Source organism: Prenolepis imparis, unplaced genomic scaffold, assembly GCF_030444845.1.
Source record: "Prenolepis imparis isolate NDT839.2.m4 unplaced genomic scaffold, iyPreImpa1.0 SCAF_9, whole genome shotgun sequence".
NCBI classification, from domain to species: Eukaryota; Metazoa; Arthropoda; class Insecta; order Hymenoptera; family Formicidae; genus Prenolepis; species Prenolepis imparis.
The window spans coordinates 15,970,431-16,081,458 of NW_028141167.1; the positions used below are offsets into that span (position 1 = coordinate 15,970,431).

Consider the following 111,028-nt stretch of genomic DNA (forward strand, 5'->3'; position numbering starts at 1 on the left):
AGACATCGGACTCATATGGCGAGAGATTGATACGGCGTTCGAGAGCCGCATCTTGACTGGTGCGGTGATAAACAGCAACCACATCGAACCTCGTCAATTTCTAGAGGATGCCAAAGACATTGTGATCGAACACGTGCAAAAAGTGTTGCAAAAACACACTAGTGTAAAAGTGAACACTATATTTAATGGTGAGTTTGTGTCAGGCGATAAGCGCGCTAATAAAAGTGTCAACACTAAAAACTTTGAAATCTTTCGCACCTCCGATTTACATGATTGGTACAAACGCCGCGTTATCGAGCCCACACTAGCATCGCTAGAAGAATTTCAAGAACGTGATAGTGGTTGGGCATTATCGCGAATAAACAATTTAACTGTAAATATAAACAAGTATAATCCAATGCGTGCGGGATGTCACATTAAATTACCGCGAGAAATAATGATGAAGAGAGCAGTGATTAACGTGAAATCAAAAGACACTGCATGTTTTGCGTGTGCGGTGGTCGCAGCTCTATTTCCCGCAGAAAGAAATGTGGAACGGGAATCTTCATATCCACATTATACGACAGTACTCAATCTCCAAGACATTGAGTTTCCAGTGACTGTGAATCAAATCAAAAAGTTTGAACTATCAAACAACATTTCGATAAATGTGTACAGCATTGAAGAAAAGAACATTGTCTCGATACGTCTCAGTGAGCAGAAGAAAGACAGACACGTCAACTTGCTGTACGTGGAAGACAGCAACAACATTGGACATTTCGCATGGATCAAGAATCTCTCCCGGCTCGTGAGCTCACAACTGAGCAAAGACAAATGTAGAAAATATATCTGCGATCGGTATGTATATTTATTGCAAATTATATATTAAATAATCATAAAATAATTATAAAGTGTTTATAATTGCTATTATCAATTACAGATGCTTGCATTATTTCGGGTCTGAAGACAAACGGCAATCACATATGGTAGACTGCGGAGAGATGAATGACTGCGCTATCCGATTACCGAGCGATAAGGACAAGTGGCTCGCGTTCAACAACTTTAATCGCAAAGAGCGACTTCCTTTTGTCGTATACGCAGACCTCGAATGTGTGCTGACAAAGACGAATAAGAAGGAAGAAGAAAAGAATTTATACCAACATCACCAAGTATTTAGTATAGCATATTATGTACATTGCTCATATGACGATTCGTTATCCGAGTATTATTCTCGCCGTAGTGTAGATTGCATTTCGTGGTTTTCCGAACAACTTAAAAATTTAGCGATACGCGTAAAGAATATTTTTCCAACTAACGTCCCCATGGTAAATTTAACATCTGACGAGTGGGAAAAATTTCATAGCGCGACGTATTGTCATATATGCGAAAAACCGTTTGCAGAAGATGATACACGCGTACGCGATCATTGCCATCTGACCGGGCGGTACAGAGGTCCAGCACACTCAAATTGCAACTTAAATTATAAAAACTCTTTTTGTATTCCAATAGTATTTCATAATTTATCCGGTTACGACTCACATTTCATAATTAAGGAAATAGCTACAGCGTTCGAAGGGGGAATCGAATTACTTCCAATAACTAAAGAAAAATATATATCATTTACAAAAAATGTTCAAATTGCAGAAGACAAATCCAGAAATATTAAATTACGTTTTATCGATTCATATAAATTTCTCAATACTAGTCTCGACAAATTGACATCATTTCTAAGTAAAGATAAACTCAAAAATTTAAAATCAAAATTTCAAAATTTATCCACCGAAAATTTCAATTTATTAACACGGAAAGGTGTCTTTCCATACGAATACATCAACTGTTTTGAAAGGTTGCATGATACGTGTCTACCACCGCGTGAATCATTCTACAGTTCCTTGACCGGTGACACAGTATCCGAGAACGATTACGCGCACGCCGAAACCGTATGGGAGCGGTTCTCCATTCGAACGCTGGGCGATTATAGCGATCTGTATTTAAAAACTGACGTCTTGTTATTAGCCGACATTTTTGAAAATTTCCGGAATAAATGTATCGAGAGTTATGGGCTCGACCCCGCGTATTACTATACTCTCCCCGGGTATACGTGGGATGCCATGTTAAAACATACAAATATTACGTTCGAATTGCTTACCGATATCGACATGGTTATGTTTATAGAACGGGGTATACGCGGCGGTCTAAGTCAATGTTCAAACAGATATGCACACGCTAATAACAAGTACATGTAGTCCTACGATTCATCGAAACCATCTTCGTATCTAATGTATTTCGATGTAAATAATTTGTATGGATGGGCAATGTGTCAACCGTTGCCATATGCAGATTTTCGATGGGTCGATGACATGTCTAGTTTCAATTTATCATCTATCGCGCTCGATTCGCCTACAGGCTACATCCTTGAAGTAGATTTAGAATATCCACAATGTCTTCACAATGCGCACACTGATCTACCGTTTTGCCCGACACGCGACAAGCCATCAGGCAAGCGGGAAGATAAGCTGCTCGCGACATTATATGATAAAAAGCGTTACGTGATACACTACCGCAACCTGCAGCAATGTATGCGTCACGGTCTTCAAGTTACAAAAATACATCGCATATTACAATTCGCACAATCTCCATGGCTTCGAAATTATATCGAACTTAATACACAATTTAGAATGCAAGCAAAAAATGATTTCGAAAAAAATTTATACAAATTGATGAATAATGCAGTATTCGGCAAAACGATGGAAAATGTGCGTAATCGTGTTGATGTAAAACTCATCACACAATGGGAAGGGAGATACGGTGCAGAGGCAATGATTGCGAAACCAAATTTTCACAGCAGAAGCATCTTTTCGGAAAATTTAATTGCCATAGAATTACGTAAACTCGAAGTAAAATTTTATAAACCAATCTATGTCGGTATGTGCATACTCGACATTTCGAAGACATGTTTATACGAATTTCATCATGAATACATGTCACCACTGTATCGAAATAAATGTCGGGTAATGTACACCGACACAGACAGCCTAATATACCACATCGAATGCGAAGACGTATATGAGAATATAAAGCGCGACGTAAGCAAATTTGATACGAGCGATTACACTGCGGACAATGCGTACGGTATACCGCTTGTGAATAAAAAGGTGCCAGCTCTAATGAAAGATGAAAATAACGGTACGATAATGACTGAATTTGTAGGACTTAGAGCAAAAATGTATGCATTACGAGTGGATGGTAAGAAAGATATCAAAAAAGTAAAAGGTGTCAAGAGTAACGTTGTCGCGAGAACGATAACGTTTGATGATTACACGCGGTGTTTGAATGAAGAGATTGAAATGACACGTAGTCAGTCATGTATAAGATCGAAATTGCATGAAGTATACACCATTCGCGAGACGAAAATTGCTCTAAGTCCTCACGATGACAAGCGGTATATCATACCTGAAACCACTGATACATTACCATGGGGACATTATAAAATACATTTGTAAATAATATTTGTTGTAAAAACTGTATATTATATGTATATTATATGTATATATGTATTTATTTATAAAATTATTAGATAAATATATTGTAAAATAAACAGTGTACAGATATTTTAAATAAATGTTTATAATACATTATTTTATGTATCCATGAGTTGTGTTAATTGGTGGTCGAATCATCACAATGAATCACCACACCCTTTCATTGAATAAATTTTTATTGAATAAATTTTTATTATTGAAATAATTTTATTTTATTTATTTATTTATGTACAGGTAAACGGGAGATATCCCTTTAAAAACAAATTAAAATAAAATAAGTTGAGAACATAGAAAGTGTACAAAGTTATCGCTATATGATTACGCACGAATGACAACATTAAGAGCCTATCGCAATAAAACTAAAACACAGGAAGGAAATAACAAGTCTATCGTAGACTGGGATAACGTTCGTCTGAAGGTGCAGAGTGATGATTGAAAGAAATCCACACGATCAGAGAACTCATTCGCCAGCATGCAGATACGATTCAGGGGCTTGTATCTTCCATAAGAGGTACGGTGAGACTCAACATTAAATATGACGCCCTTCCTGAGAGGCCTAGCCGGAGCACGCAGCCCCACATACTCTAGGAGCTCCGAACATGTAATACTCCCATTAATCAATTTGAAAAAAACAGTAGATCTAGGAAAGTGCGTCTATTTGCTAAAGTAATTAGCCGCAAGTTATTCAGCATATCATCATAAGAGTGATCGAAAAAGCGCATTGGATTATCCGTTATGAAGCTCACTCTACGCAAAAAGCGGTGTTGGATTCCCTCAATCTGAATATCATATTTGGCATAAAACGGAGCCCAGACAATGGAGACGTACTCCAAATGAGGCCGTACTAGCGCACAGTATAACAATCTTAAGGTGTGCACATTATTAAAATATTTGCCAGTCCGCAAGACAAAACCCAGTTTTCTATACGCGCAGCTCGTGATACTCATTATATGCTTCTCAAACGATAGATCAGGGCAAAAGATGACCCCAAGATCGCGTACAGAATCTACCTCAGAGAGACGCACCCCGTTTATCGAGTACTCATGCATGCAAACGCTTCTCCTCCGACTAAAACGGATTACATGACATTTCGCTATATTAAACTGTAGTTTATTAACATTACACCAATGCTCGAGCCGAAACAGATCAAGCTGCAACAGATCCGCGTCCTCAAGGTTACTCGCCGAAAAACTTTTAAATCGTCCGCATAAAGTAGAAATTTACAGTGATTAAAGACCTTGTTAATGTCATTAATAAATAGATTGAAAAGAAGCGGGCCCAGGTGAGAACCCTGGGGCACGCCAGACGATGCTTTAAAAATTCTAGATTGGCAATTATTGATCTTTACAATCTGTGACCTGTCTGTTACATAACTTGATACCCATTTCAGCAAAGTACCATCAATACCAAAGGCCCGCAACTTAGTGAGTAGCAAGGAATGGTCAACGCTATCAAAAGCCTTTCTAAAGTCCGTATAAACTGCATCGACCTGGGAGCCATCCTCCACCACTGAATTAATAAAATTCTGATAAAGTAGCAGATTAGTCACGACGGAACGACCGGCAATAAAGCCATGCTGCTCTTCAATCAAAACATGCTTAAATAATGATGCAAGTTTATTCGCTATTATATTTTCGAATAATTTAGGCATGAGGCATTGCTTACTTATTGGTCTATAATTAGAGACCAAAGTTTTATCACCGTCCTTAAATATTGGCGTAACGGTGGATAGCTTCCAGGATTCCGGGAAGATGCCACTCACTAAAGACTTATTGAAGATAATCCAAAGTACTCTAGATAGTATAAAATTGGTTGCTTTAAGAAAGAGCGGAGGAATGCCGTCATAGCCAGAGTTGGATGCCAAATTCGTGGCATTTATGCAATTAAATATATCCCCGATGGAGATATCTATATTCAATAGGCTCAGATCATGCTCACACACATCAACATCGCTGCCACCATGCACATCCGAACCGGAGTAAACAGATTCGAAATAGTCCGCGAAACAATTTGCTATGGCTGGTCCATCATAGACAGACGAGCCATTGTGATAAATTGACATTGGAAGTTTATTAGAAGTATGGATTTTGTGAAGCTCCAAAAAACATTTACATTACTCGAGATAGCCTCCTCCGTACGATGCACATAGCTCCGCAGACACGCCGATGAAAGGGATTTACATCGAGCCCTCAGACCCGAAAATTCCATATAATCCGAAAAGCAATTAGTTCTCTTAAATCGGATGTGAGCACCCTTTTTGGCCTTGATGAGAGTTTTCAGTTCATTTGAGAACCATGTAGAATGCTGTGATTTGCGGGTCATATATGTAGGAACAAAATTAGAGATGACATAATCAAGATGCCCATACAAAAAATCCACAGCTTCATTTACATCCAGAAATTTTAGTTCTTCATCCCAGGAGATACTGCCCAAGTAATCATTAATAGCATCATAGTTCGCACGTTTAAAGTTCCACCTATGTTCAATGTGAAATGACAGCGATGTTTTCAGTGGCAAAGTCAACAAGATGGCCGGATGATAACGATCGCACGCACATAAATAATCAACGGCTAGTTCCACTGAAGCGCTATGCAGTGTAGAAAACACTAGATCTAAGGTATTCCGATTCGCATTAATGATCCTATTGTGCTGGTAAAAATTAAATTCATTGAAGAAGTGTGAGATAATGTTAGCATGCGGTAGCATATTACAGTGACGATCTGATTCATAGTGCAAGTAATTGTTATTATTATGCCACTGAATATGCGGAAGATTATAATCGCCCGCAATAAGAAAATTAGCATTAGGTGACGCGACTAACACTTCTTCAACAGAGAGGCAGTGAGCCTCGTATAGAGACGGCTCCGATAAAGGAGCATGTAGACAGCGCCAACAATAAGTTGTACATGATCAAGGCGAATGTCAACAAACAGCTGTTCGACGCGTGACTCTGAGATATTTATTATAGCACAACAAAATATAGAATTTCTCACAGCAATCAACACACCTCCTCCGCGCGAATAAACACTATTAGCAATATTTCTATCATTGCGAAACACGGTGAAATCATCAAGGCCCAGCTCCAAGCTCGATATACCCCCATGCAGCCACGTCTCAACCAAGACTATTATATCGTAGTCAACAGATACGGACGCTACAGCACACCGCAGATCACAAAGCTTCGTTCTCAAACCGCGAACATTTTGATAATAAATAAGGGGAGAGCGAGTTAGTTTTTTGAGCTTGACTTTACATCGACGATTTTCGGCACACCGTTTATAAAACGAATTGTTTTATTTGTTTCTCCTTCGTCCTTCAGGCGCCCCAGAGCGGCCCGCAGGTCCTTAAGATATTGTCTTTGCTTCATTGTTTGATCCTGAGAGATGTTGACAGGACCAGAGTATCGCGATTTATTCCTCAGGATTTCCAGCACCTCCCGTTTTGTGGAAAAAGAGACACGCACCGGTCTAGAATGACCTCGCTTCGCCTTTCCCAGTCTCTCCATACGCATTGCGGAATTCACGCCAGGCTGGATGATATCCCTCACCAGATCATCATCTCCACAGCCATTGTTATCGGACTCCTCCAGATTGAAAAATATCAAATTAGTCGATCTTCTCTCTCTATCTTCCATTTCCTCGATAACATCCGTCTCAACTGAGCGCAAGGGGTCCAATGGTTGAATTACTGTCGACCGACCCTCAAGTAAGTCCACTCTATTCGATATGCTCTGAATTTCATTTCTGACCTTGTCCATATCAGCCTGGTGCATCTCCACGATCTCTCTCCGGAAAGTGAGAAACTCTTCATGTATTACCTTCCTGATATCCTCTAGAAGCCGCGGACTCGCATTCAAACTTTGAGGCGAACTTCCGGAAGGGCAACTCAAGAACTGACCATTCAAGAAGGGATGACCGCTACGTGTGAGACGACCCGGATGCGATGCTATATTGCATCTACCACAAGTTACAGGCTTTGCCACGGCTACACCGCATCCTTTGCATATCTTTTTTCCATCCATTTCGTTAGAAACACAACTAGAGAAAACTCAGCAACAGCGAAATAGGCGGTATACGGATTTAACGAAAACAGGCCGCCGAAACAAAACACGACCGTCCTCAACCAATGTATACTGTATACTGAAATAATATTCTCTTTGTTCTCTCATTTTCCTCACACACATACAAGTATTATATGTCCGCACGTGCTCGTATTAATTTCAGTATGCGACAGCTTTCTTATATTATAATTTTAAATTTAGTCGATCGAGGTACGAACGTGGTTCGAAAGTGGTTCGAAGGTGGTTGATCGAGGTACAAACGTGGTTCGAAGGTGGTTCGAAGGTGGTTGATCGAGGTACAAACGTGGTTCGAAAGTAGTTCGAAGGTGGTTGAACGAGGTACGAACGTGGTTCTAAAGTGGTTGTGGTTGATCGAACCTCGATCAACCACAACCACTTTCGAACCACGTTCGTACCTCGATCAACCACCTTCGAACTACTTTCGAACCACGTTTGTACCTCGATCAACCACCTTCGAACCACGTTTGTACCTCGATCAACCACCTTCGAACCACGTTCGTACCTCGATCAACCGCCTTCGAACCACTTTCGAACCACGTTCGTACCTCGATCAACCACCTTCGAACCACTTTCGAACCACGTTCGTACCTCGATCAACCACCTTCGAACCACTTTCGAACCACGTTCGTACCTCGATCAACCACCTTCGAACCACGTTTGTACCTCGATCAACCACCTTCGAACCACGTTCGTACCTCGATCAACCGCCTTCGAACCACCCTTCGAACCACGTTCGTACCTCCGATCAACCACCTTCGAACCACCTTCGAACCACGTTCGTACCTCGATCAACACCACCTTCGAACCAACCTTTCGAACCACGTTCGTACCTCGATCAACCACCTTCGAACCACTTTCGAACCACGTTCGTACCTCGATCAACCACCTTCGAACCACTTTCGAACCACGTTTGTACCTCGATCAACCACCTTTCGAACCACTTTCGAACCACGTTTCAGTACCTCCTCTGCGTTGATACCACTGCTAAAGCTGTCGCATACTGAAATTAATACGAGCACGTGCGGACATATAATACTTGTATGTGTGTGAGGAAAATGAGAGAACAAAGAGAATATTATTTCAATAATAAAAATTTATTCAATAAAAATTTATTCAATGAAAGGGTGTGGTGATTCATTGTGATGATTCGACCACCAATTAACACAACTCATGGATACATAAAATAATGTATTATAAACATTTATTTAAAATATCTGTACACTGTTTATTTTACAATATATTTATCTAATAATTTTATAAATAAATACATATATACATATAATATACATATAATATACAGTTTTTACAACAAATATTATTTACAAATGTATTTTATAATGTCCCCATGGTAATGTATCAGTGGTTTCAGGTATGATATACCGCTTGTCATCGTGAGGACTTAGAGCAATTTTCGTCTCGCGAATGGTGTATACTTCATGCAATTTCGATCTTATACATGACTGACTACGTGTCATTTCAATCTCTTCATTCAAACACCGCGTGTAATCATCAAACGTTATCGTTCTCGCGACAACGTTACTCTTGACACCTTTTACTTTTTTGATATCTTTCTTACCATCCACTCGTAATGCATACATTTTTGCTCTAAGTCCTACAAATTCAGTCATTATCGTACCGTTATTTTCATCTTTCATTAGAGCTGGCACCTTTTTATTCACAAGCGGTATACCGTACGCATTGTCCGCAGTGTAATCGCTCGTATCAAATTTGCTTACGTCGCGCTTTATATTCTCATATACGTCTTCGCATTCGATGTGGTATATTAGGCTGTCTGTGTCGGTGTACATTACCCGACATTTATTTCGATACAGTGGTGACATGTATTCATGATGAAATTCGTATAAACATGTCTTCGAAATGTCGAGTATGCACATACCGACATAGATTGGTTTATAAAATTTTACTTCGAGTTTACGTAATTCTATGGCAATTAAATTTTCCGAAAAGATGCTTCTGCTGTGAAAATTTGGTTTCGCAATCATTGCCTCTGCACCGTATCTCCCTTCCCATTGTGTGATGAGTTTTACATCAACACGATTACGCACATTTTCCATCGTTTTGCCGAATACTGCATTATTCATCAATTTGTATAAATTTTTTTCGAAATCATTTTTTGCTTGCATTCTAAATTGTGTATTAAGTTCGATATAATTTCGAAGCCATGGAGATTGTGCGAATTGTAATATGCGATGTATTTTTGTAACTTGAAGACCGTGACGCATACATTGCTGCAGGTTGCGGTAGTGTATCACGTAACGCTTTTTATCATATAATGTCGCGAGCAGCTTATCTTCCCGCTTGCCTGATGGCTTGTCGCGTGTCGGGCAAAACGGTAGATCAGTGTGCGCATTGTGAAGACATTGTGGATATTCTAAATCTACTTCAAGGATGTAGCCTGTAGGCGAATCGAGCGCGATAGATGATAAATTGAAACTAGACATGTCATCGACCCATCGAAAATCTGCATATGGCAACGGTTGACACATTGCCCATCCATACAAATTATTTACATCGAAATACATTAGATACGAAGATGGTTTCGATGAATCGTAGGACTACATGTACTTGTTATTAGCGTGTGCATATCTGTTTGAACATTGACTTAGACCGCCGCGTATACCCCGTTCTATAAACATAACCATGTCGATATCGGTAAGCAATTCGAACGTAATATTTGTATGTTTTAACATGGCATCCCACGTATACCCGGGGAGAGTATAGTAATACGCGGGGTCGAGCCCATAACTCTCGATACATTTATTCCGGAAATTTTCAAAAATGTCGGCTAATAACAAGACGTCAGTTTTTAAATACAGATCGCTATAATCGCCCAGCGTTCGAATGGAGAACCGCTCCCATACGGTTTCGGCGTGCGCGTAATCGTTCTCGGATACTGTGTCACCGGTCAAGGAACTGTAGAATGATTCACGCGGTGGTAGACACGTATCATGCAACCTTTCAAAACAGTTGATGTATTCGTATGGAAAGACACCTTTCCGTGTTAATAAATTGAAATTTTCGGTGGATAAATTTTGAAATTTTGATTTTAAATTTTTGAGTTTATCTTTACTTAGAAATGATGTCAATTTGTCGAGACTAGTATTGAGAAATTTATATGAATCGATAAAACGTAATTTAATATTTCTGGATTTGTCTTCTGCAATTTGAACATTTTTTGTAAATGATATATATTTTTCTTTAGTTATTGGAAGTAATTCGATTCCCCCTTCGAACGCTGTAGCTATTTCCTTAATTATGAAATGTGAGTCGTAACCGGATAAATTATGAAATACTATTGGAATACAAAAAGAGTTTTTATAATTTAAGTTGCAATTTGAGTGTGCTGGACCTCTGTACCGCCCGGTCAGATGGCAATGATCGCGTACGCGTGTATCATCTTCTGCAAACGGTTTTTCGCATATATGACAATACGTCGCGCTATGAAATTTTTCCCACTCGTCAGATGTTAAATTTACCATGGGGACGTTAGTTGGAAAAATATTCTTTACGCGTATCGCTAAATTTTTAAGTTGTTCGGAAAACCACGAAATGCAATCTACACTACGGCGAGAATAATACTCGGATAACGAATCGTCATATGAGCAATGTACATAATATGCTATACTAAATACTTGGTGATGTTGGTATAAATTCTTTTCTTCTTCCTTCTTATTCGTCTTTGTCAGCACACATTCGAGGTCTGCGTATACGACAAAAGGAAGTCGCTCTTTGCGATTAAAGTTGTTGAACGCGAGCCACTTGTCCTTATCGCTCGGTAATCGGATAGCGCAGTCATTCATCTCTCCGCAGTCTACCATATGTGATTGCCGTTTGTCTTCAGACCCGAAATAATGCAAGCATCTGTAATTGATAATAGCAATTATAAACACTTTATAATTATTTTATGATTATTTAATATATAATTTGCAATAAATATACATACCGATCGCAGATATATTTTCTACATTTGTCTTTGCTCAGTTGTGAGCTCACGAGCCGGGAGAGATTCTTGATCCATGCGAAATGTCCAATGTTGTTGCTGTCTTCCACGTACAGCAAGTTGACGTGTCTGTCTTTCTTCTGCTCACTGAGACGTATCGAGACAATGTTCTTTTCTTCAATGCTGTACACATTTATCGAAATGTTGTTTGATAGTTCAAACTTTTTGATTTGATTCACAGTCACTGGAAACTCAATGTCTTGGAGATTGAGTACTGTCGTATAATGTGGATATGAAGATTCCCGTTCCACATTTCTTTCTGCGGGAAATAGAGCTGCGACCACCGCACACGCAAAACATGCAGTGTCTTTTGATTTCACGTTAATCACTGCTCTCTTCATCATTATTTCTCGCGGTAATTTAATGTGACATCCCGCACGCATTGGATTATACTTGTTTATATTTACAGTTAAATTGTTTATTCGCGATAATGCCCAACCACTATCACGTTCTTGAAATTCTTCTAGCGATGCTAGTGTGGGCTCGATAACGCGGCGTTTGTACCAATCATGTAAATCGGAGGTGCGAAAGATTTCAAAGTTTTTAGTGTTGACACTTTTATTAGCGCGCTTATCGCCTGACACAAACTCACCATTAAATATAGTGTTCACTTTTACACTAGTGTGTTTTTGCAACACTTTTTGCACGTGTTCGATCACAATGTCTTTGGCATCCTCTAGAAATTGACGAGGTTCGATGTGGTTGCTGTTTATCACCGCACCAGTCAAGATGCGGCTCTCGAACGCCGTATCAATCTCTCGCCATATGAGTCCGATGTCTCGCGAACTGCTTCCGGCACCTGCTTGTACAAAACGTCTGCGTACCGAATTCTTCAACCCTTCGAGACGTGCGATTTGGGAGACAAGCGATTGTCGAACTCCGATCGGTAATCGTGGACGTTTTATTCGACTTTGTTCTTCCAGCGCTTCGATGTATTCGTCACATTGCTGCTCCCACACAATGTATTCCTCCACCGAATTCACCCTTGCTGATTGCTCCATCAAACTTGCTTCCAATTGTGCCATTTTTGAGATGCTCTTGCTGAACCTCTGACAATGATACTAACATAGTATGTCTCTTTACCATCCTTTTTATTTAATCGTAGAGATCATTGGCACTCGAGTATGTTGCACTTTGTGATTTTGTTACGTACGAATGATGTATCGACCTTGAAATTGATACATTTTTTGCACATTTCGCGAGATTCATCTCAAGATGAGAGCGGCCGTACATTGGCGCTCGAAAATTTTAATTATGTTGCATTTTCTTGTGATTTTGTTACATACGTTTTGAACACCTGGGGATGATATCATAGCAGCCGTACATTGGCGCTTGAAATTGATACATTTTTGTACATTTCGCGAGATTCATCTCAAGATGAGAGCTGCCGTACATTGGCGCTCGAAAATTTTAATTATGTTGCATTTTCTCGTGATTTTGTTACGTACGTTTTGAACACCTGGGGATGATATCATAGCAGCCGTACATTGACGCTTGAAATTTTGAATATGTTGCATTATTTTACATTTAATATTTCATTGAGGATGATGTCATAGCAGTCGTACATTGACGCTTGAAATTTTGGATATGTTGCATTATTTTACATTTAATATTTCATTGAGGATGATGTCATAGCAGCCGTGCATCGGCGCTTGAAATTTTGAATATGTTGCATTATTTTACATTTAATATTTCATTGAGGATGATGTCATAGCAGTCGTACATTGACGCTTGAAATTTTGAATATGTTGCATTATTTTACATTTAATATTTCATTGAGGATGATGTCATAGCAGTCGTACATTGACGCTTGAAATTTTGGATATGTTGCATTATTTTACATTTAATATTTCATTGAGGATGATGTCATAGCAGCCGTGCATCGGCGCTTTGATGATTGGTTAAAAATAATTTTGTGTCAGCAATAATCCCCACCCCATTGCTTTGTATCAATAAAAACTTGTAATAATGATTTAGTATTGTATCAATCACTTATGTGAAAGGTTCTTTTAAAAATGTACTCCGCCAGCATGAATTATTACGTTCCAATACAAGAAATGTCTAAGAATACAAGTGACAAGTAAGTTTCGATTCTTTTTTTGTCAAAATAAAGATTTTTAAATAATGATTTTTAAATAATTTTTGAAATATTGTTCTAATTATTTTTATAGCATTCAGCGTGCGACTCGTATACTTGGGCGAAGATATGCTCTAACCGCAACATCCTATAAATATTTGGAAATAGGAATCAGCGTTGGAGCTGTATCATATGTGGAAAGCTCTTGGTGATAATCGAGGCAACCACATAATATTGCCTATTGAAACATGGATATCACTAATGCGGAAACGTGCGGACATTGAACGATTTTTACAATCATCTCAAACTCCATTACGGATTCGAGATCTAACAATAGAAATTGTTAAATATCGGATTCAAAAATTGTAAAATTAACATTATCCAATAATTTTTTATATATGAAGTCATCGACTCTATTACATTTATTTGAGTTTGAAAAATGTATAGATCATGTGTATTTCTGGCTATGTGAAAATACTCATCTTGTGAATGAAAAATTTAAACAATTTGCAACTATTTTACAACGCAATAATATTACTAATGTATGTGATGCTGTAAAAGTGATACGCGAAAGTGATGCGTACGATAGTGAATCACTCATAGATTGTGAAATATTAACATGTGTTGTAAATGATATTCTTCACGATGTTTGTAACAAATAAAATATTTTTTATTGTTAATCTATGTTTAATTATTTCTTTCCCAATAAGATATAGCTAACAAAACTATTTCTTCGTTCTCTGGAGATTTAAAAAGTGATGAGCTAGCTGAGACATGATACTCCAGTTAGAACAAGAGAGATGTAGAATTAAAATCAAGAGGGGAGCAACATTATAATATGTGTCCCATCATAAAGTTTCTGATAGTCTTGAATGTAAAATGGGTAGAGAAGTTGTGATGGATAGAGAAGATGTAGTGGATGATGATGATGTGGTGAATGATGATTAGATGATAGTGATTGATGATATATCAGACGTTGATGATATATCAGACGTTGAAATGGAGCGTGAAAAGGTATTAAGATATAAAGTTGAGCCAGTAACTTCGGTAGTGAAGTTGTTAAAAAATCGTGAAATTGGTCAACGAAGTCCTAATGCAAAATCGTTGCATCAGTTTTTACGAGATCATGAAAAGGAAACATTGAATGCCTGTTCTTGCAAGCATGCGTGTTTTATGACATATCCCCTATATTGTCCTCCAAAAAAGCGCAAGCTTCATCATGGCATTTTTTGGAAGATGTTCCATTGGGTGAACTAATATTTACGCGTCCAATAAATCTGACGTCAAAAGGCTGAGATTATCATGTAAGTTATAAATTAAATTAAATATAAATTAAATTAAATATAAATCAAATTATCTATTAATTATAAATTCTTAATAACATTTTCTGTTATGCAGGAGTCCCCTCCCAGCAGTCGCCGCCGCTTCTCGCAGCATCTCGCATTCGGCCGCCCAACCATTATCCAGCCACTTAAAGTTCATATTTTATATTTTATATTTTATATACTTTTATTTTTGATTATATATTTTATATTACATTTTATTTTATATTATATATTTTAAATTTTTTAAATTTACACACACACACAAACATTTTGTAAAATACACACATACACACACAGTTATAAATAAAAATTATTTTAAATATTAAAAATATATTTTATTTTAGAATAGGTCCTCTCTCCTTTCCTCCTATTAAAATCTTATTAATTAAAATTACTATAAATATTATTAAAAAAGTCTCTCTCGCGTCCGCCTCTCGCGCTCTCCTTCGCTGCATCAGCTCTCGCGCTCTCCATCGCCGCATCATCTCGCAACATCTCTCTCTCGCTCTTGCATATACGCCTCGCTTGCGTCATCTCTCTCGCGTGCGCCTCGCGCTCTCCTTCGCTGCATCAGCTCTCGCGCTCTCCTTCGCGTCATCTCGCTACCTCTCGTCATCTCGCGCTATCTCTCTCGCTCTTGCATATACGCCTCGCTGCAACACCTCGCGCTCTCCATCGCCGCATCATCTCGCTACAGCTATCTCTCTTTCGCGAACGTCTCTCTCGCGACATCTCTCTCTCACGTTCGCCTCGCGCTCTCCTTCGCGTTCCTCTCTCCCCGCGGACCCCTTACCCAAAAAGTTTCATGCGGTCTTTCGCGGATTCCCCTCCCCCCGCAGACCCCTCACCTACAAAGCTTCATGCGGTCTTTCGCGGACGCCTCCCCCTCCCCGCGGACCCCTCGCGGACCTGTCACCTAATTCGCGGACGCTTCCCCCTCCCGCGGACCCCTCGCGGACCAGGCACCAAAATCGCGGACGCTTCCCCCTCCCCGCGGACCCCTCGTGGACCCTAACCTCGCGGACGCCTCCCCCTCCCCGCGTGACGTCATTCCCCCTCCCCGCGTGACGTCATTCTCCCGCGCCATGGGTACCCCTCGCCCCTCACCCCCCTCATTGCCCCTGAGTTAGAACCCGCCTAGTATATCTACTCTAGTAGCGTCAAAAACCGAAGAAGAGCATGAAGTGCACTTACAAAAACTATTTCAACGATTAAGCGAATACGGGCTGATAATAAATCCGGCAAAATGTGTCTTCGGGAAACCGCAGGTTAGGTTTTTAGGATACCTGGTAACGACAGAAGGGACGAAACCTCTACCAAAAAAAGTCCAAGCTATTCAAAACTTCCCAAAACCAACAACGGTGAAACAGATGCGCCAGTTCTTGGGGGTGCTAAATTTCTATAGCAGATTCATCGCCGGAGCAGCAGAAAACCAGGCCAAACTGAATGATACTCTTGCAGGACCAAAAACGAGAGAGAAGGTATCAATCAACTGGACAACGGAGTTGGACAAAGCCTTCATAAAGGCCAAAAATAGCCTTTCAAGAGCCGCGCTATTGGCTCACCCCGACCCACTAGGGGAGCTCGCCGTTACAACAGACGCCTCTGATACCGCAATAGGAGCGGTAGTACAGCAGAAGAGTGGAAAAGACTGGCAGCCGCTGGCTTTCATGAGCGAGAAGCTGAGTCCCACACAAAGAAAATACAGTCCTTATGACAGGGAACTCCTAGCTATATACACGATAGTCAATTATTACAGGCACCTGCTGGAAGGCCGGAAGTTTACGATATACACCGACCACAAACCCTTGGTATACGCCCTCAGACAAGATCCACTCCGCAGTTCCCCTCGCCAAACACGACATCTAGAGTTAATCGGGCAGTTCACTACAGATATCCAGCACATATCCGGAAAGGACAACGTAGTGGCAGATACCCTATCAAGAGTGAAGAGCATACAGGGAGCAGTGGATTTCAAAGAGCTGGCAAAATCCCAAAAGGAAGACGAGGAGCTGCAGCAACTACGGCAATCCGACTCGTCATTAAAATTGGAGGAAGTACCAATACCTGGTACAAACGTAACATTGTATTGCGATACGGAAGCTCCAATCCCACAACCATTCGTGACAAAACCATATCGCAAGACAATCTCCCAGTCTTTGCATGGTTTATCACACCCAAGAATTAAGGCTACAGTCAAGTTGATCACAAAAAGATACGTGTGGCCCGGAATACAAAAGGATTGTCGACAATGGGCACAGACTTGCATACAGTGCCAGCAAGCAAAGATAACAAGACACAACAAAACGCCAACAGGGGTATTCCAGACACCTACACACAGATTCGAGCATATACATATCGACATTGTGAGGCCTTTACCAAGCTCAAAAGGTAACAAATATTGCCTAACGATGATAGATCGCTTCACAAGATGACCGGAAACAATCCCATTACCGGACATAACAGCAGACACAGTAGCAACTAACATCTTTGCCACTTGAATAGCAAGATTTGGAGTTCCAGCACGCATCACCACGGATCAAGACCGGCAGTTTGAAGCCGATCTATTCAAACACAACTGACCGGATCAAAACATTTAAGAACAACAGCATACCATCCAGCAGCGAATGACATGGTGGAACGATTCCACAGGCAACTGAAAACTGCCATTAAATGCTACCAAATCGAAAACTGGGTAGAGATCCTACCAGTAGTGCTGATGGGGATCAGGTTAGCCTGGAAAGAGGACCTACAAGCAACCGCGGCGGAACTAGTATACGGCGAACCGATTAAGCTGCCCGAGCAATTCTTACAACAAGAAAACCCGGAACAAATAGAAAATCGAGGGGACATGCTGGAGGAGTTAAGAAAAAACCTACAAAGCCTGAAACCGCAAATTAAAAAGCATCGGCAAACAGCAACCTTCGTCTTCCAAAATATAAAGACTGCATCTCATGTCTTTCTAAGAAAGGAGTTAAAGGGTGGAGCCTTACAACTACCATATGAAAGACCGTACAAAGTAGTAAAAAAAGAGGAAAAAGTAATTACGATACTAAGAAACGGCAAGGAGATCAAAGTATCAATGGACAGGATCAAGCCAGCATACATACTTAATGAAGGTAACGCCTCCATGGAACCAACAAAGGCCAAACAACTAGAAAGGCAAATCATTCCGGCACCCACAGAAATAAAAACAAGAAGCGGAAGAACATCGCATAGAACAATACGTTTTCAACCGACATAAATACTGCGAAGAGGGTGATGTGGCGGCAAAAATGCGCCACTTTATGTCTTTCCCGCGAACACACAACTCGCGGCGCAATATGCCCGGGAGCGCGCCGCTCGGACGCACAGTAACGGGCGCCGCCGCCAGGCGGCGCAGCGCGGAAGTGAAACCAGTAAGCGAGATCCTCCTACGCGGGTATATAAGGAGACCCCCTGCGGTGAGTCGGAATCTTTTTCTCTCGTTCATGGCGCCAGTCGCTAGGGACCAGAAGAAAACTTTTGAAGGGACTCTTCTCCCACATACGCCCTCGCAGAGGCGTAAAGAAGAGGACGCCACTATTCGGCGGAAGACACGCCCCATACCGCTGTATAAATTGGCGAAGCGGAGGCGACGGAGTAGCAGCAGTGATGCCAATTTCAGGGCGCGCAACGAAGAGTGGGGGGTGCAGCGTACGTGTGAGCCGCTGCGCTAAAACGCCATAAAACACCCCCACTCTACCCCCACTCCTACGATTTGGCGTGTTGCGCGACCTGAAATTGGCAACTCTGAGCAGCAGTTCGACTCGGAGTTCTGACGCGAACACCTCGGGTCCTTCTAAGGATTCCTACAATTCCTATAATTCTCGGGCTCGCGGTAAACCGCTGAAGCGATTTTCTGGCGTCAGTCCGCCGGAACAAATCACGTGTCAACTCCCTGGCGTCAATACGCCGGAGCAGACCTTTGATCTAATCCCTGGCGTAAATCCGCTAGAGCAGCCAGTTAAACGACTTTCCAGCAGCTATACGCCCAAATACTGGGATACCTCACGAGACCCACGAAAAAAAGGACTCTCGCAGCCCCTTGGAACCAGGAATAAACCTAACCAGGTCTCCGACGACGACCTATACCTCGAGACGCAGGCTAGTCCACTGAACAAACTCCTTGGAGTCAATCCGCAACATTCGGGACCGGATACTCCCCCGCGGATAATTCCTTGGAGAGTACCTCCGCATATCGCTCCGCTGAAAAGATCTCCGGTCAAGACGTACCGAGACGTGGCCACACAGACTAAGAGGAAGGGTGGCCGACGAAAGAAACCTAAATGTTGCTACAATAATAATTATTTATGTAATAAGGAAAACTTAAAGAACTAAATAAATGTCGAAAAGAAATCTCAGAAAAGGAAGTCAACATAAACACGTATAGATTATTTATAGACTCTTGTGCCAATCCACATCCTAAGCGCTCGTCACCTAGATTAAGTCTATAATAGAGTAAGACTCTACAAATTGGTGTCCCCGACGTGATAAAGGGAGACGAGCGTATAGCACGATTGGCAGTCAAGGCGCCCTCCTTTTGGCCGGAAGAGCCAGAACTTTCGCTCAATTAGAGGGCCAATACACCCTTGGGGGTATAACTCAAGATGCCACGAAGTACTGTTACGTACTCGCACACATAGAAACGCGATATGCCCGAGAAATGGATATCGTTATACAACCTCCGGCCGCAGGAAAATACGAAGCAGTCAAGAATTCAACGGTTAACTGCTACACAAGAGCAACGAACTCGTCAGCTTTTAGAGCATTAAGAATTGGGAGACCGCAAGCTCTCCCAATTCTTGAGCCATCTGCGGACCCTAGCTGACGCCAACATCCCTGAGCAATTATTAAGGACCCTATGGATGAGTAGATTACCTACACAGGTACAAGTCATCCTAGCAACTGAAGACAGATTAGAAGACGTGGCGGAGCAAGCAGATCGGATTATCGAGGTGACCAGCAGGACCACGGTCGCAGCCGCTACCTCTACTCCAACGAACACTTCACTAGAAGAACAAATAAACTCATTAGCGCAACAGGTGGAAAAGTTAACGGCACAGGCCGCGCGCAGTCGTGTACGAAACCAGTCCAGAAACCGTACAGCGAGAGAACGGTCAAAAAGCCGAACAAATAAACGAGTAATCGCGGATAGCAGTCTATGTTTCTACCATCAACGCTTTGGAGAAAAGGCAAGAAAGTGCCAGTAGCCATGCAGCCATAAGAAGGAAAACGAGAAGAGCGGTCACTGATGGCGGCCAGCAACCCAGACCCAACCCTTCGCCGCCTAATCACAACAGACAGGAAGACCAAAGTGTCATACCTAATAGACACCGGATCTGACCATTCTGTGTGGATAAACATATATCCACACAGAATGGTCAGAGGCCCACTACGTCCTAACACACACCAATTATACGCTGCAAACGGCACAATCATCCGCACCTATGGACAGATAACGTTGGAACCAGACTTCGGATTAAGAAGGCAGTTCCTATGGCGGTTCGTAATAGCCGACGTAGCACAACCAATTATCGGAGCAGACTTCCTGTCCTACTTTCACCTACCAGATTTGCGAAAAGGACGGTTAGTCGACGGGGAGACAGGACTATCTACACAAAAATACCTAAGCACGACAGAAGTAGGAGGAATCAAAGCAGTAACGGGGAGCACCAACTATCACAGTATTTTAACCACCTTCCCCAGTATCCTCAAGTCAACCAGAATTAGAAAGGAGAACCCCACAACACAGTCCATCATATCCAAACCACATCGGGACCACCAGAAGGATGCCGACCACGCCGATTGGCGTTCCAAATTAGAAATTTAAAACTGAGATACATATATGCATATCTTTATACGTACTTGTATTAGTTTCACTAAATATCGGTATATATGTATGTGTGTGTATATATATACAGGGTGTCCCATTTTAATCTATCACCCCTCGTAACTTTGCAGGAAAAGATCGTAGAGAAAAATGTTTCATACAAAAGTTTTTTGACTTCGAGGGGGACATAAGATGATGTCATTGGTTTGACCTTGAATAGTCATTTGAAAGTCACGTGAAAATCATCGATGTTTTTTTAAATGGAACCCCCTATTTTTTATTGTATATTCTTGTAATCCTTGTCGAGACGTTTTCAAAACACTACCTATGTGGGTCTTTTGTGCAAGCCGTTCCCAAGATACGAAGCTTCAAAGTTGACATATTATCGGCATTCGCATTATACGATGTACACCGCGGGGAGGTTGTTCAGTCGAATTTGTGCGCGGTTTACGCATGGCCGTACTTAGGGCCACAGCGCCCTTATCGATAATTCGCGATAATCGTTTTCGGCGTTAGTTACGCCGTGTTCTTGGTGGCTTCGCCGGTCCTTGGGCCTCGTACTATCCGGCGAGCTGGCGGGGATCAATTTTCAGCCCCGCTGATTTGCAGCTCGACAAGATCCGCCCTCGTTGATCCGGGGGGGACTTCCTCGCCCTTTCGCGGTACTTCCTCGCCCGGTTTCGAGGATCGGCGCGCTCCGCGCTGTAACGGCCGTGCCCTTAAGTCAGCCGCATGCCAATTTTGGTAAATACGGCTGCTTCCGACCGTTTTTGTGTCCCTCTAAGGCTGTCGTTATTTCTCGTCCTCGACAACGGTATAAAAAAAATATAAACATAAACGCGAGTTAATAAATATAATTTCGATATCGCAAGACGTCTCTCCGGGGAAAATCGGTGGCTCTCGTTCTCTCTCTCTCTCTCTCTCTCTCTCTCTCTCTCTCTCTCTCTCTCTCTCTCTCTCTCTCTCTCTCTCTCCTCTCTCTCTCTCCTCTCTCTCTCTCTCTCTCTCTCTCTCTCTCTCTCTCTCTCTCTCTCTCTCTCTCTCTCTCTCTCTCTCTCTCTCTCTCTCTCTCTCTCTCTCCTCTCTCTCTCTCTCTCTCTCTCTCTCTCTCTCTCTCTCTCTCTCTCTCTCTCTCTCTCTCTCTCTCTCTCTCTCTCTCTCTCTCTCTCTCTCTCTCTCTCTCTCTCTCTCTCTCTCTCTCTCTCTCTCTCTCTCTCTCTCTCTCTCTCTCTCTCTCTCTCTCTCTCTCTCTCTCTCTCTCTCTCTCTCTCTCGCGCGCGCGCGGCGCGGCCGCTCGGCCCTTGCCCCGCGATTTCGGCTGGAGGGACGCGCGTCGTGACGGCAACGTCACAATATATATATATATATAAGTATATATTTACTACGTAAAACTGCAAATTTTTTACATGAATAAAAATTTTTTAAAACTTTTTTTATAATTTTCAGAGAGGGAGATATTATATATGATGAAATATTGGATTTCGTTGTGCATAAAAACAAAGTAGCCCAAGTAATAGGATATAAAATGATAAAGAAATTTATTCTTTATAATGTACATTCGTCATCACCATTTTGATTTGTAAATGGTCTTCTAAGATTCTCTGTGGAACAATTATCAATAAGGTTACTTTAAAGCAATTGCAATAAAATATATATGTCGCAAACACTTTATTTAATTTTATCTTTTTAAAAAAATTGCGCGCCAAGTGAAAGTAGAAACTTTTGTACTAGTGGAAAATTTAAGTTGCAAACCTATAGAGTCGTATAATGAACCAGTGAAAAATTTAAGTTGCAAACCCATGTAGAATAGTATAAAAATTAAAAAATTATTAAAATTAATACAAATAAAAAAAAATTAAAAATTTTAATTTAAAAAACTAGGCACTGCTAAATTTCAAAATTAATTTTAGCATATTGTTTAATTTAGCAGTGCCTAGTTTTTTAAATTAAAATTTTTTAATTTTTTTTTATTTGTATTAATTTTAATAATTTTTTAATTTTTATACTATTCTACATGGGTTTGCAACTTAAATTTTCCACTAGTACAAAAGTTTCTACTTTCACTTGGCGCGCAATTTTTTTTTATATTATTACTTTTGTAGTACGATCTACATGGGTTTGCAATGGATAATTTTTCATATGATTCTACATGGGTTTGCAATAGGTAATTTTTTATATTACAATTCTACATGGGTTTGCAATGACTGATTTTTCATACGATTCTACACATGGGTTTGCAATGGGTAATTTTTCACTACTGGCGTGCCCATACTAGGCGCCTTTTTTTACCTTTTTTTTAAAGGTAAGTTTTTATAGGGATATCATTCATTTTTGTATATGATTTAGATTTACTAGGGTTGCTCAAAAAATGCCATTTTTTTCAGAAACTATTTATTAAACAGGTTTGAAATGTTTTTAAACATACATGGATATTTCTTCTTTTTAAATATATATTATTTTTTAATATAATCTCAATCAACTTCTATAACCTTATACCAGCACGATACAAGTATATGTATGCCTTTATTGTATCAACTCTTGTTTTTTCTACGTAATCATGTCATCACAGCTTTAATCATCCCCTCATCATCTTCCCAATCTTGTTTCGCAAAGATCTTTAAATTATATGTTTAACACAGTTTAGCGATTGCTTCCAATATTTAACTTTTTAAACCACTTAATTAAATGCACTTCGCGAAATACGGTTTGGAAGATGAAGAGGGCGTGATTCAAATGTGAAAACATGGTTACGTGGAAAGGACAAAAGTTGGTACAGTAAAGGGAAATAAATACATATAATGTATTGTACTGGCATAAAGCAATAGAAGTTGATTGAGATTACCATGTATATTGTGTAGAAATTGTTGAATAAATATTCTGAAAAAATAATGTAGGGCATTACTTTTTGAGCAACTCTAGTACTATTTCAAAAGATTACAATGTCCTCATTCTGTATCTATAATGTAAAACATATTTAAATCATTAGAATACGGACATATATGCAAAATATACTGTTTCTTTATTTTATATTAACAATTATATACTTATGAAAGAAATAGTAGCATAGGATGGCAGCGTAACAAGAAAGTAGTTATTATTGTGAAAGAAATATAGAACATCACATATAAGTAGTATTGCATATCACATGTATGTAGTATACATTGCAAAATGTAGATCCTTCTATTTCTTTCTTGAATACATATTTATATAATGATATTTGCAACTACTTTCTTGTTACGTTACCATTTTACTATTTCTTTCATAATAATAACTACTTTCATGCTACGCTACCATCCTACTATTTCTTTCATAAGTATATAATTATTGATATAAAATAAGGAAGCGAATAATAAAAGCTAATAATAATAAATTACGTAAAGATGTATTTTTGATAGCTCATAGCACTCATAATAGTGCTATGATTATCTTTACATTATTTATTATTATTAGCTTTTATTCGCTTCCTTATTTTACATCAATAATTATGTACTTATAAAAGAAATAGTAGGATGGTAGCGTAGCATGAAAGTAGTTATTATTATGAAAGAAATAGTAAAATAAAATGGTAACGATACATGTGATATGCAATATACTACATACATGTGATAAGCAATACTACTTATATGTGATATACTATATTTTTTTCATAATAATATAATAATAACTATTTTCTTGTTACGTAACCATCCTATTATTTTTTCATAAGAATATAATTGTTAATATTGTTATAAGAAATATAAAATAAAATAATTACTTGATTCTTATAAATCTCATCTTCTTCTATCGATTATGACCCTCTGGCTGGATTCTCTTATAATAAATAAAAACGAGCTAACCGCACATTTAACCTATGTCACATGTCACATATCACATACACGTTATATATATTATATATATATATATATATATATATATATCTATACATAACCCCGCACGTTGCTAATATCGCGGAGCGCCACTAACGCCGCCTGTGTCAAACGTGAGAACTGTACAAGATTACCACTACATGCATCTATTGCATGTGTGTTTACGTGTGATATACGTGTATGCATGTGTTGTATACGTGTGTTACACGTATAGATACTATATACTATGTATGCGTGAACGACGATGACGACGTGGACGTTTCTTACAAGAAATTTTTCATATTTAGACTTTGCATTATGATATATCCGCTTCCAAAGCATGTAGAGCAAAAATAAAGACACTTTCATTATATAATTCGATCTCAATCTATCGATTAAACGTAGTAAGAACTCGATAGCTTCAGCCGTTATATGAGTAATATCCGACTATGATATCTCAAACTGTCCGATTCGCGTAAAGATACACGGTGCCTCGCTTCTGAGGGGTCGGCTTCGCCCAAACTAGGCGCGTGTCTCTTGATATGTGTATTATTCTGCACGCACATAAAGCAGACAAGAATGTACTGTTGTATCTATCCTTGTCAGCTGAACATATTGCAGCCCTATCTATCGCGACATCACGCGACTAATCTACTGCTCTGCTTTACTCCTGAGCCACGATTTTGCACACACACATATGTGTGAAAACTTTACTGATATATAACTTTTTTACTAGACTAGTAATCGCATTTTTAATTGTTCACTAATGTTCCTTCATGTTATCCCAACTGCGTGAGCTAAATCTTATGCACAAACAAACTGCAGAACTTTTTTATTAAATAGGTATTGTTACAAGCTGACACAAGAAGCCAATAACAAAACTTTAATTATTTAACTTTTCTTGGTTTTTTTATGAATTATATATGGAATTATAGTTCGCGCAGTCCGTTCTTATAAGAACTTTAATCGTGGGATTTATTGATCTGTATAGTCGATAAAAAGATATCGCAATGCAATTAACATTCGCATTCGGTCAACATAGACCATCTCCGACATCCTCTTAAGGGGATGCTGACGGTTCTGCCTTACCGACCGAGCAATTTTTTCTTTTAGACAGGTTATTCTTTTTATTGGCAGTTTGCATATACAAAATATGATCAGAACGAACTTGGAATTGGATAAAGGAATATAAGTGAATGTTTAGATATCAATTTACAAGCCTAAGTAAAACAGAATAGCTTGTCTAAAATTTTTGTGCATATGTGTGTGTGCACAAAATCAACTTTAGCGTATTGTTAAATTTAGCAGTGCCAAGTTTTTTTAATTAAAATTCTTTAATTTTTTAAAATTATATTAATTTTTAATTTTTGCATAAATTTTTTATTTTTTATTTTTTATTAATTTTTAAATTTATCTTTTGTATTATTTGTTTTATATTATCTTTTTTTTTATTATTACAATTCTATATGGGTTTGCAACTTTCAGCGCAAAACGAGGTTCAACTCACCGGGTATTTCGGAAGCGAGGTTTATAATTAAACGACTCCATATAGATTTGTCATTTAATTTTTCACTGATACAAGTTTCTACTTTCACTTGGTGTAATTTTTTTAATATCATTACTTTTCTCTAGTACGACTCTATATGGGTTTGTAACTTTATGTTACACCTGAATCAATCTACTAGATTTATTATGGGCCAGTTCAGATAAGTTTAAAAGAAAGACATATGCCATCTGACAAGAAGTTGAAGCAACCGGCCTTAAGATTCATAAAAATTGATAAAAATATGGGAACAAATAAAAACACAAACCATCAATTTTTCCTATTTCGAGATTTTTATTGCAAATTGTGCCTGAATATATCATCCAATTGCTCATTAATCATTAATTCCTGATCTGCGATAAAACTCTTTTTTACACATTGCAACATTAGAGTTTAATCCCATTGAACGAACATTTTGCGTTACAGTTTTCTTGCATGCAAGAACTCGTCTTTTTCTACGTAGAGACCTCTGATGTGATATAAAAGTGCAAGATGTTGCGTTTGTTTCGCATCCGAATCGTTTCCGTATCATCAATTTGATCTTCTTTTTGCATACAAATATGATAAAAGTGAAGATATTCTGCAGGATATCCACCAAATTAGTAGTATACCAAACGTATTCGGGTATTCTTCCAAAAATCCATGTCACTGTCATCACGGACCATTTAATGCCCATCACGATAAATAGCACGATAAATAGTTTCAGATATAGTATTAACCTACAAACAATATATACGTATTTATATTTGTATATCTCAATAAAAATAATCAATATTATTTATCAAGTTATCTTTAAAATATAATAGAATAAATCCAATCCTAAAAAGGAAGAGAAAAATAGTATAAAATTTAATTGTTTAAAGAAATTTTTGAAAAATAAGATCTTTATGAAATATATGCATTTATTAACTTTATTCTCACTATTTGCCACATTTCAAGAATAGCAAACTTTATTGAAAAAACACAATTAAAGTCACATAGTAATATGTTTATCTTTCTCTATAGATTATGTAATTTACAATTTAAAATTACAAGAAAGAGAAGAAAGGAATAAGCACACCGAAAAGGTGTGTTGCTTCCAAATAATCTCCTCTTTCTTTCATTAGTAATGCAGATCAGTTCAATATGTAATATGTATGGTTGGCAAAGATATTGATCAAAATGTATCGACATAAATTTCATTAACTAAAAACATGTAAGATCACACATCGGTGCAAAAATGTCTGATAACAGACCATTTCTTATTGTTATTATATCGCTTGCTTTCCGAATCTGCTAGACGAAAGCTTGTATCTTTTTCGTAGCCTTTGATCTTTAATGCCGTAGCGATGGATAAGCAAACGCTACTAATGATACATACACTTTTGAATCCATAATAATACAGTGCAAACGCTTTATCATCTGTAAGTATGATATGTAATGAATTGTTATACTGTTTCTCACAATATATAGAAATACGATAGCATTAATAGAATTATCTGTCAGAGACGTTTACTTACTATGGAACCAACAATCTCCTAAATGAAATTCCGGTCGCCAAATCTTTGGTACGTATTCGGAAACAGAATCCATGATGACACAGACAATAGCAAAGATAAAGGAAAAACCCCATGCATAAATCGCATAATACATAAACTTTCTTTTCTCTCGTTGTTTGACGTTTCTTTGTAACGAACCGAATCCTCTGTAATTTATACAACATAATTAACTAATTATATATAAAAAAAATCAAAATGTGAAAGTTACAATGATTAATATTCAGAAATTATTTACATTATTATAGTATATATTGTGACGTTGCCGTCACGACGCGCATCCCTCCAGCCGAAATCGCTGGGCACGGGGCAGAGCGGCCACGCCACGCGAGAGAGAGTACGAGAGCCATGCCGATTATCCCCGGAGAGACGGTTTGCGATAGCGAAAATAATAGATTTTAATTCGCGTTTTATTTTTATATATTTTTTATATCATATTGGAGAGCCTTGCCGAAGACGTACCAAAATAGCTCGGACCAAATAACGAGATCGAATACACGAACGACAACCTTGGCGGAACAAAAACAGCCTTGTTTATCCAACGGGAAAAGTTCGGCGAACACAAGGACGCAACCGTTACCGCACAAAGCGCGCACATCCTCGAGACGACGCAGGGACGCACACAAAGAGGGCGAATAACCCACCCGCACCACCGAGACTAACAATAAGAATTATTCGACCGCCATTCAGCGGAGCCGGAAAAGCCAAATCAGCCGTGCCTCTGAACATCACGAGGCACTAGGACCGACGAGGCTACCGAAATAAGTAGTCATTAATTAATGCCGGGAACAATTAGCGCGGGTTATCGAGAAGGGCGCTGTAACCCTAAGTACGGCCGTGCGAAGTCCGTGCGACAACGAGAAGTCGTGCGACGCGGTAATTGGGCGGGCGTCCACGCAACCCCTTTCGCGCAGGATTGAGTCCCGATATCGATTCGGGTCGGTAGATCCGACACTCTCGTACTGCCTGTCGTGTTGGTCGCGTGTCCGCTCTCGAGAATCAGCTGGCGGTATCGAGGATCCAGGGAAACGCTGAGGGACCGAAGGCGGATAGAGCTCCCCAGGAGAGAAACTTCATATCAGTGAGGCTGCCCGTGCCGTAAGAGTAGAATTACGTTCGCGTAAGTCCGAGCCTCGATCGTTCTAACGCCGTCGCGAGTAATTTTGGTGATTTTGGCGTTCGCGAGGGCCTAGCCCGAAAATTCGTGATTTAGCGTTTGCGAGCGACCGGCGTTAAGCGACGAGAGCCTCCGAGACCGTCCGTCCGTGAGTTCGAGTACGCGGCATTATCGTCTCTCCGGGATTTGGTCGGGATTGCGTATCGCGACTGTGCGTTGTCGCACCTTTGTGGAATCTCGTAGTGCGATCGAGAGAGTTTCGTTATCGTGCGAGAATCTCATCGCGGAAGCAATTGCGATCCGATTGAAGGGCGTTCGGGAAGAGAGTCGCGTACCGCGTTTACGGTAGTGAGATCCCGTGATACTCGCAACCATCGGCGAGAGAGCGCGAGCGTGAGAGAGATCACGCGAGAGCGCGAACGCGAGAGTGAGAGAGAGAGCGAAATCCCGGCCACGGGCCGTCGGAAGGATATCGGATTGCGTCGCGAGAGACGATTTCGTTCTTAATGTTAACCGTCTTTGGGTTCGTTTAACGTTCGCACTTGAATCGTTATTTTTAGTGTGAGTTGTTATTGTTAGTCCCGTTATTTTATTATGATTTTTTTTGTAAATCTTAGTTACCGTTATTAGCATTCGAAGCGAGGACTTCGTATTCTTTTGGCATTGTCGAAACACTTTATTTTCCGCTCATTTTTGTATTATTTATATTTCTTTATATTTCTTTATATTTCCTTTTATAATAAATCTCTATTATATACTAGTGTGAAGTCTATTACGTCGTTTCTTTCGTGTATCGTTTCGTCCCGTCCAAATTATAGGTGCGGCGATCAATTGCTTTCGCGATTTTGATATTTAGCTACTGACTCGTGTCGCGGCAATACCACCCTGCCCCTCTACCGTTAGGTGAGCTAATCGGCCCGTAGCGGGATTTCGGCCAAGGGTTTTGCGTTAGATTTTTAGTGTCTCGCGGATTGACACGTGTAAGATCGCGTCTGGCGCCTAATTCTTTAGCGTCTCGCAAATAGTCAGATTGGCGTTCCGCTGCGGCACGCGCGGAGCGACTCAGACCCTAGTTTCCGCGGCGTGTGAACCGTAATTAATTTCGTTTTTGTAGACGAGATCCAGCTCCATTCTTCCGGTCTACCGCGCGCGAATCGGAAGAAAAAGTCGTCGCAATATTTACATTATTATTCTACAGACACGAGAAAAATAATTTAAATTTTTATTCAGTTTTAAGAAACAAATTCTTGACAAAAAAATCTATTTTTGTTTAAAAGTATCGTATTGCTTATACATAAAAAAGGAAGAAATAAAAATGAAATAAATATCAAATTTGCATAATGTTAAAAATTCAAAAAAAGTTTGTTACATATTATATCGCGAATTATTTGACCACATTATAATATTATAAATATGTAAATTAAATATATAATATATATGTATTTATTATCTAATACGCCATTTTTTCAATTAACTTGATTTTAACAAAATAAAAACTAATCGTTTAAAAACTTGATACAATAATTGAAATTTCCAAGAAAACTTTTTATCTTAAATTTCAATTTAAGTCTATTATTTCCTCTTTACTTTTATAATGAAGTCAAATAGTTGGTTTTACACTATCACGTACCAACATAAAAAAATTTTGCTTGATTAATTCAAAATGTCGCGTATCATTCCGCTTTGTCTTTACGTTGCTGGTATATATAATATCAAATTCATTTATATATTACACGAAATGATTTTATCACGTCATTTTGTATAATATAAAGCAATTCTATAAAGGTATATTAAAATTAGAGGTAAGTTAAAACTAAAGTATAATATGAAATAATTAGCAACTTACCTGAATGTCCACCACATAACAAAGCTCATCATACTTAGCCAGAAGTAAGCCGACATATAAAAAAAGTAGTTGAGGAAAGCTGTAAAAATGAATAAAAATAAAAACTGTAATAATAAATAATATCTTATTAACCATTAAACGTGTATATTAATATGCAGATATTCAAAGTCATCACGTTTTTGATTTTACATTAAAAAATAGAGTTACTCTAACTTTCTGCACTAAAATTTACACCAATATTTAATAAATGCTACTGATATTAAATTAAATAATGTTTCAAGACATAACTCTACAAAATTCAATAATACAAAAAAGTATACATATATATTGAGGCGAACTCAGATTAATTATACATTAAAATGCATATAAAATTTTAATTTTATTCACTATTAATCCTTGCCTCTTTTTTAGATTTTGACAAATCATATATTTAAATTATTAAAAGGATTAATTACTATACGAATATACAATATGCTTGACAAATATATACGCTGTATACATATAATTATATGATTTAAATATACTGTACCAATTGTAATACAAACGGGATATTGTACATCATCCGCTTTGATTATATAATTCACAGTGCCAATTGTGTTTGCAATGGACAAAGCACCGCTGTAATTGCGTAACATGAAGCCGTGTACATTTCGGAGCTCTGGCAATATGGAATACACCAGAAATATTGGCAACAAAAATAATATAGATATTATATGATAGTTCACATGTATGATGTTTGCGTGAAAATTCGAGGAAGCATTATCAGTTGGAGACATTAAAAACTTGTTGATCTCGTCTTCTGTTTCTGAGCAATAAGTCATTTCAAATTTATCCTCTTCCATGACAACGAGACAAGATGATGTCCATTTAGCAAATATTTTATAATAAGATAAATAAATAGATCCGTTGGCAAAAATCATGTAATCATACTGATGACCATCGGGAAGCAGGGTGCGATTCTTTCCCTCGCACGAATCGTAGACGGCCAGCTGAAACAATTCGTCCACTCTCTTATCGCTCTGCATTAAATCGTTCGTGCATCCGTACACGTTCGGGAAAACGTATTTAATTTTTTCGGGAATGCATTTGTCGTCATCTATCCTCATACGATCGCCAAGTGGACAGCAGAACAAAATGCAAGTAATATTATGGCACATTTCGTATGGAATAATGTTGCTTTTATTACTATCTTTACTGGAATTTTCAAAATCTTCATTCGACATAGAATCATTATTTCCAATTAAATTTCCATAAACTTTATGTAACGTAAAATTTTTTTGATGATTAACATTTATTGAATTCATGTGAGATTTCATTGGCATTTGTTCATCATTTTCATGATTATGTATAAAATGTGTGTCCAGTTTATATTGCTTCGAATTAACATCCTCGCGATCGTTATTCATAGAAATAGTGCGAAATTCATTCTGCATTTCATATCGCGTATCGGTGATAAACTTTTCGTACAAATCATATCGTGATGTTTTTATTTCGTCACTATAAATTGTTGTAGATTCCACGTCAACCTCGTATCGTATCGTCAAATTATCATCTCTCACTTCATTGTTGGCGAAATTTTGCTGAGAATTTATTGATGAAGTTACGAGAAGAAGTTCACAACACAAAAATGCAAAATTTTTTCCACACATTATTTTAAATAAGTTTATACTTTAGAGTAATTACATAATCAAACCAGTCACGCTTTCACTATTCATCATTTATAACATAGGTTTCGAATTTTAAATAATTAAAAAATTTCATGTTATATAAATTTATACCTTTGCTTTTGTAATAAGTGCACGAAAGAAATGCGTTAAATCTAAAATATGCAAGTATATATTATAATAATATCAAATTATCTTTTTTTTGTTCTTTTCTGCGAAATCTCGAAAAATCGATCTGATTTTATACTAGTTAACGATTGCGCAATTAATTTTTAGTTATCTCACTAGATTCAATATAAAATTTATACTGTATCACTGTATCCGGCTTTGTCTTCTCTTTCTGAAAGAGAGAAGAATGCGCAAGAAACATGTTCCATGGGAGAGGAGATGAGACTATCGAGGACGACGAGTTGTCGATAGTTTTGCGAGGAAACACTGTCTGTTTACTACAGTCAAACTATATACATACATATAACTTTCACACAAGGAAAACAAAAAAATTATTGAAATTTCTACTGACGGTAGCTTGATCAATCCAGCTGCAAAATAAAAATACATTTTTGACTGATTTTTTTTTTTTTTTTAGATATAAACACTTAAATAAAGAGCTATTACATTTTTTAAACTTAATAATACTGCTAAAAATTAAAAATAGATTGATAAGCAGCAACAGTCAAGTAACATAATTTTTTTATTTTTAAAATTTATTTTTTATTATATTATAAATTATTTATTGTAAATTTTATATTTTAATATTTATATGAGATTTTAATTATTAGGTTTTAAATATTAGGTTTTAAATATTTGTATATGTAAAAATTTCTTTTAAATAGTAATTAATCGATAACACATGTGTGCGTGTGTAAGAAAAATTTTATTTATTCCACAATTTTTTATTAATCTCTTCGTTCTTTCTAAACTATAAAAAAATTTTGAAAAGATGAAATTACGTTAATGTATCAGTTTATTGTTATTATTCGTCAAATCTTGTATAGTGCTTGCAAAGATAAAATAAAGACAAACTACTATTTTGAAACCGGTTTAAATTCGATGCTCGCTAATAGTTATATTGTGACTGTTTATTTCATTGAGAATTAAAAATAGTCATAGATCAGATGTCGCTGATACTATTTTAATTTCTTACTTCCGACTTTTGATGAGGAAAAGACATCTTTCAAAAGAGTTCATTGATTTTTTCGAAATAACATGAAACTAATAATTACTAAAAATCAAATCATATTAGAAAAAGTAGTACATGATTTATTTGCAGTATTATTAATCTATATATATAAGTACCGTCCGTCTGTCTGTCTGACCGCGAACTACTTCCACATTTATGGACTGATCTTCTCGAAATTGGAACCAAAGTGTTGCAAATTTTTTGGGGATGGCTACTATGTGGTTTTTTTTAATTTTTAATTTTTTTTTTTTTTTTTAATCATATAGGATGCTGTTTTCGTGAAAAATATTTTTTTTCAGATTTCTACGCCAATGTGTTTAGAATGTTCCAACACATCGAAAAATCACATTTTAAAAAAATTTGCGTGTGTGTGTGTGAGGAAGCTATGTTTTCATGAAAAACATTTTTTTAAAGATTTCTATGCCAATGTGTTCAGAATGTTCCAAAACATTGAAAAATCACATTTTTAAAAAATACATACACATTTTTAAAAAATACATACACATACGTAAAAGTGACGCAATGTTCGCATGTAAAATGTGTAAAAACGACTTATAACCGTATTATTAAGACATAAAAGCGAAAGAACGCCAAAACTTTGGCAAAAATTTTTATTTTATGTGAAAAAATTATGCAAATTTGAAACCTGTACATTGTTTCCTGACCATTCTAATACATACATACGTACGCACGCACGCACGCACGCACAAACACACACACGCAGGCACGTACGTACGCTCGCATGCTCGCACGCACGCATGCACGAGAGAAGTGTGTGAGAGCATTTATTTATTAATCGATTAATTTTTTTTTAAATCAGTGACAAAATTTTTTAAATGTTTTTTTATAGCGAGATTTTTCCAAAATTACCTTAAGAACGATATAAAGTTTTGATTCTTGACGTAAGTCATTTTATAAATTACTATATACATAAGTTGCTGATTTCATATGTTAAATGTCATAATGGATGGAATGGATAAATCGAACGAAATAGTAAATGTTATTATGAATGAAATGAATGGAAATGAAACAGAAAGTGTTGTGATTAATGAAATAATTGGACAGATTGAGATAGATCAATTAAGAGAAATTGAAGAATTTAAAAACGGTAAGTAAAAACAATAATTAATTATTTAATTTTGGTATAATTTATTTGATTGTTTAATAAGTTATTTTAACTATTACTAATTTATCTATTATACATTGGTATACTGTTTAATATACTGAAAAAATTTTAAAATAATAATTTATATAAATTTAAGTAATATTTTTATCGGCTCTCAGTATTTAATAAATATAATAAATAAATATGATTTTTTTAAAACGACCAATAGAGCCAAGCACGAAAATTAATTCTAATTTTTAGAACTGTATCTCTTGGTTTGAGATTACTAAGTTCCATCAATTCATAATCCTCGAACTTTACAACGGGAAAATAGGCGAGAAAAATATTTTTTTAATTTATTTATTTGCGTCTGGGCCTAATTCATGGCGCTATTTACTAATATCAATTATAAGGCAAATGAAAAATATAGGATCGAAAAGGTCTGAATAGCTTAGTGGTAAGAGCAGTCGCCCGGTAAGCGAAAGACGCGGGTTCAATTCCCGCTTCAGCGACTTTTCGGACCTATATTTTTCTCGCCTATTTTCCCGTTGTAAAGTTCGAGGATTATGAATTGATGGAACTTAGTAATCTCAAACCAAGAGATACAGTTCTAAAAATTAGAATTAATTCTCGTGCTTGGCTCTATTGGTCGTTTTAAAATAATTTATATATAGATTTTTAATTTTTAAATAAATATCTACATATACTACAAAAAAAAATATAAATATAAAATAATTTAACTTTACAATTTTCTTTACACACAAATATTTATAAATATATATCTCTATATATAAATTACATAAAAATAATGATGATAACTTATGATTTAAAAAATTTCAGTATTGGAAGATGGACTCGATCATTTATTAGTAAAGACGTTAATCGAATATGAAGAACAAGAGGAAAAGAAGAAGGAGAATTATGTAAGGAAAGAATGTAAGGACGAGTATAAGAAGGAAAATAAGAAGCGTAAACAGGAAGATGGTTCTAAAAATAATAAGAATAATAAGAAAAATAAAATATGATTATAAAAATTTTTTATAACATCATTATTTTTATGTAATTTATATATTATGATATCTCTATTTATAAATGTTTGTAAAAAAAACTATATATATATATGTATATATGTGTGTGTGTGTATTTATTTTATATCATCATATATACAGGGTGTCCCATTTTAAAGGACCCACTCAAATATCTCAGAAACACTGCGTTAAATCGAAAAATGTTTCCTACAAAAGTTTTAGGGGGTTTCGAGGGGGACATAACATAGTAATATTCATATGACCTTGGGCGGCGTCTCCAAGGTCAAGTGAAGGTGGGAATAAATTTTTAAAATAGAAACCCATATTTTTTATTATAACATCTTTTTCTACTAATTAATTTGAACAACTTTTATCTGAAGCATTTTTTTATTTTTCTAATATTTTTTACGATTCTATGTAAAAATTCCGTCTTTTTATTTAGAGATTTATTAGTAAAATTATTTTTTCTGAATTATTTCCTTCTGTCATCTGGCTTTCAATCGTAGGATTTGGAGGGGGACATCCGATGGTGACCTTGACTTTGACCTTGAGGTCAAATTTGAAGGTTATTTAAAGGTTAACTTTAAAATCTTAAATGAAAACCCCCATTTTTTATTTGACATTCTTGTAGCTGACATCGAGAGCTTTCCAAAACACTATAATTAAATCTTTTTTCATTAAGTACTTTTCGAGTTATAAGACTTGAAGCTACAGTACCGCCGGCATTAGCATTACCTAAAGTGTACCTCGCGGAGGTTGCCCAGTCGGATTTACACCTCTTTTGTGTTCGGAGAACGATCCAGCCAATGAAGGCAAGATCGGTGGTTGATCGAGCCAATGAAGGCAAGATCGGTGGTTGATCCAGCCACTGAAGGTAAGATCGGTGGTTGATCGAGCCAATGAAGGCAAGATCGGTGGTTGATCCAGCCACTGAAGGTAAGATCGGTGGTTGATCCAGCCAATGAAAGCAAGATCGGTGGTTGATCCAGCCAATGAAGGCAAGATCGGTGGTTGATCCAGCCAATGAAGGCAAGATCGGTGGTTGATCCAGCCAATGAAGGCAAGATCGGTGGTTGATCCAGCTAATGAAGGCAAGATCGGTGATTGATCCAGCCAATGAAGGCAAGATCGGTGGTTGATCCATAGTAATAATTCAATTAATTAAGTGTTCGAAGGTCGCACCGTTGACTTGTTGGCAGTACTGAATACGGCGTTCCAAATGTCTAACAGTACGCAAGAGTACATTACGTGGAATATTGCACGCAGCTCGGATTCTTTTCTTCATGTCATTTCTTGTGGTCGGTGCATTCCGGTAAACTACATCTTTGAGGTATCCCCACAAATAAAAATCAAGCGATGTTAGATCAGGCGATCTTGCTGGTCATCTTACTGGACCGCCTCTGCCAATCCATCAATTACGAAAGGTATTATTGAGCTTTGACCGTATTGACATAATGAGGACCTGCGCCATCTTGTTGCAACCACATTCTCCTCCTTGTATCGAGGTCAACATCTTCAAGTAAACCCGGAAGATCGTCTCTCAGCAACTGTAAATAATTTGCACCATTAACCATGGCATCAAAAAAATAAGGACCAATAAATAGCCATTAACAATTCCACACCAGACAGTTAGGCTCCAACGATGCTGGTTATCAATCTGCCCCATCCAATGAGGATTAACTGAACTCCAATAGTGACAATTATGTCTATTCATTATCCCAGTATTGTGAAAAGTAGCTTCATCACTGAAAAGTACGTAATTAACAAATTCGTTGTTTCGAATTTTTTGTGATGCCCACTGACAAAACAATAGCCGATCTCTGTAATCCTGTTCAATTAAGGCTTGATTAAGAGTTATGTGGTAAGGATGATATCTCACGGCTTTTAGATGTCTACCAGCAGTCGATTTCGGAATGCCCAGCATACGTTGAATTTCACGCAAACTTACATGTGGGTTAAAATGCACCATCGCCACAACTGCTATAAAGTAAGGATTATTACGTGATCATTGTTGTCGTATCTTCTTCGTTGACGACGAAGATTTCCTCTCCGAATTCTAATTTCAATTTTGCGTATCCTAGAATGATCCGCGTGTTGGCGTCGAGGGAATCGTCTACGATACAATGCTGATGCTTTTTTGTAATTGCGCCAACATTCTCCTAAGATCAGAAGAATATCGACAATCTCGTTAGGCGAGTATTCAGGCATTTTTTTCCGAATTCCGATTTTACGATCGAAAAAATCCAGGTCTGAGAATGTCTCGAGATTGGGAACAAGTGAGAGATAAGTTACTTAAGATGAGATTCCGTATCTGCAACAGGCTACTTGAATAGGATTATTCGTTCAGGACACGTGACGTCTTTCATGCGAATGCCGAAGAAGTTGTCTAAGAGTCAGTATGTCAATTGCTATTGAGCTCCAGTTAATCCTCCTTGGATGAGGCAAATTGATAACTAACTTCTGAAAAATATCTCACCATTCGACATTTTTACGTCAAAATGGAAATAAGAAAAACAACTTCTAATGGCCTTGATCTTAACAAATGTTATCAAGATTATGATCTTGAACAATGTTCAAGAGGTTTTAGCCTTTGGTCGGTCGATCATCTTGGGTAATGCGAATGCCGGCGATACTGTAACTTTCAAGTCTTAACTCGAAAAGTACTTAATAAAAAAACCTTTAATTATAGTGTTTTGGAAAGCTCTCGATGTCAGCTACAAGAATGTCAAATAAAAAATGGGGGTTTCCATTTAAGATTTTAAAATTAACCTTCAAATGACCTTCAAATTTGACCTCAAGGTCAAAGTCAAGGTCACCATCGGATGTCCCCCTCAAAATCCTACGATTGAAAGTCAAATGACAAAAGGAAAAAATTCAGAAAAAAAATTTTATTAATAAATCTAAATAAAAACGACGGAATTTTTACATAGAATCTTAAAAAATATTGGAAAATAAAAAAATGCTTCAGATAAAAGTTGTTCAAATTAATTAGTAGAAAAAGATGTTATAATAAAAAATATGGGTTTCCATTAAAAAAATGTATTCCCACCTTCACTTGACCTTGGAGACGCCGCCCAAGGTCATATGAATATTACTAGGTTATGTCCCCCTCGAAACCCCCTAAAACTTTTGTAGGAAACATTTTTCGATTTAACGCAGTGTTTCTGAGATATTTGAGTGGGTCCTTTAAAATGGGACACCATGTATATATGATGATATAAAATAAATACACACACACATACACACATATATATATATATATAGTTTTTTTTACAAACATATTTATAAATAGAGATATAATATATAAATTACATGAAAATAATGATGTTATAAAAAATTTTTATAATCATATTTTATTTTTCTTATTATTCTTATTATTTTTAGAACCATCTTCCTGTTTACGCTTCTTATTTTCCTTCTTATACTCGTCCTTACATTCTTTCCTTACATAATTCTCCTTCTTCTTTTCCTCTTGTTCTTCATATTCGATTAACGCCTTTACTAATAAATGATCGAGTCCATCTTCCAATACTGAAATTTTTTAAATCATAAGTTATCATCATTATTTTTATGTAATTTATATATAGAGATATATATTTATAAATATTTGTGTGTAAAGAAAATTGTAAAGTTAAATTATTTTATATTTATATTTTTTTTTTGTAGTATATGTAGATATTTATTTAAAAATTAAAAATCTATATATAAATTATTATTTTAAAATTTTTTCATAAACAGTATATCAATGTATAATAGATAAATTAGTAATAGTTAAAATAACTTATTAAACAATCAAATAAATTATACCAAAATTAAATAATTAATTATTGTTTTTACTTACCGTTTTTAAATTCTTCAATTTCTCTTAATTGATCTATCTCAATCTGTCCAATTATTTCATTAATCACAACACTTTCTGTTTCATTTCCATTCATTTCATTCATAATAACATTTACTATTTCGTTCGATTTATCCATTCCATCCATTATGACATTTAACATATGAAATCAGCAACTTATGTATATAGTAATTTATAAAATGACTTACGTCAAGAATCAAAACTTTATATCGTTCTTAAGGTAATTTTGGAAAAATCTCGCTATAAAAAAACATTTAAAAAATTTTGTCACTGATTTAAAAAAAAATTAATCGATTAATAAATAAATGCTCTCACACACTTCTCTCGTGCATGCGTGCGTGCGAGCATGCGAGCGTACGTACGTGCCTGCGTGTGTGTGTTTGTGCGTGCGTGCGTGCGTGCGTACGTATGTATGTATTAGAATGGTCAGGAAACAATGTACAGGTTTCAAATTTGCATAATTTTTTCACATAAAATAAAAATTTTTGCCAAAGTTTTGGCGTTCTTTCGCTTTTATGTCTTAATAATACGGTTATAAGTCGTTTTTACACATTTTACATGCGAACATTGCGTCACTTTTACGTATGTGTATGTATTTTTTAAAAATGTGTATGTATTTTTTAAAAATGTGATTTTTCAATGTTTTGGAACATTCTGAACACATTGGCATAGAAATCTTTAAAAAAATGTTTTTCATGAAAACATAGCTTCCTCACACACACACACGCAAATTTTTTTAAAATGTGATTTTTCGATGTGTTGGAACATTCTAAACACATTGGCGTAGAAATCTGAAAAAAAATATTTTTCACGAAAACAGCATCCTATATGATTAAAAAAAAAAAAAAAATTAAAAATTAAAAAAAACCACATAGTAGCCATCCCCAAAAAATTTGCAACACTTTGGTTCCAATTTCGAGAAGATCAGTCCATAAATGTGGAAGTAGTTCGCGGTCAGACAGACAGACGGACGGTACTTATATATATAGATTAATAATACTGCAAATAAATCATGTACTACTTTTTCTAATATGATTTGATTTTTAGTAATTATTAGTTTCATGTTATTTCGAAAAAATCAATGAACTCTTTTGAAAGATGTCTTTTCCTCATCAAAAGTCGGAAGTAAGAAATTAAAATAGTATCAGCGACATCTGATCTATGACTATTTTTAATTCTCAATGAAATAAACAGTCACAATATAACTATTAGCGAGCATCGAATTTAAACCGGTTTCAAAATAGTAGTTTGTCTTTATTTTATCTTTGCAAGCACTATACAAGATTTGACGAATAATAACAATAAACTGATACATTAACGTAATTTCATCTTTTCAAAATTTTTTTATAGTTTAGAAAGAACGAAGAGATTAATAAAAAATTGTGGAATAAATAAAATTTTTCTTACACACGCACACATGTGTTATCGATTAATTACTATTTAAAAGAAATTTTTACATATACAAATATTTAAAACCTAATATTTAAAACCTAATAATTAAAATCTCATATAAATATTAAAATATAAAATTTACAATAAATAATTTATAATATAATAAAAAATAAATTTTAAAAATAAAAAAATTATGTTACTTGACTGTTGCTGCTTATCAATCTATTTTTAATTTTTAGCAGTATTATTAAGTTTAAAAAATGTAATAGCTCTTTATTTAAGTGTTTATATCTAAAAAAAAAAAAAAAATCAGTCAAAAATGTATTTTTATTTTGCAGCTGGATTGATCAAGCTACCGTCAGTAGAAATTTCAATAATTTTTTTGTTTTCCTTGTGTGAAAGTTATATGTATGTATATAGTTTGACTGTAGTAAACAGACAGTGTTTCCTCGCAAAACTATCGACAACTCGTCGTCCTCGATAGTCTCATCTCCTCTCCCATGGAACATGTTTCTTGCGCATTCTTCTCTCTTTCAGAAAGAGAAGACAAAGCCGGATACAGTGATACAGTATAAATTTTATATTGAATCTAGTGAGATAACTAAAAATTAATTGCGCAATCGTTAACTAGTATAAAATCAGATCGATTTTTCGAGATTTCGCAGAAAAGAACAAAAAAAAGATAATTTGATATTATTATAATATATACTTGCATATTTTAGATTTAACGCATTTCTTTCGTGCACTTATTACAAAAGCAAAGGTATAAATTTATATAACATGAAATTTTTTAATTATTTAAAATTCGAAACCTATGTTATAAATGATGAATAGTGAAAGCGTGACTGGTTTGATTATGTAATTACTCTAAAGTATAAACTTATTTAAAATAATGTGTGGAAAAAATTTTGCATTTTTGTGTTGTGAACTTCTTCTCGTAACTTCATCAATAAATTCTCAGCAAAATTTCGCCAACAATGAAGTGAGAGATGATAATTTGACGATACGATACGAGGTTGACGTGGAATCTACAACAATTTATAGTGACGAAATAAAAACATCACGATATGATTTGTACGAAAAGTTTATCACCGATACGCGATATGAAATGCAGAATGAATTTCGCACTATTTCTATGAATAACGATCGCGAGGATGTTAATTCGAAGCAATATAAACTGGACACACATTTTATACATAATCATGAAAATGATGAACAAATGCCAATGAAATCTCACATGAATTCAATAAATGTTAATCATCAAAAAAATTTTACGTTACATAAAGTTTATGGAAATTTAATTGGAAATAATGATTCTATGTCGAATGAAGATTTTGAAAATTCCAGTAAAGATAGTAATAAAAGCAACATTATTCCATACGAAATGTGCCATAATATTACTTGCATTTTGTTCTGCTGTCCACTTGGCGATCGTATGAGGATAGATGACGACAAATGCATTCCCGAAAAAATTAAATACGTTTTCCCGAACGTGTACGGATGCACGAACGATTTAATGCAGAGCGATAAGAGAGTGGACGAATTGTTTCAGCTGGCCGTCTACGATTCGTGCGAGGGAAAGAATCGCACCCTGCTTCCCGATGGTCATCAGTATGATTACATGATTTTTGCCAACGGATCTATTTATTTATCTTATTATAAAATATTTGCTAAATGGACATCATCTTGTCTCGTTGTCATGGAAGAGGATAAATTTGAAATGACTTATTGCTCAGAAACAGAAGACGAGATCAACAAGTTTTTAATGTCTCCAACTGATAATGCTTCCTCGAATTTTCACGCAAACATCATACATGTGAACTATCATATAATATCTATATTATTTTTGTTGCCAATATTTCTGGTGTATTCCATATTGCCAGAGCTCCGAAATGTACACGGCTTCATGTTACGCAATTACAGCGGTGCTTTGTCCATTGCAAACACAATTGGCACTGTGAATTATATAATCAAAGCGGATGATGTACAATATCCCGTTTGTATTACAATTGGTACAGTATATTTAAATCATATAATTATATGTATACAGCGTATATATTTGTCAAGCATATTGTATATTCGTATAGTAATTAATCCTTTTAATAATTTAAATATATGATTTGTCAAAATCTAAAAAAGAGGCAAGGATTAATAGTGAATAAAATTAAAATTTTATATGCATTTTAATGTATAATTAATCTGAGTTCGCCTCAATATATATGTATACTTTTTTGTATTATTGAATTTTGTAGAGTTATGTCTTGAAACATTATTTAATTTAATATCAGTAGCATTTATTAAATATTGGTGTAAATTTTAGTGCAGAAAGTTAGAGTAACTCTATTTTTTAATGTAAAATCAAAAACGTGATGACTTTGAATATCTGCATATTAATATACACGTTTAATGGTTAATAAGATATTATTTATTATTACAGTTTTTATTTTTATTCATTTTTACAGCTTTCCTCAACTACTTTTTTTATATGTCGGCTTACTTCTGGCTAAGTATGATGAGCTTTGTTATGTGGTGGACATTCAGGTAAGTTGCTAATTATTTCATATTATACTTTAGTTTTAACTTACCTCTAATTTTAATATACCTTTATAGAATTGCTTTATATTATACAAAATGACGTGATAAAATCATTTCGTGTAATATATAAATGAATTTGATATTATATATACCAGCAACGTAAAGACAAAGCGGAATGATACGCGACATTTTGAATTAATCAAGCAAAATTTTTTTATGTTGGTACGTGATAGTGTAAAACCAACTATTTGACTTCATTATAAAAGTAAAGAGGAAATAATAGACTTAAATTGAAATTTAAGATAAAAAGTTTTCTTGGAAATTTCAATTATTGTATCAAGTTTTTAAACGATTAGTTTTTATTTTGTTAAAATCAAGTTAATTGAAAAAATGGCGTATTAGATAATAAATACATATATATTATATATTTAATTTACATATTTATAATATTATAATGTGGTCAAATAATTCGCGATATAATATGTAACAAACTTTTTTTGAATTTTTAACATTATGCAAATTTGATATTTATTTCATTTTTATTTCTTCCTTTTTTATGTATAAGCAATACGATACTTTTAAACAAAAATAGATTTTTTTGTCAAGAATTTGTTTCTTAAAACTGAATAAAAATTTAAATTATTTTTCTCGTGTCTGTAGAATAATAATGTAAATATTGCGACGACTTTTTCTTCCGATTCGCGCGCGGTAGACCGGAAGAATGGAGCTGGATCTCGTCTACAAAAACGAAATTAATTACGGTTCACACGCCGCGGAAACTAGGGTCTGAGTCGCTCCGCGCGTGCCGCAGCGGAACGCCAATCTGACTATTTGCGAGACGCTAAAGAATTAGGCGCCAGACGCGATCTTACACGTGTCAATCCGCGAGACACTAAAAATCTAACGCAAAACCCTTGGCCGAAATCCCGCTACGGGCCGATTAGCTCACCTAACGGTAGAGGGGCAGGGTGGTATTGCCGCGACACGAGTCAGTAGCTAAATATCAAAATCGCGAAAGCAATTGATCGCCGCACCTATAATTTGGACGGGACGAAACGATACACGAAAGAAACGACGTAATAGACTTCACACTAGTATATAATAGAGATTTATTATAAAAGGAAATATAAAGAAATATAAAGAAATATAAATAATACAAAAATGAGCGGAAAATAAAGTGTTTCGACAATGCCAAAAGAATACGAAGTCCTCGCTTCGAATGCTAATAACGGTAACTAAGATTTACAAAAAAAATCATAATAAAATAACGGGACTAACAATAACAACTCACACTAAAAATAACGATTCAAGTGCGAACGTTAAACGAACCCAAAGACGGTTAACATTAAGAACGAAATCGTCTCTCGCGACGCAATCCGATATCCTTCCGACGGCCCGTGGCCGGGATTTCGCTCTCTCTCTCACTCTCGCGTTCGCGCTCTCGCGTGATCTCTCTCACGCTCGCGCTCTCTCGCCGATGGTTGCGAGTATCACGGGATCTCACTACCGTAAACGCGGTACGCGACTCTCTTCCCGAACGCCCTTCAATCGGATCGCAATTGCTTCCGCGATGAGATTCTCGCACGATAACGAAACTCTCTCGATCGCACTACGAGATTCCACAAAGGTGCGACAACGCACAGTCGCGATACGCAATCCCGACCAAATCCCGGAGAGACGATAATGCCGCGTACTCGAACTCACGGACGGACGGTCTCGGAGGCTCTCGTCGCTTAACGCCGGTCGCTCGCAAACGCTAAATCACGAATTTTCGGGCTAGGCCCTCGCGAACGCCAAAATCACCAAAATTACTCGCGACGGCGTTAGAACGATCGAGGCTCGGACTTACGCGAACGTAATTCTACTCTTACGGCACGGGCAGCCTCACTGATATGAAGTTTCTCTCCTGGGGAGCTCTATCCGCCTTCGGTCCCTCAGCGTTTCCCTGGATCCTCGATACCGCCAGCTGATTCTCGAGAGCGGACACGCGACCAACACGACAGGCAGTACGAGAGTGTCGGATCTACCGACCCGAATCGATATCGGGACTCAATCCTGCGCGAAAGGGGTTGCGTGGACGCCCGCCCAATTACCGCGTCGCACGACTTCTCGTTGTCGCACGGACTTCGCACGGCCGTACTTAGGGTTACAGCGCCCTTCTCGATAACCCGCGCTAATTGTTCCCGGCATTAATTAATGACTACTTATTTCGGTAGCCTCGTCGGTCCTAGTGCCTCGTGATGTTCAGAGGCACGGCTGATTTGGCTTTTCCGGCTCCGCTGAATGGCGGTCGAATAATTCTTATTGTTAGTCTCGGTGGTGCGGGTGGGTTATTCGCCCTCTTTGTGTGCGTCCCTGCGTCGTCTCGAGGATGTGCGCGCTTTGTGCGGTAACGGTTGCGTCCTTGTGTTCGCCGAACTTTTCCCGTTGGATAAACAAGGCTGTTTTTGTTCCGCCAAGGTTGTCGTTCGTGTATTCGATCTCGTTATTTGGTCCGAGCTATTTTGGTACGTCTTCGGCAAGGCTCTCCAATATGATATAAAAAATATATAAAAATAAAACGCGAATTAAAATCTATTATTTTCGCTATCGCAAACCGTCTCTCCGGGGATAATCGGCATGGCTCTCGTACTCTCTCTCGCGTGGCGTGGCCGCTCTGCCCCGTGCCCAGCGATTTCGGCTGGAGGGATGCGCGTCGTGACGGCAACGTCACAATATATACTATAATAATGTAAATAATTTCTGAATATTAATCATTGTAACTTTCACATTTTGATTTTTTTTATATATAATTAGTTAATTATGTTGTATAAATTACAGAGGATTCGGTTCGTTACAAAGAAACGTCAAACAACGAGAGAAAAGAAAGTTTATGTATTATGCGATTTATGCATGGGGTTTTTCCTTTATCTTTGCTATTGTCTGTGTCATCATGGATTCTGTTTCCGAATACGTACCAAAGATTTGGCGACCGGAATTTCATTTAGGAGATTGTTGGTTCCATAGTAAGTAAACGTCTCTGACAGATAATTCTATTAATGCTATCGTATTTCTATATATTGTGAGAAACAGTATAACAATTCATTACATATCATACTTACAGATGATAAAGCGTTTGCACTGTATTATTATGGATTCAAAAGTGTATGTATCATTAGTAGCGTTTGCTTATCCATCGCTACGGCATTAAAGATCAAAGGCTACGAAAAAGATACAAGCTTTCGTCTAGCAGATTCGGAAAGCAAGCGATATAATAACAATAAGAAATGGTCTGTTATCAGACATTTTTGCACCGATGTGTGATCTTACATGTTTTTAGTTAATGAAATTTATGTCGATACATTTTGATCAATATCTTTGCCAACCATACATATTACATATTGAACTGATCTGCATTACTAATGAAAGAAAGAGGAGATTATTTGGAAGCAACACACCTTTTCGGTGTGCTTATTCCTTTCTTCTCTTTCTTGTAATTTTAAATTGTAAATTACATAATCTATAGAGAAAGATAAACATATTACTATGTGACTTTAATTGTGTTTTTTCAATAAAGTTTGCTATTCTTGAAATGTGGCAAATAGTGAGAATAAAGTTAATAAATGCATATATTTCATAAAGATCTTATTTTTCAAAAATTTCTTTAAACAATTAAATTTTATACTATTTTTCTCTTCCTTTTTAGGATTGGATTTATTCTATTATATTTTAAAGATAACTTGATAAATAATATTGATTATTTTTATTGAGATATACAAATATAAATACGTATATATTGTTTGTAGGTTAATACTATATCTGAAACTATTTATCGTGCTATTTATCGTGATGGGCATTAAATGGTCCGTGATGACAGTGACATGGATTTTTGGAAGAATACCCGAATACGTTTGGTATACTACTAATTTGGTGGATATCCTGCAGAATATCTTCACTTTTATCATATTTGTATGCAAAAAGAAGATCAAATTGATGATACGGAAACGATTCGGATGCGAAACAAACGCAACATCTTGCACTTTTATATCACATCAGAGGTCTCTACGTAGAAAAAGACGAGTTCTTGCATGCAAGAAAACTGTAACGCAAAATGTTCGTTCAATGGGATTAAACTCTAATGTTGCAATGTGTAAAAAAGAGTTTTATCGCAGATCAGGAATTAATGATTAATGAGCAATTGGATGATATATTCAGGCACAATTTGCAATAAAAATCTCGAAATAGGAAAAATTGATGGTTTGTGTTTTTATTTGTTCCCATATTTTTATCAATTTTTATGAATCTTAAGGCCGGTTGCTTCAACTTCTTGTCAGATGGCATATGTCTTTCTTTTAAACTTATCTGAACTGGCCCATAATAAATCTAGTAGATTGATTCAGGTGTAACATAAAGTTACAAACCCATATAGAGTCGTACTAGAGAAAAGTAATGATATTAAAAAAATTACACCAAGTGAAAGTAGAAACTTGTATCAGTGAAAAATTAAATGACAAATCTATATGGAGTCGTTTAATTATAAACCTCGCTTCCGAAATACCCGGTGAGTTGAACCTCGTTTTGCGCTGAAAGTTGCAAACCCATATAGAATTGTAATAATAAAAAAAAAGATAATATAAAACAAATAATACAAAAGATAAATTTAAAAATTAATAAAAAATAAAAAATAAAAAATTTATGCAAAAATTAAAAATTAATATAATTTTAAAAAATTAAAGAATTTTAATTAAAAAAACTTGGCACTGCTAAATTTAACAATACGCTAAAGTTGATTTTGTGCACACACACATATGCACAAAAATTTTAGACAAGCTATTCTGTTTTACTTAGGCTTGTAAATTGATATCTAAACATTCACTTATATTCCTTTATCCAATTCCAAGTTCGTTCTGATCATATTTTGTATATGCAAACTGCCAATAAAAAGAATAACCTGTCTAAAAGAAAAAATTGCTCGGTCGGTAAGGCAGAACCGTCAGCATCCCCTTAAGAGGATGTCGGAGATGGTCTATGTTGACCGAATGCGAATGTTAATTGCATTGCGATATCTTTTTATCGACTATACAGATCAATAAATCCCACGATTAAAGTTCTTATAAGAACGGACTGCGCGAACTATAATTCCATATATAATTCATAAAAAAACCAAGAAAAGTTAAATAATTAAAGTTTTGTTATTGGCTTCTTGTGTCAGCTTGTAACAATACCTATTTAATAAAAAAGTTCTGCAGTTTGTTTGTGCATAAGATTTAGCTCACGCAGTTGGGATAACATGAAGGAACATTAGTGAACAATTAAAAATGCGATTACTAGTCTAGTAAAAAAGTTATATATCAGTAAAGTTTTCACACATATGTGTGTGTGCAAAATCGTGGCTCAGGAGTAAAGCAGAGCAGTAGATTAGTCGCGTGATGTCGCGATAGATAGGGCTGCAATATGTTCAGCTGACAAGGATAGATACAACAGTACATTCTTGTCTGCTTTATGTGCGTGCAGAATAATACACATATCAAGAGACACGCGCCTAGTTTGGGCGAAGCCGACCCCTCAGAAGCGAGGCACCGTGTATCTTTACGCGAATCGGACAGTTTGAGATATCATAGTCGGATATTACTCATATAACGGCTGAAGCTATCGAGTTCTTACTACGTTTAATCGATAGATTGAGATCGAATTATATAATGAAAGTGTCTTTATTTTTGCTCTACATGCTTTGGAAGCGGATATATCATAATGCAAAGTCTAAATATGAAAAATTTCTTGTAAGAAACGTCCACGTCGTCATCGTCGTTCACGCATACATAGTATATAGTATCTATACGTGTAACACACGTATACAACACATGCATACACGTATATCACACGTAAACACACATGCAATAGATGCATGTAGTGGTAATCTTGTACAGTTCTCACGTTTGACACAGGCGGCGTTAGTGGCGCTCCGCGATATTAGCAACGTGCGGGGTTATGTATAGATATATATATATATATATATATATATATAATATATATAACGTGTATGTGATATGTGACATGTGACATAGGTTAAATGTGCGGTTAGCTCGTTTTTATTTATTATAAGAGAATCCAGCCAGAGGGTCATAATCGATAGAAGAAGATGAGATTTATAAGAATCAAGTAATTATTTTATTTTATATTTCTTATAACAATATTAACAATTATATTCTTATGAAAAAATAATAGGATGGTTACGTAACAAGAAAATAGTTATTATTATATTATTATGAAAAAAATATAGTATATCACATATAAGTAGTATTGCTTATCACATGTATGTAGTATATTGCATATCACATGTATCGTTACCATTTTATTTTACTATTTCTTTCATAATAATAACTACTTTCATGCTACGCTACCATCCTACTATTTCTTTTATAAGTACATAATTATTGATGTAAAATAAGGAAGCGAATAAAAGCTAATAATAATAAATAATGTAAAGATAATCATAGCACTATTATGAGTGCTATGAGCTATCAAAAATACATCTTTACGTAATTTATTATTATTAGCTTTTATTATTCGCTTCCTTATTTTATATCAATAATTATATACTTATGAAAGAAATAGTAGGATGGTAGCGTAGCATGAAAGTAGTTATTATTATGAAAGAAATAGTAAAATGGTAACGTAACAAGAAAGTAGTTGCAAATATCATTATATAAATATGTATTCAAGAAAGAAATAGAAGGATCTACATTTTGCAATGTATACTACATACATGTGATATGCAATACTACTTATATGTGATGTTCTATATTTCTTTCACAATAATAACTACTTTCTTGTTACGCTGCCATCCTATGCTACTATTTCTTTCATAAGTATATAATTGTTAATATAAAATAAAGAAACAGTATATTTTGCATATATGTCCGTATTCTAATGATTTAAATATGTTTTACATTATAGATACAGAATGAGGACATTGTAATCTTTTGAAATAGTACTAGAGTTGCTCAAAAAGTAATGCCCTACATTATTTTTTCAGAATATTTATTCAACAATTTCTACACAATATACATGGTAATCTCAATCAACTTCTATTGCTTTATGCCAGTACAATACATTATATGTATTTATTTCCCTTTACTGTACCAACTTTTGTCCTTTCCACGTAACCATGTTTTCACATTTGAATCACGCCCTCTTCATCTTCCAAACCGTATTTCGCGAAGTGCATTTAATTAAGTGGTTTAAAAAGTTAAATATTGGAAGCAATCGCTAAACTGTGTTAAACATATAATTTAAAGATCTTTGCGAAACAAGATTGGGAAGATGATGAGGGGATGATTAAAGCTGTGATGACATGATTACGTAGAAAAAACAAGAGTTGATACAATAAAGGCATACATATACTTGTATCGTGCTGGTATAAGGTTATAGAAGTTGATTGAGATTATATTAAAAAATAATATATATTTAAAAAGAAGAAATATCCATGTATGTTTAAAAACATTTCAAACCTGTTTAATAAATAGTTTCTGAAAAAAATGGCATTTTTTGAGCAACCCTAGTAAATCTAAATCATATACAAAAATGAATGATATCCCTATAAAAACTTACCTTTAAAAAAAAGGTAAAAAAAGGCGCCTAGTATGGGCACGCCAGTAGTGAAAAATTACCCATTGCAAACCCATGTGTAGAATCGTATGAAAAATCAGTCATTGCAAACCCATGTAGAATTGTAATATAAAAAATTACCTATTGCAAACCCATGTAGAATCATATGAAAAATTATCCATTGCAAACCCATGTAGATCGTACTACAAAAGTAATAATATAAAAAAAAATTGCGCGCCAAGTGAAAGTAGAAACTTTTGTACTAGTGGAAAATTTAAGTTGCAAACCCATGTAGAATAGTATAAAAATTAAAAAATTATTAAAATTAATACAAATAAAAAAAAATTAAAAAATTTTAATTTAAAAAACTAGGCACTGCTAAATTAAACAATATGCTAAAATTAATTTTGAAATTTAGCAGTGCCTAGTTTTTTAAATTAAAATTTTTAATTTTTTTTTATTTGTATTAATTTTAATAATTTTTTAATTTTTATACTATTCTACATGGGTTTGCAACTTAAATTTTTCACTGGTTCATTATACGACTCTATAGGTTTGCAACTTAAATTTTCCACTAGTACAAAAGTTTCTACTTTCACTTGGCGCGCAATTTTTTTAAAAAGATAAAATTAAATAAAGTGTTTGCGACATATATATTTTATTGCAATTGCTTTAAAGTAACCTTATTGATAATTGTTCCACAGAGAATCTTAGAAGACCATTTACAAATCAAAATGGTGATGACGAATGTACATTATAAAGAATAAATTTCTTTATCATTTTATATCCTATTACTTGGGCTACTTTGTTTTTATGCACAACGAAATCCAATATTTCATCATATATAATATCTCCCTCTCTGAAAATTATAAAAAAAGTTTTAAAAAATTTTTATTCATGTAAAAAATTTGCAGTTTTACGTAGTAAATATATACTTATATATATATATATATTGTGACGTTGCCGTCACGACGCGCGTCCCTCCAGCCGAAATCGCGGGGCAAGGGCCGAGCGGCCGCGCCGCGCGCGCGCGAGAGAGAGAGAGAGAGAGAGAGAGAGAGAGAGAGAGAGAGAGAGAGAGAGAGAGAGAGAGAGAGAGAGAGAGAGAGAGAGAGAGAGAGAGAGAGAGAGAGAGAGAGAGAGAGAGAGAGAGAGAGAGAGAGAGAGAGAGAGAGAGAGAGAGAGAGAGAGAGAGAGAGAGAGAGAGAGAGAGAGAGAGAGAGAGGAGAGAGAGAGAGAGAGAGAGAGAGAGAGAGAGAGAGAGAGAGAGAGAGAGAGAGAGAGAGAGAGAGAGAGAGAGAGAGAGAGAGAGAGAGAGGAGAGAGAGAGAGGAGAGAGAGAGAGAGAGAGAGAGAGAGAGAGAGAGAGAGAGAGAGAGAGAGAGAGAGAGAGAGAGAGAGAACGAGAGCCACCGATTTTCCCCGGAGAGACGTCTTGCGATATCGAAATTATATTTATTAACTCGCGTTTATGTTTATATTTTTTTTATACCGTTGTCGAGGACGAGAAATAACGACAGCCTTAGAGGGACACAAAAACGGTCGGAAGCAGCCGTATTTACCAAAATTGGCATGCGGCTGACTTAAGGGCACGGCCGTTACAGCGCGGAGCGCGCCGATCCTCGAAACCGGGCGAGGAAGTACCGCGAAAGGGCGAGGAAGTCCCCCCCGGATCAACGAGGGCGGATCTTGTCGAGCTGCAAATCAGCGGGGCTGAAAATTGATCCCCGCCAGCTCGCCGGATAGTACGAGGCCCAAGGACCGGCGAAGCCACCAAGAACACGGCGTAACTAACGCCGAAAACGATTATCGCGAATTATCGATAAGGGCGCTGTGGCCCTAAGTACGGCCATGCGTAAACCGCGCACAAATTCGACTGAACAACCTCCCCGCGGTGTACATCGTATAATGCGAATGCCGATAATATGTCAACTTTGAAGCTTCGTATCTTGGGAACGGCTTGCACAAAAGACCCACATAGGTAGTGTTTTGAAAACGTCTCGACAAGGATTACAAGAATATACAATAAAAAATAGGGGGTTCCATTTAAAAAAACATCGATGATTTTCACGTGACTTTCAAATGACTATTCAAGGTCAAACCAATGACATCATCTTATGTCCCCCTCGAAGTCAAAAAACTTTTGTATGAAACATTTTTCTCTACGATCTTTTCCTGCAAAGTTACGAGGGGTGATAGATTAAAATGGGACACCCTGTATATATATACACACACATACATATATACCGATATTTAGTGAAACTAATACAAGTACGTATAAAGATATGCATATATGTATCTCAGTTTTAAATTTCTAATTTGGAACGCCAATCGGCGTGGTCGGCATCCTTCTGGTGGTCCCGATGTGGTTTGGATATGATGGACTGTGTTGTGGGGTTCTCCTTTCTAATTCTGGTTGACTTGAGGATACTGGGGAAGGTGGTTAAAATACTGTGATAGTTGGTGCTCCCCGTTACTGCTTTGATTCCTCCTACTTCTGTCGTGCTTAGGTATTTTTGTGTAGATAGTCCTGTCTCCCCGTCGACTAACCGTCCTTTTCGCAAATCTGGTAGGTGAAAGTAGGACAGGAAGTCTGCTCCGATAATTGGTTGTGCTACGTCGGCTATTACGAACCGCCATAGGAACTGCCTTCTTAATCCGAAGTCTGGTTCCAACGTTATCTGTCCATAGGTGCGGATGATTGTGCCGTTTGCAGCGTATAATTGGTGTGTGTTAGGACGTAGTGGGCCTCTGACCATTCTGTGTGGATATATGTTTATCCACACAGAATGGTCAGATCCGGTGTCTATTAGGTATGACACTTTGGTCTTCCTGTCTGTTGTGATTAGGCGGCGAAGGGTTGGGTCTGGGTTGCTGGCCGCCATCAGTGACCGCTCTTCTCGTTTTCCTTCTTATGGCTGCATGGCTACTGGCACTTTCTTGCCTTTTCTCCAAAGCGTTGATGGTAGAAACATAGACTGCTATCCGCGATTACTCGTTTATTTGTTCGGCTTTTTGACCGTTCTCTCGCTGTACGGTTTCTGGACTGGTTTCGTACACGACTGCGCGCGGCCTGTGCCGTTAACTTTTCCACCTGTTGCGCTAATGAGTTTATTTGTTCTTCTAGTGAAGTGTTCGTTGGAGTAGAGGTAGCGGCTGCGACCGTGGTCCTGCTGGTCACCTCGATAATCCGATCTGCTTGCTCCGCCACGTCTTCTAATCTGTCTTCAGTTGCTAGGATGACTTGTACCTGTGTAGGTAATCTACTCATCCATAGGGTCCTTAATAATTGCTCAGGGATGTTGGCGTCAGCTAGGGTCCGCAGATGGCTCAAGAATTGGGAGAGCTTGCGGTCTCCCAATTCTTAATGCTCTAAAAGCTGACGAGTTCGTTGCTCTTGTGTAGCAGTTAACCGTTGAATTCTTGACTGCTTCGTATTTTCCTGCGGCCGGAGGTTGTATAACGATATCCATTTCTCGGGCATATCGCGTTTCTATGTGTGCGAGTACGTAACAGTACTTCGTGGCATCTTGAGTTATACCCCCAAGGGTGTATTGGCCCTCTAATTGAGCGAAAGTTCTGGCTCTTCCGGCCAAAAGGAGGGCGCCTTGACTGCCAATCGTGCTATACGCTCGTCTCCCTTTATCACGTCGGGGACACCAATTTGTAGAGTCTTACTCTATTATAGACTTAATCTAGGTGACGAGCGCTTAGGATGTGGATTGGCACAAGAGTCTATAAATAATCTATACGTGTTTATGTTGACTTCCTTTTCTGAGATTTCTTTTCGACATTTATTTAGTTCTTTAAGTTTTCCTTATTACATAAATAATTATTATTGTAGCAACATTTAGGTTTCTTTCGTCGGCCACCCTTCCTCTTAGTCTGTGTGGCCACGTCTCGGTACGTCTTGACCGGAGATCTTTTCAGCGGAGCGATATGCGGAGGTACTCTCCAAGGAATTATCCGCGGGGGAGTATCCGGTCCCGAATGTTGCGGATTGACTCCAAGGAGTTTGTTCAGTGGACTAGCCTGCGTCTCGAGGTATAGGTCGTCGTCGGAGACCTGGTTAGGTTTATTCCTGGTTCCAAGGGGCTGCGAGAGTCCTTTTTTTCGTGGGTCTCGTGAGGTATCCCAGTATTTGGGCGTATAGCTGCTGGAAAGTCGTTTAACTGGCTGCTCTAGCGGATTTACGCCAGGGATTAGATCAAAGGTCTGCTCCGGCGTATTGACGCCAGGGAGTTGACACGTGATTTGTTCCGGCGGACTGACGCCAGAAAATCGCTTCAGCGGTTTACCGCGAGCCCGAGAATTATAGGAATTGTAGGAATCCTTAGAAGGACCCGAGGTGTTCGCGTCAGAACTCCGAGTCGAACTGCTGCTCAGAGTTGCCAATTTCAGGTCGCGCAACACGCCAAATCGTAGGAGTGGGGGTAGAGTGGGGGTGTTTTATGGCGTTTTAGCGCAGCGGCTCACACGTACGCTGCACCCCCCACTCTTCGTTGCGCGCCCTGAAATTGGCATCACTGCTGCTACTCCGTCGCCTCCGCTTCGCCAATTTATACAGCGGTATGGGGCGTGTCTTCCGCCGAATAGTGGCGTCCTCTTCTTTACGCCTCTGCGAGGGCGTATGTGGGAGAAGAGTCCCTTCAAAAGTTTTCTTCTGGTCCCTAGCGACTGGCGCCATGAACGAGAGAAAAAGATTCCGACTCACCGCAGGGGGTCTCCTTATATACCCGCGTAGGAGGATCTCGCTTACTGGTTTCACTTCCGCGCTGCGCCGCCTGGCGGCGGCGCCCGTTACTGTGCGTCCGAGCGGCGCGCTCCCGGGCATATTGCGCCGCGAGTTGTGTGTTCGCGGGAAAGACATAAAGTGGCGCATTTTTGCCGCCACATCACCCTCTTCGCAGTATTTATGTCGGTTGAAAACGTATTGTTCTATGCGATGTTCTTCCGCTTCTTGTTTTTATTTCTGTGGGTGCCGGAATGATTTGCCTTTCTAGTTGTTTGGCCTTTGTTGGTTCCATGGAGGCGTTACCTTCATTAAGTATGTATGCTGGCTTGATCCTGTCCATTGATACTTTGATCTCCTTGCCGTTTCTTAGTATCGTAATTACTTTTTCCTCTTTTTTTACTACTTTGTACGGTCTTTCATATGGTAGTTGTAAGGCTCCACCCTTTAACTCCTTTCTTAGAAAGACATGAGATGCAGTCTTTATATTTTGGAAGACGAAGGTTGCTGTTTGCCGATGCTTTTTAATTTGCGGTTTCAGGCTTTGTAGGTTTTTTCTTAACTCCTCCAGCATGTCCCCTCGATTTTCTATTTGTTCCGGGTTTTCTTGTTGTAAGAATTGCTCGGGCAGCTTAATCGGTTCGCCGTATACTAGTTCCGCCGCGGTTGCTTGTAGGTCCTCTTTCCAGGCTAACCTGATCCCCATCAGCACTACTGGTAGGATCTCTACCCAGTTTTCGATTTGGTAGCATTTAATGGCAGTTTTCAGTTGCCTGTGGAATCGTTCCACCATGTCATTCGCTGCTGGATGGTATGCTGTTGTTCTTAAATGTTTTGATCCGGTCAGTTGTGTTTGAATAGATCGGCTTCAAACTGCCGGTCTTGATCCGTGGTGATGCGTGCTGGAACTCCAAATCTTGCTATTCAAGTGGCAAAGATGTTAGTTGCTACTGTGTCTGCTGTTATGTCCGGTAATGGGATTGTTTCCGGTCATCTTGTGAAGCGATCTATCATCGTTAGGCAATATTTGTTACCTTTTGAGCTTGGTAAAGGCCTCACAATGTCGATATGTATATGCTCGAATCTGTGTGTAGGTGTCTGGAATACCCCTGTTGGCGTTTTGTTGTGTCTTGTTATCTTTGCTTGCTGGCACTGTATGCAAGTCTGTGCCCATTGTCGACAATCCTTTTGTATTCCGGGCCACACGTATCTTTTTGTGATCAACTTGACTGTAGCCTTAATTCTTGGGTGTGATAAACCATGCAAAGACTGGGAGATTGTCTTGCGATATGGTTTTGTCACGAATGGTTGTGGGATTGGAGCTTCCGTATCGCAATACAATGTTACGTTTGTACCAGGTATTGGTACTTCCTCCAATTTTAATGACGAGTCGGATTGCCGTAGTTGCTGCAGCTCCTCGTCTTCCTTTTGGGATTTTGCCAGCTCTTTGAAATCCACTGCTCCCTGTATGCTCTTCACTCTTGATAGGGTATCTGCCACTACGTTGTCCTTTCCGGATATGTGCTGGATATCTGTAGTGAACTGCCCGATTAACTCTAGATGTCGTGTTTGGCGAGGGGAACTGCGGAGTGGATCTTGTCTGAGGGCGTATACCAAGGGTTTGTGGTCGGTGTATATCGTAAACTTCCGGCCTTCCAGCAGGTGCCTGTAATAATTGACTATCGTGTATATAGCTAGGAGTTCCCTGTCATAAGGACTGTATTTTCTTTGTGTGGGACTCAGCTTCTCGCTCATGAAAGCCAGCGGCTGCCAGTCTTTTCCACTCTTCTGCTGTACTACCGCTCCTATTGCGGTATCAGAGGCGTCTGTTGTAACGGCGAGCTCCCCTAGTGGGTCGGGGTGAGCCAATAGCGCGGCTCTTGAAAGGCTATTTTTGGCCTTTATGAAGGCTTTGTCCAACTCCGTTGTCCAGTTGATTGATACCTTCTCTCTCGTTTTTGGTCCTGCAAGAGTATCATTCAGTTTGGCCTGGTTTTCTGCTGCTCCGGCGATGAATCTGCTATAGAAATTTAGCACCCCCAAGAACTGGCGCATCTGTTTCACCGTTGTTGGTTTTGGGAAGTTTTGAATAGCTTGGACTTTTTTTGGTAGAGGTTTCGTCCCTTCTGTCGTTACCAGGTATCCTAAAAACCTAACCTGCGGTTTCCCGAAGACACATTTTGCCGGATTTATTATCAGCCCGTATTCGCTTAATCGTTGAAATAGTTTTTGTAAGTGCACTTCATGCTCTTCTTCGGTTTTTGACGCTACTAGAGTAGATATACTAGGCGGGTTCTAACTCAGGGGCAATGAGGGGGGTGAGGGGCGAGGGGTACCCATGGCGCGGGAGAATGACGTCACGCGGGGAGGGGGAATGACGTCACGCGGGGAGGGGGAGGCGTCCGCGAGGTTAGGGTCCACGAGGGGTCCGCGGGGAGGGGGAAGCGTCCGCGATTTTGGTGCCTGGTCCGCGAGGGGTCCGCGGGAGGGGGAAGCGTCCGCGAATTAGGTGACAGGTCCGCGAGGGGTCCGCGGGGAGGGGGAGGCGTCCGCGAAAGACCGCATGAAGCTTTGTAGGTGAGGGGTCTGCGGGGGGAGGGGAATCCGCGAAAGACCGCATGAAACTTTTTGGGTAAGGGGTCCGCGGGGAGAGAGGAACGCGAAGGAGAGCGCGAGGCGAACGTGAGAGAGAGATGTCGCGAGAGAGACGTTCGCGAAAGAGAGATAGCTGTAGCGAGATGATGCGGCGATGGAGAGCGCGAGGTGTTGCAGCGAGGCGTATATGCAAGAGCGAGAGAGATAGCGCGAGATGACGAGAGGTAGCGAGATGACGCGAAGGAGAGCGCGAGAGCTGATGCAGCGAAGGAGAGCGCGAGGCGCACGCGAGAGAGATGACGCAAGCGAGGCGTATATGCAAGAGCGAGAGAGAGATGTTGCGAGATGATGCGGCGATGGAGAGCGCGAGAGCTGATGCAGCGAAGGAGAGCGCGAGAGGCGGACGCGAGAGAGACTTTTTTAATAATATTTATAGTAATTTTAATTAATAAGATTTTAATAGGAGGAAAGGAGAGAGGACCTATTCTAAAATAAAATATATTTTTAATATTTAAAATAATTTTTATTTATAACTGTGTGTGTATGTGTGTATTTTACAAAATGTTTGTGTGTGTGTGTAAATTTAAAAAATTTAAAATATATAATATAAAATAAAATGTAATATAAAATATATAATCAAAAATAAAAGTATATAAAATATAAAATATAAAATATGAACTTTAAGTGGCTGGATAATGGTTGGGCGGCCGAATGCGAGATGCTGCGAGAAGCGGCGGCGACTGCTGGGAGGGGACTCCTGCATAACAGAAAATGTTATTAAGAATTTATAATTAATAGATAATTTGATTTATATTTAATTTAATTTATATTTAATTTAATTTATAACTTACATGATAATCTCAGCCTTTTGACGTCAGATTTATTGGACGCGTAAATATTAGTTCACCCAATGGAACATCTTCCAAAAAATGCCATGATGAAGCTTGCGCTTTTTTGGAGGACAATATAGGGGATATGTCATAAAACACGCATGCTTGCAAGAACAGGCATTCAATGTTTCCTTTTCATGATCTCGTAAAAACTGATGCAACGATTTTGCATTAGGACTTCGTTGACCAATTTCACGATTTTTTAACAACTTCACTACCGAAGTTACTGGCTCAACTTTATATCTTAATACCTTTTCACGCTCCATTTCAACGTCTGATATATCATCAACGTCTGATATATCATCAATCACTATCATCTAATCATCATTCACCACATCATCATCATCCACTACATCTTCTCTATCCATCACAACTTCTCTACCCATTTTACATTCAAGACTATCAGAAACTTTATGATGGGACACATATTATAATGTTGCTCCCCTCTTGATTTTAATTCTACATCTCTCTTGTTCTAACTGGAGTATCATGTCTCAGCTAGCTCATCACTTTTTAAATCTCCAGAGAACGAAGAAATAGTTTTGTTAGCTATATCTTATTGGGAAAGAAATAATTAAACATAGATTAACAATAAAAAATATTTTATTTGTTACAAACATCGTGAAGAATATCATTTACAACACATGTTAATATTTCACAATCTATGAGTGATTCACTATCGTACGCATCACTTTCGCGTATCACTTTTACAGCATCACATACATTAGTAATATTATTGCGTTGTAAAATAGTTGCAAATTGTTTAAATTTTTCATTCACAAGATGAGTATTTTCACATAGCCAGAAATACACATGATCTATACATTTTTCAAACTCAAATAAATGTAATAGAGTCGATGACTTCATATATAAAAAATTATTGGATAATGTTAATTTTACAATTTTTGAATCCGATATTTAACAATTTCTATTGTTAGATCTCGAATCCGTAATGGAGTTTGAGATGATTGTAAAAATCGTTCAATGTCCGCACGTTTCCGCATTAGTGATATCCATGTTTCAATAGGCAATATTATGTGGTTGCCTCGATTATCACCAAGAGCTTTCCACATATGATACAGCTCCAACGCTGATTCCTATTTCCAAATATTTATAGGATGTTGCGGTTAGAGCATATCTTCGCCCAAGTATACGAGTCGCACGCTGAATGCTATAAAAATAATTAGAACAATATTTCAAAAATTATTTAAAAATCATTATTTAAAAATCTTTATTTTGACAAAAAAAGAATCGAAACTTACTTGTCACTTGTATTCTTAGACATTTCTTGTATTGGAACGTAATAATTCATGCTGGCGGAGTACATTTTTAAAAGAACCTTTCACATAAGTGATTGATACAATACTAAATCATTATTACAAGTTTTTATTGATACAAAGCAATGGGGTGGGGATTATTGCTGACACAAAATTATTTTTAACCAATCATCAAAGCGCCGATGCACGGCTGCTATGACATCATCCTCAATGAAATATTAAATGTAAAATAATGCAACATATCCAAAATTTCAAGCGTCAATGTACGACTGCTATGACATCATCCTCAATGAAATATTAAATGTAAAATAATGCAACATATTCAAAATTTCAAGCGTCAATGTACGACTGCTATGACATCATCCTCAATGAAATATTAAATGTAAAATAATGCAACATATTCAAAATTTCAAGCGCCGATGCACGGCTGCTATGACATCATCCTCAATGAAATATTAAATGTAAAATAATGCAACATATCCAAAATTTCAAGCGTCAATGTACGACTGCTATGACATCATCCTCAATGAAATATTAAATGTAAAATAATGCAACATATTCAAAATTTCAAGCGTCAATGTACGGCTGCTATGATATCATCCCCAGGTGTTCAAAACGTACGTAACAAAATCACGAGAAAATGCAACATAATTAAAATTTTCGAGCGCCAATGTACGGCAGCTCTCATCTTGAGATGAATCTCGCGAAATGTACAAAAATGTATCAATTTCAAGCGCCAATGTACGGCTGCTATGATATCATCCCCAGGTGTTCAAAACGTATGTAACAAAATCACAAGAAAATGCAACATAATTAAAATTTTCGAGCGCCAATGTACGGCCGCTCTCATCTTGAGATGAATCTCGCGAAATGTGCAAAAAATGTATCAATTTCAAGGTCGATACATCATTCGTACGTAACAAAATCACAAAGTGCAACATACTCGAGTGCCAATGATCTCTACGATTAAATAAAAAGGATGGTAAAGAGACATACTATGTTAGTATCATTGTCAGAGGTTCAGCAAGAGCATCTCAAAAATGGCACAATTGGAAGCAAGTTTGATGGAGCAATCAGCAAGGGTGAATTCGGTGGAGGAATACATTGTGTGGGAGCAGCAATGTGACGAATACATCGAAGCGCTGGAAGAACAAAGTCGAATAAAACGTCCACGATTACCGATCGGAGTTCGACAATCGCTTGTCTCCCAAATCGCACGTCTCGAAGGGTTGAAGAATTCGGTACGCAGACGTTTTGTACAAGCAGGTGCCGGAAGCAGTTCGCGAGACATCGGACTCATATGGCGAGAGATTGATACGGCGTTCGAGAGCCGCATCTTGACTGGTGCGGTGATAAACAGCAACCACATCGAACCTCGTCAATTTCTAGAGGATGCCAAAGACATTGTGATCGAACACGTGCAAAAAGTGTTGCAAAAACACACTAGTGTAAAAGTGAACACTATATTTAATGGTGAGTTTGTGTCAGGCGATAAGCGCGCTAATAAAAGTGTCAACACTAAAAACTTTGAAATCTTTCGCACCTCCGATTTACATGATTGGTACAAACGCCGCGTTATCGAGCCCACACTAGCATCGCTAGAAGAATTTCAAGAACGTGATAGTGGTTGGGCATTATCGCGAATAAACAATTTAACTGTAAATATAAACAAGTATAATCCAATGCGTGCGGGATGTCACATTAAATTACCGCGAGAAATAATGATGAAGAGAGCAGTGATTAACGTGAAATCAAAAGACACTGCATGTTTTGCGTGTGCGGTGGTCGCAGCTCTATTTCCCGCAGAAAGAAATGTGGAACGGGAATCTTCATATCCACATTATACGACAGTACTCAATCTCCAAGACATTGAGTTTCCAGTGACTGTGAATCAAATCAAAAAGTTTGAACTATCAAACAACATTTCGATAAATGTGTACAGCATTGAAGAAAAGAACATTGTCTCGATACGTCTCAGTGAGCAGAAGAAAGACAGACACGTCAACTTGCTGTACGTGGAAGACAGCAACAACATTGGACATTTCGCATGGATCAAGAATCTCTCCCGGCTCGTGAGCTCACAACTGAGCAAAGACAAATGTAGAAAATATATCTGCGATCGGTATGTATATTTATTGCAAATTATATATTAAATAATCATAAAATAATTATAAAGTGTTTATAATTGCTATTATCAATTACAGATGCTTGCATTATTTCGGGTCTGAAGACAAACGGCAATCACATATGGTAGACTGCGGAGAGATGAATGACTGCGCTATCCGATTACCGAGCGATAAGGACAAGTGGCTCGCGTTCAACAACTTTAATCGCAAAGAGCGACTTCCTTTTGTCGTATACGCAGACCTCGAATGTGTGCTGACAAAGACGAATAAGAAGGAAGAAGAAAAGAATTTATACCAACATCACCAAGTATTTAGTATAGCATATTATGTACATTGCTCATATGACGATTCGTTATCCGAGTATTATTCTCGCCGTAGTGTAGATTGCATTTCGTGGTTTTCCGAACAACTTAAAAATTTAGCGATACGCGTAAAGAATATTTTTCCAACTAACGTCCCCATGGTAAATTTAACATCTGACGAGTGGGAAAAATTTCATAGCGCGACGTATTGTCATATATGCGAAAAACCGTTTGCAGAAGATGATACACGCGTACGCGATCATTGCCATCTGACCGGGCGGTACAGAGGTCCAGCACACTCAAATTGCAACTTAAATTATAAAAACTCTTTTTGTATTCCAATAGTATTTCATAATTTATCCGGTTACGACTCACATTTCATAATTAAGGAAATAGCTACAGCGTTCGAAGGGGGAATCGAATTACTTCCAATAACTAAAGAAAAATATATATCATTTACAAAAAATGTTCAAATTGCAGAAGACAAATCCAGAAATATTAAATTACGTTTTATCGATTCATATAAATTTCTCAATACTAGTCTCGACAAATTGACATCATTTCTAAGTAAAGATAAACTCAAAAATTTAAAATCAAAATTTCAAAATTTATCCACCGAAAATTTCAATTTATTAACACGGAAAGGTGTCTTTCCATACGAATACATCAACTGTTTTGAAAGGTTGCATGATACGTGTCTACCACCGCGTGAATCATTCTACAGTTCCTTGACCGGTGACACAGTATCCGAGAACGATTACGCGCACGCCGAAACCGTATGGGAGCGGTTCTCCATTCGAACGCTGGGCGATTATAGCGATCTGTATTTAAAAACTGACGTCTTGTTATTAGCCGACATTTTTGAAAATTTCCGGAATAAATGTATCGAGAGTTATGGGCTCGACCCCGCGTATTACTATACTCTCCCCGGGTATACGTGGGATGCCATGTTAAAACATACAAATATTACGTTCGAATTGCTTACCGATATCGACATGGTTATGTTTATAGAACGGGGTATACGCGGCGGTCTAAGTCAATGTTCAAACAGATATGCACACGCTAATAACAAGTACATGTAGTCCTACGATTCATCGAAACCATCTTCGTATCTAATGTATTTCGATGTAAATAATTTGTATGGATGGGCAATGTGTCAACCGTTGCCATATGCAGATTTTCGATGGGTCGATGACATGTCTAGTTTCAATTTATCATCTATCGCGCTCGATTCGCCTACAGGCTACATCCTTGAAGTAGATTTAGAATATCCACAATGTCTTCACAATGCGCACACTGATCTACCGTTTTGCCCGACACGCGACAAGCCATCAGGCAAGCGGGAAGATAAGCTGCTCGCGACATTATATGATAAAAAGCGTTACGTGATACACTACCGCAACCTGCAGCAATGTATGCGTCACGGTCTTCAAGTTACAAAAATACATCGCATATTACAATTCGCACAATCTCCATGGCTTCGAAATTATATCGAACTTAATACACAATTTAGAATGCAAGCAAAAAATGATTTCGAAAAAAATTTATACAAATTGATGAATAATGCAGTATTCGGCAAAACGATGGAAAATGTGCGTAATCGTGTTGATGTAAAACTCATCACACAATGGGAAGGGAGATACGGTGCAGAGGCAATGATTGCGAAACCAAATTTTCACAGCAGAAGCATCTTTTCGGAAAATTTAATTGCCATAGAATTACGTAAACTCGAAGTAAAATTTTATAAACCAATCTATGTCGGTATGTGCATACTCGACATTTCGAAGACATGTTTATACGAATTTCATCATGAATACATGTCACCACTGTATCGAAATAAATGTCGGGTAATGTACACCGACACAGACAGCCTAATATACCACATCGAATGCGAAGACGTATATGAGAATATAAAGCGCGACGTAAGCAAATTTGATACGAGCGATTACACTGCGGACAATGCGTACGGTATACCGCTTGTGAATAAAAAGGTGCCAGCTCTAATGAAAGATGAAAATAACGGTACGATAATGACTGAATTTGTAGGACTTAGAGCAAAAATGTATGCATTACGAGTGGATGGTAAGAAAGATATCAAAAAAGTAAAAGGTGTCAAGAGTAACGTTGTCGCGAGAACGATAACGTTTGATGATTACACGCGGTGTTTGAATGAAGAGATTGAAATGACACGTAGTCAGTCATGTATAAGATCGAAATTGCATGAAGTATACACCATTCGCGAGACGAAAATTGCTCTAAGTCCTCACGATGACAAGCGGTATATCATACCTGAAACCACTGATACATTACCATGGGGACATTATAAAATACATTTGTAAATAATATTTGTTGTAAAAACTGTATATTATATGTATATTATATGTATATATGTATTTATTTATAAAATTATTAGATAAATATATTGTAAAATAAACAGTGTACAGATATTTTAAATAAATGTTTATAATACATTATTTTATGTATCCATGAGTTGTGTTAATTGGTGGTCGAATCATCACAATGAATCACCACACCCTTTCATTGAATAAATTTTTATTGAATAAATTTTTATTATTGAAATAATTTTATTTTATTTATTTATTTATGTACAGGTAAACGGGAGATATCCCTTTAAAAACAAATTAAAATAAAATAAGTTGAGAACATAGAAAGTGTACAAAGTTATCGCTATATGATTACGCACGAATGACAACATTAAGAGCCTATCGCAATAAAACTAAAACACAGGAAGGAAATAACAAGTCTATCGTAGACTGGGATAACGTTCGTCTGAAGGTGCAGAGTGATGATTGAAAGAAATCCACACGATCAGAGAACTCATTCGCCAGCATGCAGATACGATTCAGGGGCTTGTATCTTCCATAAGAGGTACGGTGAGACTCAACATTAAATATGACGCCCTTCCTGAGAGGCCTAGCCGGAGCACGCAGCCCCACATACTCTAGGAGCTCCGAACATGTAATACTCCCATTAATCAATTTGAAAAAAACAGTAGATCTAGGAAAGTGCGTCTATTTGCTAAAGTAATTAGCCGCAAGTTATTCAGCATATCATCATAAGAGTGATCGAAAAAGCGCATTGGATTATCCGTTATGAAGCTCACTCTACGCAAAAAGCGGTGTTGGATTCCCTCAATCTGAATATCATATTTGGCATAAAACGGAGCCCAGACAATGGAGACGTACTCCAAATGAGGCCGTACTAGCGCACAGTATAACAATCTTAAGGTGTGCACATTATTAAAATATTTGCCAGTCCGCAAGACAAAACCCAGTTTTCTATACGCGCAGCTCGTGATACTCATTATATGCTTCTCAAACGATAGATCAGGGCAAAAGATGACCCCAAGATCGCGTACAGAATCTACCTCAGAGAGACGCACCCCGTTTATCGAGTACTCATGCATGCAAACGCTTCTCCTCCGACTAAAACGGATTACATGACATTTCGCTATATTAAACTGTAGTTTATTAACATTACACCAATGCTCGAGCCGAAACAGATCAAGCTGCAACAGATCCGCGTCCTCAAGGTTACTCGCCGAAAAACTTTTAAATCGTCCGCATAAAGTAGAAATTTACAGTGATTAAAGACCTTGTTAATGTCATTAATAAATAGATTGAAAAGAAGCGGGCCCAGGTGAGAACCCTGGGGCACGCCAGACGATGCTTTAAAAATTCTAGATTGGCAATTATTGATCTTTACAATCTGTGACCTGTCTGTTACATAACTTGATACCCATTTCAGCAAAGTACCATCAATACCAAAGGCCCGCAACTTAGTGAGTAGCAAGGAATGGTCAACGCTATCAAAAGCCTTTCTAAAGTCCGTATAAACTGCATCGACCTGGGAGCCATCCTCCACCACTGAATTAATAAAATTCTGATAAAGTAGCAGATTAGTCACGACGGAACGACCGGCAATAAAGCCATGCTGCTCTTCAATCAAAACATGCTTAAATAATGATGCAAGTTTATTCGCTATTATATTTTCGAATAATTTAGGCATGAGGCATTGCTTACTTATTGGTCTATAATTAGAGACCAAAGTTTTATCACCGTCCTTAAATATTGGCGTAACGGTGGATAGCTTCCAGGATTCCGGGAAGATGCCACTCACTAAAGACTTATTGAAGATAATCCAAAGTACTCTAGATAGTATAAAATTGGTTGCTTTAAGAAAGAGCGGAGGAATGCCGTCATAGCCAGAGTTGGATGCCAAATTCGTGGCATTTATGCAATTAAATATATCCCCGATGGAGATATCTATATTCAATAGGCTCAGATCATGCTCACACACATCAACATCGCTGCCACCATGCACATCCGAACCGGAGTAAACAGATTCGAAATAGTCCGCGAAACAATTTGCTATGGCTGGTCCATCATAGACAGACGAGCCATTGTGATAAATTGACATTGGAAGTTTATTAGAAGTATGGATTTTGTGAAGCTCCAAAAAACATTTACATTACTCGAGATAGCCTCCTCCGTACGATGCACATAGCTCCGCAGACACGCCGATGAAAGGGATTTACATCGAGCCCTCAGACCCGAAAATTCCATATAATCCGAAAAGCAATTAGTTCTCTTAAATCGGATGTGAGCACCCTTTTTGGCCTTGATGAGAGTTTTCAGTTCATTTGAGAACCATGTAGAATGCTGTGATTTGCGGGTCATATATGTAGGAACAAAATTAGAGATGACATAATCAAGATGCCCATACAAAAAATCCACAGCTTCATTTACATCCAGAAATTTTAGTTCTTCATCCCAGGAGATACTGCCCAAGTAATCATTAATAGCATCATAGTTCGCACGTTTAAAGTTCCACCTATGTTCAATGTGAAATGACAGCGATGTTTTCAGTGGCAAAGTCAACAAGATGGCCGGATGATAACGATCGCACGCACATAAATAATCAACGGCTAGTTCCACTGAAGCGCTATGCAGTGTAGAAAACACTAGATCTAAGGTATTCCGATTCGCATTAATGATCCTATTGTGCTGGTAAAAATTAAATTCATTGAAGAAGTGTGAGATAATGTTAGCATGCGGTAGCATATTACAGTGACGATCTGATTCATAGTGCAAGTAATTGTTATTATTATGCCACTGAATATGCGGAAGATTATAATCGCCCGCAATAAGAAAATTAGCATTAGGTGACGCGACTAACACTTCTTCAACAGAGAGGCAGTGAGCCTCGTATAGAGACGGCTCCGATAAAGGAGCATGTAGACAGCGCCAACAATAAGTTGTACATGATCAAGGCGAATGTCAACAAACAGCTGTTCGACGCGTGACTCTGAGATATTTATTATAGCACAACAAAATATAGAATTTCTCACAGCAATCAACACACCTCCTCCGCGCGAATAAACACTATTAGCAATATTTCTATCATTGCGAAACACGGTGAAATCATCAAGGCCCAGCTCCAAGCTCGATATACCCCCATGCAGCCACGTCTCAACCAAGACTATTATATCGTAGTCAACAGATACGGACGCTACAGCACACCGCAGATCACAAAGCTTCGTTCTCAAACCGCGAACATTTTGATAATAAATAAGGGGAGAGCGAGTTAGTTTTTTGAGCTTGACTTTACATCGACGATTTTCGGCACACCGTTTATAAAACGAATTGTTTTATTTGTTTCTCCTTCGTCCTTCAGGCGCCCCAGAGCGGCCCGCAGGTCCTTAAGATATTGTCTTTGCTTCATTGTTTGATCCTGAGAGATGTTGACAGGACCAGAGTATCGCGATTTATTCCTCAGGATTTCCAGCACCTCCCGTTTTGTGGAAAAAGAGACACGCACCGGTCTAGAATGACCTCGCTTCGCCTTTCCCAGTCTCTCCATACGCATTGCGGAATTCACGCCAGGCTGGATGATATCCCTCACCAGATCATCATCTCCACAGCCATTGTTATCGGACTCCTCCAGATTGAAAAATATCAAATTAGTCGATCTTCTCTCTCTATCTTCCATTTCCTCGATAACATCCGTCTCAACTGAGCGCAAGGGGTCCAATGGTTGAATTACTGTCGACCGACCCTCAAGTAAGTCCACTCTATTCGATATGCTCTGAATTTCATTTCTGACCTTGTCCATATCAGCCTGGTGCATCTCCACGATCTCTCTCCGGAAAGTGAGAAACTCTTCATGTATTACCTTCCTGATATCCTCTAGAAGCCGCGGACTCGCATTCAAACTTTGAGGCGAACTTCCGGAAGGGCAACTCAAGAACTGACCATTCAAGAAGGGATGACCGCTACGTGTGAGACGACCCGGATGCGATGCTATATTGCATCTACCACAAGTTACAGGCTTTGCCACGGCTACACCGCATCCTTTGCATATCTTTTTTCCATCCATTTCGTTAGAAACACAACTAGAGAAAACTCAGCAACAGCGAAATAGGCGGTATACGGATTTAACGAAAACAGGCCGCCGAAACAAAACACGACCGTCCTCAACCAATGTATACTGTATACTGAAATAATATTCTCTTTGTTCTCTCATTTTCCTCACACACATACAAGTATTATATGTCCGCACGTGCTCGTATTAATTTCAGTATGCGACAGCTTTCTTATATTATAATTTTAAATTTAGTCGATCGAGGTACGAACGTGGTTCGAAAGTGGTTCGAAGGTGGTTGATCGAGGTACAAACGTGGTTCGAAGGTGGTTCGAAGGTGGTTGATCGAGGTACAAACGTGGTTCGAAAGTAGTTCGAAGGTGGTTGAACGAGGTACGAACGTGGTTCTAAAGTGGTTGTGGTTGATCGAACCTCGATCAACCACAACCACTTTCGAACCACGTTCGTACCTCGATCAACCACCTTCGAACTACTTTCGAACCACGTTTGTACCTCGATCAACCACCTTCGAACCACGTTTGTACCTCGATCAACCACCTTCGAACCACGTTCGTACCTCGATCAACCGCCTTCGAACCACTTTCGAACCACGTTCGTACCTCGATCGACTAAATTTAAAATTATAATATAAGAAAGCTGTCGCATACTGAAATTAATACGAGCACGTGCGGACATATAATACTTGTATGTGTGTGAGGAAAATGAGAGAACAAAGAGAATATTATTTCAATAATAAAAATTTATTCAATAAAAATTTATTCAATGAAAGGGTGTGGTGATTCATTGTGATGATTCGACCACCAATTAACACAACTCATGGATACATAAAATAATGTATTATAAACATTTATTTAAAATATCTGTACACTGTTTATTTTACAATATATTTATCTAATAATTTTATAAATAAATACATATATACATATAATATACATATAATATACAGTTTTTACAACAAATATTATTTACAAATGTATTTTATAATGTCCCCATGGTAATGTATCAGTGGTTTCAGGTATGATATACCGCTTGTCATCGTGAGGACTTAGAGCAATTTTCGTCTCGCGAATGGTGTATACTTCATGCAATTTCGATCTTATACATGACTGACTACGTGTCATTTCAATCTCTTCATTCAAACACCGCGTGTAATCATCAAACGTTATCGTTCTCGCGACAACGTTACTCTTGACACCTTTTACTTTTTTGATATCTTTCTTACCATCCACTCGTAATGCATACATTTTTGCTCTAAGTCCTACAAATTCAGTCATTATCGTACCGTTATTTTCATCTTTCATTAGAGCTGGCACCTTTTTATTCACAAGCGGTATACCGTACGCATTGTCCGCAGTGTAATCGCTCGTATCAAATTTGCTTACGTCGCGCTTTATATTCTCATATACGTCTTCGCATTCGATGTGGTATATTAGGCTGTCTGTGTCGGTGTACATTACCCGACATTTATTTCGATACAGTGGTGACATGTATTCATGATGAAATTCGTATAAACATGTCTTCGAAATGTCGAGTATGCACATACCGACATAGATTGGTTTATAAAATTTTACTTCGAGTTTACGTAATTCTATGGCAATTAAATTTTCCGAAAAGATGCTTCTGCTGTGAAAATTTGGTTTCGCAATCATTGCCTCTGCACCGTATCTCCCTTCCCATTGTGTGATGAGTTTTACATCAACACGATTACGCACATTTTCCATCGTTTTGCCGAATACTGCATTATTCATCAATTTGTATAAATTTTTTTCGAAATCATTTTTTGCTTGCATTCTAAATTGTGTATTAAGTTCGATATAATTTCGAAGCCATGGAGATTGTGCGAATTGTAATATGCGATGTATTTTTGTAACTTGAAGACCGTGACGCATACATTGCTGCAGGTTGCGGTAGTGTATCACGTAACGCTTTTTATCATATAATGTCGCGAGCAGCTTATCTTCCCGCTTGCCTGATGGCTTGTCGCGTGTCGGGCAAAACGGTAGATCAGTGTGCGCATTGTGAAGACATTGTGGATATTCTAAATCTACTTCAAGGATGTAGCCTGTAGGCGAATCGAGCGCGATAGATGATAAATTGAAACTAGACATGTCATCGACCCATCGAAAATCTGCATATGGCAACGGTTGACACATTGCCCATCCATACAAATTATTTACATCGAAATACATTAGATACGAAGATGGTTTCGATGAATCGTAGGACTACATGTACTTGTTATTAGCGTGTGCATATCTGTTTGAACATTGACTTAGACCGCCGCGTATACCCCGTTCTATAAACATAACCATGTCGATATCGGTAAGCAATTCGAACGTAATATTTGTATGTTTTAACATGGCATCCCACGTATACCCGGGGAGAGTATAGTAATACGCGGGGTCGAGCCCATAACTCTCGATACATTTATTCCGGAAATTTTCAAAAATGTCGGCTAATAACAAGACGTCAGTTTTTAAATACAGATCGCTATAATCGCCCAGCGTTCGAATGGAGAACCGCTCCCATACGGTTTCGGCGTGCGCGTAATCGTTCTCGGATACTGTGTCACCGGTCAAGGAACTGTAGAATGATTCACGCGGTGGTAGACACGTATCATGCAACCTTTCAAAACAGTTGATGTATTCGTATGGAAAGACACCTTTCCGTGTTAATAAATTGAAATTTTCGGTGGATAAATTTTGAAATTTTGATTTTAAATTTTTGAGTTTATCTTTACTTAGAAATGATGTCAATTTGTCGAGACTAGTATTGAGAAATTTATATGAATCGATAAAACGTAATTTAATATTTCTGGATTTGTCTTCTGCAATTTGAACATTTTTTGTAAATGATATATATTTTTCTTTAGTTATTGGAAGTAATTCGATTCCCCCTTCGAACGCTGTAGCTATTTCCTTAATTATGAAATGTGAGTCGTAACCGGATAAATTATGAAATACTATTGGAATACAAAAAGAGTTTTTATAATTTAAGTTGCAATTTGAGTGTGCTGGACCTCTGTACCGCCCGGTCAGATGGCAATGATCGCGTACGCGTGTATCATCTTCTGCAAACGGTTTTTCGCATATATGACAATACGTCGCGCTATGAAATTTTTCCCACTCGTCAGATGTTAAATTTACCATGGGGACGTTAGTTGGAAAAATATTCTTTACGCGTATCGCTAAATTTTTAAGTTGTTCGGAAAACCACGAAATGCAATCTACACTACGGCGAGAATAATACTCGGATAACGAATCGTCATATGAGCAATGTACATAATATGCTATACTAAATACTTGGTGATGTTGGTATAAATTCTTTTCTTCTTCCTTCTTATTCGTCTTTGTCAGCACACATTCGAGGTCTGCGTATACGACAAAAGGAAGTCGCTCTTTGCGATTAAAGTTGTTGAACGCGAGCCACTTGTCCTTATCGCTCGGTAATCGGATAGCGCAGTCATTCATCTCTCCGCAGTCTACCATATGTGATTGCCGTTTGTCTTCAGACCCGAAATAATGCAAGCATCTGTAATTGATAATAGCAATTATAAACACTTTATAATTATTTTATGATTATTTAATATATAATTTGCAATAAATATACATACCGATCGCAGATATATTTTCTACATTTGTCTTTGCTCAGTTGTGAGCTCACGAGCCGGGAGAGATTCTTGATCCATGCGAAATGTCCAATGTTGTTGCTGTCTTCCACGTACAGCAAGTTGACGTGTCTGTCTTTCTTCTGCTCACTGAGACGTATCGAGACAATGTTCTTTTCTTCAATGCTGTACACATTTATCGAAATGTTGTTTGATAGTTCAAACTTTTTGATTTGATTCACAGTCACTGGAAACTCAATGTCTTGGAGATTGAGTACTGTCGTATAATGTGGATATGAAGATTCCCGTTCCACATTTCTTTCTGCGGGAAATAGAGCTGCGACCACCGCACACGCAAAACATGCAGTGTCTTTTGATTTCACGTTAATCACTGCTCTCTTCATCATTATTTCTCGCGGTAATTTAATGTGACATCCCGCACGCATTGGATTATACTTGTTTATATTTACAGTTAAATTGTTTATTCGCGATAATGCCCAACCACTATCACGTTCTTGAAATTCTTCTAGCGATGCTAGTGTGGGCTCGATAACGCGGCGTTTGTACCAATCATGTAAATCGGAGGTGCGAAAGATTTCAAAGTTTTTAGTGTTGACACTTTTATTAGCGCGCTTATCGCCTGACACAAACTCACCATTAAATATAGTGTTCACTTTTACACTAGTGTGTTTTTGCAACACTTTTTGCACGTGTTCGATCACAATGTCTTTGGCATCCTCTAGAAATTGACGAGGTTCGATGTGGTTGCTGTTTATCACCGCACCAGTCAAGATGCGGCTCTCGAACGCCGTATCAATCTCTCGCCATATGAGTCCGATGTCTCGCGAACTGCTTCCGGCACCTGCTTGTACAAAACGTCTGCGTACCGAATTCTTCAACCCTTCGAGACGTGCGATTTGGGAGACAAGCGATTGTCGAACTCCGATCGGTAATCGTGGACGTTTTATTCGACTTTGTTCTTCCAGCGCTTCGATGTATTCGTCACATTGCTGCTCCCACACAATGTATTCCTCCACCGAATTCACCCTTGCTGATTGCTCCATCAAACTTGCTTCCAATTGTGCCATTTTTGAGATGCTCTTGCTGAACCTCTGACAATGATACTAACATAGTATGTCTCTTTACCATCCTTTTTATTTAATCGTAGAGATCATTGGCACTCGAGTATGTTGCACTTTGTGATTTTGTTACGTACGAATGATGTATCGACCTTGAAATTGATACATTTTTTGCACATTTCGCGAGATTCATCTCAAGATGAGAGCGGCCGTACATTGGCGCTCGAAAATTTTAATTATGTTGCATTTTCTTGTGATTTTGTTACATACGTTTTGAACACCTGGGGATGATATCATAGCAGCCGTACATTGGCGCTTGAAATTGATACATTTTTGTACATTTCGCGAGATTCATCTCAAGATGAGAGCTGCCGTACATTGGCGCTCGAAAATTTTAATTATGTTGCATTTTCTCGTGATTTTGTTACGTACGTTTTGAACACCTGGGGATGATATCATAGCAGCCGTACATTGACGCTTGAAATTTTGAATATGTTGCATTATTTTACATTTAATATTTCATTGAGGATGATGTCATAGCAGTCGTACATTGACGCTTGAAATTTTGGATATGTTGCATTATTTTACATTTAATATTTCATTGAGGATGATGTCATAGCAGCCGTGCATCGGCGCTTGAAATTTTGAATATGTTGCATTATTTTACATTTAATATTTCATTGAGGATGATGTCATAGCAGTCGTACATTGACGCTTGAAATTTTGAATATGTTGCATTATTTTACATTTAATATTTCATTGAGGATGATGTCATAGCAGTCGTACATTGACGCTTGAAATTTTGGATATGTTGCATTATTTTACATTTAATATTTCATTGAGGATGATGTCATAGCAGCCGTGCATCGGCGCTTTGATGATTGGTTAAAAATAATTTTGTGTCAGCAATAATCCCCACCCCATTGCTTTGTATCAATAAAAACTTGTAATAATGATTTAGTATTGTATCAATCACTTATGTGAAAGGTTCTTTTAAAAATGTACTCCGCCAGCATGAATTATTACGTTCCAATACAAGAAATGTCTAAGAATACAAGTGACAAGTAAGTTTCGATTCTTTTTTTGTCAAAATAAAGATTTTTAAATAATGATTTTTAAATAATTTTTGAAATATTGTTCTAATTATTTTTATAGCATTCAGCGTGCGACTCGTATACTTGGGCGAAGATATGCTCTAACCGCAACATCCTATAAATATTTGGAAATAGGAATCAGCGTTGGAGCTGTATCATATGTGGAAAGCTCTTGGTGATAATCGAGGCAACCACATAATATTGCCTATTGAAACATGGATATCACTAATGCGGAAACGTGCGGACATTGAACGATTTTTACAATCATCTCAAACTCCATTACGGATTCGAGATCTAACAATAGAAATTGTTAAATATCGGATTCAAAAATTGTAAAATTAACATTATCCAATAATTTTTTATATATGAAGTCATCGACTCTATTACATTTATTTGAGTTTGAAAAATGTATAGATCATGTGTATTTCTGGCTATGTGAAAATACTCATCTTGTGAATGAAAAATTTAAACAATTTGCAACTATTTTACAACGCAATAATATTACTAATGTATGTGATGCTGTAAAAGTGATACGCGAAAGTGATGCGTACGATAGTGAATCACTCATAGATTGTGAAATATTAACATGTGTTGTAAATGATATTCTTCACGATGTTTGTAACAAATAAAATATTTTTTATTGTTAATCTATGTTTAATTATTTCTTTCCCAATAAGATATAGCTAACAAAACTATTTCTTCGTTCTCTGGAGATTTAAAAAGTGATGAGCTAGCTGAGACATGATACTCCAGTTAGAACAAGAGAGATGTAGAATTAAAATCAAGAGGGGAGCAACATTATAATATGTGTCCCATCATAAAGTTTCTGATAGTCTTGAATGTAAAATGGGTAGAGAAGTTGTGATGGATAGAGAAGATGTAGTGGATGATGATGATGTGGTGAATGATGATTAGATGATAGTGATTGATGATATATCAGACGTTGATGATATATCAGACGTTGAAATGGAGCGTGAAAAGGTATTAAGATATAAAGTTGAGCCAGTAACTTCGGTAGTGAAGTTGTTAAAAAATCGTGAAATTGGTCAACGAAGTCCTAATGCAAAATCGTTGCATCAGTTTTTACGAGATCATGAAAAGGAAACATTGAATGCCTGTTCTTGCAAGCATGCGTGTTTTATGACATATCCCCTATATTGTCCTCCAAAAAAGCGCAAGCTTCATCATGGCATTTTTTGGAAGATGTTCCATTGGGTGGACTAATATTTACGCGTCCAATAAATCTGACGTCAAAAGGCTGAGATTATCATGTAAGTTATAAATTAAATTAAATATAAATTAAATTAAATATAAATCAAATTATCTATTAATTATAAATTCTTAATAACATTTTCTGTTATGCAGGAGTCCCCTCCCAGCAGTCGCCGCCGCTTCTCGCAGCATCTCGCATTCGGCCGCCCAACCATTATCCAGCCACTTAAAGTTCATATTTTATATTTTATATTTTATATACTTTTATTTTTGATTATATATTTTATATTACATTTTATTTTATATTATATATTTTAAATTTTTTAAATTTACACACACACACAAACATTTTGTAAAATACACACATACACACACAGTTATAAATAAAAATTATTTTAAATATTAAAAATATATTTTATTTTAGAATAGGTCCTCTCTCCTTTCCTCCTATTAAAATCTTATTAATTAAAATTACTATAAATATTATTAAAAAAGTCTCTCTCGCGTCCGCCTCTCGCGCTCTCCTTCGCTGCATCAGCTCTCGCGCTCTCCATCGCCGCATCATCTCGCAACATCTCTCTCTCGCTCTTGCATATACGCCTCGCTTGCGTCATCTCTCTCGCGTGCGCCTCGCGCTCTCCTTCGCTGCATCAGCTCTCGCGCTCTCCTTCGCGTCATCTCGCTACCTCTCGTCATCTCGCGCTATCTCTCTCGCTCTTGCATATACGCCTCGCTGCAACACCTCGCGCTCTCCATCGCCGCATCATCTCGCTACAGCTATCTCTCTTTCGCGAACGTCTCTCTCGCGACATCTCTCTCTCACGTTCGCCTCGCGCTCTCCTTCGCGTTCCTCTCTCCCCGCGGACCCCTTACCCAAAAAGTTTCATGCGGTCTTTCGCGGATTCCCCTCCCCCCGCAGACCCCTCACCTACAAAGCTTCATGCGGTCTTTCGCGGACGCCTCCCCCTCCCCGCGGACCCCTCGCGGACCTGTCACCTAATTCGCGGACGCTTCCCCCTCCCGTGGACCCCTCGCGGACGCGTCCCCCTCCCCGCGGACCCCTCGCGGACCCGTCACCTAAATCGCAGACGCTCCCCCCTCCCCGCGGACCCCTCGCGGACCAGGCACCAAAATCGCGGACGCTTCCCCCTCCCCGCGGACCCCTCGCGGACTCTTACCTCGCGGACGCCTCCCCCTCCCCGCGGACGCCTCCCCCTCCCCGCGTGACGTCATTCCCTCCCCGCGTGACGTCATTCCCCCGCGCCATGGGTTCCCCTCGCCCCTCACCCCCCCTCATTGCCCCTGTGTTAGAACCCGCCTAGTATATCTACTTACTAGTATATCGTCTATGTACGCGTAACAGAAATCCAGGTTATGTAATACTTCGTTGGTGAATCGTTGGAATGTCTATGCCGCGTTTCGTAGACCAAATGGCATATACTTGTACTCGAATAAGTCGAAGGGTGTTGTTATAGCCGTCTTCGGGATGGGGAACGAATAAATCGCCTCTGGAATAAAATATTTTTTTAATAACCAGAGCGGATGCGAACCGCATCTGGAGTAAAATATTTCTAAAACAACTAGCTCACGAATAGATCGCCTCTGGATTATTTTACATAATCAGCTCACGAATACATCGCCTCTGGATATTTTTTTAAAAATAACCAGCACATGAATAAATCGCCTCTAAAATAAAATATTTTTTTAATAACCAGAGCGGACATGCAAACCACATCTGAAGTAAAATATTTGTAAAATAAGCTCACGAATAGATCGCCTCTAGAATTCTTCTTAAATAACCAAGCTACAAGTAGATCGCTCTTGATTACTTTATATGTATAATCAGCATACAAATAGAACTTCACAAAATCTACAACGCGTTGTAAAGCGTTATTTTTCGTGCTATTTTTTATTTTTATTTTAATAATATTTAATTCTTTTATTTTAATCTATATCTATATATTACGTGTATGCACTGTTACAGGTTATATTGCCAGTTTCGAGATGCTGCCAGCGCGTATGGAGGAGATAGCAAGGCGCCGTGTACAGTGCGCTTAGCTATGTAGGTTTTTATCACTACTTGGAATGCTTTATGGAATGTAAGATGGGTTCCAGAAGATTGTGATTAACTTTGGTATTCTGGATTCTGAGTGGGAATGGCGATCTTCGTTACTCGTCTGTAGGGTTCTTCTTCCGCATGTCATGTCGGATGCTGATTGGTGGCTTGCGTCAGTCAATCGCATCGCTGACTTCAGTCTAAGGACATTATCCCTAGTGATGTATCGCCATCAGGACGCCACAGTTCTCGACCGGCAGAAAAAGACAGACATACAAGTCATTGTCTCTTTCTCTCCCGAGCTGTAGCTGTAGCTATGACACGCGTCGTGCATCGCTAGCCTCAAGATTTCGATAATCTCGAAAATCTTACGGCGCGGTTTGTCTACTAGATCTTGCGTGTTTCTATTAATTTAATAATTTAACAATTGTAACGTAAAAATTAATATCCAAATAAATATTATAATTGCATTAAAATTTATTTCGCATACAAAAAAATACAAATAAAATAAAGAAATAAAAAGTAGAAAGAGTATAATAATAAAAATCCACTCTTATTGTTAGCCAACATGTAGGTTTATTTCTCAAATATATTGTTATTGATTTAGAAGGATAACTTATTGTTTTGATACAAGAAAAATTAAATAAAAATTAAATTATATGTTATTTCTTTTGGGCAAATTATTCTGATAATATATTTTTTCCTTTGATAATAGTAAAACAATAGTAAAAAGATAGTACAGATAGTAGTAAAACAAAAAAAATTATTTCTGCAATAATAAAAATAATTATATTGTTAATGTATATAATTATTATTATATACATATATCTTTTTGTAAATAGACAATGTACATGTTGTTCCTCAAAATTAAACACTGCGAGAAAGTGATGGTCTTTTCCGTCAAGTGGAATTGTAGGAAAACGTTTTCTTTAATATTATATTAGATATAATAATTATATAAATATATATGTATATCGTTTGATAGCGTCTCCACTCTGACAATAAATTCTAGTTGTTTATTAGTTTTAGTCCTAAAACATTAAAACAGTCAATATTTACCACATAAAATTCAATAAACTAATCCTTAGCTTTATATCTATAGGGCAATTTACATTTCCCTACAACTGGTAATTTATCTTTAGTTAAGGACGTAATTACAGATTTTGTCTTTATTAGATCTTTAAGACTAATACCAAGCTTTATGCATTGTTTGAGACTTAATACATTAACCTGCGCACCTGAATCACATTTAAATTCAACTTTCCGTCCATTAACTAATAAACTTACAATATACCACTCCTTCGAACTTTGTTTTGTATCGCAAATAGATGAGACTTGAAGCTCTTCAACTATGTATTTCGCATCTTCATCGTTTTCCGATTTATCTTTTTCTAGGGCCTCCACTGGTCTCTTCTTCATAGCATTGCAAACTTTACAAAAATGATTACGTTTGTTACATTTTGAGCATTCTTTTCCATATGCTGGGCACCTTCCATATCAATGTTTGTAGCCACAAAATTTGCAATCTACTTTTTTTTGTTGGCTAATATTACCCAGTGATTTCTTTATGTCTGGTTGAGTATCCTTAGTGTTACTTCTTTTGTTCTTTTCTAATATTTCAATACTCGATTCCTGTTTGACTGAATGACTCGCCTCCTCTTTCTCATCCAAAATTTTAATGTTTTGAATTTGACTAGCTATTGTAACATGTGTTCGACAAATCATTAAAGCTTTGTTGATGTCCACCTCAGCTGTATTGAGTAATTTTTCTTGGATATGTTTGTCTCGTATCCCACTGATAAATATATCTTTAACTAGACTGTCTCTTAACCCTCCTAACTCACAGGTTAAACTCATGTTTTTTAACGTAGCCATATAATGCTCATAGGCTTCATCGACCTCTTGCCGTCGATTGAAAAATAAATGCCGTTGGTATGTTACATTTGTTGACGGTACATAATATTCATCGAATTTTTGCAGTACTATATTTAACTTCTTTTTATCTTCATCATTTAACTGAAAGGAGTCAAACACTTCCACTGCCTCATTCCCCGCCGAATGTAATATGGCAACTTTTCTACTTTCCGAAGCTTGTTCATGATAAGCATCAATAAATGTTATAAACTCTCTTTTGAATTTTTTCCAATTAACTGCCATATCACCGATCATGCATAACGGTACCAAACATCCCATTGTTCCCATTGTTTCCATTGTAACCTTATTTTTAGGCTAGGTTTCTCTTTTTATTTATTTAGTATCTTTCCTTAGCTTTAAACCGCTGTCACCATGTTCTGTGTTGGTACATTAACTAATAAACACAGCTCTTGTTGATTTATACTAGATTTTTTTGGATTCTTTGACTTACAACCAATATCGATAATGTCTCAGTACAGATCGAACCTTACTCTCTCTTTGTCTGTTACACAGTCCTTTCTTATCGATACTGACCTAAAGGCTAACCTACAACAACATCAATTTTCCAGGAGTCATAGGAGTCGTTGATGGGACACATGTTGCGATTTGGCCACCCGACAGAAAACGAGAACATTTATATATAAACAGAAAATTATATCACTCTTTAAATGTCATGATAGTAAGTAAACATTATTTAATAGATGATCTTAATGGGAGATGATCTTTTTACCATGAAAAGCATAACATCGCAATAAGGGAACATTGTATATAGTGGTTCACGTAACGGTCACCACGATTTTTGAGACATTTCCGCCAGTTTAAAAAAAAAACTTATACAGTAAAAATTAATCTACTTTACGCAAGCTATAACATGCAATAAAAAAAAAAAAAAATTTTTTTTTATAAACAAATCAATGTCACCTTAAATTTTTTTAATGGAACCACCATATTTTTTTATATAAATCGATTTCTCACAATATTCTGGATAAAAAATTGTAAGGGTAGGATGGTCAAAAAGTGAATAGTTTACGAGATATTTTATACTTCAATTGTACATCTATATATATAAGTTTCGTCCGTCTGTCTGTCTGACCGCGAACTACTTCCACATTTATGGACCGATTTTCTCGAAATTAGTACCAAAGTGTTGCAAATTTTTCGGGGTTGCTACTAATGTGGTTTTTTTAGTTTCTACCCACCCACCCACGCAAACCCACCCACGCATTCACGCATTTATTGACCGATTTTCACGAAATTGGTACCAAAATTTCGCAAATTTTTCGTAGATGACGACGATCTGTTTGAAGATGTGTTTTTTTTTAATTTTATACCCCCACCCACGCACCCACCCACGCACCCAGGCACGTATATTCACATATTCATTGACAGATTTTTACGAAATTGGTACCACAATTTTGCAAATTTTTCGGGGATCGTTAATTTGTGGTTTTTTAAAGGTTTTTTTAAGTTTACACCCACCCACGCACACCCACCCACGCATTCACGCATTTATTGACCGATTTTCACGGAATTGGTACCAAAATTTCATTGGCTTCATTAGCTCTTTTCTGTTCCGGAACGATATTGTTGTTCATCTACGACATTGTCTTTACTCTTATCCTCAGGAGTTTCCACGTGCTGGGTCAGTTCATTGTCATTATTTTCAAATTCTTCAAAAGATTCTTCTTGACTCTCTTTTATTGAATCACCACGGTCTTCATTCTGTCAATAAATAAGATATTTTGTTAGATATTTAAAAAAAAAATTTTATTAAATTTGCATTGTTTTTTTCAGTCACCATCTACACCACAAGAATGGAAGCACATAATAAAAGCTATGGTAGATGATGACTACAATTTTACATTCGTCGACATAGGAGCAAATGGTCGAGCAAGTGACACTGCTATTTTCAGAGATTCAAAGCTCAATCAAGGATTAGAGAATAAATCAATTGGTCTGCCAGAAAATGCAGTGATTGTTGGAGATGATGCGTTCCCTCTGCGTTTCAATCTCTTGAAACCTTATAGCAGAAGATTACTTAGTGAAGAAGAACTTATCTTCAATTATCGATTATCTCGAGCAAGACGTGTTTCTGAAAATACTTTTGGTATTTTAGTATGGAGATTTGGTGTGTTCTTGCGAGCAATAAACCAGACGCCTGACAGGGTAGATAAAATTGTTTGGGCTGCATGTGCAATCCATAATTGGCTTAGGAAAACTTCGGCATCAACATACCTACCACCTAAATCTGTTGATGTAGAAGATATTGTTACTCGAGATGTTATTCCAGGACAGTGGCGAGGACAAGTAGGAGAATTAGCAGTTGTTAATTTAAGAAGTTCTAACAACTACAGATTTGCTGCAGAGAAAATAAGAAAGCAGTATGCTGAATACTTTGTTGGAGAAGGATCACTTCCTTGGCAATTGAAGAAGATTGGAAGAAAGATTTAATATACATATGTGTCATCGTTACAAAGGTTTAAAGATATTAAGTGACTTTTATTTATCCAGATATTTGTTTAAAAGTAATAAATCTTACCATATTTGATGATGAATTTCTTGTACTAACAATTTCTCGTAAGAAAGAATCCGCTTGATAATACTAAGTCAATCTTGGAATGTACAAGGAATCTGGATCTGTTCCACTTTTCTTGCTACTATTCACTTTTTTAAGTTCCTTCCTGTATGTATCTTTAATGCCTTTCAAGCGTGCTATAAAAATAAAAACGAAGAAATTAAATTAAATTAAAAATTAAATTAAATTATTATTAAAAAAATAAATTAATAAATTATTATTATTAAAAAAATTATTAAAAATAATTATTAAAAATTATTATTATTAAATTATTATTATTATTATTAATTATATATATATTATTATTAAATTAAATTGTAATAGTTATTTATTTAAAAATACCAACTTACCTCGGAATTCTTCTTCGCACATCTTCAAATTCTTTTTTTCGAGGTCGAGGAGCATCATTGCTATTTGTCCATCTCGCATGGGTTTGTTCGAATATTCTTTTAATTTTATATTCCAAATAATTGAATAATTTTCCAAAATCTCCAGAAACGTACATATTTCGTTATTTTTCAATCTTGGTAATTTTTGGGGCATTTTGGACGCAAAAATGAAAGAGAACAAAATTCCACAAATAATAAGAAAATATTATTGTACCAAACACACGCATGTATGTACGTATGTACTCCTGGATAATAAAACGTCAGTTGGCCATCTAGCACATGCGCAGGATGCCGAATTATTCGCTAGTCGCCTGTTTATTCATTCGCTACCATCTTTACACGGAGCGTTTTTTGACGCTGCTGCTAAAGTCGCCCAGTTATTCGCTTGACGAGAGCGTTAAAGTTCGACATGTTCAACTTTAGCGCAGACAGACGCAGCGAATATTAGACGCCGCAAATTCAAAATTTTAGACGCTAGCGAATAAAAAACGAGTGTCTAGAAGAAGTTTTTATCAGCGAATTCGCTGACGAATTAAGAAGCTTGCTCAAAGCGAATAAAAGTAGCATCGTGGAAAGCACCCTTATCTCTTAACCTAATTTTCTGCCTCTCACTCACTCTCTCTCTCACTCTCTCTCTCACTCTCTCTTTCTTTCTCTCTTAGGCTACATTCGTTTTGGGCGCTCACAAATTTTAAGAAAATTCTTTCTTCGTTGGAAATCGAATATCAAATTCTAAATTTTATCTCTCATTCTTTCATTTTATGTCATTCTCTCTATTTCATTCTGTAATTCCTCTCTCTCTCTCATTCTATTTCTAGAAAATTTAAAATTACATTATGCTGACTTGAATTGCAAGAATTTTCACTGCTCCTTTTTGTCTCTTTAAACATTTTTTTTATTATTTTATTATATACGATATGTCGTTATAAGCGATACGTCGGATATTAGCTCAAAAAGAAAAAGTTGAAGATATATGCGTATAATAAAAATATTGGGGATCAAAATTAAACACACATACAAACACACGTACATATTTTTCAAAAATTAACTGTTGGTTATAAGTTGCTGGTTTCACTTTAAATCACGTTAAATGTCATCATGGATAGATGGAATGAAATAGAAAACGTTATAATAAATGAAATCAGCATAATAAAGGAGGAGAAGAAAAAGTAAAAGGCGTAAAAATTTAAGAAAGAAGAGTTAGTAATAGACGAAGTTATAACGTTGAAGAAGGAGAGTGAAAGGAGAGACGGTACATTATTTACATAGTTATATATAGATATTTTGTATAAATGTAATTTTGTATAAATTAAACTCATTTATTGCATAAATGTGAGTAGTGATACTAGGCCGGTTCTAACCCATGGGGCAATGAGGGGGGGTGAGGGGCGAGGGGAACCCAAGGCGCGGGGGAATGACGTCACGCGGGGAGGGGGGATGACGTCACGCGGCGAGGGGGAATGACGTCACGCGGGGAGGGGGAGGCGTCCGCGAGGTTAGGGTCCGCGAGGGGTCCGCGGGGAGGGGAGGCGTCCGCGAAAGACCGCATGAAGCTTTGTTGGTGAGGGGTCTGCGGGGAGAGGGGAATCCGCGAAAGACCGCATGAAACTTTATGGGTAAGGGGTCCGCGGGGAGAGAGGAATGTGAAGGATAGCGCGAGGCGAACGCGAGAGAGAGAGATGTCGCGAGAGAGACGTTCGCGAAAGAGAGATAGCGGTAGCGAGATGATGCGGCGATTGAGAGCGCGAGGTGTTGCAGCGAGGCGTATATGCAAGAGCGAGAGAGATATCAGAGCGCGAGATGACGAGAGGTAGCGAGATGACGCGAAGGAGAGCGCGAGAGCTGATGCAGCGAAGGAGAGCGCGAGGTGCACGCGAGAGAGATATCACAAGAGCGAGAGAGAGGTAGCGAGATGACGCGAAGGAGAGCGCGAGAGCTGATGCTGCGAAGGAGAACGCAAAGAGAGAGGCGTTCGTAAGAGAGAATTTTTTAAATATTTTTTTTTTTTTATATATTTTTTTAAATTAATATTTTTAGGATGAGGAAGGGGAGAGGACCTATTCTAAAATAAACTATATATTTTTAATATTTAAAATAATTTTTATTATATAACTATGTGTGTGTGTGTATATTTTACAAAATGTTTGTATGTGTATGTGTGTGTGTGTGTGTGTGTGTGTGTGTGTGTGAATTTAAAATTTAATATAATATATAAAATATAAAATGTATAGGGGGATGTGGGGCGGTGTTGAGCGATGGTGATCGAACCACATGGGTCGATATGATATTCCGTGACGATCGACCCATGTATCACCACTTCTGGTACGAGGCGGTGCGTGAGGTGGCTGCGAGGTGGTGGTGGCTGCGAGGCGGCAGGGCGGAACTCCTACATAACAGAAAATGTTATTAAGAATTTATAATTAATAGATAATTTGATTTATATTTAATTTAATTTAATTTATAACTTACATGATAATCTCAGCCTTTTGACGTCAGATTTATTGGACGCGTAAATATTAGTCCACCCAATGGAACATCTTCCAAAAAACGCCATGATGAAGCTTGCGCTTTTTTGGAGAACAATATAGGGGATATGTCATAAAACACGAATGCTTGCAAGAACAGGCATTCAATGTTTTCTTTTCACGATCTCGTAAAAACTGATGCAACGATTTTGCATTAGGACTTCGTTGACCAATTTCACGATTTTTTAACAACTTCACTACCGAAGTTACTGGCTCAACTTTATATCTTAATGCCTTTTCACGCTCCATTTCAACGTTTGATATATCATCAATCACTATCATCTCATCATCATTCACCACATCATCATCATCCATCACATCTTCTCTATCCATCACAACTTCTCTAACCATTTTACATTCAAGACTATCAGAAACTTTATGATGGGACACATATTATAATGTTGCTCTCCTCTTGATTTTAATTCTACATCTCTCTTCATCTCTCTGTTCTAACTGGAGTATCATCTAACTCATCATTTTTTGAAGAGTTTTGCTGATAATGCATGTGCACATCATACTATTCATATACATACTATTCATATACATATAGAACAGGGGCGGGAAAGAAATAATTAAACACACAGTTTAACAGTAAAATAATTTATTTGTTGCAAGCATTATAAATAATTTCATTTATAGCACAAGTTATCAATTCACAATCTATAAGTGATTCGCTATTAAACATATTACTATCACGTATCGCCTTTGCGGCATTGCTCACATCGCGGATATTATCACATTGTAAAATATTTACAAATTGTTTAAATTTTTCATTAACACTATGAGTATTCTCACACAGCCAGGAATACATATGATCAATACATTTGTCGAAATCGAATAAATGTAGTAACGTTGATGGTTTCATGTACAAAGAATTATCAGATGAAGTAATTTTTATAATTTTTGAAGTATACATGTTAACCGCTTCGAGTGTCAGATCACTAATCCATAGCGGAGTTTCAGTTAGCTGCTCAACGTCTGCTCGTTTCCGCATTAGAGATTTCCATGTTTCAATGGGTAATATTATTTGATTGCCTCGATTATCACCGAGAGCCAATTCCACATAGGATATTATTCCGACGCTGATTCCTATTTCCAAATATTTGTATGATGTTGGGGTTAAGACGTATCTTCTTCCAAGTATACGAGCCGCACGATGAAAGCTATAAAAATTTTATTGAAAATAATTATTTAACAACAAAAAAAAAAGTTGTTTATTGAAAAATTCATTTAACAGATAATATTGAAACTTACTTGTCACATTTCTTCTTGTACAAAACATTGCTCTCTTGTACTGGAACGTAATAATTCATGCTGGCGGAGTACATTTTTAAAAGAACCTTTCACATAAGTGATTGATACAATACTAAATCATTATTACAAGTTTTTATTGATACAAAGCAATGGGGTGGGGATTATTGCTGACGCAAAATTATTTTCAACCAATCAAAGCGCCGATGCACGGCTGCTATGACATCATCCTCAATGAAATATTAAATGTAAAATAATGCAACATATCCAAAATTTCAAGCGTCAATGTACGACTGCTATGACATCATCCTCAATAAAATATTAAATGTAAAATAATGCAACATATTCAAAATTTCAAGCGTCAATGTACGACTGCTATGACATCATCCTCAACGAAATATTAAATGTAAAATAATGCAACATATCCAAAATTTCAAGCGTCAATGTACGACTGCCAGTGATGTGCCGTATAATTTACGTCCATTCTTTACGTAATTTTTTACGCGTAATAAATTAATTTTTTACCTTATTTATTTTTTACAATTTTTACATAAAAACGTAAAGAATGTAAACAATGTAAAAAATAGCCTAAATTACTAACAAAATTATATAAACTGGACAAACTTTATATTACTTTATTTTAAAAGTGTAACGGGCTCACTTTTCGAGGCGCGGACAGACGTCAGTCGGGAGTCAGGGCTCGAGAAAGGAGTTTCCTTGGGAGACACAGACTGCGATAATGGTCGTTGAATAAATAATTAATTTATTATATTTGGTTCTTGTGTATCGCGTACAATAGACGTTTGTGTGCGTGTGTATGTGTGCGCTGGCGTCGGTTAATTGCGTGCGCGTTTCGGAGAATGATTCTATGAATAGTTTAACTTCCCGCGAGTCGTAACTGCTATGCGTTTGATATCGGCGCGCTTGATTCCGGTTGCGTCGCGATGCGGTCTCGGGGTTTTTATATGCGGCTGCGGTTGAAGCGCGGACGTGCTATGCAGTGGATGCGGTCCGGCTGTTTATTGGGTGCGGGTAGGAGTTCGATTAGCCGAGAACTCTCGGCGGAGGTGGAGAACGCTCTACCCCCTTGTCTCGAAGGTTTTCTGAATGCGGGGGGGGGGGGATTGTGACGGTTTTCGCGAAAGTGTCGAGAACGCTCGACGGAGGCAGAGAACGCTCTACCCCTATTTTCCTTTCGGATGCTTCGTCTGGGTTTAAAGGTCGCCAGGTGCTGTACTAGCTCTGGAGGGGGTTGCGAGATCCGGAAGATCTCAGGAAGCTCTGCCGCCAGTCGCCATTGTGTCGCCTTTTATACCAAAAAATCCGCGGTATCGGTAATTCTCGGCAATTATTCGACATGGTTCGGCGTGACATATTTACCGTTATTTGACAGCGTGCGCAAGCGATTGATAGCACGTGTTTCGGGCCGCCGTTTCGGAAGCCTTCGGGCCGGTACGGTCGGATTCGGTTCCCGAACGGCGGCAACTGGTTACGGCTGTGATCTCGGCCGTGTATTTTTCGATTAAAGGATGTGGCGCTCGGCGCCTCTGCCCTTTGTCCGGCTGGTGTTAGCCGGACGGCAGCTTCCGACGATGTCGTGTCGGGAATACGTGACGATGGGGAGGACGCATCGTTACAAAAGTAATAGTACAAAAGGTTAAATATTGTTTCCTACCAGCCATTTTTAACTTTTTTAACATATATTGAAAATATTGGATGATTGCAAAAGTTCGTGCCCGATTTGCATAGATGGTGGTAATAACTTCAAATCGGGCACGAACTTTTGCAATCATCCAATAATAATAAATTTTCCGTGTGAACTGTCAATACTGGAATCTGGAATTGCACAAGCCAAGAGTACAAGAGTATAACTTAACCTAACCTAACCTAGCCTAACCTTTCTTTACTAATTTTCTACATATTTTACATGTTTACATTCTTTACGTAAAAATTTACGTTTTTTACGTAAAAAATAAAAAATTATTTTTTTACGTGTAAACGCACATCACTGACGACTGCTATGACATCATCCTCAATGAAATATTAAATGTAAAATAATGCAACATATTCAAAATTTCAAGCGTCAATGTACGACTGCTATGACATCATCCTCAACGAAATATTAAATGTAAAATAATGCAACATATCCAAAATTTCAAGCGTCAATGTACGACTGCTATGACATCATCCTCCATGAAATATTAAATGTAAAATAATGCAACATATTCAAAATTTCAAGCGCCGATGCGCGGCTGCTATGACATCGTCCACAAATGAAATGTTACAATTATTGTCAAGGTCAAAATGTGCAAAATGCAACATATTCAAAATTTTCAAGCGCCGATGCGCGGCTGCTATGACATCATCCTCAAATGAAATGTTAGAATTATTGTCAAGGTCAAAATGTGCAAAATGTAACATATTCAAATTTTAAGCACCAATGCACCGGCTGCTGTCATCCCCCAGGTGTTCAAAATGTGTAAAATTGCAATTTTCAAGCGCCGATGCACGGCTGCTATGACATCATCCTTAATGAAATATTAGAATTATTGTCAAGATTAAATGTGCAACATACTCGAGTGCCAATGATCTCTACGATTAAATAAAAAGGATGGTAAAGAGGCATACCATGTTAGTATCATTGTCAGAGGTTCAGCAAGAGCATCTCAAAAATGGCACAATTGGAAGCAAGTTTGTTGGAGCAAGCCGCAAGGGTGAATTCGGTGGAAGAATATATTGTATGGGAGCAGCAATGTGACGAATACATCGAATCACTGGAAGAACAAAGTAGAATAAAACGACCACGATTACCGATCGGAGTTCGACAATCGCTTGTCTCCCAAATCGCGCGTCTCGAAGGGTTGAAGAATTCGGTACGCAGACGTTTTGTACAAGCAGGTGCCGGAAGCAGTTCGCGAGACATCGGACTCAAATGGCGAGAGATTGATACGGCGTTCGAGAGCCGCATCTTGACTGGTGCGGTAATAAACTATAATCACATTGAACCTCGTCAATTTCTAGAGGAGGCCAAAGACATTGTGATCAGACACGTGCAAAAAGTGTTGCAAAAACACACTAGTGTGAAAGTGAACACTATATTTAATGGCGAGTTTGTGTCAGGCGATAAGCGCGCTAATAAAAGTATCAATACGAAAAACTTTGAAATCTTTCGCACCTCCGATTTACATGATTGGTACAAACGCTGCGTTATCGACCCCACACTAGCATCGCTAGAAGAGTTTCAAGAACGCGATAGTGGTTGGGCATTATCGCGAATAAACAATTTAACTGTAAATATAAACAAGTATAATCCAATGCCTGCGGGATGCCACATTAAATTACCGCGAGAAATAATGATGAAAAGAGCGGTGGTGAACGTGCAATCAAAAGACAATGCATGTTTTGCATGGGCAGTTGTCGCTGCTCTGCATCCAGTTGCAAAATATAGTGAGAGAACGTCGTCATATCCCCATTATTCGACAGTGCTGAATCTCCAAGACATTGAGTTTCCAGTGACTGTGAATCAAATCAAAAAGTTTGAACTATCAAACAACATTTCGATAAATGTGTACAGAATCGAAGAAAAGAACATTGTCCCGATATGTCTCAGTGAGCAGAAGAAAGACAGACATGTCAACTTGCTGTACGTGGAAGACAGCAACAACATTGGACATTTCGCATGGATCAAGAATCTCTCCCGGCTCGTGAGCTCGCAATTGAGCAAAAAAGATCACAAGAAATATATCTGTGATCGGTATGTATATTTATTGCAAATTATATATTAAATAATCATAAAATAATTATAATGTGTTTATAATTGCTATTATCTTTTACAGATGCTTACACTATTTCCATTCGGAAGACAAGTTGCAGTCACATACAGTAGACTGCGGAAAGATGAATGACTGCGCTATCCGATTACCGAGCGATAAGGACAAGTGGCTCGCGTTCAACAACTTTAATCGCAAAGAGCGACTTCCTTTTGTCGTATACGCAGACCTCGAATGTGTGCTGACAAAGACAAATAAGAAGGAAGAAGAAAAGAATTTATATCAACATCACCAAGTATTTAGTATAGCATATTATGTACATTGATCATATGACGATTCATTATCCGAATATTATTCTCGTCGTAGTGTAGATTGCGTTTCGTGGTTTTCCGCAAACTACAAAATTTAGCGTTAAGCGTAAAGAATATTTTAGCAACTAACGTCCCCATGGTAAATTTAACATCAGACGAGCGGGAAAAATTTCATAGTGCAACGCATTGTCATATATGTGAGAAACCATTCATGCAAGATGACGATACACGCGTATCATCGTACGCGATCATTGCCATCTGACCGGGCGGTACAGAGGTCCCGCGCACTCAAATTGTAATCTAAATTATAAAAACTCTTTTTGTATTCCAATTGTATTTCACAATTTATCCGGTTACGACTCACATTTCATAATTAAGGAAATAGCTACAACGTTCGAAGGGGGAATCGAATTACTTCCAATAAGTAAAGAAAAATATATATCATTTACAAAAACTGTTCAAATTGCAGAAGACAAATCCAGAAATATTAAATTACGTTTTATCGATTCATATAAATTTCTCAATACTAGTCTCGATAAATTGGCATCATTTCTAAGTAAAGATAAACTCAAAAATTTACAAGTGAAATTTCAAAATTTATCCACTCACAATTTCGAATTATTGAAGCGAAAAGGTGTCTTTCCATACGAATACATTGACTGTGTCGACAAGTTGCAAGATACATGTCTACCACCGCGCGAATCATTTTACAGTTCCTTGACCGGCGACACTGTATCCGAGAACGATTACGCGCACGCTGAAAACGTATGGGAGCGGTTCTCCATTCGAACGCTGGGCGAATATAGCGACTTATATTTAAAAACTGATGTCTTGTTATTAGCCGACATTTTTGAAAATTTCCGGGATAAATGTATCGAGAGTTATGGGCTCGACCCCGCGTGTTATTATACTCTCTCCGGGTATACGTGGGACGCCATGTTAAAGCATACACGTGTAAATTTCGAACTGCTCACAGACATTGATATGGTAATGTTTATCGAACGGGGTATACGCGGTGGGCTGAGTCAATGTTCAAACAGATATGCACACGCTAATAACAAGTATATGCAGTCGTACGATCCATTGAAACCCTCTTCATATCTAATGTATTTCGATGTAAATAATTTGTATGGATGGGCAATGTGTCAACCATTGCCTTATGCTGATTTTCAATGGGTCGATGTATCTAATTTCGACACATCATCTATCACGCTCGATTCACCCACAGGCTACATCCTCGAGGTAGATTTAGAATATCCGCGACAGCTTCACGACACGCACACTGACCTACCGTTTTGCCCGACACGCGACAAGCCGCCAGGCAAGCGGGAAGATAAGCTTCTCGCAACGCTATACAACAAGAAGCGATATGTGATACACTACCGCAACCTGCAGCAATGTACGCGTCACGGCCTTCGCGTTGCAAAAATACATCGCATATTACAATTCGCGCAATCTCCATGGCTTCGAAATTATATCGAACTTAATACGCAATTTAGAACACACGCGAAAAATGATTTTGAAAAAAATTTATATAAATTGATGAATAATGCAGTATTCGGCAAAACGATGGAAAATGTGCGTAATCGGGTTGATGTAAAACTTATCACACATTGGGAAGGAAGATACGGTGCAGAGGCAATGATTGCGAAACCAAATTTCCACAGTAGAAGCATCTTTTCAGAAAATCTAATCGCTGTAGAATTACGTAAACTCGAAGTAAAATTTTACAAACCAATCTATGTCGGCATGTGCATACTCGACATCTCCAAAACATGTTTATACGAATTTCATCACGAGTACATGTCACCGCTATATCGCGACGGATGCAGGGTAATGTACACCGACACAGACAGCCTAATATACCACATCGAATGTGAAGATGTGTATAAGAATATAAAGCGCGACGTAAGCAAATTTGATACGAGCGATTACGCTGCGGACAATGTGTATGGTACCGCTCGTGAATAAAAAAGTGCCAGGTCTAATGAAAGATGAAAATAACGGTACGATAATGACCGAATTTGTAGGGCTTAGAGCAAAAATGTATGCATTACGAGTGGATGGTAAGAAAGATACCAAAAAAGTAAAAGGTGTCAAGAGTAACGTTGTCGCGAGAACGATAACGTTTGATGATTACACGCGGTGTTTGAATGAAGAGATTGAAATGACATGTAGTCAGTCATGTATAAGATCGAAATTGCATGAAGTATACACCATTCGCGAGACGAAAATTGCTCTAAGTCCTCACAATGACAAGCGGTATATCATACCTGAAACCACTAATACATTACCATGGGGACATTATAAAATACCTTTGTAAATAATATTTGTTGTAAAATATGTATATTTTGTATATTTTGTATATGTATATTTTGTATAAATATGTATATTATATGTATATTTGTATTTATAAAATTATTAGATAAATATATTGTAAAATAAATAGTGTACAAATATTTTAAATAAATGTTTATAATAAATTATTTTTATGAATCCATGAGTTGTGAGATTTATCCAGTCCCAACCATTTCACATAAACATCATCGCCTTTTTTCCGCAAAACCTTTTCCACGAGATATACATCGGGATTTGCAACATGATGTAACTAGTACTCGTACAATCCTCCGGCGACGGAATTTCCGCGCAAATCTTCAAGTATATATGTCGCAGGATTAGTTTTCTGCACTTTGATAATTTTAAATATTTCAGTAGTCCAATTTGGTGTAAAACCTTTTTCGAAGACAGTCTTGAATTTACTCACGCGTACCTGACAGCCTACTTTGAATCTTGCCGGAGCAGCAATTTTTATGTTACTGTATACCGTATTTAAAAGTTTTTCGGCAATCTTCGGAGTAACATCGATAGGTTTCATACCGATAGTGCGATGTTTTCGCGCATTGTACTCTGCAACGAGTCGGGACATCGCGTCGATCCACTTGTAATTACCATTAAGTGTAAACATTTTCCACATATTGTTCTTTAAAGTACGATTAAATCGTTCCACTACTGAGGCTTTCATAACAGAATACGTCGAATAATGATTGATGTTATGTTTTTTTACGAGTTTCTGCACATTTGCATTGTAAAATTCTTTTCCTCTATCAGTTTGCATGTTTCTCGGACATCTCTTGCTATCTCGAATTATCTCAGCGATAGCGTCCGCTCTTATTCTTGAGCGGCAGGGCCCATGCATACTTGCTCAACACATCGATGACTGTGAGTATGTAATTGTATCCTTTGTTGACTCTTGCATAAGGACGCATCTCGACCACGTCAGCTTGCCACAGGTCGTCGTATCCATGTACTATGACACGTCTACGCGTAAAATTTCTTCTCGCTGGAGCGTGCAATTCCTCCACGAGTAGCTGCTTTTCAGAGGTCTTTGATCGAGGCATATTTGTAATAATGTGATATAATTTTCACGTACAGTTCTTTATGTATCTTTTGATGTAGTCTGCGTTACAGCCATTTTATCCAGCGTTAATAATAGCGCCTGCATATTCCTTTCAAGCCTGATTATTTTTTTTTCAATTTCTTTCTGTTGATCTCTCAAAAGCTTGACACTCGCTTCGACATATCGTTTGTTGGCTGCATCATTATCATCTTCTGGTTGCGCTACACATCGTATCTTGCGCGACCTTGCGTCATAGCCGGAGGCTGTTAGACACAGAGTATTATCGCGCACGTAATTTCTTAGTAATCCATCCCATTGATAATATGAATTATTATTCGACGTTCCAAGTGATAATCCAAATTTATTAATCGACATTTCGATACCACTAATATTGACAGACTGACTCGTATCGTGGATGTATAACTTATTTTATAATAATACCAGCTTCGTAAAGTTCCTCGATAATCGATAATATTTCATTGCTGTGGGCGTTGTTGCCGGCTTGACGTGAAGCTTCGAGCAATCGCAGACGATCTACCAACTCGTTGGGATCATTCCAATGCACGTAATCAATCTTATTATTGTTTAAGATCATAGCATGCGGTATACCTTTTCCAGATTTTTTATCAGAGAATAATGGTGCGATTATATATTTATATTTGTATCCCTTGTTACCTAATACAGGCTGATTCACATTACCATTTCGTCTGTGAGCATTTGTTCTTATTAATATACTTTTATAGTTTTGCAAGTCATTCGCAGTATATATTTCATCGTCGGGAATTCTCTTGAAAACCAACTCGTAAAGACCTGCTGTTCCAACGTATTTTGACCCATCGATAATTATATTATCATTTTTATCCACATCGAAATTTTTATTACCGAGCGTCATTCCTTTGTCGATAAATTTAACACCGTAATCCATCTTGGAATTTTTATCTTGACTCAATATAGCTGCCACATATTTTTGAGCAAGTGGACCCAGGTGATTTCGCAATGAATTTTGACCATCGGATGTTTGTAATGAATGTTGAATTGATGTCACAAGCGATTGAGATGAAGTCTCGAAAATTTCCTCGATAGATGTCTCATCATGCAATAATTGCCTTGGCTGTACATCATGTATTGGAGTAGAAGTAGTTGCATCCAATAATTGTTGCATTCGCCTGCTTTTGATTCGCTTTGGAGTAGAAGTTATACCGCTCAATGATATATTTGATCGCTTTGTTTTAAACTCTTTTTTCTCTCCGAGCATACTCAATGGTTCAATCTTTTCTTCACCAGACTCAACACCAACTGTATTTTCAACAAGCTGTTTCAGAGGTTCAGAGATTGGTTTAAAATGCCTCTCCAATGCGTCCTCCTCCATTTTACCAGTTTTCAAGAAACGATATTTTTTACGGATTGAATCGCTCGTTTTCGCAATCTCTAACACAATCTTTTCACGATCGTTATTCATCATGTTACAATTTAGACGTTGCTCAATCAATGCATCGAAAGCGACTAAGTGCTTTGCGGTATTGCAAATTCATTAAATCCTTTTCTGTATCGTCCATTAGTCAGCGGACTGTCCTTGTCAATCGCTGCAAATCCATATTTATGTTGCCAACATTTCTGACAAAATGCACGAAAATTATTGTAAGACATATCTGTATTTACGTGATCGTTGTACACATATTTCAAGTTTGTCCCATCTTGTTTAAATAAAATTATTAAGTTTGCATTGTCACGTACAAGATGCTTGGGTATCTTGGCATACGTTTGACAAAGATAGAAACAGTCGACGCTCGAGTGTCGCCCCATTGCAAAGTACTCTCTTATCGTATCTTGCTTGTCACATGCCACGTCATCAAAGATAAAAATGGAATTCGGAAGCGCCTCACTCGGTGGAATGACATCGCTATTATTAGAGAATGTAAAATAACCAATTTCTTCTATCGGTGATAGCAAATTTTCCAAATATCGATATTTCGGTTGTTGAAGCGATTTCGAGTATACGTACACGTTCTCAAAGCAAACGCCGTGCGGGCTTTCTATCAAACTAATCAACGCGTTAGTTTTACCACAATTCGAATGACCGCAAATGATTCCGCGTATAGTATTCGGCAGTATGTTTCCATGTCTGCGTATTTCTTTATCCGACATCAACCGTGTTTTATCGTCAAAATTTGTAACTTTGGTTATCGTCGATTGCTGAACGAACCGCATGTTTTCTCTCGAATGAATGAATGAGTCATGGAGAGCCTATTTATAGCTGCGCGGAACCATGAATCACTCAGTATCGAAAAAATGTTTGTTCTGCTAACAAGTGCTTCCGATATTCACGGTTTAAGCGCCGAACAGCTGCAATTTGTACCAAAAGCATTTTTATTGCGATATGAAAATCACATCCACTACTGTGGGACAAGCTTCCGGAACACATAAAGGCGGATCCAGAGATTCAGACCTGTCGTCGATGTTTCAAACATTACAATCGACCGTGGCAGCAAACACACATCGACGGTCCAGCGCCAATGATAAAGGATTGCAGCGAATGTCAACGAAAATAGGTAGTGGTCTCTTTAATCGCGCGATAAACGCGCTTCCGATAGAATTACATATTCCCGGCTATCAGTTTTGTGGTCCGGAGACTCATTTGGAAAAGCGATTGGCTAGAGGTGATCGAGGTATTAATCCATTGGATGCCGCGTGTCGCGAGCACGACATTGCATATTCTCAAAGCAACGCCCTCAGAGAACGACACGTTGCTGATAATATACTCGCTGCGAAAGCGCGAAAACGTATTACTGCGAGAGATTCAACTCTTGGTGAAAGAGCAGCCGCTACGACTGTTTGGGCAGCTATGAAAGCAAAGACAAAATTCGGTATGGGGATAAAGACGAAAAAATCTTTGAAAAAGAAGAAGAAACGAATACTGCCTGTGGCGAAGCGTGGTGGTATCTTGCCAATTTTACCATTGTTGGGAGTTCTCGGTTCGTTGGCAGGTGGAGCAGCGGGAGTCGCAAAGGCTGTGAATGATAGCAAGGCTGCGCAACGTCAGCTTGAAGAAATGCAACGTCATAATCACGCTATGGAAGGTCGTGGAGTTTATCTCGCTCCATACAAACGTGGACAGGGATTCTCAACTAAGAAAAAAAAACGTCAAAAAAAAACGCTAAAAATGCCTGTGGGTGTAACAACTAATGTACAATTAGAACAACTGGCAAGACGTATGCATATACCATTCTTTAGAGGTGTTTTCATGCGCAATAATTTACCGATAAACGGTGTGCGACAAAATGAGAGCGGTATCGTCAATTTGGACGACGTTGATGGTCCCGGTACTCATTGGGTAGCATATGTAAAGAGGGGAAATCGATCAATATATTTCGATAGTTTTGGTAATCTACGACCACCCAAAGAATTGGTGCAATATTTAAATGTTATGAAAATAGAATACAATTACACATCCTATCAAAATTATAATCAGAATAATTGTGGACAATTGTGTTTACGATTTCTTCAAACGGTTGATATAAAACCTGTCAATCCATCATCACGATTCAGTTTGACAACATGTCGCTAACACTAACGTTGACTGGCAAAAGTAGCGTTCTCGCTGTAAGCTACTTTCCAGCTATAGATTTATCGAATGGTGATTATGAGCTCGGTTTAACAGATTTTGAAACTTATCATACGATTCCGAATGTAAATTCTAAGAATAATAAATTTTACTTTGATAACGATGACAAGGAAATTACAATACCCGAAGGATCATACGAAATACATGCTATAGATGAGTAACTGAGACGTGCAATTTCACAATATCCTTCCAATAAAGAGCAGAATGAAGATGCAATAGCGCTTCGCGCCAATCATAATACTCTAAAGAGCGAAATCAAATGCATCTATAGAATAAACTTTAATAAACCATACAATATAGGATCGTTGTTGGGATTCTCGTCGAATCGTATATTGCAACCTCACAAATGGCATGATTCGGATTTACCTATAAATATTATTAGCGTGAATATTATCCGTATAGAATGTAGCGTCACCACTGGTGCGTACAGTAATGACAAGCGCGTACACACGATACATGAATTTTCACCAAGCGTGCCGCCAGGATATAAGATATCGGAAACGCCTGCACAGATCATTTATCTCCTGATCGTCGTACGGAGCATTACTGATCTAACGATACGCATTGTTGATCAAGAAGGACGATTGTTGGATTTTCGAGGAGAGGAAGTTACTGTAAGATTGCACGTACGGCGTCGACAAAATTAGCGTGTGATGCTCGTGCTAAATGATACGGAGCACGTGAGAGATAATAATTTTACGAGGAACATTACGAGGGACAATACTTTTGCGAGAGCAACTGCGGCAGTGAGCGACAATAATCAGAGATCTCGTTACACTAAAAAGAAACTCAGCGCATTGAATCGCGAATTTTTAAAATCATTGGGATTCATCGTACGAAAAGATGATTGATATTTTGAATATTGGTGGTGAACCAGTCTTTGATGATCGTATCGTCAAGGTTGAGACACATACATACAATCCATATGCTAACACATCGCTTGGACATAGCGACGAGATACGGATACCTATACACCACCAGGATTTGTATACGTTGCCATGCGAAAGCTTTTTGTATGTTGAGGGAAAGTTGATGACATCTAAAATAGATGCAAATGAAACGATGATATTAACAAATAATTGTGTTGCGTTCATGTTTGATGAAATTCGATATGAACTCAATGGTGTGGAGATTGATCGCAACAGAAACGTTGGAATAACTTCAACGATGAAAAATTATGTTTCTTTAGCAACCGAGAGAAGTAAAATCTTGAAGAATGCTGGATGGGATATGACACATAATGGGTCATGTAATGAAATTTGTATCAACTTTTGCGTGCCGCTCAACATGCTGTTGGGATTTTGCGAAGATTACAAACGTGTTGTGATTAATGCTCGACATGAATTAATTTTGATACGTTCGCGCAACGACAACAATTGTCTGTATGGACCTGCTGAAGCCGCTATTGAATTATTCAAGATACAATGGCGTATGCCTCATGTACTATTGAATGAGGTTAATAAACTGTCCTTGCTACGAGCATTGGAAAGCGGGCAATTCTTAAACATGAGTTTTCGCGCTTGGGATCTATACGAATTTCCTCTGCTACATAGTACAACCAAGCATTCATGGACTGTGAAAACTGCTTCTCAGCTGGAAAAGCCGCGATATGTGATCTTTGCACTGCAGACTGGTAGAAAAAATATTATGACAAAAGATGTCACTGTATTCGATCATTGTAAATTAGCCAACGTAAAGCTGTATCTAAACTCGGAATCTTATCCCTATGATGATTTAAATTTAGATTTTGAAAAAAATAGATTCGCCCTCTTGTTTGATATGTACTCTCGTTTTCGCAAATCTTATTACGGGTGTGATATTGAGAATGTACTAACTATCGCGAAATTTCTACATTGCGGTCCTCTCGCAGTTATTGATTGTTCGCGACAAAATGATTCTGTCAAAAATTCTACCGTGGACGTGAGAATAGAGTTTGAATGTAAGGAAGATGTACCGGCAAATACTACAGCATATTGTCTCATCTTGCATGATCGTGTTGTCGAATATTGTCCTTTGTCCAACGTAGTTCGTAAAATTACATAATCAGCAATTATCCCCTCCTCCGATGTAATATAAATGATTGAGATTTTTAACAATCGACATCAGTCGTCCAACATTCTTGCAACAAAATGGTTGTACCGACGTTTGTGGATCTGCAAGGATTTATTCTCAATAAACGATTTATCGTGAAGGAAGCGGCGATTCTGAGAAGAGGATTCATTGTTTCACATTATTTTTTCGCATGCCCCGTACCTGGGGTGTGCTCATAAAATCGGAGAGACGTCAAGCCTCATGGTTGACTCGAAATCATCATGGATTGCAATGGGAAGATGGAAACTTTCCATACTGCATGGCTCAGCGTTTGATTACAACAGCTATCGCTGGTATGATACAAGAAGAAGAGACATCCTCTCTTGTGTACGTAAAAGGCCATGAAAAGCGAGAATGATTGACCGATATAATGGACGATGCGAGAAACGGTTTCATTATTGAGACCTTGGATGCAAACTATGAAGATATTCCTGCATTACAACTTAGATACTACCTATAGCCTACGTTGCGATAAACATGTAAAAAATTGCGCTTTAGAAAATGTGTTTAAAATATTTAATTGGTGGTCAAATCATTGCAATGATTCGCCACACCCTTTTTTTTGAATAAATTAATATTGAAATAATATTATCTTTGTTCGCTCATTTTCCTCATACGCATACAAGTATTATATGTCCGCACGTGCTCGTATTAATTTCAGCATGTGACAGCATTCTTATGTTAATTATAATTTTTAAATGTAGTCGATTGAGGTTTGAATGTGGTTGATTGATGTTCGATCGAGGTACGAACATGGTTCGAAAGTGGTTCGAAGGTGGTTGATCGATGCATGTACGTGGTTCGATTGATGTTCGATCGAGGTTGATTGATCGAGGTTCGAAGGTGGTTCGAAGGTGGTTGATTGATGTTCGATCGAGGTTCGAAAGTGGTTCGAAGGTGGTTGATTGAGGTATGTACGTGGTTCGATTGATGTTCGATCGAGGTTGATTGATGTTTGATCGAGGTTCGAAGGTGGTTCGAAGGTGGTTGATTGATGTTCGATCGAGGTTTGAAGGTGGTTGATCGAGGTACGAACGTGGTTCGAAAGTGGTTGATTGACGTTCAATCGAGGTTCGAAAGTGGTTCGAAGGTGGTTGATCGAGGTATGAAAGTGGTTCGAAGGTGGTTCGAAAGTGGTTTGAAGGTGGTTGATTGATGTTCGAAAGTGGTTCGAAGGTGGTTGATTGACGTTCAATCGATGTTCGAACGTGGTTGATCGAGGTACGAACGTGGTTGATTGACGTTCGATCGATGTTTGAACGTGGTTGATCGAGGTACGAACGTGGTTGATTGACGTTCGATCGATGTTCGAAAGTGGTTCGAAGGTGGTTCGAACGTGGTTCTATTGACGTTCGAAGGTGGTTTCAATTTTAAATATTATTCATATGCTTATTCTCATCATGGAATCTTTGTCTCGGACCATCTGTTTTCTTATCTCATGTGCCGAGTAAGCGTTCAAGCTATTATGTCATACATCCCCTACTTTTCCTACCGAGAGCGGGTCTGTCTCCGCGATGTTCGTCATAAAGTTTTTAGCGTTTGACGCGTTAATATCTTAAAAAGTTTAAAATGAATTTTGAAGAAATAGTGCGCCATGACGATCGACCCAGGTGGGTCGATATGATATTTCGTGACGATCGACCCATGTATCATGACTTATGGTACGAGTCGGTGCGTGAGGTGGTGGTTGCGAGGTGGGTGCGGATAAGTCGGGAGTATGATCGATACTATAACGATCTGCTGTGGGGCGACATAGAGGAAGAGGTCCCTGATGGCGAATGGGATAATGTGTGGTGCCTTCGCCAGTTGTTCGGGGAGGAACCTTATCCTCCCGAACATGTCCCGGAGCCATTATGGGCCTAGTAAGTATTTCTTTTCATTTAAAAATTATTAAAATAATAAATTGATTAATAAAATAAATATATTTAATAAAAATTTCTGTTATGTAGGAGTTCCGCCCTGCCGCCTCATAGCCACCGCCGCCTCGCAGCCACCACCACCTCGCAGCCACCACCTCACGCACCGCCTCGTACCACAAGTGGTGATACATGGGTCGATCGTCACGGAATACCATATCGACCCACGTGGTTCGATCACCATCGCTCAACACCGCCCCACATTCCCCTATACATTTTATATTTTATATATTTTAAATTTTTAATTCAAACATACCCACACACACACATACACACAAACATTTTGTAAAATATACACACACACACATAGTTATATAATAAAAATTATTTTAAATATTAAAAATATATAGTTTATTTTAGAATAGGTCCTCTCCCCTTCCTCATCCTAAAAATATTAATTTAAAAAAAAATAAAAAAAAAAAAAAAATTTAAAAAATTCTCTCTTACGAACGCCTCTCTCTTTGCGTTCTCCTTCGCTGCATCAGCTCTCGCGCTCTCCATCGCCGCATCGTCTCGCAACATCTCTCTCTCGCTCTTGTGATATCTCTCTCGCGTGCATCTCGCACTCTCCTTCGCTGCATCAGCTCTCGCGCTATCCTTCACATTCCTCTCTCCCCGCGGACCCCTTACCCAAAAAGTTTCATGCGGTCTTTCGCGGATTCCCCTCTCCCCGCAGACCCCTCACCAACAAAGCTTCATGCGGTCTTTCGCGGACGCCTCCCCCTCCCCGCGGACCCCTCGCGGACCCGTCACCTAAATCGCGGACGCTTCCCCCTCCCGCGGACCCCTCGCGGATCCTAACCTCGCGGACGCCTCCCCCTCCCCGCGGACCCGTCACCTAAATCGCAGACGCTTCCCCCTCCCCGCGGCCCCCTCGCGGACCCTAACCTCGCGGACGCCTCCCCCTCCCCGCGTGACGTCATTCCCCCTCCCCGCGTGACGTCATTCCCCCTCGCCGCGTGACGTCATCCCCCCTCGCCGCGTGACGTCATCCCCCCTCCCCGCGTGACGTCATCCCCCCGCGCCTTGGGTTCCCCTCGCCCCTCACCCCCCCTCATTGCCCCATGGGTTAGAATCAGCCTAGTATCACTACTAATGTGTTTAAATATTTGTAATTAATATTTTTTAATAATTACACTTTTATTAAATTTTTGTTATATAAAAAAAATTATCAGATATTCAAAAATAAATTAAATTATACAAAAATGCTACTGTACGTCTTTAAAAAAAATATCAGATATTCGAAAATAAATTAAATTATACAAAAAGGCTGCTGTACGCTTATAAAAAAGGCTGCTGTGCGCCTTTATCAGATATTCTAAATTAAATTAAATTATACAAAAAGGTTGCTGTGCGCCTATAAAATAGGCCGCTGTGCGCCTATAAAAAAAGGCTGCTGTGAGAATATAAAATAAGGCTGCTGTGCGCCTGTTAAAAAGGCTGCTGTGCGCCTGTTAAAAAGGCTGCTGTGCGCCTGTAAAAAAGGCTGCTTTGCGCCTATAAAAAAGGCTGCTGTGCGCCTGTAAGAAAACGGATGTAATCTACAGATACAGTGCTGCTGTGCGCTTATAAAAAAAGGCTGCTTTGCTCCTATACAAAAAATTAATATAAAGCAGAATAAGTACGAAAAAGAAAAGATAATTCAAGAAAATCAATAAATTAATGAATAAATAGTTCGCAGTCATACTGAAAGGCAAACGGTACTTATTTATATAATATCTATAGATATAATTATTTTTTTATGTAAAATTATGCAATATTTGAAAAAATTTAAATTTAACTTAGGATTAATCAATCAGTTATTTATTTATATTAAATCACATTAAATTTGAACTATATTATTGCTTTATAAGCTTCATAAGATAATTTAAATTATTTATTAAATATATATTAAAATTACGTATTATTATATAATATTTAATGTAATATATCTACGTATATACGGTACGACGCAGATAATTATGCCTCAAAAGAGAAAACGCGGAAATTTGTATATAGTGAGTCGCGATGGTAGGCGCTCACGACAAAGGCGAAAAATTGAGAGTTCGGAAGAAAGGTTTCAACGACTCGAAGCTGATGCTCAGAAACATGCTCAGCAGAGGGCCGATGAAAATAATGACACAAGGTTTCAAAGACTCGAAGCTGATGCTCAGAGACATGTTCAGCAAAGGAATGATGAAAATAATGACAAAAAGACTAAGCGACTCGAAAGTGATGCCCAGAGACATGCTCAGGGAAGGCACAAAGCTAGACAATTAAATTATCACATTGCGTTAATTGCCAAGGACGATGAAATAAATGTGTCAGTTCATACACTTGGGCAAATGAATGTAGAATGCCAATTTTGCAAATCATTAAACTTTGCATGTGAAAAATCTAAAGATGGAAAATTCACATATTGTTGTCAAAAAGGCAAGCTTAAATTAAAGCCAATAAATTGTCCTGATTTTATAAAAAAATTATACATTGCAAATGATTTTGGTTCAAAAAATTTCTTAAATAATATTCGTTCATATAATAGTGCTTTAGCTATGGCTTCAATGGGTGCGCCGGGAAATAGAAATCCATTGGATGTTGTGAACAATGCTCCTTATTGCTTAAAGATTCATGGGCAATATCATCATTTAACTTCAACAGTAATGCGCCCAGCGGATGGGCAAGCTCCGCGATTTGCACAGCTTTACTTTTTAGATATAGAAGAAGCTGTAAATCATAGAATGAATAACAAAGCTAATAAGGAGTGTGATTCAGAAATAATGAAAGAGTTGTCAAGTTTTATGGTTCAATGCAATGAATTTGCAAAAACATTCAAGATGATGCGTCAAGTTGAACAAGATCTTAATCCGATAGGAAATAAAACCATAAATTTAATGTTGTCCTTTAGAAAAAATCTTCAACAAGATCAAAGAAGATACAATGCTCCACAAGCAAATGAAATAGCTGTGGTCTTTAAGAATGTAGATGGTGAGCCTCCATTTGAAAGAGACGTTCGGATTTATAATAAAAATTCGAACGATGTTCAAGAAATATCAATTCTAGACAAAAGGTGTGACCTAATGTGTTATCCTTTGTTATATCCATATGGTAACGATGGATGGCATTCAGAACTTAAATCATATAATCCTAAATATCCAGGATTCAAAGTAACTCAAATGGATTATTATGCTCACCTGTTAGCACCAAGATTAGAATTTAGTCAATTTAAAAAGGCAGGTAAATTGAGATGTCAATTTATACTTGATGCTTATATGAAAACTGAAGCAAATAGGCTTAATTATATTAAATTAAATCAACCTCAATTAAGAGCAGAACTTTATTCGGGATTAATGGATCACCTAGATAATCGAGCACAAAATGAAGGAATTACAGCTGGTATACCTGTGATATTACCATCTTCATTTATGGGCAGTCCAAGAAACATGCAAGAAAGGTACCAAGATGCTATGTCTTTGGTAAGAAAGTTTGGTAAACCAGATATTTTTCTTACAATGACTTGCAATCCTCAATGCCCAGAAATTAAGGATAATCTTGATGGATGTTTAATAGAATTTCGACCAGATTTGGTCGCTAAAACATTTAACTTGGATGTCAAAAAGATTTTAAATGATCTAATTCATAATAAAATTTTTGGAAATATTATTGCTTATGCAGGTGTGATTGAATTTCAAAAAAGAGGACTTCCACATTTGCATTTACTTGCAATGTTGAGTGATGAAGATAAGCCCCGACTTCAAGAAGTTATTGACATGATGGTATGGGCTGAAATCCCTGATGAAGAAAGATATTCAGAACTTAATGTAAAAATTTTGAAGCACATGATTCATGGTCCTTGTGGAAATTCCTCCCACAGATATCCTTGCACTGGAGACGATGGAAAATGTTCAAAAGGTTTTCCAAAAGAGTTTCGTGAAGAAACTAATGCTAATGTGAATGGATATCCTATGTATCAACGAAGGAATTTTGGTAAAAAATACATCGTTAGAGGCAAAGAAGTTGATAATCGATGGGTGGTGCCATATTCACCATATTTAATCATGAAATATGATCGACATATCAATTTGGAAATATGTTCATCGGTGAAGAGCGTAAAATACTTATATAAATATATTCATAAAGGATTTGACTGTGCTGTGATTGAAGTGCAAGCACGAGATGGCACAAGGCTAATTAAAATAGATGAAATTAACTCATTCCTGGATGCAAGATATATTAGTGCTCCAGAAGCAATGTGGAGACTGAACGGATACGATCTGTTTATGAGGTCTCATACAGTAATCAGATTGGCAGTTTATTTGCCTAATCGTCAAATGGTTTATTTTCGAGCAGGAAATGAAGAGCAAGCTGCTCAGAGAGAGCTCACTCGAGATACTACGCTGACTGCATGGTTCAAATTAAATCAATCTGATGAAAATGCAGTGAATTTTATTTACACAGATATTCCTTATCATTATGTATATGATAAAAAAGAAACTAAGTGGAAGCCACGCAAAAAAGTGAAAAAATAATTTCAAGACTCTATACAGTAAGCATAAAAGATATTGAGAGATTTTATCTCCGTCTTCTTCTACTACATGTGACTGGAGCTAAATGTTTTGAAGATTTGAGAACTGTAAATGGAGTTCTTTATAATACATTTAAAGATGCAGCAATTGCAAAAAACTTGGTAGAAACTGATAATCTTTGAGGAAAAACGCTGGAAGAAGCAACAGAATCGAATATGCCTGCACAACTTCGAGAATTATTTGCTTACATTTGCATCTTTGGAACTCCAACAGATGTACCAACTATTTGGAATAAATATAAAGATTTCACGATTGAGGACTTTGTACATAACAATGTTGTAAATCCTGAAAATATGGCTTTAAACCATATACAAGGAATTCTGATAAATAATGGAAGTAGCTGTGAGAACTTCCAATTGCCAAATCCAACTCCAGTAAATATTTACGTAACAGAGTATAATGTGGATGAAGAAAGAATACGTGGTGATTATTTATTATCGACACTAAATGCTGAGCAAAAGCACGTGTACGATATAGTCATGCGAGCAATTGAAAATGAAAATGAACCTCAGAGGTTATTTTTTATTGACGGGTTTGCAGGAAGTGGTAAAACATACCTATTTAACACATTTTTAAGTGTTATTCGAGGAAGAAACGAAATAATTCTTCCATGTGCTTCAACTGGAATTGCAGCCACACTTCTGAAAGAAGGAAGAACTTATCACTCTCTGTTTAAGCTTTCAATCCCCATTGATGATGGAGCTAAATCAAATATTAGAGGAAATTCTCAAGTTGCACGAGAATTGATTAATGCCAAATTAATCATATGGGATGAAGTGAGCATGACTGTTGGACATGCTTTAACAGCAGTTGATAAACTTTTAAAGGATTTGATGAAGAATCCTCGACCATTTGGAGGAAAAGTAATTTTATTTGCAGGAGATTTCAGACAAAATCTCCCAGTAGTGGCTCATGCACAAAAAGCAGCTATAATTGAATCGACTGTAAAATACAACCCTATATGGAGGAACGTAATTCAAGTTAAATTACAGCAAAATATGAGAACTGCGGAAGAAAAAGAATTTTCAAATTGGCTAATGCAACTCGGAGATGGTAAATTATCAAATACGGATGGACTACATCTCGATACAATTGAAATCCCCAAAAATTTTATATCAAAAGAATCTCTTATTAATGAGATTTTTGGTGATAGAATCACCATGGAACGGATTAGAGAAAATCCAGATCGAGCGATACTTTGTCCTAAAAATGAGGATACTTTTAAAATTAATGACGCAATCCTTTGTCAAATGGAAGGAGAGGAAAAGGAATATCTCTCAATTGACTTTATTGTAAGTGATGATCCACAGGAGCAATTAAATTTTCCAACTGAGTTTTTAAACTCTCTGACACCTTCTGGAATGCCAGTTCATCGACTTAAAATAAAAGTCAGTGCTATAATAATCCTATTAAGAAATTTAAATACTAAGAAAGGACTTTGTAATGGAACAAGATTTATTGTAACTAATTTGAAAAATAATCTAATTTATGCGGAGGTTCTAACTGGTCCTGCTCGAGGACAGATTGTCATCATTCCAAGGATAGATTTAATTACAAGTGATTTGGAATTGCCATTTAAATTTAAACGAAGACAGTTTCCTATTCGAGTATCATTTGCTATGACAATAAATAAATCACAAGGACAGAGTTTAGAAAAAATTGGGATTTATTTGCCACATCCTGTATTTGCTCATGGTCAACTTTATGTGGCATTTTCTAGAGCAACCAAAAGGGAAAGTGTAAAAATTAAGATTGATGAATTTAGCAATCAAGGACATCTAATTGAAGGAAGTGAAAAATGTTTTACAAAAAATGTAATATACAGAGAAATTTTGTAAATTGAAGAATTATGAAATTGTATGAGAGCTAATAATAGCGGGTTAGCGGTGGGTACATTAGACGTAATCAAAAAATATTTGAGTAAGGAAAAAAAATGGGTATAATAATTAAATAATAAAAAAAAATTAAAATTTGTATGTATATATATTTACTAAACTAATGTTTCAGATTTAAAACATATTAAATTGTGTGGAAATTAAAATAACAAAAAAAATTAATATAAGCAAATAAAATTTTAATTATAAATATTTAAGTTTATGCAAAACAAGACGCAAAATACAATATCAGGGAGTGAAAAAAAAATAATAGTAGTCATCTTCGAAAAATTTGCAACATTTGATATAAATTTCGTGAAAATCGGTCAAAAAATATGGAAGTAGTTCGCGGTAATACAGACAGAACAATTAATCTTTTGTGTTAAATCAGGTTTTATAAAGTCTTTATGAGAACCGCGCGAAGCGCGGTCCGAATTATAAAAGCTTTAAGGACCGCGCTTCGCGCGGTCCGAAACGCTAGTAATCTTATAAGGGTGGTTCTCGTAACGATAGCCATGATTTTTAGGGCACTTACAATAATCTAACAAAAAATGTCATAAATCAAAAATTTATCAGTTTGTAACCGTCAACAAATTGCAATAATAAAAATTTGCCGAAAACGCTTTTTTTTATAAAAAAGCAAGGTTGGCTTGATTTTTTAAAATGGAACTATTGCGTGTTTTTTAATAGTAATGTAGAGGACAGCAAAATAAATTCAATGAGTGCATACAAACACAAAGTTATTTTATGTTATATTTCAATTCAAAATTAACCATTTTAAAGCCATTTGTTGACTGTTACAAACTGATAAATTTTTAATTCATGACATTTTTTGTCAGATTATTGTTAAATATCTCGTAAACTATTCACTTTTTGACCGTCTTATCTTTATAATTTTTTATGCAGAATATTGTGAGGAATCGATTTATATAAAAAAATATGGTGGTTCCATTTAAAAAATTCAAGGTGACATGATTTTTTTTTATTGCATGTTATAGCTTGCGTAAAGCAGATTAATTTTCACTGTACAAACTTTTTTTTAAACTGGCGGAAATGTCTCAAAAATCGTGGCGACCGTTACGTGAACCACCCTGTATATACGTATATTGTATATATCCATTTTAAAAAATCAAGCCAACCTTGCATTTTTATTAAAAAAAAGTGTTTTCGGCAAATTTTTATTATTGCAATTTGTTGACGGTTACAAACTGATAAATTTTTGATTCATGACATTTTTTGTCAGATTATTGTAAGTGCCCTAAAAATCGTGGCGATCGTTACGAGAACCATCCTTATAATAAGATTATGTGAAATTGAAGTATAAAACATCTCGTAAACTATTCACTTTTTGACTATCCTACCCTTATAATTTTTTATGCAGAATATTGTGAGGAATCGATTTATATAAAAAAAATATAGTGGTTCCATTTAAAAAATTTAAGGTGACATTGATTTATTTATAAAAAAAAAATTTCTTAAAAAATTTTTTTAATTGCCTGTTATAGCTTGCGCAAAGCAGATTAATTTTCACTGTATACACTTTTTTTTAAACTGGCGGAAATGTCTTAAAAATCGTGGCGACCGTTACGTGAACCACCCTGTATATACAGCGCAAACATACAAGCAAAACAATTAGGGGAGCGCTTTAAAACTAGCAAAATTTGATGATATTTAAGAAGCCATATCTCGGCTTAGAGAGGTCATAGAACAATGTTTCTGGGCGCATTTTAATGGGTGAAGCCTCAACTTTAAAGTGGGTAATATAGCATTATTCGTCTCATCGAACTGTTTTTTGTGTGAGGCTTAAAATCAGATGGCAAAAAATCTCTGAAAATTTCTTGACTTTGTAGTTATCCATGGAAAAAGCAGGGATGGAACCATAAATGCCACCACATTGGCTTTGAAGTAGGAACCCTCCCCTTTAAAATGCCGCAAGAAACATTGCTTTATCATGTCTAAGAGCTGAGTTATCGCATTTCAAAGTTACCCCTGCATTTTGCAAGATTTTTAGCAATACCGCCGGCATTCGCGTTATCCAATGTGCACCACGGGGAAGTTGCTCGGTTGGATTTTGCACATCATGTGTATGGTGTATGTGTACGTCAATGTTAAGTGTGTGCGTGATGCGTGTGTGTGTGTGTCAGCAGAGATAAGGACCCCACAGTTCGTCACTCCCGCGGTAGTTAACGACTCCAAACCCTCTGCTGTGTGTGTGTGTGTGTATGGGTGGGTGTGTTTGGATGGGTGTGGGTGTGTGTGTGTGTGGGTGTATGGGAGTGTGTATGTGGGAATGTGTGTGGAGTCGTTAACTACTGCGAGAGTAGTACTCTGCGTTGATACCACTGCTT

The 111,028-nt window shown here is 37.5% G+C and overlaps 8 protein-coding genes and 1 non-coding gene across 13 annotated transcripts; 5 read left to right on the plus strand and 4 right to left on the minus strand.

Annotated features, from left to right (window-relative positions):
* Nucleotides 1-11,535: 11,535 nt before the first annotated feature.
* Nucleotides 11,536-12,648, minus strand: LOC145941146 (uncharacterized). Its single transcript, XM_083047051.1, has one exon. The coding sequence runs from the start codon at nt 12,646-12,648 to the stop codon at nt 11,536-11,538; it is 1,113 nt and encodes a 370-aa protein (XP_082903177.1).
* Nucleotides 12,649-17,657: 5,009 nt separating this feature from the next.
* LOC145941147 (uncharacterized) lies at nt 17,658-18,269 on the plus strand. Its single transcript, XM_083047052.1, has one exon. It carries the CDS (start codon nt 17,658-17,660, stop codon nt 18,267-18,269), a length of 612 nt encoding a protein of 203 aa, XP_082903178.1.
* Nucleotides 18,270-26,548: 8,279 nt separating this feature from the next.
* On the minus strand, nt 26,549-33,046 carry LOC145940703 (G-protein coupled receptor Mth2-like). Of its 3 annotated transcripts, none has more exons than XM_083046149.1 (6): nt 32,735-33,046; nt 31,292-32,342; nt 30,763-30,841; nt 27,764-27,948; nt 27,500-27,665; nt 26,549-26,983 (listed from the first exon to the last, which is right to left on the minus strand). In XM_083046149.1, exons 1-6 carry the CDS (start codon nt 32,801-32,803, stop codon nt 26,599-26,601), a joined length of 1,935 nt encoding a protein of 644 aa, XP_082902275.1. In that variant the 5' UTR covers nt 32,804-33,046; the 3' UTR covers nt 26,549-26,598. The 3 variants fall into 3 exon arrangements, with proteins under 3 accessions (XP_082902275.1, XP_082902276.1, XP_082902277.1); XM_083046150.1 differs by having other exon boundaries at nt 32,541-33,043; XM_083046151.1 differs by lacking the exons at nt 27,500-27,665; nt 27,764-27,948; nt 32,735-33,046 and having other exon boundaries at nt 31,292-32,529.
* Nucleotides 33,047-35,151: 2,105 nt separating this feature from the next.
* Trnat-ggu (transfer RNA threonine (anticodon GGU)) lies at nt 35,152-35,225 on the plus strand. Its single transcript has one exon. It is a non-coding gene; the product is annotated as a tRNA-Thr (tRNA).
* A 6,009-nt stretch (nt 35,226-41,234) lies between these two features.
* On the plus strand, nt 41,235-47,745 carry LOC145940708 (G-protein coupled receptor Mth2-like). 3 transcript variants are annotated; one of them, XM_083046159.1, is made up of 6 exons: nt 41,235-41,559; nt 41,952-43,002; nt 43,453-43,531; nt 46,346-46,530; nt 46,629-46,794; nt 47,311-47,745. In XM_083046159.1, exons 1-6 carry the CDS (start codon nt 41,491-41,493, stop codon nt 47,693-47,695), a joined length of 1,935 nt encoding a protein of 644 aa, XP_082902285.1. In that variant the 5' UTR covers nt 41,235-41,490; the 3' UTR covers nt 47,696-47,745. The 3 variants fall into 3 exon arrangements, with proteins under 3 accessions (XP_082902285.1, XP_082902286.1, XP_082902287.1); XM_083046160.1 differs by having other exon boundaries at nt 41,240-41,753; XM_083046161.1 differs by lacking the exons at nt 41,235-41,559; nt 46,346-46,530; nt 46,629-46,794 and having other exon boundaries at nt 41,765-43,002.
* Nucleotides 47,746-56,024: 8,279 nt separating this feature from the next.
* LOC145941148 (uncharacterized) lies at nt 56,025-56,636 on the minus strand. The gene has a single exon (XM_083047053.1). It carries the CDS (start codon nt 56,634-56,636, stop codon nt 56,025-56,027), a length of 612 nt encoding a protein of 203 aa, XP_082903179.1.
* Nucleotides 56,637-61,645: 5,009 nt separating this feature from the next.
* On the plus strand, nt 61,646-68,359 carry LOC145941149 (uncharacterized). The gene is made up of 3 exons (XM_083047055.1): nt 61,646-62,727; nt 62,810-62,855; nt 68,246-68,359. The coding sequence occupies exons 1-3, from the start codon at nt 61,646-61,648 to the stop codon at nt 68,357-68,359; spliced, it is 1,242 nt and encodes a 413-aa protein (XP_082903181.1).
* Nucleotides 68,360-68,640: 281 nt separating this feature from the next.
* Nucleotides 68,641-74,130, minus strand: LOC145941150 (uncharacterized). Its single transcript, XM_083047056.1, has 2 exons — nt 73,049-74,130; nt 68,641-69,448 (listed from the first exon to the last, which is right to left on the minus strand). Exons 1-2 carry the CDS (start codon nt 74,128-74,130, stop codon nt 68,641-68,643), a joined length of 1,890 nt encoding a protein of 629 aa, XP_082903182.1.
* A 15,601-nt stretch (nt 74,131-89,731) lies between these two features.
* LOC145941152 (uncharacterized) lies at nt 89,732-104,503 on the plus strand. The gene is made up of 2 exons (XM_083047057.1): nt 89,732-90,891; nt 104,344-104,503. The coding sequence occupies exons 1-2, from the start codon at nt 89,810-89,812 to the stop codon at nt 104,501-104,503; spliced, it is 1,242 nt and encodes a 413-aa protein (XP_082903183.1). The 5' UTR covers nt 89,732-89,809.
* The last annotated feature ends 6,525 nt before the right edge of the window (nt 104,504-111,028 follow it).

What these genes read in the sequence shown, in the direction of transcription:
- LOC145940708 (XM_083046159.1), top strand. Translation starts at nt 41,491, where the DNA reads ATGGAACATGTTTCTTGCGCATTCTTCTCTCTTTCAGAAAGAGAAGAC. An exon ending in GTTATGTGGTGGACATTCAG is followed by an intron (nt 43,532 to 46,345) that starts GTAAGTTGCTAA and finishes TATAAATTACAG; the next exon opens with AGGATTCGGTTCGTTACAAA. An exon ending in TATAATAACAATAAGAAATG is followed by an intron (nt 46,795 to 47,310) that starts GTCTGTTATCAG and finishes TATTGTTTGTAG; the next exon opens with GTTAATACTATATCTGAAAC.
- LOC145941146 (XM_083047051.1), bottom strand. Translation starts at nt 12,648, where the DNA reads ATGGCACAATTGGAAGCAAGTTTGATGGAGCAATCAGCAAGGGTGAAT.
- LOC145941148 (XM_083047053.1), bottom strand. Translation starts at nt 56,636, where the DNA reads ATGGTGGAACGATTCCACAGGCAACTGAAAACTGCCATTAAATGCTAC.
- LOC145941150 (XM_083047056.1), bottom strand. Translation starts at nt 74,130, where the DNA reads ATGGCACAATTGGAAGCAAGTTTGATGGAGCAATCAGCAAGGGTGAAT. An exon ending in AGAAAATATATCTGCGATCG is followed by an intron (nt 69,449 to 73,048) that starts GTATGTATATTT and finishes AGTTTTCTCTAG; the next exon opens with TTGTGTTTCTAACGAAATGG.
- LOC145941147 (XM_083047052.1), top strand. Translation starts at nt 17,658, where the DNA reads ATGGTGGAACGATTCCACAGGCAACTGAAAACTGCCATTAAATGCTAC.
- LOC145941152 (XM_083047057.1), top strand. Translation starts at nt 89,810, where the DNA reads ATGGCACAATTGGAAGCAAGTTTGTTGGAGCAAGCCGCAAGGGTGAAT. An exon ending in AAGAAATATATCTGTGATCG is followed by an intron (nt 90,892 to 104,343) that starts GTATGTATATTT and finishes CATGCTCAGCAG; the next exon opens with AGGGCCGATGAAAATAATGA.
- LOC145940703 (XM_083046149.1), bottom strand. Translation starts at nt 32,803, where the DNA reads ATGGAACATGTTTCTTGCGCATTCTTCTCTCTTTCAGAAAGAGAAGAC. An exon ending in TCCCGTTTGTATTACAATTG is followed by an intron (nt 30,842 to 31,291) that starts GTACAGTATATT and finishes TCATTTTTACAG; the next exon opens with CTTTCCTCAACTACTTTTTT. An exon ending in AGGAGATTGTTGGTTCCATA is followed by an intron (nt 27,666 to 27,763) that starts GTAAGTAAACGT and finishes TCATACTTACAG; the next exon opens with ATGATAAAGCGTTTGCACTG.
- LOC145941149 (XM_083047055.1), top strand. Translation starts at nt 61,646, where the DNA reads ATGGCACAATTGGAAGCAAGTTTGATGGAGCAATCAGCAAGGGTGAAT. An exon ending in AGAAAATATATCTGCGATCG is followed by an intron (nt 62,728 to 62,809) that starts GTATGTATATTT and finishes TATCAATTACAG; the next exon opens with ATGCTTGCATTATTTCGGGT. An exon ending in ACAAACGGCAATCACATATG is followed by an intron (nt 62,856 to 68,245) that starts GTAGACTGCGGA and finishes CTTCTTCAACAG; the next exon opens with AGAGGCAGTGAGCCTCGTAT.